At 37.0% G+C, this 144,179-nt stretch overlaps 10 protein-coding genes and 1 pseudogene across 11 annotated transcripts; 1 reads left to right on the top strand and 10 right to left on the bottom strand.

Moving 5' to 3' along the window:
- Positions 1-4,550: 4,550 nt before the first annotated feature.
- Positions 4,551-5,418, bottom strand: LOC108991244 (protein PELPK1-like). The gene has a single exon (XM_018965422.2). The coding sequence runs from the start codon at positions 5,343-5,345 to the stop codon at positions 4,845-4,847; it is 501 nt and encodes a 166-aa protein (XP_018820967.1). The 5' UTR covers positions 5,346-5,418; the 3' UTR covers positions 4,551-4,844.
- A 22,748-nt stretch (positions 5,419-28,166) lies between these two features.
- LOC108991230 (protein PELPK1-like) lies at positions 28,167-29,041 on the bottom strand. The gene has a single exon (XM_018965408.2). The coding sequence runs from the start codon at positions 28,958-28,960 to the stop codon at positions 28,460-28,462; it is 501 nt and encodes a 166-aa protein (XP_018820953.1). The 5' UTR covers positions 28,961-29,041; the 3' UTR covers positions 28,167-28,459.
- Positions 29,042-32,008: 2,967 nt separating this feature from the next.
- LOC108991231 (proline-rich receptor-like protein kinase PERK2) lies at positions 32,009-32,795 on the bottom strand. The gene has a single exon (XM_018965409.2). The coding sequence runs from the start codon at positions 32,736-32,738 to the stop codon at positions 32,298-32,300; it is 441 nt and encodes a 146-aa protein (XP_018820954.1). The 5' UTR covers positions 32,739-32,795; the 3' UTR covers positions 32,009-32,297.
- A 5,779-nt stretch (positions 32,796-38,574) lies between these two features.
- On the bottom strand, positions 38,575-39,583 carry LOC108991245 (transcription factor bHLH131-like). Its single transcript, XM_018965423.2, has 3 exons — positions 39,566-39,583; positions 39,224-39,469; positions 38,575-39,098 (listed from the first exon to the last, which is right to left on the bottom strand). The coding sequence occupies exons 1-3, from the start codon at positions 39,581-39,583 to the stop codon at positions 38,676-38,678; spliced, it is 687 nt and encodes a 228-aa protein (XP_018820968.1). The 3' UTR covers positions 38,575-38,675.
- A 2,202-nt stretch (positions 39,584-41,785) lies between these two features.
- LOC108991252 lies at positions 41,786-42,775 on the bottom strand. The gene has a single exon (XM_018965428.2). The coding sequence runs from the start codon at positions 42,773-42,775 to the stop codon at positions 41,786-41,788; it is 990 nt and encodes a 329-aa protein (XP_018820973.1).
- Positions 42,776-50,724: 7,949 nt separating this feature from the next.
- Positions 50,725-51,438, bottom strand: LOC108991246. The gene has a single exon (XM_018965424.1). The coding sequence runs from the start codon at positions 51,436-51,438 to the stop codon at positions 50,725-50,727; it is 714 nt and encodes a 237-aa protein (XP_018820969.1).
- Positions 51,439-84,685: 33,247 nt separating this feature from the next.
- Positions 84,686-88,753, top strand: LOC108991275 (annotated as a pseudogene).
- A 108-nt stretch (positions 88,754-88,861) lies between these two features.
- LOC108991274 (putative pentatricopeptide repeat-containing protein At3g47840) lies at positions 88,862-92,064 on the bottom strand. The gene has a single exon (XM_018965451.2). The coding sequence runs from the start codon at positions 92,004-92,006 to the stop codon at positions 89,874-89,876; it is 2,133 nt and encodes a 710-aa protein (XP_018820996.1). The 5' UTR covers positions 92,007-92,064; the 3' UTR covers positions 88,862-89,873.
- A 1,679-nt stretch (positions 92,065-93,743) lies between these two features.
- On the bottom strand, positions 93,744-96,118 carry LOC108991268 (mannan endo-1,4-beta-mannosidase 7). The gene is made up of 5 exons (XM_018965444.2): positions 95,675-96,118; positions 95,356-95,550; positions 95,043-95,165; positions 94,653-94,855; positions 93,744-94,493 (listed from the first exon to the last, which is right to left on the bottom strand). The coding sequence occupies exons 1-5, from the start codon at positions 95,996-95,998 to the stop codon at positions 94,037-94,039; spliced, it is 1,302 nt and encodes a 433-aa protein (XP_018820989.1). The 5' UTR covers positions 95,999-96,118; the 3' UTR covers positions 93,744-94,036.
- Positions 96,119-110,714: 14,596 nt separating this feature from the next.
- LOC108991269 lies at positions 110,715-115,601 on the bottom strand. 2 transcript variants are annotated; one of them, XM_018965446.2, is made up of 5 exons: positions 115,357-115,601; positions 113,403-114,130; positions 112,422-112,856; positions 111,739-111,815; positions 111,000-111,104 (listed from the first exon to the last, which is right to left on the bottom strand). In XM_018965446.2, the coding sequence occupies exons 2-4, from the start codon at positions 114,124-114,126 to the stop codon at positions 111,775-111,777; spliced, it is 1,200 nt and encodes a 399-aa protein (XP_018820991.1). In that variant the 5' UTR covers positions 114,127-114,130; positions 115,357-115,601; the 3' UTR covers positions 111,000-111,104; positions 111,739-111,774. The 2 variants fall into 2 exon arrangements, with proteins under 2 accessions (XP_018820990.1, XP_018820991.1); XM_018965445.2 differs by lacking the exon at positions 111,739-111,815 and having other exon boundaries at positions 110,715-111,104.
- A 16,200-nt stretch (positions 115,602-131,801) lies between these two features.
- Positions 131,802-138,905, bottom strand: LOC108991258 (auxilin-like protein 1). Its single transcript, XM_018965433.2, has 7 exons — positions 138,332-138,905; positions 133,963-137,474; positions 133,744-133,841; positions 133,593-133,658; positions 133,414-133,503; positions 132,461-132,637; positions 131,802-132,078 (listed from the first exon to the last, which is right to left on the bottom strand). The coding sequence occupies exons 1-7, from the start codon at positions 138,727-138,729 to the stop codon at positions 132,043-132,045; spliced, it is 4,377 nt and encodes a 1,458-aa protein (XP_018820978.1). The 5' UTR covers positions 138,730-138,905; the 3' UTR covers positions 131,802-132,042.
- Between the last annotated feature and the right edge of the window lie 5,274 nt (positions 138,906-144,179).

Genomic DNA, 144,179 nt, shown 5'->3' with positions numbered 1-144,179 from the left:
TTGGCACAGAGGGCAGTGGAGGCAAGGTTGCCTTGGGCAGGGACGGGATCGTAGGCAGTGTCAATGCTGGGGGCGGAGCTGCTGGTGTATCCAAGAGGTGGCGAGCTGCTAAACTCATCTCAGTGCTTGAGAATAACAATGCCATGATCATAGACAGAAGGAAACAGTACTTGGAAAAAGCCATGGTTCAAACACTTGGAGAAGAGTGTTTTGGGAGCTGTTTCACTTCGGGTATTGGCTAGTTTTGTTGATTGAAGAAAACATGTATCCGCTGGTATTTATAGAGCCCTAATTTTGCTTGAGGAATAGAAGGAACTAATCTGAGTTTGATGAGATGTTGTTAGAGGAAGTGTGAAGAAACATCATTAATTTGTTCGCTCACCTTCCTAACTAGGCAATGACTTATTTGTTAATGACTTTGGAAACAAAAGGGGTTGAAAAGGTAGCTCACTTGTCCAACCTATGATTTGACTTCTAGTACTTCTTGGGACAGTTTTATTAATGATGTTGTAATTTAGTTGGAGTCTAAGAAATTTGTGTGTGGTTTCTAATGGGTTTAAAGAACATAATTTAGTTGGTTAATTAATTCCCAACAAATCACATTGATCGCCCGAATTGGGTGCAGGCCAAGACCAGAGAGAATACATCATCTGCTCTGTGCATGACAGCAGCGCGCGCGCGGTGAGAAGTAATAACACAAAGCAATGCGTTTAATTTTAATTCAATCTTGATATGGAGACCAACTCTAGACCTTTATGCCTTTGTATGGCAGTCTTTTGAGAAAATTCCTTAGTTCTTCAAACCATCACTATAATAAGCCATATCACATTATTGAAACTCTTATTCTACTAACTTGAAATATTAGTTGAAATGTTAAGATCTCATGACATCTTGTTAAAATTAATTAAAAAAATAAATGAAATTATATAATGTTAATATATAGTTGAAACTTAATTAAGAAATGACCATGCAGCCACTTTAGTAATTTGTAAATTTGTGATGGTATTACAAACGAGAAGTAATATTTATTTGAGGGAAGAAAGTGCAATTCTTTCTCTCTTTTTCCGTAGATTCCAATAGTACTAGTACATACCTTTCTTTCATCAAAAATCAAAGATCGAGTAAAACTCTTGACAGACCCTGGATACCTACCCTACCATCATTCCAACCCATTCTAAAATCTGCTTCCATACAAAAAGATCTTTCCTTAACTGTTTTTGAACTAACCATGGAAGAACCCAGAAGATGAAATCTAATTCTTTTACAAGCTCTTTTCCATCAGGATTCTGTGAATGAGATAATGAAAATTCCTCTTGCTCAGACGAACTTCCACAACCTGAGTGATAAACTCATACGGACCCATCATAAATCTGGAAATTTCTCTGTGAAATTTGCTCATGCTGCCATCACTATGAACCAGAACCATAACATGTCCTCAGATCATTCTAACACATGGAAACAACTCTGGAAGCTCAAAATCTAGGATAGATTGAAATTCTTTTGTTGGAAAATTCTTAATAACATCCTTCAAACAAAAACTCTTGTTAACAGATTTGTTCCAATGACTGATGAGGAAAGAAAGTGTCTTATTTGTAACAATGAGGATCAAACTTTGAACCACCTTTTTTTACAATGTTCTTTCACTAGAATCCTCTGGAGACTTTCTCCTTGGCCTCTCAACATCTCCTGCTTTGACAATCAAGACATCAACCATTGGATGGAATGCTTTTTCAACCCTACTAGGAACCTCAACATTCATAATAGGGATGAGCACCATTTTCAAATATTTTCCATTATAGCTATGGACAGTATTTGGTTCCTTAGAAATAAGATCATTCAGGAGGCCTTCATTCCCAACATTAAAATCTTCGTCTTTGGCACACAGACTTGTAAAGAACACTGTGATGCATGGGATAATAAATAGGTCAATGAAAGTAACCAAGATAGAGCCACACCCAAAGATCATCACACCTTAACATTTGATGTGGCGGTAAGAAGCAATGGCAATACAGCAGCATCCATATACAAATTAGAGGAAGGTTCAATAATATTTGTAGTGACCAGACACATTCAAAGTCAAAATCCAAACCTGGGACAAGCCATGGCAATGTACATTGGTGTCAAGGAAGCAAAAGAACGGCAAAAATTTCAATTGCTGGAGACTCTTTAGTGACGCTACAAGCTGTGAAGGAAGCTAACAATGCAGCAGATTGGACCATACAACCAATCATTCAAGATATCAGAAACATAGTGCAGTCCTTCAGAAAGCTGGGAAACCAGGAAAATACAATGAGATTTAAATCGATGCACACATTTCATTGCGCAATGGGCAGCTTCCAATAGCTTATATGGAAGCATACCCCTTTCAATTCCTCATTGGCTGCTAAATTTTTATAGTAGAAAAGACCTATCTTTAATGTTGTAATTATTATCTTTTTAATTTTTCCTACACTTCAATTTGCAAGACTGTTTGATGGAATGAAGTACTTTTTAGAGAAAAAAAAAATCCTTAAAAAACTTGACAGTATTATCATATCTAGCTAGCTACTAGGGTGTGAGTATAAAACATCAACTCCTTGAAGCTTGTATTGAGTCCCCAAAGTATTAAAACAGATACCAAAAGGCTCAACGTTAGCTTAAGATGCTATCATTGCTTCTAAAACTATATACATATATATATAAAAAAAAAAATTAAAAAAAAAAAAAAAACAAAGTGTAGGTCTATTTGGAAATAGAACTATTCTCAGTCTATTTGGAAATAGAACTATTCTCAGGTCTTTTCAGATATTTCATTTCCAAACATTATTGTACATAAAAAAAATTTCAATTTCAAACTTCCAAACAAAAGTTATATTAAAAAATTATATTCAAACAATTTTTTAACTTTATATATAATATTATTATTTAAATTTTTTTCTCTCATTTACTACTATTCACAAACTATTTCATTATTAGTTACAGATATTTTGAGATATTCTTAGCATCTAAATGAGCCCATATGTTTGGATGTTAAGGTAATCTTAAATGATCTGTGAATAGTAGTGAGACTATTTCACTAACCAAACACAGTCTAACTCTTTATATTTTTTAATAGACCCAAAATGGTATAATAAACGTAGGAATGCGAATAAATATCAAACTATTAGTACTCGTTTGATTACACATATATATGATATGAGATGAGATGAAAAATTTGTGAATAGTAGTGAAATAGTTTGAGTTAAGATGTTTTATAAGGTTTTGGGAAATGAAAGAGAAAAAAGTTAAATAAAAATATTATACAATTAAAATATTTTTAGAATATTAGTTTTTAATATTATTTTTATTTTGAAATTTGAAAAAGTTAATTATTTTTTTTGTATTTTGTTTGGAAGTTTAGAAAAATTATAATGATTAGATGAAAAAGTTAAAAATTTGAACTTAAAAAGTGTTTGTATTTAAATGATATTTGGATGTTGAGATGAAATAAGGTAGGATAAGTTGAAATGAAAACAAACGGGGCCTTAATCTATCAAGTTATTACTTCTATTTGTTGCAACTGTTATACCACTTTTTCCTTTCATTTAACCCTCCGGTAATATCATAATTGCTTTGAAATTGTTGATGTAGAATATACATTAATGGTGCATCCGTGTGACAAAACCTAATTTTATTTTAGTTGTACTTTTCTAATTTAAGTCACAAGAAAAAATTAGAAAATTACATGAATAAAATAAGAAAAAGATCACAAGGACTGTTCTCAACAACCGCTTGCAGTGAATATCATACAGAGTTGGCTTGGCTTCAGCTCGTTAATGGCTCGAGGGAACTGACCAGAGAGTTTACTCAACATCTTGGTCGATCGATATGCGCTTGAGCGAACTTCATATAGAGAGTTTATAACTCGGTTGTTCTAGTGATAGCGAGCAAAATCTGAGTAGTCAAAGCACTCAATGTGTGAGCGACAATGGCTTGAATAAAAAATTAGCGCGTTCAACAAATTAAGTTTGATTTGGAATCTTTAAGTACCCTAAATTAACACTACCTATATATACATTATTATACATGAATTTTAGGGTTAAGTGAGAGGCCAAAGCTGCTGATTTCTCATGGTATTCTTGAGAAAAACTATAAGGAGGAGATCCTCTAAGTATTCAAGCCACAATCTCTTCTGATAAACAAACCTTCATCACTTCAAGTTTGTTGAATCTGTTGTTGCAGGTGTGTTCATTGGCCAAAAGGATTTTTGGAGCTGCCATGGTTGCAGAGATCAAGTTATAAATGTTCATGGAGAAACTATATAAGGGCCGGAGGTTCGGTGATGAGCTGCCAAAGTGCATAAATTAAGTGGCTGGCTTGTAGTGTTGCAAGCCAGTTACTTTAAAAATTTTATAACTGTTTCTAAATTGATTATAACGATTTTTCATTTTCAAATAGTTATAAAAAAGAGAGTACATGAGGCCAAATAAAAAACCCAAGCCCACTCAACTTCTAAGGTAATTTAAGGAATCGATTATAAGGGGAAGGAGAGGAGTGCATAAATTTCACGAGAAGCTAGTGAGATCTGAGACTAAGAAAACAAAAAAGATATCGTGCATTCAATAGTCATAAGGACGATTACAATATAATAACACTCACAAGTGCTGCTAAGATAACCAAAGAATAACTTGAAAGCTATAGAAATCAAACACCATATTCTCTTATACACGTACACAAATACAACTGAACCCCTCAAGATTGTGAAAAGTACTCTCAATACAAGAACAAGGGGTAGGTTCTAACATTATCGAGAATAGCATAACAAGTGGCCGAGCAAAGAAACATACGAACGAAGAATGACAGTGTGGCATCTCAAGGTCCAGAGTCTAGTTTGATGGTGGTGGGGAGAGGAAAGGAATTGTTGGGATTGTCGTTGGAATGTTGGAAGGGATTGTAGTTGGAATGGTGGGCAGTGGAATAGTTGGCAACGGAGGTAGTGCAGCCTTGGGGACGGTAGGCATTGTTGGCAGTGTTGGGAGTTGGGTGCTTGGGAGCGGCGGCAATGTGGACTTTGGAAGAGTTGGTTGGGTTGGCAATGGGTTTGTGGGCAATGGTGGCAATGTGGGCTTTGGAAGAGTAGTTTGAGTCGGCAAAGTAGGCAATGGCATGCTAGGTAGTGGTGGCAACGTGGCTTTAGGCAGCGATGGCACAAAGGGCAGTGGAGGCAAGGTCGCCTTTGGCAGAGATGGGATTGGAGGCAGTGTCGACGCTGGGGGTGGAGCAGCTGGTGTATCCAAAAGGTGACGAGCTGCAAGACTCATTTCTGCGCTTGAGAATAGCAATGCCATGATCATAGACAGAATGAAACAGTACTTGGAAAAAGCCATGGTTTAAACGCTAGGAGAAGAATGTTTTTGGTGCTGGTTTTTATTCACTTCTGGTATTGTCCTGCTAGTTGTGTTGATTGAAGACTAACATGTAGCCGGTAGTATTTATAGGGTCCAAATTGTGAAGGATCTTGAGGAATAGAAAGGAACTAAAATATTGTGAGTTTGATGAGATGTGGTTGTAGGAAATGGCCGGAAAGAAACATTAGTTCGCTCACCTTCCAAACCGAGACCAATTGTAGGTTATATAATTAAAAACTGCTAACTAGAAAGCTGATAAGTCTTGACACCCACTTAGAAGCCTCAGGAAAAACAGACCGACATGGTTACGACTCATTGAAACATTGAAATTTTGGGAGCAAAGGACGGGTATCGGGGTCGAGAAGATAGCTCAGTTGTGCAACCTATGATTTGACAATTACTTGTTGGCTTGGGACAGAGTACTCTTATTAATGTAGGTTGTAATGTAGTTGAAGTCGCCTATAACATAAAGCAGCCTATCCAATTTTTTTATGTGGTTGAATAGAATAAAGTTGGATCATTACCAACAAAACGCATATATGGTGGCCTGAATTGGGTGGCCAAGACTGCATAACAGCAGCGTCGAAAAGTAACGTCACAAACGGCCAATTTGCTTTATTTTGATGCAATCTTACTTGATTAAAACGTTAAGTTACATAACAAATTAATTAATTACATCATGTTAGCTGGAATTAGGTACAAGCCCATATGCATATTAGTCAAACTTTTAGATAGAACTACATGATATTATTGCCCGTTTAACTTATTTTATTTAGATATTATAAGTGTACTTAAGGTTGATCCAAATGTCCTAATTACATGATATACCTCCTGGAGTTTATAATTATATATTGTCAATAAGAACATTTATCATGTTTTTTTAACCCCAAAGGGTTGCCCAAGTGGTGAAAGCATTGATTTTAGGGTATCACTTCCTTCAAGGTCCAAAGTTCAATATCCTCATGGGTGCAAACAATCCTCCTTTGGGGCTATACTCCATCATGAAAAACCAGTGATTTAACCAATTTCATATAGAAAAACTTTCGATAGTACAGTGCATAGGACCAAGATTTACTCTATATGGTAGATCCGAATGGTCTTGTTTTGGAGAGGTTTCCGACATATTTAAAAATTAAAAAAAAACATTTATCATATTTTTTTGAAATAATTTAATGAAAATCTAACATCCACGTGGCATTCCACATATCAAATCTATAAGATTTAAAATGGTTGATAAATATCTAAGTTGATTGTGCGGCCACCCAAAATGCATGGAACCAGCCATACTTGGGTTGTCCATACCGATGCTTGGATTGTTCACTTTGAGCATTAGCATTGAATTCGTTAAAAGTAATATTTAAAATTTGATGAAAAATACTTATTTTCTTTAAATCCAAAACCTATTTAGCCATAACCCCGGATTAACCAAAATAATAATATATATTATTTTTTTAATAATAATATTTTTATATTTTACAATTACACTACATATATGGTAATTAATAATAATATTTCTTCCTTTACATATTTCAAAACTAAACACAAAATGAAAGTGAAATGGCGTTTGAGGGAAGTGAAAATTATGGGAAATTAAAATTGAAAAACAAAGCAATTGGGATAATTTTTACAATAAAACATTACTTTTAAAGATGAACAGTATAAAGAATTTGAACACTTTGGTGTTTTGTATTGAAAAACTGTCACATATGTATTACAGAAGAAATTCCTATTTATACACATCTAATTATATTAATAAAAGGAAAGAGCAATTAAGTTGCTCTGTTGTACATATTAATACAGATTGATACATGAGCTAGAATTATGGACAATAAACAGAGTTGACTGTGCAAGGTTTGCTCGACGGAGATCAAGGAAGACTGATTTTCTGGGATCATCTATTACGCCCCAGCAAGATGGTGCTCCCTTCAGCGACACCAATCTTGGAACGTAGAAGCTGAAATCGTGGACTAGATAAGGCCTTAGTCATTAAGTCAACAAGTTGGTCCTAAGTAGATACATGTGCAACTTGAAGTATACCTTTGTGACATAGTCCTGCACAAAATGGAAATCGATGGCAATATTTTTCATCCAAGAATCAAGCATTGGATTGAGACTTAACTATGTAGCACCGATGTTGTCTCATCGAATTTTGGGTGTAGATGGAATGATGACACCAAGCTCACAGAAAAGGGATTGAAGCCATGCAATTTCAGATGTGGCACTCGCAAGTGCCATGTACTCCGCTTCGGTGGAAGAGCGAGCAACAACTCACTGTTTTCTAGTGCACCAAGAGATGGGATTTACACCAAGGAAAACGATGTATGCTAAGGTAGATGTGTGATCATCAAGGTTCCCTCCCTAGTCGGCATCAGAGTAGGCGAGTAGTTGAGGAGTAGATGAACGACGAATGTGGATGCCATGGTAGAGAGTATTTTTTAGATACTGGAGTAACCTCTTGACTACAGCCTAGTGAATTTTAGAGGGTGAGTGCATGAACTGAGCAAGCTTGTTTACTGAGAAGGAAACGCCAGATCGAGTTAGGGATAGGTACTGAAGAGCACCTATAACACTTTTGTATGTGGTGCTAATTGCTACACTAGAACCATTAGCAAGCTGGAGAAGACTTGAAGTGGCCAGAGAAGTGGTGACATCTTTGGCACAATCAATTCTTGTTTTGAGGAGAACCTTGCGCATGTATTTGTGTTGTGTGAGAAATAAACCATCAGATGTAGGGATGACTTCAATGCCCAAAAAAAAAAAAAAAAAGAGGGACCCAAGATCTTTCAAGGAAAATTTAATGTCAAGTTGGTGGATGACTTTAGAGATGAACTTAGGGTCATTTCCAGTGAGAACCATGTCATCGACATAAACGAGAAAATACGCCACAATTTTTGTATGATTGTAGATGAACAAGGATTGGTCAGAGGAAGACTTCACAAAGCCAATGCTGCAAAGACAATCACGAAGAGCCCGGTACCAAGCTCGTGGCGCTTGTTTCAGTCCATAGATGGACTTCTAAAGATGGCAAACATGTTGAGGATAGGAGGCATCAATAAAACCTGAGGGTTGCGCCATGAACACATCCTCAGTGAGGGTACCATGACGAAAGACGTTATTTACGTCGAGTTGGCAAATGGATCAGCCATTCATCACAGCAAGTGAGAGTATGATGCGTATGGTGGCAGGCTTCACAATCGGGGAGAATGTATCGGTCTAATCAATTCCCGATCTTTGATGAAACCTCTTAGTGACGAGACATGCTTTGTAGCGGTCAATGGAGCCATCAGATTTCCGTTTGATGCGACCCATTTTGAGCCAAATAAGTTCTTTCTAGGATGAACAGGAACCAACTTCCTGGTGCCATGTAGAACAAGGGTTGTGAACTCATTGCTCATAGCTAGTGGCGGAACCAAGAACTTTTATAAGGGGGCCAACTTTTTTATTGTGTTACACATTTATATAAAATAAAATAAAAACTAAAAAATCATAAAAATATAACTATATATAAAATTAGATCTCAATAATTTGTTACATAGACATAGAAATAAAATTCTAAAAAACAAAACTTAATATATGTTTCAAATTTCTGACGTTAATGTTTTATGAAATAATATTAATCCATTATTATTTTTATAATGAAATATTTAGAATTTATTTTCTTCATAAAACTATCAAGTGTTATTTTAAAAGATCATCTTTCATTCTAGTATGTAAGCTAGTTTATCAAGTTTCATGCAAAATCTAAATATTTTCGTGTCACATTAAGCATATAATACTATAATTGAGACCTTAAATATTCTTTTTCACTCAACGAAGTCTAGATCAGGATAAAACCTCTCAACTATTTTTCATGTAAATCTTCAATCTTAAATGATTTTTCTTGTATTTTAACTTTAGATTTCATATTAAGAAGCCTAATATTGTATAACAAAAAAAACTTGGAGATCCATATTAAAATGTTTATTATTTTTCCTAAACTTAATTTTAATTTAATTTTGGTGAGGCCACATCCTTGAAAATAAATAATATATAAAAGTTATACAAAATTTTGGAACTACAGGAAAAAAATTGAAGAAATACAATTTTAGGTATATTGAAATTTTCAAAAACTTTTAAGAACATATGGGGATTGTAAATTTTTTTTTTGGGCCGGGGGCGGGGATTTGCTATATTAATTATAAATAAAATATAAGGTATATTTTGAATATTTTGAAAACTTTGGGGGGGCCATGGCCCCCCTTAGACATAAGGTAGGTCCGCCACTGCTCATAGCTTGACGTCAGTGAGGATCTTTGAGAACTAGCTAAATACCAGTGGACTCCAAAGTTGGAGGTTGTGGATCTTTTGTAGCCATGAAGAGCCGCTTGGGTTTGTGGATATTATTCATAGAGCATGTGACCATGCGAGAAGGCTAAGGAGGTCTTGGGTTGTCTTCCTGCTCAGTGACTAAATTAGGAGAAGCCATGGTTGGAGGGACCTGATCAGATAAAGTTAGCACAGGAGAGACACTAACACAAGGTGGTGATGGGGTCTGGTGACCAGCAACTTCCAACAAGGGTCCTGAGGCAGCTTAACTACTAGATGGTTTCTTGGACGGAGTTAGCATAGAAGCATTGTGATACCCCATATGATATGGATAAGAGTAGGTGGTGTATGGGATCCCACATTGCTTGGGAATGAGAAGTTCTTGCTCTTTATAAGGTTCTAATGGGGCTCCAATTGTATCATTGACTAGTCCTTTTGGAGTATAAGCCATATGGTTTGGGCCTTCCATTGGGGTGTTACAAATGATATCAGAGCTTATCCCAACCAGAAATGTGGGACTTGAGCCGTGCCACCTACAATTGACAGGCCCGACGAGGTCGTCGGGAATTTAAGAGGGGTGGATTGTGATACCCCATATGATATGGATAAGGGTAGGTGGTGTATGGGATCCCACATTGCTTGGGAATGAGAAGTTCTTGCTCTTTATAAGGTTTTAATGAGGCTCCAATTGTATCATTGACTAGTCCTTTTAGAGTATAAGCCATGTGGTTTGGGCCTTCCACTAGGGCGTTACAAGCATCAAGGCTCAGAAGCTTAGAAGAGGAGGACTCATTTTGAGAGAGTGGAGTAGTTGGAGATTTGTGAGTGTAAGGAAAAGTAGTTTCATCAAATGGAACATGACCAAATAAAAAGATCCGATTAGTGTCAGGATCGAGGCACTTGTACGTACTCTGTGAGGTGGAGTAGCCAACAAAAATACATGGTTGGGACTTTGGATTAGTTTATGTTGAGAATATGGTTTGAGCCATGAAAAGCTGTAACGCCCTGTACCCAGAAAGGTCGGAGAATTACTACCTGTCACTTACAAACATGTCTCTCCATAGCATTTAAAACTCTAACGACTTCATAAATAGTACAATCTCATATTTTCCAAATAACCATAATACAAACTCCATAAGTCATCATTACAAAATAACATAAACCAAATGAGGGTCCATAATCTCTCAATAATCTTAACGAAATAAAACGATACATCTTTAGGTCTCAATAGGTCCGAACAACATAAAGTACGTCAAATACTTAAGTTAAATCATGCTACTAATGGTACTCTACCTTCCATCCATATCTAGCCAAACTTCAATTTTTATCCCTGACCCCCAGCTGGGTAATCAATGTCATCTGAAAATATATGAAGATAAGGAGTGAGTTATCCACAACTCAGTAAGCAGAAAACATATACTAGTATGTAAACATGAGCCATTTTTAGAAAGTTTGGAATGCAGAAATAAAACATTTTATTTTCATATGCACATCATGAAACGTGTTATCAGAAAAATCAGAGCGACTTTTCAATCTTTTCATATTCATAAACCATTTTCATATTCAAAAATCGCTTTGGTATAACATAACTGCACATCTTCATCTTATTATATCATATCGTATCGTATCATGTCATATACCATGTTTAACCCCCGTGGTAGGATTGTGCTATCTCCGATGGCCAAACCAAGCAGTATCATGTCGTGAAACTTCTCTTTTTTCAATCTCGGAGTTCCGAGTGTGTACACAGGAAAGAACAAGTAAAATACCACTTTGTTTCCAAAGTGGGTGTACTCATATCATATCATATCATGTTGGTACCAACCATATCACATGAACCAATATCATCATATCAAAACCATATTCAGAATCAGAATCAAAACAGATAAGTATGCCAAAGGTTTTCATATCCATATCATATTAAACCACGTGCTAAACACATTCATATCATTTTTAGATGATCAATAACAAATCCAAAATATTTCATATCACATGTATAAAAATCTCAATTTTCATATTAACTCTTTTTCATATTTTAAAAACATGTCAAATATTGCTCATGTCTACACTTTTCATGTCAAAAACATTTCTTTAATCTTTCATACATATTTCATGAGTGAATGCAAAACATATACTGAGATTATTTTTTACCTTTTCTTTTTAAAATAACATGCACAATTTTACAAATCAACCCCAATTCATTTCCTTTCATGCAAATATAGCATAGGAACCTCGCTTACCTGGACTTCTTAGTTTTTTAGAATTTTTCTCAAAAATGTCCTGTCAACTATAAATCGTCACCTATAAAAATAATCATCTAATTTTCGTAAGTTTTCAATCAATCACGTATTTCGATATTTAAGCCTAAGCTTCTAAAATAACATATTTTAATTCCTCAAAATTTAAAACCCTTATAATCCCAAAATATATCATCACTTTCTAAAATCATCAATATCCACCATAATCAATGTCAAACTCAAAACACATATATTTAAATCCGAAACTGCCAACAAATCTCACAGCATAAACCAATCACACAAACAATTTCATCATCTAATCCAATCGACCCCTTTACTCATCGAACTCAGTTCGGCACAACCAACTAATTTACAGTAAATATGAGTTAGCACAAAAATACATTTAAATCTCAAAAGTTCTTTGGGAAAAATACTTACAGTGCTATAATATAATTTTCAAAGGATCATGGAGGTGCTAGAAGTGGAGACACAACAATGTAACAGTGAAAAATGGACTAAGATCGTGGGTCTCAAAAACCCTAAGATCGTGGGTCTCAAAAACCCAACTTTTGAACGGAGACAAACGAAAACTTGAGATTACTAGGGAAAGACTTAGGGATGTTGGTGAAGCTAATAGTAGTGGTAGTTGGCCATGGGTGGCGGCGTGGGCGGCGGTTGTTGGCCAAAATACCCAAATCGGAAAATGAGCTAGAGGAGCTTCAAGTGTAGCGGATCGGGGTTGAGGATGGGTGGGTTAGGTAGCTGGGAGGTCGCCGATGATGTGGTGAAAATGTGGTGGCCAATGGCGGGGCAACAGCGGCGCTCGAGATCAATGGGTGCTGCGGCGCAAGACGGGCTGGAAACGGAGGGGTGAGGTTGCCAACCTGTGGGGAAATGATTGGGAGGGGCGGTGACGGAAATGGGCGGCGCTATGGGAGGACGACACAAATGGACTGGGGAGAGGGGAGAGGTGTCACGCGCGGGAGGAAAAGCAGGGGAGGAAGAAAGAAAATGAAGAAAAAGAACGAAGAAATAGAGAAAAGGGAAAAATAAAAGAGGAAAAAGAAAAATGAATGAAAATAAATGAGATCTAATCTTCCAACTCGGGGTCTCGAAACTGATCCAACAAAAATGATTTCAAAACGACAATTTAAATAAACTAATTTAAAATAAAGAGAAATTTAAATAATGAACAATAATTAATAACAAGAAAACACATTAAATTACTAGTTAAAAATCTTAAAATAATACTGCGTAAATCATCTAAAATTTAAAGCAAGAAAGCCCATAACCTTATGAAATGCAAAAATTCCTTAGTCAAAATACATGTAAATACGAGGTATCACAAAAGCACTGACAGTCGAAAATTAGAAGTTTATGGTAATTTGGATAGGATTTAAACAAGACCTTGAAGGGAGATTTATAGATGTCATTGTCACATTGACCTTGCATTAGTGTCGCCCCCGACGTCAGATCCTTCACACAAAAATGATAAGGGTGAAATTCAGGAGCAAGGTTATTGGTCTTTGTGAATTGATGAACATAGATCAGGTTTTTATGAATGGTAGGTACACAAAGAGTGTTGGTGAGAGTAACATTTCTAGTTGGTAACCGAAAGTTCACAGTGCCAACATGAGAAATTTTCAAACTTGATCCGTTGCCTATGATGACCTCGTCGGTTCCATCATATTCAAAGTGGATAGAGAGCTTTGACATATCAGAGGTGATATGATGCGAGGCTCCTAAGTCAACTACCCAAGATTTATCCGTTGAAGAACCAGTGGCTGCATAATTGGCATTTGGCGAAGATGGAGTCCAAAATGTTTTGCATTGGCGAGCCGTGTAACCAGAGATAGCACAGAACCAACAAACCACAGAGTGTTTGTTGGAGACGTGAGGAGGATTCTTTGGCTAAGAGGACCGTTGGTTAGGTCAAGAGTGATTACTGGTGTGGTTGCACTTGCCTCTATGTGAAGGAGAAGAAGAAGGCTTCTCCTGGTGATAGTTTGCAGTGGTAATAGTTGTTTGTTGCAGCGTCTCAAGACGCTTGAGATAGGTCTCATGACTAACAAGCAAGTAATGAAGTTCTTCAAACGTGAGAGGAGTTTTGCAAGTGCGAATGGGACCTGCAATATCACGAAAGTTAGATCCAAGGCCATTGAGAATGTAGAGTGTGAGATCATCATTCGTGAGAGGAGAATCAACCAATGCAAGTTCATCAGCAGTGGTTTTGACTTGCTAGAGCTAGTCGGTGACACTTTTGGAGCCACGAGTCAGGGAAGTGAGAGTATCCTTGAGTTGCATCACTCTCGTGCGAGAGTAGTTTGCATAGAAACGAGTCAATTTGAGTCAAGCTTCTCTTGAAGTGCCTTAGGTAGTGATCAAATGCATAATGCTTTCAGACACGGAAGCAAAAATACCATTAAGCAGAAGTTTGTCTTGACGGATCTAGCGACTACGAGCAGCAAGAGCTTCAGCAGTTGGGTTAATCCCAAGTATAGGACACGGGCTAGATCCAATGAGAAAACCCTGAAGATCATACCCAATGACAAGGTTGTCAAGATGGGCACGTTGTGCAGGAAAATTAGAAGAATTTAGCTTGTAGGGGTTGGGTCACGCTGGGTTGGCGCACAAATAGTGTCTAGCTGAGCCGGACCTGGTCTAGACCCGGTTAAATGGTATCAGGTTGCAGGCCTAGCCTAAAGGTTGCTTGTGGGGTTCTCCACCTAGGCATGACATTTTCCCTAGTAGTGCCTAGGTTGCTTAAGCAACATTTAGAGCACTCTCAATAGATTAGCTAAAGCCAAACCTCACTTTTAGCTAATAGGAGATGAATTTGGCTTTAGCTATTCTATTCACATCAAATTTTCATATTGAATTATTCATTTTTTCATTATATAACAATAACATAATATGAGATGAATTTGACTTGGGCTATTCTATTCACATCAAATCCTACATTGAATTATTTATTTATTCATTATATAGTAATAAAATAATATTAATTTAAAAAATATTTAATTTTTTAATGATTAATTTATTTAATTTTATCATATTTTACCATTCTATCTATTATATGTTAATTAGTAGTCATATTCTAATTTATTTAATTGGTTAATGGACATGTACTGCATAGTTAATCAAAATATGGGCACTTGATGCAGGATAGCATGCTCTGTATAAATCGAGAAAATTCTGGAAGGCAAATTCAACTAGCAAATTTACAATAGGTGCATATAGAGAGCAGATAACATTACATAAATATTCGCCATATTAGATATAAGAAAAACTACTCAAAACACAAAAGTAAAAAGGAATCAAAGCATGCACAAAAGCAACGGCAAATGGAGGTACCCAGAAAAGAAAAGGGAGAGTTATAAAAGAAATAATAAAATAAAGATTTAGTGGCGCTACAGTATACATCAAATTTTATTTTAGTTTTATAATTACTGTAGCTAAAAGTTATTGTAGCTACACTTTGCCTAATCCAATGTGGACAGTTTTGTTGTCCTAATAGTTAAAAAGTAAATTTATTTTACATTTAACTAATTCATTGAGGATGCTCGAAATGAGAATAGGTAAAGGCAAAGTCATTATTTGGTAAATATCACATGCTTTGTCTTTTGTTTATTCCATTCAAAACTAATTTAAATTCTCACATTGGATTAGTCAAACACTCTCTATATAATAATAAAATATTAATATTTTTTTGTTATTATTTTTTTATCTAATAACAATGCATGAAGACTTCATTTTTCATCAAATCCCTTGCTATCAATACAAGCAACCCTGGCCACTTTTTTTTTTTTCATTTTAAAATTTTTCGATTATTTTTTTATTTTTCATTGGTTTTTAATTTTAGTTATATAAATGTTATATTTTCAGGTTTCAATTTATTTTTTATTTGTATTTTTAAATTATTTTAGGTACTTTTATATTATTTTATTAATTTGTAGATCTTCAGATTTTGGTTATTAATGTTCTTTGCCATATTGTTACGTGCCAAGTCAAATTCTGTTATACTATTTAACTAAAATAAATATGGCAGATGGTCTTATTAACCGAAATTAAAAGTCCAATAAGTGAAATAATAAGATTATAAATTCTAGGAGAAAAAAATTATTCGTAGTACTCGATAAGTACTGCTAGCTTTTGCGCCTAACCCAAAATTATTCGTAGTACGTAACACGAGAAATTTCTCCCTTGAAAATTTTCCCTTGTTATGATCATCATCCTTATTTTTTCCGTCAATATATATGTAATCTTTCAATAGGTTTTCCAACTTTTTGCATAGTTATATAATACATTATATATATATATATATGCATCATTTTTTTTAGGTGAATTAAACTACAATAATGGATAAGGGATACTAAAAATATATTAGAATATTTAGGGATAGTAATGAAATAATTTGCTAATAGTAAAAAAATTGTATGAGAATAAAGTGAATGGTAATGAAATAGTATGAGAATATTTGAAAACAGTTGTGTTTCCAAACGTAGCCCTAATCTACGCTTGAAATGTTATTTATGATAGAAACTCATAAATAACATTTCTTTTTGTTATGAATACAATATCAAATCATTTGCATTTTACATCTCAAACAATCAAAACTAAAGCAAATCGCCATCAAATTAACCACAAAATTAATAATGGTACCCTTCATTAAGAATATCCAACCGTCAAGAATGTGCGATATCACCTTTTCTAATCTACGTTTTTGCCCCCTTATCGATATTAGTTTTTGTGATCCATGTTAATACCTATAATCTTCCCCATCATCCAGGCTTGCCTTTAATACCTCTATAGCATTGGACAAAGTGAATTTCAAGATCGAAGAATTGACTACAATGTAGCATGAGTTAGAAACTCAATTGGCAAAATAGGCAGACATTGAGGTGCGCATGAAACAACAAGAAGAGTTTAGGAAAGATGTGCAACTCTAAATGCAGATGCTTTTGTAATAGTTCGGGCCTCTAAGCAATTGATTTACATTATATGTACAGATTTTGGGATCTATTTCTGTACGGAGAACGCTAGTACTACTACTGTTTTATTTTTTTAGTTCGCACTTATTAGACTAGTTTTATGAGTATTGAACAAATTATAATGTATTTTTTTAAATATTATGTATGTCTATTTGGTTTTTAATTATTGGGTAAAATAAAATAATTACAATTCAAACGAAAAAAAAACATTCGAACAAGATGAGTAAAACCATTCGAACATTGATGCAGAACATTCGAATATAATCAGAATTAAACATTTGAACAGTACGTGAAACCATTCGAACGAATCATCGAACGTGAACTAAACGTTCAAACATCTACTAATTTGAAATCGTTCGATGCTATCATGGTCTGTTCAAAAGTCGTATTGTTTGACTATCAAATTGTTTGTTCGAACATTTCCTCATGCCTATTTGGTCAAACGAAATGTATTGATCGACCACTCACGAATGACACGTTTGAACATACAATACGTTCGAACATCAATTTTGTAACGTTCGAACATGATTCTTGGATGAAATGCAAGCTTCCAGAAAAAAATATTATGTTCGATCGTGATCGAATGGTTTTACTCAATTTTATTCCAAAAGATATTTTTTGAGACGAAATTAATATTTTCGTCCCAAAATACCTTTTGGGACACTGTTATTGGAACAACCTTGGGATGTTTTTTTTTCATTCTAAGAAGTATTTTGGGATGAAATCCCAATTTTTTAGGACAAAAATTATCGTCCCAAAAAATCTTATATGTTGTAGTGCCATAAGCAGTGAGCGCATTTTTTCCCAAATGATTATAGAAAAGACAGCGCATGATATATAAGGTCTAATAGAAGTCCCAAGCGCATGCACTTAACTCTTAATGAAGGTAATATAGGGACTCCATATCAAAGGAAGGAGAGTTGAGAGTAAAAAACAAAAAAGATATCGTATATTGAATACTCATAAGGTCTGTTACAATATAATAACACGCATGCACAAGCGTCGCTGACATAACCAATTAAGAATGGCTCGAAAACTATAGAAATTAAGCATCATATTCTCTTATACAGACAAATGCAAATGAACCTCTCAAGACTCTGAAAACTCTCAATATATATAAGAAGAGAAACAGGTTCTAACATAATCCAAAATGGCACAAGTACTGCGGAAAGAAACATCCAAACTAAAGTGGGAGAACGCGTGAAGAACGAATATGAGGCATCTCAAGATCTGGTTTTTAATTTGATGGTGGTGGGGAGAGTAAAGGAATTGTTGGGATTGTAGTTGGAATGGAGGGGATTGAAGGGATTGAGGTTGGAATGGTGGGCAACGGAAATGCTGGCATCGGAGGGAGTGCCACCTTGGGGATCGTGGGCATTGTTGGCAGTGTTGGGAGTTGGGTGCTTGGCAGCGGTGGCAAGGTGGACTTTGGAAGAGTTGGTTGAGTTGGCAGTGTTGGCAAGGGGTTTGAAGGCAATGGTGGCAATGTAGGCTTAGGAAGAGTTGGTTGAGTCGGTAAAGTAGGTAATGGCGTGCTAGGCAGTGGTGGCAATGTGGCTTTAGGCAGCGTTGGCACAGAGGGCAGTGGAGGCAAGGTTGCCTTGGGCAGGGACGGGATTGTAGGCAGTGTCAATGCTGGGGGCGGAGCTGCTGGTGTATCCAAGAGGTGGCGAGCTGCTAAACTCATCTCAGTGCTTGAGAATAACAATGCCATGATCATAGACAGAAGGAAACAGTACTTGGAAAAAGCCATGGTTTAAACAGTACTTGGAGAAGAATGTTTTGGGAGCTGTTTCACTTCGGATATTGGCTAGTTGTGTTGATTGATGATAACATGTATCCGGTGGTATTTATAGAGCCCTAATTTTGCTTGAGGAATAGAAGGAACTAATATGAGTTTGATGAGATGTTGTTAGAGGAAGTGTGAAGAAACGTCATTAATTTGTTCGCTCACCTTCCAAACTAGACGTACAAATAGGATGTTCCAATAGAACTGCTTACTAAATGGTCACGACTCCTTGAGATACGTCAATGACTTATTTTTTAATGAATTTGGAAACAAAAGACACGTAGTGGGGTTGAAAAGAAAAGGTAGCTCACTTGTCCAACCTATGATTTGACTTCTAGTACTTCTTGGGACAGTTTTATTAATAATGTTGTAATTTAGTTGGAGTCTAAGAAATTTGTGTGTGGTTTCTAATGGGTTTAAAGAACATAATTTAGTTGGTTAATTAATTCCCAACAAATCACATATGATCGCCCGATCAATTGGGTGCAGGGCCTGCAGGCCAAGGTCAGAGAGAATAATACATCATCTGCTCTGTGCATGACAGCAGCGCGCGCGCGGTGAGAAGTAATAACACAAAGCAATGCGTTTAATTTTAATGCAATCTTGATATGGAGACCAACTCTAGACCTTTATGCCTTTGTATGGCAGTCTTTTGAGAAAATTCTTTAGCTCTTCAACCATCATGTTAAAGTATTAGTTGAAATTTATATTAAGCCATATCACATTATTGGAACTCTTTATTCTACTAACTTGAAATATTAGTTGAAATTTATGATCCCTTGTTAAGATCTCATGACATCTTGTTAAAATTAATTAAAAAAATAAATGAAATTATATAATGTTAATATATAGTTGAAACTTAATTAAGAAATGACCATGTTGCCATGCACTTCAGTAATTTGTAAATTTGTGATGGTATTGCAAACGAGAAGTAATAGTTATTTGAGGGAAGAAAGTGAAATTCTTTCTTTCTTTTTCCGTAGATTCCATTAATAGTACATACCTTTCTTTCGTAAACACTCAAAGATCGAGTAAAACTCATTTTCCTTTGACAATCCTAAAAAAACTACAGTATTTTCATATCTACTAGGGTGTGAGTGTTAGACATCAACTCCTTGAAGCTTGTATTGAGTTCCCCGAAGTATTAAAACTGATACCAGAAGGCTCAACGTTAGCTTAAGATACTATCATTGCTTGTAAAACTATAAAAAAACAAAAACAAAGAAGTGTAAGATCCATTTGGAAATGCAACTGTTCTCAAGTATTTTTAAATGTTTCTTTTCTTTTTCTTTTAAAAAAAAAGGAGGATGGCACATCTATTCTTTATTGAATGAAATCCTCACTTACGGTGGAGAGGAAAACCCATAACAAATAAAACAAAATACCAACATAAAAACCAACCCCAAACAAGTACAATTAAACTTAAACACGTAATCTAGGCAAACCGAGATAATCCAATCTAAACAAACCTGTAATGCGTAGGGGTAAATTATTGGAACGCACAACTCCCTGGGTTACCTTAATTTACAAGAGCCATCAACATTGAGCCTAACCCACCCTTGTCTTGGTCGATTCCATTTTACAATTTGTGGTCGTCGTACTACTATGTTCCACATGGGGATATTCAACTCAACTAGAATTAATCTGTCTAAACATGTAGCGTCTTCGTTGCTTTTCGCCGAAGGAACACTACAAGAAATCAGGTCTTTTCCAGCGCTCAAAATCGTCACAAATATCCATATTAATCGCTGCATTTGAGTATTTTCAGCAATTTTTAATTTACTGTATTTTCAACGAAATTAAAGTGCATTTTTTTATTAATTTTAACGATAGGAAAAAATTGTCATAAAAAATTCCTATTTCTAGCGAATTTTGTCCGCCACAATTGTGCCAAAAATTGACGACAATGGCCTTTCCGTTTATCATTAAATTGTTGAAAAAAGTTAATTGCGACGATATATATTGTCGCAAAAAATGTTAAAATCACCGCAATAGTCATTATTTTTCCCAATGATTTCAGTTATCGTCGCCATAATTCATTTCCAACTAGGTAATTGTCGCCCAAAAACAGCATTTCCTGCGAGTAAATGTTGCCGCAAATAAGTTTATTCGACAAAAAATTATTTGTGGCAACCTTTATTCGCCGAAAATGTTGTTTCAGAAAATTTAAAAAAAATGCACAAAACTGAATACATAAAAAATATAATACACATCCAAATTATATTCAGTATGAAATTTCTAGATGGCCACACAAAGCTCAAGCTAATTGCAAGTTAACATTTATATTAAACAATAATTAAGAACTACGTACTAAATAAAAAAAAAAACTCCAAACAAGAAAAAGAGTGAATGGGAGAATAAAAAGTATCTTGATTTAACATCCATAGCACTGCTTTGCCGTTGCAAGCCTGCAATGTGCCTGTAGTATTACCCTCAATTAGAGTTAGGCAACTTCTTACAACTCCACGGAAAAAAGTAACATTCTTACAACATTCTTGAAAGCTGTAAATCTTACCTTTAGAGAAAAGCACTGAGATCAAGCAAAAGCAAGAACTTTCAGCCTGTGAGCTGCCAAACACAAGCTAGTAATTTAAGTTAAAGTCTAATGTACAAGCAACCAATTAACTAATTAAATCTAAAAACTGCAAAACATTGGAGAAAATCTGAAAGACTGAAAGACTCAAGTGAGAGCAGAGTAGGTGACTAAATCTAAAAACTGCAAAACATTGGAGAAAATCTAAAAACTGAAAGGCTCAAGTGAGAGCAGAGCAGGTGCATAAATCTAAAAACTGTAAAACATTGGAGAAAATTTCATTAAATATAATCAAGAGTTAGACTTCTTGTCTTACTTCTGCTGCTGCTCCTTCTGTCGATTTTCTTTCGTTTTATGCACATTGGAGAACTATATTAGCAGCAGTAAAAGTTGTGATAATAAAATACCTCTAAAACACTCTTCTTCTCCACAAGCAATGCAACTTGGCTATTGTTTGTGAACAAGAAGAATGCTGACATTGGATGCTTAGGTTTCAATGGATCCTTATCCTTCTTGTGAACAAAAATAAAAAATGTTAGTAACGTTGTTAACATACATAATTCTCATGTTAATAATGCTTTAAATTTTTTTTAAAGAGAAAAACGATCTAGAAAGTAGTCTTAATGAAGCATAGAAAAATATAAGCTTGTTTGGAGAATGATATTTTAAGGTGTATAAAACATCTTAGTTGCATAGTTCCGTTTGAAAACTATATATAAATAAACTACTATGATTAAGATAATCAAGGTTTGCAGTTGAAGTGTTGAACATCTGGTCAAGTCTGACCAACACAGGCTAACCTGAAAATCATTAAAAAAAATTAGAAAAGATTTCTTCTCTGTATTGTTTTCTATTATGCTTTACTTTTCAAACTTTTTGGAGGTAGGCCTCAGTTGATTATAGTGGGAAACTCCTGCCACTAACATTTACATGTTCTTTCTCTAGGCTCCTAACAAAGCCCAACCAAACCAAAGAAGAGCAAAGAACAATAAAAAATCAACAGGACAATTTCGACATTATTTATAGCAAGTCATATCAGTTTGTAAATTTATTTTTTATAAAGTCTATCTAAACCTAGCATTTGATCTCTTATTGAATAAAGATGTCATCATGAGAATATACTGTGGCTTGGTAATAGCTAGCATGGAGTGTGAAAAGAGTTTAGATTCAGCTTCAACATATGAAAGGTGGAAACATAGGCTACTGAAGCAATCTCACAAGAGTTCTTATACTTACAAAGTCAATGTGTAAAAATACGGCTTCCACATCAGGTTAATGTGTTTAGTATGTCAATAAGCAGCTAAAAATTAATTTTTCAGATGGAACTTTCAAAATGAATATTGTGCATTGTTGTAGGCTCACATATGGCTTCTAAAATTTTAAGGTGTAAAATTAAATCATGAACTCTTTTAGCTCCTTGGAGAAACATGCTCCCTTGTGCTTTCTTTACTTATAAAAAAAACAGCTATAAGAAACTATTATTTCGTGAAATTGCATCATTTGTTAACAGAAGGAATTCTCAACCTTTTTTAAATAAAATAAAAAATAAGCATTTTATAATGATAGGCATATATCCAATTTATATCCTCTTCTTGATGTTATAAAACCAAAGCATGAGGTTGCAGACCAAAGAAAAAGGACTCCACAAACAATTTTACATGGCAGGAAAATAGTGCAGCCTATCATATTTAAATACCTAAAAATAAACAAGAGTTCATTTGTCATCCATTCCAACCTTCATAGATATATAAAGGAGCGAGAGAGGGGCAAATGCAAAACAGAGTTTTTAAAGAGTCAAACATCCTTTGACGATGCCCACCATCTATTCACGAGGCTTTGTCCACATCTACAAGTCATGAAAACCAGGTTTCAAGACCAACATTCACATATAGCAGAGAAGTAACGACGTGAGTTGCATAAAAAATATATAATGTGACCCAGACTACAGATCCTCAAAGTTACATTAGCTTTCAAAACTAGCATCAACAGGGAGCTAGGAAAAGAAGAAAACCTCAATTTCCAAAACCACAACCTCTAGTTTAAAAGATGATTATACATAACGGATAAAATAGATAAATCTATTGTTATATAAATTATCTTTGTATAGTTCAAGAATATATTGTCAAGAGAAAAACAAAAGTTCAACAAAAAATAAAACCAAGTCTTCTAAAAAATAAGGTAAAAAAATTAGAGATAATACAAGAAACTTAACCATCAGAAGTATGGATAATCAACCTCCTACTTCATTTTCATTGGCCTAAAGACAATAAAAGTGAAATAGCCATCAAGTGGTGAACTCATCAATGCTGCAGGGTAAAGTATTACATGCACAGAAAACAAATATCCTCACCAATACTTAAGTGCCTCGAGAATATATGGCCCAAGCCTTATATTCTGAGTCTCTGGCTTCCATGACATCCCTGCCGATCTTATAAACTTCACAGTGACATCATAACACTAAACAAACTAATATATATTACATCATTTGAGCAACCTGTAAAAATAGTGGAATTGAATGTGCAAAACTTATTTATTTTAATGCAAAATTCAGTTGTAGCATCATATTGACACTACAGAACCAGAACCAACATTATGTAGGTGTTATAAAAAAAGATAACAGCATCTTGCAATTTGTGGAACACCATTTACCCATCTAAGAGTTTGGTGGTTTATTTACGTTTAATTCCGACAAAAAAGCACACACACTTATCCATTCAAATGTGATGATTGTAGAAAGATTCCTCTCGGTGCATTTAACAACTTTGGACAATACCCAATGGGCCTTTAACAAAGTATATCAAATTAGTATTGTTTTTTTAAAAGTAAAGATACCAATATCATTTCTAAAGATACCAATATCATTAGAAATATGGACAAGGAAAAACAAAATGTGCAAATTCTCTAACCTTGAATCAGTAAATTCACGTCTATACATTTCCAAAATCAACTTTAACTACATATCACTTTCCTTCTGAGGTTAACTCATCTGCCTTACTCTCCGTGCCTCCTCCTCATTTGGTGGCAGTGGGTTGCGAACAGAGCAAGGAAGAGAGGGACGGCCTCGGGCTGCTGGGCTAGGCATGGAGGAGAAGGGGGCTCCAAGGGAGGAACGGCGAAGGCGTCGAGGTGTGGGTGGTGGCGAACGGCACCCCCAACAGCGGCGATATAGAGAAATCCGAGAGAGAGAGAGAGAGAGAGAGAGAGAGAGAGAGAGAGAGAGAGAGAGAGAGAGAGAGAGAGAGAGGGGTGAGGCCAGATTCGGGGAAAAGGAAAGAGATCGGCGTGGGGCTGGGGGAGGAGGGGGTAGCCGTCGAGGTGAGGTGGCGGCTGCGTGGTGGGGTCGGGCTTTGGGCAGCGGAGGCTTGAGGGAGAAGAGGGATTGGGGAGAGAGAGGGGGGAGGGGGGCGACAGAGAGGCTAGGCTGGAGGGAAATAAATGAGGGGAAATGGCAGGGCGCGGGTTTTAAATTTAATTAGCTTTTGCGACGCCTTTCATTCGCCGCTAATCAGATTTAATTGCCGCATATGCTTTTTACGGCGATAATGGTCGTCGCAAATAGATTCAATTGCAGCGATGTTTCTAATCAACGAAACTATAACGTCGCTACAGTTAACAAATCTTTGTTCCGGCGACAAAAATCGCCACTAAAGGTAGAAAAGTTGCCACAAAAAGTATAGTCCAAATTCTACTTAAAAAATCGCCGGAAATAAGATATATTTCAACGATTTTTTTTCAACGATTTTAAAATCGCTAGAAAATGCCTAATTTCTTGTAGTGGAAATAAGTGCCTTAGACACTAAGCAATCGAGCACCACACGGCCTCAACCGATTCCAGTTTTCCTTCCATTCTAGCACTACACCGGCGCTACCATAACTTCCAAGAAATCGCACAAGGAAGTAATCCAATCAGCACCCCCTTAATATTTTATATTTTGGCACAGCGCAACCAACAACATACACGAGCCCACCAACTTTCAACATGCATGCAACGGACACCAAAAATCTAAGATGCCTTCCTCCACACGGCTTGAGCAAAATCTCTTGAACACAAGACATGATCATGCGTTTCAATCTTGCCCCGCATACAACAATCACAACGAGAAGCCAATGGAATACCAACCGACTGCAACCTTCCTTCCATTGATAAACAATTAAATCGAGCCAGCTTCCACATGCAAACAGACGTTTTTGTTTTTTTTTGGAGCTTATTATGCCATATCCACTCCATCCCTTCCAGCTTTTGAGCTTTCACTCTAGTAGCCTACCAAGCCGACGCCGTAGTGAAACAACCATCACTGTTCGGCCGCCAGATCATTACATCATGCCCTTCTCTGAGAGCTGGCAATTCAGAAATAATTTCCCTCATCTTAGTCGCACCAACCAACTCCTCAAGAAACCCCATATCCCATGAACTATCCACCCAACCATCCTGCACTTGCAATTGTGGAAAGTAAATATCAGACATATCAGCTGCAAGTGGACCCCGTGATAGCCATTTATCAAACCCAAAGGATGCATTTCCCGCCCTCACCCAAACGTGCATATTCTCTAAAACCTCTGGCATTACACGTACCATGGATTTCCAAAATCGCAAATTCGAAGCTTTTGCATAAACCTCCATAACATGCTTTTTACGAAAGTATTTTGCCTTAAAAAATCTTGTCCATAAATTATCCATCGACAATAATCTCCAAGCAAACTTCATATGCATTTCCTTTTGAACCTCAGAAAAATCCCTTACACCAATACCTCCTTCCATAGAGGCTTACATAATTTTGACAAAGCCAACCATTTTCTCTTGGCTTTACCATGACCTTCACCCCAAAAAAATGTAGAAAGAATAGAATTCAACTTGGATACCACCAATTTTGGAATATCAAAAACAGCCAATAAATGGGTTGCCATGCTATAGAAAGAATATGCTTTAACAAAATTAATTTACCCCCTTGCGACAACATGAGTTTAAGCTTCCACCCTGCCACTTTCCTCTGAAATTTCACCACCAATGGTTTCAAAACTCGAGAAGTAAAACACTTCACAAGAATGGGAGCTCCCAAATACTCAGCAAGATAGACTTCCTCACAGAACTGATTTAATTAGAGAAAAACATAGCAGATTTCTATTAATAAGTTGGCTAGACTAACTAGCATATAAATCCAATGTCTTCATGAGTGACTTCATCAACTCACTATCGTCGTTGGTAAAAATGAGAATATATATCATCCACATATAACAAATATGAAACTAAAGGCGCACCACGTGGATGTGCAAAACGCCCAATCCTCCCCTCCTCAAAATTAGTCTTCAGCAATCTAGATAACACCTCCTCTATAATAATAAATAAATATGACGACATAGGATCACCTTGTCGCAAACTTTTCGAAGGTTGAAAAAATCCCTTATACATCTAATGCATCATAATAGAAAACCAAGGCGACTTAATACACCTCTCAATCAATCCACAAATTTTTTTTGAAAAACCAAACGCATCCAAAACTCTTAGACGAAAATTCCAATCCACCCTATCATACGCTTTGGCCATATCTATTTTCAGCATTACATTTCCCCCACTCACTTTTTTTATTAATGGACTGCACCATTTCTTGAGCCAAAGAAATTTTCTCAAAGATACTTCTACAACGAATAAACACTCCCTGCTCGGGAGAGACTATCCAAGAGAGAAACGAAGACATAGGCTTCATAACGATCTTCGAAAAAATCTTATAAGCAACCGAACAAAAGCTGATGTCTAAGTTTTGTTAGAGTAATGCCATGAACAAGTGTTTTATGTTAGAGTAATGCTTGAGAGTAACAATGTCATGATCATAGATGTGAGTTGTACTTTTAGTCACAAGAAAAATTAGAAAATTACATGAATAAAATACGAAGAAAAATCACAAGAAGGACTATTCTCAACAACCGCTTGAGTGAGTATCATACATAGTTGGCTCGGCTTCAGCTCGTTAATGGCTCGAGTGGAACTCGACCAGAGAGTTTACTCAACATCCTGCTCAATATGTGCTTGAGCAAGCTTCATATAGAGAGTTTACTCTGTTGTTCTAGTAATAGCGCAAAATCTAAGTAGTCAAAGCACTTGATGTGTGAACGACAATGGCTTGAATAAAAAATTAGTGGGTTCAACAAATTAAGTCTGATTTGGACTCTTTTAAGTGCCCTAATTAATTAACAGTACTACCTACATATACATTATATACACTATTTATACATGAATTTTAGGATTAAGTGAGAGGCCAAAGCTGCTGATTTATCATGGTATTCTTGAGAAAAACTATGAGGAGATCCTCTAAGGCTTGGTTTGGTTACACAAAACTATCACATCTCATCTCATCTCATATAATTATTACAACTTTTCCAAACTCACATGCAAAATGTAATAAATAATTCAACTTTTTCAAATTTTAAAATAAAAATTATATTAAAAAATTATATTATAACAATATTTATTCAACTTTTAGCAAAACATCTCATCTCATCTCATCTGAATTACGTAACCACATGGGGCTAACTATTCAAGCCGCAATCTCTTCTGATAAATAAACCTCCATCACTTCAAGTTTGTTGAGTCTATTGGTGTGTTCATTGGCCAAAAGGATTTTAATTTGGAGCTGCCATGGTTGCAGAGTTCAACTTAATGTTCATGGAGAAACTATAGAAGGGCCAGAGGTTCGGTGATTTAGAGCTGCCAAAGTGCATAAATTGAGAAGCTTACTCATGGTGTTGCAAGCCAGTTACTTTAAAAATCTTATAAGTGTTTCTAAATTGATTATAACGATTTTTCATTTTCATATAGTTATAAAAAAGAGAGTACATAAGGCCAAATAAAACTCCCAAGCCCACTCAACTTCTAAGGTAAGTTAGGGAATCGATTATTAGAGGAAGGAGAGGAGAGCATAAATTCCACGAGATGCTAGTGAGATCTGAGACTAACAAAACAAAAAAGATATCGTGTATTAATCAATAGTCATAAGGACGATTACAATATAATAGCACTCACAAGTGCTTCTGAGATAACCAAAGAATAACTTGAAAGCTACAGAAATTAAACATCATATTCTCTTATACACACAAATACAACTGAACCCCTCAAGATTGTGAAAAGTACTCTCAACACAAGAACAAGGGGTAGGTTCTAACATTATCGAGAATAGCATAACAACTGGCCGAGCAAAGAAACATACGAACGAAGAATGACAGTGTGGCATCTCAAGGTCCAGAGTCTAGTTTGATGGTGGTGGGGAAAGGAAAGGAATTGTTGGGATTGTCGTTGGAATGTTGGAAGGGATTGTGGTTGGAATGGTGGGCAGTGGAATAGTTGGCAACGGAGGTAGTGCAACCTTGGGGACGGTAGGCATTGTTGGCAGTGTTGGGAGTTGGGTGCTTGGGAGCGGTGGCAATGTGGACTTTGGAAGAGTTGGTTGGGTTGGCAATGGGTTTGTGGGCAATGGTGGCAATGTGGGCTTTGGAAGAGTAGGTTGAGTCGGCAAAGTAGGCAATGGCATGCTAGGTAGTGGTGGCAACGTGGCTTTAGGCAGCGATGGCACAGAGGGCAGTGGAGGCAAGGTCGCCTTTGGCAGAGATGGGATTGGAGGCAGTGTCAACGCTGGGGGTGGAGCAGCTGGTGTATCCAAAAGATGACGAGCTGCAAGACTCATTTCGGCGCTTGAGAATAGCAATGCCATGATCATAGACAGAATGAAACAAGACTGAGAAAAAGCCATGGTTTAAACGCTAGGAGAAGAATGTTTTTGGAGCGGGTTTTTTTTTTTTTTTTCGCTTCTGGTATTGGCCGGCTAGTTGTGTTGATTGAAGAGAACATGCACCCGGTAGTATTTATAGAGTTCAAATTGTGAGGGGTCTTGAGGAATAGAAAAGAAATAAAATAATGTGAGTTTGATGGGATGTGGTTGTAGGAAGTGGCCGGAAAGAATCGTTCGCTCACCTTCCAAACCGAGACCAATTGTAGGTTATATAAAAAAACTGCTAACTAGAAAGCTGACAAGTCTTGTCACCCACTTAGAAGCCTCAAGAAAAACAGGCCGACATGGTTACGACTCATCGAAACATTGCAATTTTGCTAGAAAAGTACGCGTATTGGGGTCGAGAAGATAGCTCAGTTGTGCAACCTATGATTTGACAATTACTTGTTGGCTTGGGACAGAGTACTCTTATTAATGTAGGTTGTAATGTAGTTGAAGTCGCCTATAACATAAAGCAGGCTATCCAATTTTTTTATGTGGTTGAATAGAATACAGTTGGTTCATTACCAACAAAACACATATATGGTGGCCTGAATTGGGTGGCCAAGACTGCATGCAAAACAGCAGCGTCGAGAAGTAACGTCACAAACCAATTTGCTTTATTCTGATGCAATCTTACTTGATTAAAACGTTAAGTTACATAACAAATTAATTAATTACATCATGTTAGCTGGAATTAGGTACAAGCCCAAATGCATATTAGTCAAACTTTTAGATAGAACTACGTGATATTATTGCCCGTTTAACTTATTTTATTTAGATATTAGAAGTGTACTTAAGGTTGACCCAAATGTCCTAATTACATACAAAAAATCTTTCCAACCTCCTAACACTCTACAATTCATATTATTTTTTTATTTTATTAAATATTTATTATATGAATATGAATATAAAATTTGAAATAATTTAAAAAGAGTAAATTCAAAAAAAAAATTAAAAATTTAAAAAAAATGTGAAGTATGGAGTGTGGTGAAAGTTATGTAGCAAAACTCAATTACATATAGCTCCTGAAGTTTATAATTATATATTGTCAATAAGAACATTTATCTCTTTTTTTTTAACCCCAGGGGTTGGTCCAAATGGTGAAAGCCTTGGTCTTGGAGTATCACTTCCTTCAATGTCCAAAGTTGTAACACCTCAATGGAAGGCCCAAACTACATGGTCTATATTCTAAAAAGACTAGTCAATTATACAATTGGAGTCTCATTAGAATCTTATGAAGAGTAAGAATTTTTTCTTCCCAAATAATGTGGGATCTCATACACCACCAATCATTATCCATATCATATGGGGTATCACAAAAGTTCATTACTTCGTAGGTGCAAACAATCCTCCTTTGGGGCTATACACTCTCGTGAAAAGCCAGCGATTTAACTAATTTCGTGTAGGAAAAATTTTGATGGTACAGTGCACGGGACCAGAATTTTCTCTGCAGGGTGGGTCTGAACAGCCCTGCCTTGGAGAGGTTCCCGACATATTTTTTTTTCTTAAAAAAAAGAACATTTATCATATTTTTGTTAAATAATTTAATGAAAATCTAACATCCACGTGGCATTCCACATATCAAATATATATGATTTAAAATGGTTGATAAATAGCTTATATAAGTTGATTGAGCGGCCGCCCAAAATGGAACCACCAGCCATACTTGCGTTGCCCGTACCGATGCTTGGATTGTTCATCAAGTAGAGTCTGGGCTGTTAAATGACTACTAATGGTGCATTTGAATATTAAGAGTAATTCAGATCATCTGTAAAATTAATAATAAATAGTTAGTAAAGCAGTTTGAAAATATCTGAGAATAGTTGTATTATCAAACCTGGTCACTTTTTTCTTTAGATTTTTCTATTTTAAAAATCTAAGAACTTTGCTTTTTTTTCTTAATTTGTAAATATAATTTTTAAAAAATGAATTAGTAGGTTTGAATTATTTTTTATTTTTTTAATGATTTTATTTCTTTATATGATTTGTATTTTTAAAAATATTTTCATATTATTTTATTCTTGATCTTTTCCACGTGGATTACAATTTACAAAGGTGCTTACATACCATTCAAAAACATTACGCAATTGACTACATAGTATTTAGTTATAAAATGTGTGATACTTATATTATTTATAACTAATATATATATATATATAGACACACATGCACACACATTTATCGATGTATAAACAAGCTTTAATCTAGTTGAGCTAACAAATCGAGTCGGACATAAATGAGTGCATGCATGGGCCTTAACGAGCTTTAGTTAAGTCGAGTTTTGTCGGATATGTGTCATTTATTAATCGAACAGATTTCTACTTTTACAAACGAGCTTTTTTTTCACTCACAAGTTGAGTTCAATTCGAATTTAATCAAGCGAGTATCAAGCGGATGATTCATCTACAGCCCTGAAAAGCCACCAGTCTTTTGATAAATTGATGCCTTTTTTTTAACATATCCACCAGTGTATGTCTATATACAATTACAAATATACATGCATGCATAATTAATAGGTAGGGTACTCAAGCGGAAGTGCAGCGATTAGGTGAGGATATTATCATAATTAACTTGCTTACTTTCTAGAAAAGTTAATACTACATCTCTCTTTGACATCAGTTAATTATTTGGACCAAAGAAAAAAATCAAAACGAGAGGGGATATGGAAATGATACACATGAGCATTCGCTTCGCCATTAATGAGTTATTTTCCAAGCGATGAAGCCCAGTGAAGTCTTCATGACCTGATCATCTTAAAGATATTTTCATTTTCCAAAAAGTAGCTAGTTTTAGCAATATCGCAGTGGTATCTTTAATTTGTCATGTTGTTACCTTCAGAATCTGAACTGCTAACATTATCTTTGCTTCATCATGATCGGTTTCATATGGATGGACTGTTAATATGGCCTTACACCGATTAGATTATACATTTTTTATCTTTTGTGGTTTATATGCGGTCCTTAACCTCTCTTTCATTTGCTATAGGAAAAGCGTCAGTGGTTAGTATAAAACACATAGCCTCATCGATCGTTAAATAAGAAAATAAGAAATCTTATTCGTAAGGACAAATACATCAATGACAATAAAAATCTGACTCTAAAATGACTAAATAATAATGTCTCTCATATGACACGTACAACAACGCAATATTCAAACACGTAAAACAGCAGTATATATATAGAGAGAGAGCCAAGGCAGGCTCCAACACACTGATCCAGAAACGCTTCATATAGTGGGGCAGACACAGAAATCTCCAAAAACTGGATCAGTAGGAGAAAGAGAATGCTCCCATGGCGTTTCAAAGACTACGGGTACTTCACTTTGATGGTGGTGGGGAGAAGAAAGGAATTGTTGGAATCGTTATTGGAATGGTAGGAATCGATGGGATTGTAGTTGGGATGGTGGGCAATGGAGTACTGGAAGGAAGAGGAGGTAGAGTCATCTTGGGAGTGGTTGGCATAGTTGGATTTGGTAGAGTTGGCATTGGGTTTGAAGGCAATGGTGGCAATGAGGGTTGGGTTGGAAGTGTTGGCAAAGGGGAAGATGGCAGCGGTGGCAACGTGGTTTTAGGCAGTGTTGGCACAGAGGGCAGAGGAGGCAGTGTAGCCTTGGGAAGAGATGGGATTGTAGGCAGCGCTGGGGGTGCAGCTGCCGGAGGTGTGACCAAAAGATGACGAGCTGCCAAGCTCATATCAATGCTTGACAACGACAATGTGACAATCAAAGACAACATGAAAACATGCCTGGAACCAGCCATTTCTAGAGATGAGAGAGAGTTCTTCCTCAATGTATTGGGAACTTGTGTATGTGTGTTTGAGTTGAAACGGATGCAAATCTTAATTGGTATTTATAGTGTGGGTGTGTTGAAGGGTTCCAAATGTTTGATGAGATGTAGTTGGGGACGTGTAGCAGAAATTCTGGTTAGTTCACCTTCTCAACAAGACTCGGAACCCTGTAAAATTCCAACCTACCTACCCAACTCAAGAGGATATCTTGACAGAACCAATCTGTCGTGGAAATCAATGTGTTATTGTTGAATCAAGTGAAACAGAGAGGTACTATAACTGTTTGTATAAATGCCATAGAGAAAGGACAGAAATATTTCTTATTGTTGTATTCCTTATACAGACTATTTGCCTCTTATATAGGCGTAATACAATAACAAACTGCAGGCCATTGGCCAATCATATTGTAACACCTAGCTAACAATCTGTTATGGACAGACTCTCGAATATTCCTCCTTGTACGTGCTGAATATTTCCATGTGTGCTGGACCATGAATGCTAAGTTGAGGGAGTGATGATAGAGGCCTTAATATCCTCCCGCGAGTCAAGCGGCACTGAGTCAACAGTGAGGCTTGATCGAAGTAGAAGAAACCGTGCTGATGATAAGGGCTTGGTGAGTATATCTGCTATTTGGTCTTTGCTGGAGATGAAAGACACCTGCAATGACTTTGCTGCCACTCTATCACGGACAAAGTAATAATCAAGTTCAACATATTTCATTCGTGAGTGGAAAACAGGATTTATAGTAAGATAAGTTGCCCCCATATTGTCACACCAAAGAGTGGGGGGATGAAGAAGAGAAATTCCAAGTTCTTTTAACAAAAATTGAATCCACAGAAGCTCACAAGTGGTATTAGCCACTGTTTTATACTCAGCCTCGGTTGAGGACCGAGCAATGGTGGCTTGCTTCTTTGATCCCCATGAAATGAGATGCTTACCAAAATAAACACAAAATCCTACTGTTGATCTACGATTATCAGGGCATCCAGCCCAGTCGGGATCAGAGAAGGCAGAGAGTGTAAAGGAAGAGGATGGGGAGAAGGTGAGGCCTAAAGACTTGGTGTTGTTTAAGTAACGCAGTATGCGTTTTACGGCTTGCCAGTGAGGCAGCCGAGGATAGTGAATATATTGACAGACTCGGTTTACAGCAAACGAGATATCGGGTCTGGTAAAAGCTAAATATTGTAAGCTTCCAACCACACTCCGATAGAGATGAGGATCTTCAAACGAGCACCCCTCAACAGCTGAAAGTTTAGTGGAGGAGGACATAGGAGTGGACACTGGTTTGGACTGGTGCATATTAGTGCGAACCAAGAGATCGGTGACGTATTTTGACTGAGATAAGTGCAAACCAGAGGATGAATGAGTGACTTCAATACCTAGGAAATAATGTAAAGTGCCTAAATCCTTAACTGGAAAATGATTGCTTAAAGTGGAAATAAACTCATAAATCAAACTGGAGTTAGAACCAGTGACGATTATATCGTCCACATAAATCAACACATAAATACATGCAGAAGTAGTTTTATGAATAAACAAAGATGCATCAGATCGAGAACATTGAAAACCCAAGGTAAGAAGACAGTCAGACAACTTTGCAAACCAGGTTCGAGGAGCTTGTTTCAAACCGTAAATGGACTTACGCAGTTTGCAGACATAGGAGGGATGATCCGGATTGACGAACCCGGGTGGTTGACGCATGTAAACCGTCTCTTTGAGGTTGCCGTGTAGGAAGGCATTTTGGATGTCCAACTGCCTGAGAGACCACCGGGAAGTAACTACAATGGAAAGGAGTAGACAAATGGTTACTGGTTTTATGACCGAGCTAAAGGTTTCAGAGAAGTCCACGCCTGGCTGTTGATGGTACCCCTTGGCCACAAGACGTGCCTTCCGGCGTTCAAGGGACCCATCGGCCCGACGTTTGGTTTTGAGGATCCATTTGGATCCCAGAATATTGAACTGAGGCGAGGGTGGAACCAAATCCCAGGTATGGTTGGAGAGAAGGGCATGAAACTCTTGGTTCATGGCTGAGCGCCATTCGGAATGTTTCGCAGCTTCAGAAAATGAGGATGGCTCCTCTGGTATGGAAGTAGAAGACACGGTGGAGAGAGAGGCCGTGGGTTTTGGGGGAGGCCAAGGGACGGTTCCATCATGGAAGACGCGAGGGCGATGTATGTTGGCTTGGGATCGTGTTTTCATGGGATGAGTAGGAAGTGGAGGAGGTGGATTAGGAGGAGATTCATGAGATGTGGAGGTCTCGGCGTGCAGGGGAGTGAGACGGCTGGAGGATGAGGATGAAGTATCAGATGTAGCCCTAGGCAAAATAGTGGACGGAATGGACGAGCTTAAAGGTGATTGTGGGCTTGAGCTTGGAGGTAATGGGCCTAAAGGAGTAGTGGGTGAGACCAAGGAGAGAGGAACGATGCCAGTAGAGGAAGAATGAGATTGAGAAGTAGAGCTGGGTTGTTTTTCAAAGGGAAAAAGAGTTTCATTGAAAGTTACATCCCTTGAGATGTAGGTCCGGCCCGTTGGTAAATGAAGACAAAGATACCCTTTATGATCTGGGCTGTAGCCCATGAAGACACAAGGTAAAGACCTAAAGTCTAGTTTGTGTTTATTGTATGGACGAAGATTAGGCCAACAAGTGGACCCAAAGACACGAAGAAATTTGTAATCGGGTGTACAGCCCATCAAAGTTTCATAAGGAAATTTGTGATTAAGAATGGGAGTGGGCATTCGATTAATTAAAAAAGTAGCCGTTTGAAAGGCTTCGGCCCAATATTTTTGAGGCATGGAGGCATGGGCCAAAAGTGAAAGACCCGTCTCAACTATATGTCAATGACGGCGTTCAATGCTCCCATTTTGAGGATGAGAGTGAGGACAAGTAATGCGATGTGTGATGCCAAATTGTTGAAATATGGAACGAAGAGGGCGGAATTCCCCACCCTAATCGGATTGAACGGAAATGATATTTGTAGAGAAAGTATTATGAACAAAGCGTAAAAATGCCAGAATTAAAGTAGCCACATTAGATTTAGATTGCATTGAAAAAGCCAGAGGTACTTGGAAAAATCATCTAAAACTTAAAGATAATAACGACTGCCATTGGTGGATAATATCAGGGCCAGACCCCATACATCAAGAAATAGCAAAACTACATGGTTTCTTGGATCAGGAAGGGGAACTAGGATAAGGTAAGGTATGGGCCTTGGCCTGATGACAGGCTGAACAATTAGAGAACCGATGACCTGTAGATGGCAGATTGAAGTGCCGAAGAGTAAAGGCAGTGAGTCGAGAAGACGGGTGTCCCATGTGAAGATGCCAAAGATAAGGGGAGGTCCGAACACCAATGTGAGCCTAAGGAGAGGGAATGGATGAAACGTTGGCCTTGGCAGCAGCAGGAAGGACATACAAACCGTCTTCAACAGCTCCCTGAAGAAGAACAGCCCGGGAACGAGAATCCTTCACAAATAAACAATTATGGTAAAATTCAAAAAAGACAAGATTATCATGACAAAATTGCCGACCGGAGAGAAGGTTACGACAGATTCAAGGAACATGAAGTAAATTGTGTAAAAGAAAATTGCTAGAGGAAGTGTTGAGCTGAGCCGAGCCTTGATGTTGAATAGGAAGAGAACTGCCATCTCCAATACTAACTGTGTCAGATCCCTGATAAGGCAGAGAACCAAGATTGAGATTAGAAAATTCAGAGGTGAAATGGTGTGTGGCTGCTATATCTGGAAACCAAGTCGAGGTAGGTGGTGAAGTAGCTGGTATCGCCGTGAAGTTAGCAGCCATGGAAGACGGGGCTGGAGTTTGATACGAATAGTCAAATCGATGGTAGCAGGAATCAGCTGAATGACCTGATTTACGGCAAACTTGACACACCGTGGGGGACCGATTGGTGAAGTAGTTCAAAGGAGGGCGAGATCTACCTCTGTCGTGACCACGTTGTCCTCCACGAAAGGGATTTCGGCCACTGGTTGAAGGGGATGTGGAAGGGGGACGAACAGTAGTATTATGAGCTGCAAGATTGGTGCCAGAAAGTATAGACTTAGTTTGATGAGAGAGACGAGATTCATGATTTAAGAGAAAACTGTATAGTTGGTGAGGGGAAAGAGGATCGGGTCTGGTGGTGAGAGAGGTAACAAGAGACTCATAGTCAGTCCCTAGTCCCGCCAAGAGATAAATAGAAAATTCTTGGTCAGTTAAGGGATGACCAGCCGCTCCAAGAGATGAAGAGAGGTTTTTAGCCTTAGTGAAATACTTGGAGATGGACTCAGAGCCCTTCCGTAGAGTCGCAAGTTGAAATCGAGTGTGCATAGCATGAGCAGTGGACTGAGCACTAAATAAATTTTCTAGAGTGGTCCAGACATCACGCGAGGTCTTACAATCCAAGACCTGCGCTAAAACAGACTCAAATAGGGAGGAGTTTATAGCTGAAATGATCAATTGATCTTGTAGCACCCACTGAGAATGAGCGGGATTAATTTCGCCACAAATGGTGGTAGGGGGGATCAGTAAGGATCCATCAACATGGCCAAAGAGTTTATGACCCTTAAGAAATGGAACAGTTTGTGCTTTCCATAAAAGATAGTTTTCTATGGTAAGCTTGACTGTGACCAAATGAGAGGCGGAAGTGATAATGGAGGAGGAGGAGATGGTGGTGGGAGGGTTGGTTTTGTCAGACTCTGCCATGGATTCAGACTTGAGTCGAAATGGCTCTTGATACCATGTTGAATCAAGTGAAACAGAGAGGTACTATAACTGTTTGTATAAATGCCACAGAGAAAGGATAGAAATATTTCTTATTGTTGTATTCCTTATACAGACTATTTGCCTCTTATATAGGCGTAATACAATAACAAACTGCAGGCCTTTGGCCAATCATATTGTAACACCTAGCTAACAATCTGTTATGGACAGACTCTCGAATATTCCTCCTTGTACGTGCTGAATATTTCCATGTGTGCTGGACCATGAATGCTAAGTTGAGGGAATGATGACAGAGGCCTTAATAGTTATGAAACAAGTTTTGAGAGTTGTCGCCTCTTAAAATTTGACCAAATCAATTTAATAATGTTTCTATCTAACTGTGGTGGTCGATATAATGCCTCCAATTAATAGTACATAGTAAATGAAATCTATATGGCATCAGGGATTGTTATAAGCAGGCTCAGGCATGCACATTTCACCTTATCACAATTGAATATTCGGTTGATTTTTCTTTTTTCTTTTTTCTAACAAATAATATCCCGTTCAATTCTAACTATTAAGGCGGATAAAAATAAATGATGTGGCACAATATATTAATTTCCCTTTATAGAAGTAAACTAGCATGAAGCCAATCTACATTGTCCAGTTTCCATCCTTGAACTATTTTTCTCAAGAATCGTCGCTAAAAGCCCAATCCTTCCCACCTTGCAATCCCTGAACAATCATCTATTACGGTATTGCATGTACGGTACGGCCTTTTTGAGTTCGAAAATTTTATGTGCAGTCACTTTTACATATTCTTTGTACAATTCAATAATGTCATTGGCCGCATTACTTTTTTTTAATATAAAATAACTGGTTTGACGAATCACATCAATGGAATGTATAAGGAATACACAAAAGTGATTGTATGTAGCAGAACTCCTTTGGGTTTGAATTTCCCATCAATTTCGAGTGACGGACCATCTTTGTTGTCTCTTTGGTTAGCCAAGTCTTCAAATTCATGCATAAATTGAAGGTAATATTGTTCATACTACAAAAAGAAAGTGTATAGTGTTTACGATAAACCAAGAAATATTTCCATGTCGCCAAACCTATATTCTTAACCATCATTATTTTCTCAATTCTATAATTTGTACAATAGATTCAACATAATTACAATGATATCCCGTCTCATAAAGACCACAAATTTATTACCATCGTCGAGTCCGCCATCGCATCTTCATGATCCCTGGCAAAATTGGCTTGTCTATCACCTCGTTCAAAGCTCTCCTTACCATTACCATCCCTTCATTTCCACCTTCCAGCCCTTGCAACCACAGCACAACCTTGGTCCTTCCTCCCACTGTCACCATCTTAGACCTCACCAACCTCCCTTTCACTGCCCTCAGTTGCCTCGCCACTGCTGACATTAATCCCGTCCTATCCTCGCAGCTGAACGTGACCTTTACCACCCCCTTGTCATCCTCGCAGCGTTCTAAACTCAGCTTGTCAACCCCACTTGGAAACACGCAATCCTTGTTGCTACCATGACATACTGCTTCCAAATCCGAAACTGTCTTCCTCAGCTCCCTCACCTGCCTGACCGTCTCGGCAAGCACCGTTGCCTTGTCCATCTATTTGTGGGATTCATTGTTAATTAAGATAAGAGATATCGATTTCATTACATGTTTTTCAACGAAGAAAACAAGTTCATGAACACACACAGATGGTACCATTTCTATTGATCTGCATTACTTACTTTGATCAAGTTTGGGAGGACACTGCGAAGAGTGCGATATTGATCATTGATTCGTTTCCTACGTCTTCTCTCTGCCTCGCTGTGTTTCTTGGCATTAAGTTGTTTGGTCTCAGCTTTTGATTTGGGTTTGAATAATGATCTAAGGTTGGTGGTATCGGTGGTGATTCCTCCTCGAGAGAAGCTATTTTGTATTGTATATGTCCCCGACACGTAATTACTTCGAAATTGTTGCATTTCATGTTCTAACTACACGAGCAAACAAATATAAGATCATTAGCTGACAGAATAGAGAAACCAAACAAGACATGATGCACACATAAACAGACAAGGAGTGAAAGCTACCTGTCGCAGTAAAGCCATGGTGTGAGAAGGATCAGATCTTGGCTTTGATTAAAATGTTGTGTAGAGGAAGAGAGATTGAGGGAGGATGATATGCTAATCGAAATATATGCGGTCGCATTAAAAGCAAATTAAATAAGGGATACCGCGTGGTATATATTTGCAATTAAGCAGGGGAGATTTGAGTACCAAAGACAAACATAATGATTTAACACGCAGGTTGATTGTATGCTTTAACTTGTGATCCCATTTTTCATGAAAGTGGCCAAGTGAAAACCGAAACATCCCCCCTTTATTGTTCTATTTTCTCGAGATTTGGAGTGCCAAGAGAATCTAATGACTGATATTAATGCTCTGCAAAAGCAGAATACGTTTCTTTCAAAAGATGTAAAGTGAAATTCCACAGATAGAGATAGTGTCATGGAATGAAATCATCCCCTTCGACAGGCTTCTAAAGTTCATTTGAAATCCCATGTATTCAGCAAACTGATTCTGTGCTGAATAGAAAAACAACAGAAGCAACTCGAAAGTTTTACATGATGAAATCAGGCTGGCTGGTAGTCTACATACCTTTTTGGCATGGAGGAAGGGTATCCGACTAGACTAGACTGCACCTTCCAGATACCAATTATTCCAATTGGATTATCCAATGCAGAGAGATAGATACTATATTTAACGGAAAACACTACTCCCACAAATGAAGTTCACCGAGTGTTTGTCCCGATTTGGGTTTTTTTTTTTCTCATTTAACGGTTAAGGAAAATGTTTGAAAAAAAAACAAAAAATAAAAAAATACACATTAGTATGTAGCATCATCCATATTTAACACTCATGTGGGGTCCACAGCGCTCGAAAATCTTATATGGATACTATTAAATACTTTAAACCCTCCTCATCATATTTGACAAGCTTAACATATTAGGATCGATAGGAAAAAAAAGTAAATAAAAACGAAATCACACATAACATAAAGTTTTACGTGATTCGACAATATACTTACATCTATGAAGATACAAAAGATTTTATTTGAGATGACAGTCAAATAAACAGTGCGGCAAGGCAGCCGTACGGAAATAATACCATATATATAATAAACCCTAATTAGGAGGTAAAGCCTAATTAACGGGTTGGGTCGGATCAATTCAAGAGCTAAAACGGGGTCAAGATCTTTTCTCCGGGGCGAGGCCCAACCCTGCATTTGATGGTCCAATCTTTATTAGAAATCCACCAAAAACCATAACGAGTTGTGTCTGATCGGGTTATTAAACACGGCCGCGTACAAACAAAACCAAGCTCTACAAAAAGAATCCCAACACAACAACCAACAACGGAATAGAGTGGAAGCAAGTGCCTTCGGGAATAGGAACATGAGAAAAACGTTATAATATATACCCAGGTTGGCCGTGTCTATGCTGCTTTTCTTGAAAAGGTGTAGGAGAAATTTCTGTGACTAAATCAGAGTCTCAACTTTTTCCAAGTGCAGCGATCAGTCCTTGGATGCGTTCGTTCTTGCATCAGATTATATAGGTTCCCCTTCAACTAAATTTATAGAAGTAAATCTCTTGGAATTTAACTGCAATGTTCACGAGGAGAGTCAGACTGATATCTATTTTGTTTTTGCAGAACCTCTTGAGTAGATTGTTCGACAACATTCACCACAAAGGTTGCTCAACAACAGGGTTGGACCTATTCACAAAAGCAACCCATATGTAAAACCACATGAATTCGAGCTTCAGTACTCATCAGTCATAAGACAACATTCCCAACAATTACATTCCTCTACATGGCTGAAACTAGCAACCTATTATTACATTCACTCATCCCAGCTGCAAACGGGCATATAAAGGCATGTAGTTGATCAAGGCAACAAGCTCGCAAAAGAAAGAAAAGCAAACAAACAAATAATAAAGGTAAACATACAAAGAAGTTGATCACTGAGAACTACTACAGTCTTCAGAAATCTTAGTCCAAACAGAAATTCCTCCAACTTTTTCATTTTGAAGACTATACCAAAGTTTAGAAGGATAAGACCAAAGCAAACTTTGTCAAAAAAAGCACCTGTACAGTTGACCTTCATTTTTCGACTAAAGAGGCAACCCCAAACACAAAATCCCCTGTTCTGCACTACTGGCAGAGCCATGCAATATTAGATACACAAAAAGGAACTTCCTTTACCCCAACCCTATTGAGACCCTCAGACTTTCCGATTCCCTTCATCAATCATCACGGAGTACCCACTATACTAACAAAGACATCATCTTTCCCTTCAAAGAACTCCAATCCACCCTCACCAGTTCCACCCTCACTTGCCTCTCCACTCTCCGAAGTCCAATCCATTCCTCCCATTCCATTCCTCCTACACCTCATCCCACTCCCCATAATCTTCTTGGTGTTCCTCGCCACAGTCTTGGTGTTCATCCGAATCCGAATCCGCCCCGCCTTAGTCTTCACCTTCCTCGTTACTCTTCCGTCACCAATTCCCGCCCTCCCCTGACCCACATTCTTCACTTCCACCCCAGTGGTACTGCTCTCTGCTCCTTTGTTATACCCCAGAGGAAAACAGGCCCAGCAAAAGTAGTATCCATCTTTCCTCGTCCCTTCCACTAACTCACTCTTTGGTGGCGCATTTACTGCCACCCCATGAAACGCCCTCCTACAGTTCTGGCACCTAAGGCAAAATTCCTCGAAAACCTTGCCGTACTCGTACAGGTAGTAACAATACGGACAGACGGTCCAGAATGTGTCCGTACTCTGGCTCTCGTTCCCGTTCTTCTCCTTGTTCTCGACGCTATTTTCCAGCTCACCGATTTCGTTCTCGTACAGGGTTCTCTTTTCCGGGTCGGAGAGCACGGCCCATGCTTCCCGGACGAGGCCGAAGGCCACGTCGGAGAAGGGTAACTTGTTTACCCCCGGATTAAGGACGGCCACGAGCTTCTCGAACTGGCTCCGAATGCGGTTGAGGTCAGCGGAGCCTGAACGGCGGGTTTGGAGGATAGAAAAGTAGTCGAGATGGCGGTTGTGGAGCCGGCTGTCTGCGGCATGTAGAACCTCAGCAACGGCTAGAATCTGGTTAGCGAAGGGGGTTAATCTCGGGTCGGATTTGCGGGCTCGTAGGGCGTAGAGTCGGGAGATGGCTAGGTCTCGGAGGCTCAGGGAGTGTGCCGATAGGCCGAGAAGATACTCGGACTCGGGTCTGGTTCGTGCTCGCTCCATTTTCTCTGTTCGGGATTTTTGCGCTCCGGAGAATGGAGAACAGAGCAGGGGGTAATGGGAACCGTCGGAAAAACTGGAAAATTAGAGGGAAGGAATAGACTTTTATACAGATTACAAGATGGACGAAATGGGCATAAGGTTTTCCGGAAATGACGGATTTGTACAATGAGCTATATCTCATATCTGGGCCTTGCGATGCAGCCAGGCACAATACGTGGGCAGTTGTGATCGGTACTGAGAGTACCATCGTGGATACGGGTTGGGGTTAAGTTAGGAGGGGTTTTACGTCTTTTCGTCGCGTGGAATTGATAAGGTCGCATATTTGAAAACTTTGTTGAATTTTGAATTCTGAAATGTTTCCATATTTTATTTCCAAAAAAAAAAAAAAAAGTTGCCATATTTATTTGGATTTTAGGTGTGGATTTTGGAATTGAATCGTTGATGCACCTTAATCTCTTATGATCTCTGATTTTGAGTGCTTATCCCTATTTTCATGTGAACTTAATCTCTTATGATCTCCTGATTTATGCTACTTGAAAGTTTGATGTGTCAATATAACATTTGTTGTAAAATAAAATCTCTTTTAATTATAAAAAAGTCAAAATTCTATTCATTAATTGATCAAATGTTTCTATATCCTCCACATCATTGACATGTGTTGGCGCGTCAAAATATGGGTTTGCAAATAGAATTTTTTTTTTTATACAGATGTTTTGTATGTTAAGCATTATTATTGTTTGAAGAGATGGTTTGCCATTTGAAAAATATTATAAATGGATAAAGAAGTCATAAAAAGATATATATAGTAATATTGAAGTGATTATTGAATATAACGATGTTACTTTCACATTCAACACAATAGGGACACCAATGAAATGTTTGAGATTTTCATTTCCCACTTTTATTATCACAATCGTATTTTGAAAATAGATGGAACTATATATGAAAGAGTACTGCAACATCTACAAATAAATTATATAAAAATAATTTTATAAATTGTCGTAATTTCATCTGATCTATTAGATCTACTTTACAATAAAAGTAACTTTATAATCATACGAACCACAACAAGCCACGTCACTTTATAGAATTGCTTTTGTGTAATCCTTTTTGTAACTAGAATATTTCCCTTTATAAAAATTCAATGTGTATATATATACTCTATTTGGGATTTCCTCTTGCATTTCTATTCTCTCTTGCTCATATCCACTCTCGTGCTCTTCTCTATTATTTATAATAATCAAACCTTTTTTTATAAATATAAAATCTTAGACTTTGAAAAAAATATGATTTTTGGGAAAAAAAATATTATCATTAAAAATGATAAATTTTGAAAATATGACAGTTTTCAAGAGATAAATAATTATTATTTTTAAATAATTAGAGATTAATAAAAGTGATGCTTTGTTATAGAAGCAAAAGGGTCTTATTAACAACAAATTAAATTCTAATACTAATAGAAGTGACGCTTCGTTAAAACTATGGTCCTAATATTATGGTGCATATATATAGACTTATAGTACATGTCGGATCATAAGGTTAGTTCCGAAGTGTGATTGGGCCAGCCTCATGCCATCCATTTTAAGAATGTAAAACGAGCCAGGCCTTATTTTACATATGGGCCGGATTTGAATCCATGACTGATGAAATAGCTCCCAAAGGTTTTGGTCTCTACTCCAAATCGTAAATATGGAGGGTACTTAAGCTTGTTTCATAATTACTATAGCTTACTTGGATTAATTAAGGTCTATTTCTTTTCTTTTTTTTTCAATTTGGAGAGAAATAGGTATTGTCCATAAACTCCATTAAGCCCACCCTCTCCGCTAGTCCAAGAAATCTCGATTTTATATCATTTCATTTTATTATTATATTTTTTTTAATTTTTTATACAAAATATAATAAATAATTCAATTTTTTTAAAATTTAAAATAATAATAATATTAAAAATAATATTCTAATAATATTTTATTTAAGTTTTAACTTTTATCTAAAATTATTTTATCTCACTATCCAAATGAGGCCTAAATAGTAAAATTGACCTGATGATCCATTTAGGCTCCGTTTGGAACTTAGACTAAAATAAGGTCAATTCAATTCTGTCTAATTTTAAGTTGAGTCTAATATCTAAACACTAATTATCAAATCACTAAACTCATCTCAACTCAAAACCATTTTACACATGGGATCTACAATATTTTTCAACTTTCTATCAATATATCTAAATTTATCTTAACTTCCAAATACATCTAAACTTATCTTAGGTGACCTCACAAAACTCACTCTATCATCTCAACTCACTATTAATCATAACAAATTTAACTCATCTCAACTCAATTTAATGTGTTTTTATCAATATTAATATTAATGCTATTTATAATTTTAGGGTATACAAATGATATACAATCATTTAAAAAAATAATAAAATGTATTATTAAAAAATTATTATTTTTTATATAAATTTCATATTTATTATTATTTTTTAAATAATTAAATGTACACTCAACTAAAACTATTATTTCTCTTTTATCAAATACTTGAATAGTGTTACAATTTCAGATCTGGGTCATCATCGAGCCCCATTCCAGCCGAGCTGTGCTACGCATCAGCCGGAAGCTACAGCACACCCTTCATAATTTTTTTTTTTTTCACCCCAACACGTTAGATGTGCTGGGGCTTCTTCACATAGTAGTGTGTGAAGAAGATTTATTCTTTTCCCTAAACAGTGTACTACAATGTCTCCTCATATGCAAAACCACAAGTACTGCATCCGACGGATTTATTGGTTGATTACGAAACTACAACTTTGGCTTCTTTAGAAAATAAATTCATCTCAACTTATTTTAATTTATTATTTTAAATTTTTAAAATTTTAATACAAAATATAATAAATAATTTAATTTTTTTAAATCTTAAAATAATAATAATAATAATAAATATTCTAATAATATTTTATTTTCTTAATTTAACTCAATTTAACATCTAAATCCACCTTAACAATAGCTTCCTTGACTTGGTTAAGGATCATGAGACGTGAGCTGGAGTCGGACTCATTAACCGTTTATTTTTATTTATTCTGATTGTACACGTTACGATTTCTATAGTAAAGTTTTTGTTGGGTTATCTCCTTTTCCATATTCCTGTTTATTTTGAGAGTAATTTTATTTGTTATCTTAATTTTTATTATTTTTTAATTATTCTATAATGTGATATTAAATAATTAAAAATTATTTATTATATTTTATTTATAATAAAAGTAGATGTTTTCTTATTTTTAATGGAAACCCTGATTAGGAAAAAAAAAAAACACTTGTATTCTAGGGTCGACGAGTGGAAGTGGCCCCCCACATGCTCGAATGGTTGGACTTGGTGTGTCTAGGCTCTGCACTATTATTGCTGGTTCTGTCATTTTCAACACGTTATGATCAAAAGCCGAGCTAAAACAGGAGCATTCTATTTGCAGAAATAGGGATTAAAGTAGGGATGCCGCATGCATAGTTGCATGCTACGTACCCAAGGTAATTGATAGCTACCCTCTCCTTAGCTGGGGGCCCCTTAAACTAATAAACCAACTTATTAGAGTCTAGAGACATTCACTGACTTGATCACTTGATTGGTGTTGAAGTCTTGTTTATTTGTAAATATAATTGTTTTCAGATCATATTTGTTTAGTTATAGACTATTTTATTGTATTTATAGATCATTTGATATACTCTTAATATCCCATCAGAGGCAAAACGATTTACTTCTGATGAAAGAACTGATGAATAAACATCACCATAATGTAAACCCAAACTAGGGTTAGGCAGGCCATGCGAACTCATGCTGCTCATCTCTTTTACAACAAATGTGTGATATTGGGCAACTAGTAATTTGTGAAACCTTATGTTGGTGACCTTTTGTTAGAGCTACTCGATCATTATTTGGCTGAACGTATATAGGAAAGAACGATAATTTTCTCTGATGTAAAAGCCTCTATTGTATGAACAGACTTCATTTGATTATGCAGTTTAGATAAAATAAGATGAAATATTTTTTTGAAAATTGAATAAAATATTATTAAAATATTTTTTTTTATATTTTTTTTTAAATTTGAAAAAGTTGAATTGTTTATTATATTTTATGTGGGAGTTTAAAAAAGTTATAATGATGAGATGGAATTAGATGTTTTGTGTATCTAATAATAGAGCCATTTTAGTACATATTTGGATGAACCAAATAGATCATGGCCAGCCAGCCAGCCAGCCCCCGCAAGTTTGCAGAGCGAGGGGCCTCAAAGCCAAAACAGAGAAGGGCGCTCTATATTGCAGCTAGAGAAGCCAATAAAGCCCCCTATATTGCTGCACATGATCTTTTCCAAGACAACTCGATCCCCTCTACAGACCCGCAGTGTCTTCCCCTAGACATGCCCCCAACCACCACTTTGCTTTTCAATCAAAGTGTATGATAACTGTATATCAAAATAGCTTTATCTCCCTATTCGAACTTGCCAAAATAGTTCATGATGTCTTGCTATATCAATAATTGCGAATCCATACAAACCTTCAACTTCGGTGTTGACTCTTGTGCTGGGGCCTGGGAACTAGGGAAATTAATGACACCAAAGCCTAATTGTGGAAAATTGACAGGGTCTAATTTAACTGTTTGCAAAGCTGCAAGGGGCAACCCTATTGAAGATGCAGCATATCCAAGCTAAATCATGCACGGGGAGCATGCTAAAGTGGATGACAAAGCTGTATATATACACCCCCAATGACTCGTATCCTGGTTTTGTCCTGAAACCTTCATAACAAGTTTTGAACTTTGCGCTCATTCCAAGCACCCTAGTGTTTTTTCCTTTTTTGCCTTCCCTTCTTGTACTTCTGGGGGCCCGTATATTACCTAATGTCTACCAGAGTTTTCTGCTAGACACGTGGTTTATGTATTGCTACGATATATATATATAAATGGGTCTTCATTAAATGGGCAATGTTCTCCTGTCAATCAAATATACATCGAGAATTGAACCGAGTTTGACTGCAAAGATGTTTATGTTCGAATTTATATATGATCCGTTCCCAGAAACTCCACAACAATATGATCTGTAATGTTGCTGTGGATGAGTATCCACACCCTGTAATTGTCAGCTCACAGCTCATTTATCCATTTGCTCTATCTTGTTGCATGATTGGTGCCTGTTGGTTATAAGAGCATGCACCAAATACCAAATTGAATGGATACGCATGCATGTTCACAGTTTCAGGCACAAGGAAAACTGGTTTCATCTGTAGTTTCTATCGAATGGTACGAGCTAGCTAGCTAGGATGGATCTTAATTTCCTTTGAGAAAAGGGAAACAAGCGAATGGTGAGCTTTCACCATTCATTCTCTGTCCATTCATCCTGAAAGCTGGCGAAATCCCTCCATCCAAATGAGTTGTGTTAAAGGAATAGATGCCCCCTTTTTTAGGTCCTGTATTCATGTCCTGAAAAGCTGAAACATGGAGAACCGCATATTAGTTCATCAAAATCAATTATATATACGTATTATGTATGGTATATATGCTTAATTGTAGATGAAGTTTCTAAAGTTCTTACCTAAATTTTGGTGGATATTTTTTATTAATCTATAGTTTAATGGGATTGATTTGGAGGAGATATAGTTTAGTACTTCAATTTGACCTTATAATATAAAACACAGGCATATTAAAGTTAATAAGAAGGATATATAAGGAGCTTAGAACAAAAAATAATTAGAAGGGTGGGAATAACAGAAAGTTTGTGAAAAGAGTTTCTTATTCTAATTTCCATTTACAGCTATTATAGGAACACTGATAGAGATAGTGACTAATACCCACAGTCTGTCTCAATCAAAACTACAGGCCAGCACCTGATGTTACATTAATCTTTTGTTTAATATGGATTGTTTATAAGCTACAAAAAAAACCATGGGAAGAGACATGCTAAGTCCTAGAAACATGCCCACAGATTCTATTACACACTTGATTTTGCTGGCTCCTATATATTTGATTTCATGCAACAAAGCCACAATGACATGTCAAATTCATTAACAAGTTTGTAATCACTCCCCTAAACTATCCATTTGGAGAATCACCCCCATGAACTACCCAAAAATTGCATTAATGCACCTCCTTAGAAAATTGACTCAAAATCTTAGTGATAATTTGGCTTTTTAAGAAGGAAATGGGGTACTTTGCAATTAATATTTTGTAGCTGTGGGAGGCAATTGTCAAAATTGCTAAGTTTGAGGGGGATTAATTATGCGTATTTTTTGCTGAAAAGTTATCCAACCCAATACATAATATTTAAAAACTTGTATTTATGAATAAGAGCAAACCATTAAACTGCAATGAATACCCTAAGATTTAAGAATACACTCCCTTCACAAAAAGGCATTGGCTGTTGGCACCCACCACTAAACATTCATTCCAAACATGCCTAGCTAGGCTCTATTCCAAGTCCAACACTAGAATAAAACAAATAAATAAATAAATGGGCTCTCTTTTAATTAATAGATAAATAAACTGGCTCTCTTATTTGATACGAGTAGATGAGATAATGAATCGATTTTGGTTCATCCGGTATTGATTCTCCTTGTAAAGAAAGTGGAAGGTGAGATCATTGATTCTAATATCTACCTATTAATTGTAAATTATGTCATCACATGGCTATAATTTAATTAATGAAATTACTTACAAGAAATTAAGAAAAAAACAAATAAGAGAGAGCATATAATTTTAAGAAAATATTTTAGACATAAAAATAAATCTACAAATTGATATAGTTTAATGTAGTATATCAAATTGTAAAATTATTTTTAATATAAAATAAATTTTATAAAATTATATAAATTTATAAATTTATTTTATATAATCTATGCAGTTATCAGTTCTGTTAATTTTACGTCCCATGGGAGAACATTCATAGGTCAGTGAAAGCAAAAGGGTGTTTTTGGGGTTCTGATGATAGAAATAAAAGAATGCAAAGCCCACTACAAATTGTCATTTATTGAGGAAGTAATCATGACTGCCTCAAAAAGATAACGCGAAAAAGGACATACAAAAAATAAACAAATAAAAGAGGAAGAAAGAAGAAAGAAGAAAGAAAAAGGGTTAGGCAGAGGGAAAGGAAGATGAACAGCATAACACCCAGTTATTATTAATTAAGAATCTGATCTATGATCAATATATGGAAGCGTTAAAAGCGACTTTTTCCCACGAGAGATTTCAGGGGATAGTGAAAGTAAAGTACACTTAGAAAATGATTCTCTTATAATTCTTTGATGATTGGTGCTAATATCCCACTCCATCAATTACTTTACAACTCTATTATTTCTTTCTAACCAGTGGGACATCCCGCCCTCAATCATGCCTTTCAACTAATTTTGGGTGTTCCAGCACATCTGATCGATCCATGTTATCACAATAATGTCTCTATGCCTAATGTTTTTTTATGCGGTAGAGATGATTTCTACGTTTTAAGATGTTTACTCTTTTTAATTGTATATTGAAATTGAATGATTCAGTTAAACCAATTCGGACAAAGATTTAATATTAATCTTTTCTGATAAAATTTAAATTAATTAGCACTTTTAAGTTGAGGAATATGTCAAGTATTCTGTGTTAACGTTTAACATTTCAATTGAGGATTCATGTTATAATGTTTTGCTATTGGTAATTCGAAAATGTTTTATGATAGTTTGAAGATTTGAAGTGTAATTTCATGGAACATGCAACAAGAACATTAAGGAAACCAAATTATAACATTAATTTAACCAGAAACAAGCAGAAACAGTTTCTTTATCATGATTTCTCGGCTAGAAATTATAAACGCACCAAGAAAAAGAAAAACAGAGCCTAGAAATTAACTCTGTACATGACATTTTTAGAAGGGGTAAGTAAAACTGTAAAAACAGTTTTTTTTTTTTTTTTTTTATGATTTAAAATTTGAGCTGCTAATTGCTAACGGGTACTTGGATCTGGTTGTGAAGAACGATGGGAAGAGACTCTTCGCGATGAGACTTCCAGTGCTTCGCAATGAAGGCATCTATGGTGCGTTGGAACTCCTCGTTGCTCAGCTCATCCTCTGGGTATTGACTCTCCGGTGGCTTCTCATCGGAGCTCGTGACTTTCCCGCATTTCTCCGTGTCCGATCTCCGTAGCTCTCCGGGTGACTTCTCCTGAGTCTCCCGCTTTATCTTCTCTGACTGAGTCCTCCGGTACGCTTTCGGATGCACACGCACTATGTCCGTATCCGAGTCCGTGTCCGTTTTAACTTCGTTTTCACGAGCGGTCCGGTTTACCTCGCAGATGATCTGCTTGTCATGGTACACGATTACGTCCTGATCGTGAGCCGGAGTTCTGGTTTCGGGCTGCGGCTCCGTGGATCCACCGCTGACGATTTTTATGAATTCATCGAAGAGTTCGGACTCGTCACTGTGGCCGGTCGGGTTTTGGCCTGAGAACCTGCCGGACTTGGCGATGAGAGTGACGATGATGACATTGCAGAGCATGAAAATGAAGACATGGCTGGCGACAAAGCCGGAGAGCTTCCAGAAGTATTCGGTGGAGGTTTTCACGGCGAAAGGGACCCGTGTGAAGGCCCAAGAGATGAGAACAAGAGCCAGACACAGCTCCGCATAGCGAAAGAGCTTAGCGATGCGAAACATGGCGCTCGTTTTCTCAGCTTCGTTCTTCGTCGATAGCTTTCACACGAAACTTGCTCAGAGCTATCAGGTCATCAAAATGGAACAAATTTATCACATCACTCGCACACACGGATTAGCAAAAGCGATGGCCGGAGCTGAAATAGTTTTATGGCATTAGAAGTCTGAGGGGAACCGATTTTCCAGAAAAGTTGAAACGAAAATCAATAGGAGAAAATCTTGGGAGAGTGACAGAAAGTGCGAGAAAGGGTTGTGGAGAGTATAGAGAGGCTCGCTCACACACAAAGCTCGACTGTACAGTGAGGGCAGTGAGGAGTCTGTGTCTGAAGACTGGCTTTCCCTTTCCCTGTTTCTGTTAAAGAACAATTTTCTTACGCCTCGTAGAACTGAACCCTTTATGTGGACAGATTTTGCCCCTTTTATACACTCGTCTCGACAATTTAAACTCTTTAAATTGATTATATTATTTTAAATTCTCTTATCCATAATATTTGTTTTGAACTGTTATCCATGATATCTTAAAAGAAACAAAAAACCTACGAAACTAGTCCATCTCTTTTACTACGTAACCATAAAAAATAGTGAGAAAAAAAAAATAGAAATGTGAGATAAAATGTAGAATAAAAATATTATAAAAGTTAAAATATTATCTACCCATCCAATCTCCGTAGAATATTGGGCGGGCAATTCATCGGGCATAATAGGTAGGCGGACAGGTAGACACTTATTTTTTTACAAAAGTCGAGCACGTACGAGTAGGATACCCACCCATCCAACTTTTTACTCATCCGCTCATCTTAAGTATATGAGAATAGATATTTACAATCATAAATTGTGTAACCGTCGTATAATTATTTTGAAAACATTGAATAAAATATAAGATCCACATGAAAAAAATTAATTTTTTAATAGTGGACTCCACTCTTTTCAAAACGATTACGCAAGTTTTACGTACTTCACAGTTATATGTAAAATTAGTCTAAGTATATATCCTTCCTAAAACCTCTCTCTCTCTCTCTCTCTCCAATTCTCTCACCCACCTAACACCCCATCTATTTTTTCTTCTTCTACTCCACTCTTTGTTATTCTTTGTCTACTCTTCTTCTTCTTCATCCTATCGCCTCCAATTTCTATCTTGTAGCCTTCAATGCAAGGATCCATGGCTACGACCATAGGTCTCATCACCTCCAACAACTGGTCAAAACCCACAACCATATCTATAGATCCTTTCATCTCGAGATCCATGGCAACGCCGTGAGTCTCTAATGTCACGCTCGCTATGCTGCCATGAATCACAAGCTTTCAAATACTTTTGACAATTGTGTTTTGCGTTGTATTTTGTTTGTTAAACTGTATTTTGATGGTTGCTTTTTTATTTGCGAATTTTTGCATGGTGGCTTCAAGAATCTGCATGCCCGATCATTGATGCTAGGGGCAAAATAGCCACCTCACTCAAGCGAAGACCGTTGGGAAACACAACATTGACAAACAAGCAAAAACAAACATAAGCAAAACATACAATACAAAGTTAATGTGGGTCGACAACATGTCTACGTCAACAAAGCTGCATAGGATTTTATTATACTGAAAAATCACAAAATATACTTTGAGGTAAAATCTCACTGTTTAGAACACTTAGGACGTACTAAACTATTCATTAAGTACATATTTATAGTGTCAAAAATCCTGATTTTCACTTTTCTGCGTTCTTCGCTCGAGTGAGATCTCTATTCGTTTCTTGCTCGAGCTACCGCTCGAGTAAGACTCGAGCGAACTCTCTACATGAGTTTCACTCGGGCCACTTGTTGTGCGAACTTTCTGCCTATCGCTTTTTCTGATGGAAAATAGTGCCAAAAAATTTCTCTGGGGGCGTTGTCCCTGGACCCCCACGAGACTTGGCCATGTTCGCTTCAGCCCAAGCCTCCTTGAAAATCTATTTAAAAAAAAAAATCATAACTCATCCGGGTCGGGTCAGGTCAGGTCAGGTCATCAACAAAACCAAACTCTACAAATCCAATAAGGATGGAGTCAAAAGAAAGAGCGGGTGATACCCTTAGTTGAGAGGCATTGAGACCTAGACAATTTATGAGAGAGATTGCAAAACGGTTTTGGGTAATGGAAATATGTGGTTTTCAAATTTAATTACCCAAATGAACAGAATGCACCCATCATTATAAGATCAGAGACATCAACTTTGGACAAGTTTTAAGTTCGTTTATTAAAATTGCATTAGTTAGAGCATCCTCATTGATTTGGCCAAATGCATCTTTAAAATTTAGTCAATATCACACTTTTTTACATTTACTCATTCCATTTAAATTCAATCCTCACAATGAATTAGTCATTCACTCTTTATATAATAATAAAATATTATTAAATTAATAATTTTTTATTAAATTTATTTGTATTACATTTTATAATTCTACCAATTTAATTTTAATAATAATTATATTCTAATTAAATTAATATTTAAAAATCATATTTTCAAAGGTCATTTAATGTAATAACCAAAAATTGAGATTAAACTTATCTAAATTTCTTATTCACTAACCAAATATCTAGCAACATATCAATTTTAATGTCAATAAAAAATCTTTACCTACATAAACACCTATAAGTGGTTGGAGTGAGAAATTAATATTTTAATATTTGATGAATCAATTATGATTCTCCATCTTTGGCCAACTACTGTAGTAGAAGTCCAAATTGTTTTAGAGATACTCAATTCAATGTGGGGTCTTTTTGGTACAGATTATCTAAATTTTAGCCATCTTTCAACTTTGGCCAAATTAATGAGGATGCTCTTAGAGCATTGGCATTGGATTAGCCAAATATTTTTTTATTTTTAAATTTAGCAAATAGCATCCATATTTGCTCTACATTGAATTAGTTAAATTGTTTTCATCCAAATTATAAGTTACAGTAAATCTATTCTTCTTTTCAAATATGAAAAGAACTATAGCAAGTCTAAAAGTATTTTTTGAGATTATTATATTATAGATATAATATTTTTATTCATATGAGATTTTACCATTTATATACATATGTAATTATTATATTATAAATTGTTAGATTGTGAAAATAAAAATGAATATGATTTGTTGGAGGTTATTGAAGATTATGAAAATAAAATAAAAATTAATTAAAAAATATAAATAATAAAAAATAATAATATTTTATCATTAGAAAGAGTGTGATGACCAATCCAATGTAAACTTCAAGTTTTGAATGATTAGCTAAGATGAAAAAGTTATTTATTAGTCAAAATTTGAAGAATAGAATGATCAATCCAATACTAATGCTCTTACATGTGGAACACATTTTAATTTGCAGCAACAAAAAACATGAAATACAGATCTAGGAGAAAACAATGGCAGCTCCATTGCTAAATCTCAGTCCAAGTGCTTGGTATTACTGGTCAAATCCAAGCGTGAAGGTGATCACTTTGATTTGGCAAGGTACCAGAACCTACTGGTGCCATGTGAGTAATAAATGTTTCCAAATTGAGATGAAAGGGCAAGCAAGATAGGCTTCCTCACTCATCATCATACACTAGGCTTTCGAACCTAAAATGCGATGTTCCCTTGTGCCCAGACCGTATGTGCCATCCTTTGGAGTTGTTTGTAGAAATGAAGTTTGAAGTTTGAACAGGGCTGGCTTTCTCTCTGACCCATTCTTCAGTCATATCAGTGTTATGACTGAAACAGAGAAGCTAGTTTGCTTGCATATATAATAAGCTGCATGGATCCTTGCCAATTAACCTGCTTTGGCTAGCTTTTACTGTTTCATGATTGGATCCTCCGCAAACCCTTCATCTATAAATAAAATTTGTAAAAATAAATATAAAAATTGTAATTTTTTTTTTATTTTTATCGTAAAATAAGTTTGACATCTACAATAATTTACGTCGGCTTGTAATATATTTTTGTAAGTATTATATATATATATATATATTATTAATTAGCAATTGGTTACAAAAATAAAAAGAAAGAAAAGGGTTGGTTAGGTAGCTAGGTTTTGCTGGAAAGGCAGGCGTTGGAAACATTCAAAGCAAATCAGCATGGGGGGGCGTCGGGACCAAAGGCAACGTCTACCAAGTACGGAGCATCGGTTAACCATACGCGTACATCTTCTGTGTTCACGTGTCCCTGAAGTCTATAGTACGTCCACTTGTTTTCCGACTTAAATAGGCCCTTTTTGGTTGTTAAAACTTAAAAGTTTATACAAACTATTATTATAAATATTAATAATATTAAACAAAGTATTATTATTATTATTAATTTTTTAAGAAAAAGACAAGAGTCATTCAACACAACATTTATAAAAGTAAATTACACATTAACGTGACACTTATAAATATCTTTTTTTTTTTAAAAAAAAAATACCTATAATTGTGAAGTTGTGGACGTGATATTGACAAAATAAATTCTATTTATTAATTATTATTCATTCTCATACTCTATATCTATAATTTTTTTTTATAGAATATAAAAATATTTTTTATAAAATATAAAATATGAAATAATAAAAAATAATGATTGATGAGAAGAATTTTTTTATTGACAAATAAAAATGAGACGAACTGAATTTGTAGGAAATTGAAAAGATGTATACAAGCAAACATTGATTATGAAGAGAGCCTGACCGAGCAGGGCAGGGCCGGCGGACAGGGGTTGTTTAAACTTTAAAGGCAGAGGCTTGTTGACTGGTGGGGGGAGATGCAGACTCATTGACTACGCCCACTTGAATCCCATGTAGTTTAATAATTAGTTAGTCTACGTCCATCAGAATAGTCCCCACAACACATGAAATAATGAACAACAGCAGAAAGGGCATGGTTTTTGTACGTGCTCATGTGTTGTGTTTTGTTGGGTGTAGGTGAAAGACGTTGGAGCTTCTACGTGAACAGAAATGCTAGCTGCTGCTGCTGCCCGCGCGCGGCTTCCTTCCCGTGACCTCCTACGTACGTACATCTACATGCATTTATCAGACTGCTGCGTGTGGTTTGGGTTTGTGTATATATGTGTTTTTCTTTTTTTTAAGCTTATTAGATTGAGTTGACAGCTTGATGGACGCCTCCAGCCTCTTTTCTTCCATTGACTGACACACGAGTAATTTTCCCTTACCACCATGCATCCTATTAACTTCCTTGCTTAATTTCTCAAAAACTTTTTTTTTTTTTTAAATGAAAAACACTACTATGTCTATCCTTTTTGACACCTTCATTTAACTATTGGTCAAAAGAAATTTTTATTTAATAATTAAATAAATAATTTTAAATATATTAATGTATTTTTTTCTTTTTTTTTTTATCTTTTAATTTAATCTAGCGACTGATTTGTGCTTACTTTCACCATGATTAATATCACTGCCACTGGTATGAAGAAATTTTTTTAGATTTATTACATCAGTCTCTATTAATTATTTTTATTGATTCAATATCTATTATATTAAAAAAAAAATCATCAATTCCTATTAATTACAATCACATATCTTATAAAAAACACCACACATCTTATTGAAGAGAGAACACTGATGTATAGTATTTATCTCTCATATTTATATGCATATTTAAAGCATTTAAAAAGTGATATATAGATGCTGCTGTTGCAAAATCTCAATTATTTAATATAATATAATATTTGGAATTTGAAAATTTATATATTAACGAATATTCCAAAATTATTTTCAAAGAAGTTGTAATATTATTAGCCCATAAAGAGCGAAGGAACTTAAAGCAATCCATGTACAAATTAGCATCGTCTATATACTTAGCAGACATGCATGATGCCCTATTACTTGATCACATTCCACTAGAGTACGTAGGGCCTTACATAATTTCAAGACGGGATAGAAATTGGTTCATAAATTGATCTGCACTTGGGCTTTATTCCTTTTATCTTATATATATATATACAAGAGTATATAATAAATATTATCAAGGTAAAATAAAGCTCTGCAATATTGCATACGGTTCTCCCATTCGTGGTGGAAAGCTTATATATAATTTTCAACAACATTATCATATTGAAAGACATTTTGATTCCAAATGTAAACTTTTTGTCAGATACTTGTACTGCTTTCTTGCCTGTAAAGACATTGGAGAATATATATAATATATATATATTTATATATATTTATTTAAAGCTTGGTAGAGATAATCAGCTATGAGTTTGGCTCTAAATGATGGTTGTGTTGTATATATCATGTGGTGTTGGTGGAATGAGATTTTTTTTTTTTTAGGTAGTTATCCAAATGATCTCATGACGACTTTAGACACATGAAACAAGTTGTACAACATATATTAAACATTTAATATTGTATGAAAAACCTACAATGACAATATAAAATATCGTAAGATTTCGGCCTAGTTTGGATAGTAAAGTTCCCCTAACTCATCTCATATCAATCTTATTTCAATATCAAAACATAAAAAATATTGACACTTTTCAATTTTAAACTTTTAACTTTTTCATATAATCATTATCTAATTATTACAATTTTTTTAAACTTACAAACAAAATATAAAAAATAATTTAATTTTTTCAAATCTCAAAATAAAAATAATATTCTTATTCAACTTACTCTTTATTCTTTCTCAAAATCATATAAAACATATTAACCCAAATAATTTCTCTATTATTCACAAATTATTTTACTATTATTTACAGATTATCTTATCTTATCTCACTATATAAACTAGACCTTATATGTCTGTCTTTCCTCTCGTTCGTAGCACTATCTTTTTCCTTCTGGGTAAGCTCCGCGTGATGATATTGACCCCTATCTTTTGAGTTAGTTTATGTCCAAATCCACGTTAATCTGAGTTCATATTGCTCTATATTTTTGGGACATTGGTAATATGCTCTGTCATAGCTTACGTGTATTTGCGTACGCGGTTTGAACATGCATTGGATTTTTGCATGCATGTATGGTGTTTCATCCCAAATTATTCTTCTCCGTGTTAATTATAATTTGCTTTACCCAAAAGCATAAAGCATCAAATCTCCCATATAAGCATGCCTTTTCATGCAGCTTCATTCTGAGATTTTATGCCTTTTCATGTTTCATTACGAGATGAGGTTATATTCTAGCTGGAATATTTGAATACAAATATAATATATATATATATATATATATATGTATTAGCAAAATATGAATTCGAACTTCAAACTAATAAGCCTAATTTTGTCAAGTGGTAACCCGAGGCTACAACTTTCGAGTTCTTAAAATAATTGGAATATGCTCCATCCTTTAATATATATCTAATAGTTAAAGATTGTGTCTTTTTTTTTTTTTTTTTTTTTTTTTTAAAAAAAGCCGGTAGCCATATGGAAGTGGCCCCGTCCCAAGTTTATTAATAAGCCCTCACTTATGGCGGAAGAATACCATGGTTACAAGCCAAGTATGAGGGAGTTTACAGAAAAGAAAACAAAAACCTCCCAAATACAAACCAACCTAAGAACCAAAAACGGCAAGACGGAAAAACAACAAAACAGAAACTAACAGGCCTAAAAAAATACGAAAATAAAACTAAACAGGCCTATAACAAAACAAAAAAGCATCTAAACAAGCTTAACAAATAAAAACTAAATAACCAGAAACAACAAAAACAAACCTGGACCTCAGACTAACAACGCAAGTACGGAATGCCAAGAAAATCCAGCCGCACAATACCTTTTAAATACCTGGGAAAATCTTGATTGCCGTTATACGTGACATTCAAACCCATTTCACCTTCTCTAGCAAGAAAATCCGCTGCACTATTACCTTCCCGCAATTGATGAACCACAACAAAATTAAGCCCCTCGAGTTCCTTGCGCAAAGCCTCCCAAAAATCCCAAAGATACCACACAAAGCATTTATCCTTACAAAGCCAATCAACAACAATATGAGAGTCACTTTCAATAATCACATTAATCAAATGGAGCCGTTTACACAATCTAATACCATCCAGAATAGCTTTCATTTCAGCGCCATTATTCGTTCACACCCCATAATGGGCAGAAAAAGCCCCTTTAACCAGACCATTCCAATCTCTAATAATGCCACCCCCTCCCGAATTACCCGGATTACCTCTACAACTCCCATCGCAATTAAGCTTCACCCAGCCCAAAGGGGGCCTGGACCATTTAACAATTTTACTAGGACGCATAGAAATGTGAGGCCTCTCTAAATTAAAATCTTCCAAAATCTTCAAGTCGTGCATGGATAAAGGACTAACAGAATTAATATTATTCGCCAAAGATTGAATCCACACCCGAACACTTCTCCAAACAATCACTGCCGAATCATATTTGCCATCCATTCTAGCCTTACAACGTCTCTTCCAAAGGCACCACGTGATGATACAAGGAATTAAGCCAACAAGAGTACCTTTAAAAGAGGATTTTTTAGCATAAGAAAACCAGCTAGCTACTCTATTTTTCCAAGGAAGATTGCAACTACAAGGGATACCCAGAACAGTACTGGCTTTCAACCAGACCTCAAAAGCCACTGCCCCCATAGAAAAAATATGGTCAATATCTTCCATACACCTCCTCTCACAACAGTCACACGCAGAGGCAAGAGACACACCTTTACTTTGAACTTGAACGTCCACAGGCAGACAATTGAACCAAATTTTCCACAAACATATAGAAATACGCTTAGGAAGAAGCTGGTGCCAAAACCAATCATGCCAAGGTAATTCCTGTCCTCTCTTTCTCACCACCTCCCAAGCTGTACGAGTAGAAAACCGGCCATCAGTAGAAGGCTTCCACACAAATAAATCCGGACCAGGAGTAACATTAATAGGCATCTGAATAATTTCCTCAACAACCTCCTCACTAACCAGTTCCCTAAGTAAGTCCTCATCCCAGGAATTATTGGACCAACAATCTTGAAGACGCAGCCTGTTATTAGTAATCTCATCCACCCGAATGGAAAGGGGGCCTGAAGCCAACCATCTATCAAACCAAAAAGAAGCATTACCACCACGCACAAGGACCTTCACATTGTCCATAACTTCCGGAAGCACCTTTACAAGCGATCTCCAGAATCTAGAATCAGTTGGCTTCACCTTGTAAGTAGAAAAATGGCTATGACGAATATATTTAGCACGAAAAAAATCAGACCAAAGATTGTTAGAAGACAAAATACGGAAAGCAAACTTCATATGGAGAGATTTTTGAACCTCTTTAAGATCTTTCATGCCCAAACCACCATCTTTGGTAGGCACACAAATACGCCTCCACGACCTCCAATGATATTTCCTTTTACCATCATTCTCACCCCAAAAAAAATTAGCTAACAAAGCATGAATACGAGACAAAGATATGGAAGGCACACACATAACAGATAATAAGTGGATAGGCATACTATTTAAAACATGTTTAATTAAAATCAATCTCCCACCCGAGGATAACAATTTAAACTTCCAACCGGCAACTTTTTTTCTGATTTTATCAATTAACGGCTCAAAAACCCGGGTAGACAATCTACCAGAAACCAACGGCACACCCAAATAAGTAGTAGGAAACTTACCTTCCTTAAAGCTCGTAAGACTCAGCAAACTCCTCTTACGTAAATTAGAAATAAGCTTAGAAAGAAAAAGAGCAGATTTATCCCTGTTGATTTTTTGACCGGACCACCTCTCATAAGTATCAAGCGTATGCAGCAAATTAGTAATAGACCTCTTACCCCCATTAGTAAAAATAAGGATATCATCAGCATAAAGTAAATGAGAAACCAAAGGGGCACCAATAGGATGGCTAAATTTGCCAATCCGACCATTCTGAAAATTACTCCTGAGCAACCGAGACAAAACTTCTTCCATGAGGATGAAAAGGTAGGGAGAAAGAGGATCCCCTTGACGAAGACCCCTGGCAGACTGGAAAAAACCTTTTAAGGTACCATTCATCATGACAGAAAACCATTGAGATTGCACACAGTTAGCAATAATCTGACAAACAGAATCAGAAAAACCAAAAGCCCGGATCACATTCAATAAAAAATCCCAATTCACCCTATCATAAGCCTTAGCCATATCAAGTTTAATCAAAACATTACCACCAACAGATTTTTTATGAATCGACTGAACCATCTCCTGAGCAAGGGTAATATTTTCAAAAATACTACGCCCGGGAATAAACGCACCTTGTTCATGAGAGACCAAAACATCAAGAACAGAATTAAGACGATTCACAAAAATCTTAGAAAAATTTTTATAAGCCACAGAGCACAAACTAATAGGACGGAATTTATCAAAACCAGAAGGCTCAGGCACTTTAGGGATAAGAACAATAAAAGAGGAAGAATAAAACCTGGATAGGGGAACACCCCTGAAGAAACCTCCAGCAGCCGCTACCACATCCTCTTTGATAATATCCCAGCAAGACATATAAAAGCCCGAACCAAAACCATCAGGCCCCGGGCTACTATTCTTCGGAATAGAAAAAACAGCTTGTTTCACTTCCAACTCAGAAGGAACCGCGCATAACCAAAGATTTTCTTCATCTGAAATTTTCTTCTCAATAATCCTCGACAAGTCACAGTGATCCACCGTAGAGACATCAGAAAGGAAGTTACGAAAATAAATCACGGCCTCCTCATGAACCTCTTCAGCAGTACACAAAACTCTCCCATCAGCAAGGACCATTTTACTAATATGCCCCTTGTTATGCCTCTGGTTAATAACTGAATGAAAAAACTTTGAATTTTGATCTCCCTTAGTCAACCATTTCTTTTTAGCAATTTGGGCAAGACGAGAAGCTTCCCTTTTCTCCCATATTTCAATTTCGGTCTTAGTAGCCACAAAATCATCCTCAATCTCCTCAGAAAAACCAGATTGAAGTTGGGTATCTAAAAATTCTAACCTCTCTTCCAACGCACGAATATTCACATCCACCCTACCAAAAACATTTTTATTCCAGGCACGAAGCGCTATCTTGGTTCTTTTCAGACGAATAGAGAGCTTAAGAAGGCCAGACGCCGTATCTTGCTGGTTCCAAGCTTCCTTCACACACATAAGAAAACCATCATGTGAGCACCACATATTCAAAAAACGAAAAGGAGAGGGGCCATAGGACAAAGCTGTATGATCCGAGCAAACAACCATCGGGCAATGATCAGAAGATTTTCGGCTCAAATAATTGAAATGAACAGAAGGAAAGATACTGGCAAAAAAATTATTCATGAGCACTCTGTCTAATTTAGCCCAACTTCTGGACACTCCCCCATGTCCATTACACCACGACATGCGCTGGCCAGAACTAGAAACCTCTAACAGACCACAACGATCAATACAATCGTTGAATTCAAGCATCGAGATAAAAGGCCGAGGATTCCCACCAACTCTTTCCGAGTCCCTGAGAATAACATTAAAATCACCCAAAACTAACCAAGGCTGATCCAAAACAGTCCACTCCTCTAAATCATGCCAAAGTTCTCTTCTCTCAACATATGAACACTTAGCATAGACAAAAGTAACAAAAACACGATGAGCATCCCACTTGAACCAACCAGACACGGATTGGGTCGTACAAAGCACAATCTCAAAAATGTTAGGAATATTCCAGAAAACCCATAACTTACCACCCTGATTAGCATTAGAAGCATAATAATTAAAATCCAAATAACACCCAAGAGAAGCCATACGAGAATCATCAACAAAAGGTTCCGAGATAGCAAATAAAGAAACCTTGAATTTAATAAGTAACTTCTTCAAAATACCTCTAGAACTGCCCAGCCCTCTAATATTCCAGAAAAAAATCTTATCAGTCATAAATTCAATTTTTGGGAGCGGGTATGAACCCGTTGTGATTTTCTCAACGCCTTATCCTCCTTCATATTTAAATTCTCATTGGCCGAAATATGATCCGCATCCGAGGCATAACACTTTTCTTTGCCCATCACAGCAGGTAGAGCACCCTCCTCATTTTCAGAATCATAAAACCGCGCCCTCTCCCCATGGAAAACCAGCGTACGCGAACTCGGCGAGACTTCCTGCACCTTTTCACCATCAGCTTGCACCTGCGGAACACTATCACACCAAACTTCCTCACAATCATCTTCACTATCTTTGGCGCTAATATCATTCAATTGCTGGCCAGCATCCAAATTAGTAACAGCAGTAGCATGCTCGCATAGCTCCACAGCCGCAACGTCCTCCAACGAAAGAGTAATACCAGGTTCCTGCTGGACGACGCACACGGCACGGTTGATACCAGGTTCCTGCTAGGCGACGCACACGACAAGATTATTTTCCAACAAATCCGATGGGTGGATATTCTCATCAGAGCAAAGAGGAGATGATGCCCTCAGCCTACTAACACACGTCCCTTCTTTGCTGCCCGTCACAAGAGAGTTGATAAGCTTAACAGAAAACTCTGCACCCTCCTCTGTTTTTTCCCCTGCATTACTTGATTCGGGTTTCTCAGGTTTTTGCTCAAGATTCATTTTCGCATGGTCATCTTCTTTGGATATCACCACGGCAGAATTCTTCCGACCCACTTCCCTCCATATTTTTCCATCATCCTTATTTCCTTCCCCATTTCTGGTCTGTTTCCCGACATGCACACGGCTTGCACGCTGTCCCGTTCTACAAGCCACCTCCGTATGGCCTTGCCTATAACATTTATTACAATAAAACCCTGGCTTCTCATAGACCACCGACTGCCAAATCTGCTGCGAACCAAACATCACAGGAAATCCTTTAATCTGCTCGTCTCTGAGATCAACAGCAACACACAACCGTGCCCCGGTGGCCCGGGTTCTATAAACCGTAGCATTGTCCGTTCCCAAAAACTTCCCAAAACGTGTGGCAAAGCTTTGAAGACAATCCAACCGATACAAATGCAAAGGTAAACCAGGCAAAAAAATCCATTGAGGAGCAATGGTTGGTTCTCGTTTCAGATCAAAACCCACGGACCAGTTGAACAACCGGAACGGAACGCCTGCCACCACCCTGCCTTCACGTGCCCATGCATGTAAGTAGTCTTTTTCATTAGCAAGGTGTAATAAAACATGGAAATCATCCATAAAACTGATCATCGGCACCTCACTAAACCCTCAAGTTTTGATAATATTCTTCCGTAAAACATCAATGGAAGGTCTGGTGGATAAAAACTTAAGGACCAAAGCAAATTTTAAATCTTCGGCTGCCTTTTCCATCTCAAGATCCGAGAAGATGAAACCAAGCTCACCATTAATTACCTCAGGACGCCGGACTGGAAGTTTGAATTTTGGGGGAGGAATAGGCCGCTGCAACGCCTCCGCAAACGTACGCCTCTCGCCGTTCTCATTGCCGACTGTAATCTCCAACCCCACCAGAGGGGGCCCTACCGGAATCTTGTCCAGCCCACCGGTCCCAGAGGCCACCGGAGGGCCGTTCATCATAGCCCACGAAGACAAGCGCCGCGCACAAAACCCTAGCAGAGCATGCAGCAGACGTTCACGTAAGGAAAGTTTTTCCTCGAATACACACGTAATTAAAGATTGTGTTGCAGTATATATTTTTCACCTATCTCAACCATTTTAATTAGATAGATTACTCTATGACTTCAAATAGTAATAGTTCGATTATAAATTAAATATTTCAAAATTGGTAGCTTATGTATGCTATTACAATATGGTTAGCCATTTTTAGATGGAAAGCACATACAATCTTTCTATTAATTTTTTGGTCATGGGTGAATATCAACGGTATAGTGAGATGACTCTCTCCTCTCACATGTTGATTCTAGTGGTAGTGTATTTGAAATGGTCATTTATGACTTTCTCTCAATCTCTTTTATACTATTGGATATTGTTAAGATATCAAATAAATAATAAAATCTATTTCTTCTCATCAGTTTAAACTTTTGAAACAATTGATGATTTCATATAATATCAAAGCAGATGTCTTGAGTTTAAACTTTGACTCTACACTCTACATCATTTAGGTTGTGTTTGGATAGTGGAGTATTTAATAGTTTATCATTAATTTTCACATACTTTTCATTACATTTTACTATTCAATATTTTATCATTACTTTTTTACTATTATTTACAAATCATCTGAAATCATTTCACTACCCAAACGTAACTTTAATTAAATATTCCACGTATTGGACCACTCATTGAGGAGAGTCTGGCTCACACATGAGGGGTGTTAAAATATAAATAAATAATAAAATTTATATTTTTCTATCAATTTAAACTTTTAAAATAAATGGTGATTTCATACATATTAAGCTTTTAATCTACCATGTTTTTAGTGAGTTTTATGCTCTTGACATTTCCTATTCTTTATAATGATTATAAGCATGACTAACATAGTCCATATGATTTTGCACTAGGAGACAAATTGGTTCAAAAGCTCTTTCTTTTATTCGTTTTTTTTTTTTTTTTAATTTTTTGTCATGGGAATGACTCGTGAACTCTAACATTGAATATTTACACTTTGGGCTTTTTAACTCCACCTATCAATTTAGTCCGTTTATCACTGCTTCCTCAAATAAACCACTAGAAATGCCATGTTAATAATGATAATTATGGCAAAAAAACTGCCATATTACAAAGAAAGATTCCTAAACTAAGGTGTTAGAAAATACAGCGAAAAAATACCTCAAGCTCAGTTTATAAAATAGCTCAACAAATTTCTCCAAACTGACAAATCCCAAGCGTTTCCTATTAGTGGCGAAGTGTATTATGTAGTATAAAACTAGAGTAACACTTAACAAATGCACAACCTAAATATTTTATCAAGAGAGAACAAAAAGAGAGAGAGCTCTTGTATATTTCAGATGGTCCCAAAACCAAATTGAGGGGGACTATTTATAGTCCACCTACACACTGAAGGCCAGCCATTATACTACAATCAATTTGCAGACGTTACAAGCTGCAATTAAAGCAAAATGTAACATATGGCATTAAGCCATCTGTTACAAGTCAAGTAATGTATGGCATTACATTACTTGTAAGTATGAAGGGAGGGGGTCAGCCCACGTGGGCGCCCCTCCTGCCTCCTGCTAACATCTCTCACTCATACACAGTGGGCATGATCACAAGTCTGTATCTCTCTAATATTCTCAATCTTGTTCATATAAGTAAATAGGTCGTACGACCACTAAGCATATTTATAGAATGGTGGAAGTACATACACCAAATCTCTCCTAGAGAAGACCAACATAGTAATATCCCTAAAGTGTATGGTCATTTCCTAGACTCATTTGATCTCATCAAGATCAAGTATTTTCGAACCATCTTGAGTTAAAAAAAAAAATCCCTCAGAATAATGCTTGACTACATCCAAATCATTTCAATTTGTTCACAACCTTAGTCACTACCAAGATGTAGCATCATAGTTTGACGTCAGCAAATACTATCGAACATACGATATCAAAGAGTCTTCCCTTTGCACTCACATCACTCAATTTTGGTCGAACTGCTTTCCCAGTAATGTCTCTTTAGACTGTATCAATTATGGTCATAGATAACATGTCAAAGTAGCAGATATCACAACCTCCATCTCGTGACATAGTCAAAGGTAAATGACACTTTAAAAATGAGACACACAATGAGAAAGAGGGAAACCTTTTCACTTACTCATATGGTCGAATAAGCACATGTAAAAGAAACACATGCTACAGTGAATTTCTCTTTCTTAAAGAGCATATGTCCATATCAACACCGTACAGATCTTAGTCTAACTGCTCCTTAAGCGTTTAACCCGAGTTCCTCTATTTGCATGCCTCCAAGGCTTCAAAGAGAACCTTGCATCTGACTAACCATAGACTACATGGATGGCGGGGTAACCCACGCATAGTCTTCTCAATAGACCTCATCTAAGCTCCCACTAAGGCGACATATCTTTGTATCAACTAACTTATCCATTTGGACAAGTACTTAAGGACACAATGTCTTATCTCTACTCACTACTCAAGCACTAGAGGCGATCGCTCGTGTGATTAAGCTAATCTAAGCCTGTTAACATATCTTGTGTGTGTGTATTAGAAAAACAATACGATAAAGATAAGAATTGAATCATATTGTATTAATATCCCAAATGAAAGGTTACATCTCAATGTCATTTGAAACACAAATTACATTTACAGTCTACGCAGTCTTAGATTCCTAACATGAGCCTCAAAGACATCTCTTGCTATAGGCTTCGTTAAGGGATCAACAACCATGCGACTCATACAAAGGTGTTTCAGAACCACTTCCTTTTGTGCTACCATGTCTCTGATGTAGTAATATCTGAAATCTATGTGTTTGGTTCTTCTATGATACTTTGAGTCCTTAGCATATGCAAGAGCTGCCATGCTATCGTAGAATATAGTCAATGGATCTGAAGTATCCGTGCCAATGTCTAAATGCTTAAGGAACCTCCGTAACCAAACTGCTTCTTGAACTACTGCAGAACAAGGTATGTATTCTGCTTCCATGGTGGATAAAACTATATAGGGTTGTTTCTTGCTGGTCCATGTAATGACACTTTTGTTAAGCAGAAAGACATACCTAGTGGTTGATTTGCACTCATCTAGGTCACTGTCTCAATCAGCATCACTGTCACCTCTTAGTTGCAAATCTAAACCTTGATAGCACAACACATAGTCCGCAGTTCTATTGAGATATCGCATAATCTTCTTAACTTCTTTCCAGTGAGCCAATCCAAGGTTAGATCGGAATCTACTCACTAAGACAACTGCATAGTATATGTCAGGCCGAGTACACATCATTGCGTACATCAGACTACCTACAGCATTAGCATAAGGGACACAAGCCATCTTTTCCTTTTATCTTTGAGTCTTAGGATACAACTCTTTGGAAAAGTTTTTGCTTCTTGCAACAAAGGTGTCAATGGGTTTACATCCACTCATTTAGAAGTGTTCGAGAACTTTCTTTATGTAAGTTTTTTGGAACAAACACAGAAATTTCTTTGAGCGATCTCTATAGATCTTAACTCTCAGAATGTATTATGCCTCACCCATATCTTTCATCTCAAAATTGAAGGATAACCATTATTTTGTGGCGACTATCTTTATCATTTCCAGCCAGTAGTATGTTGTCAACATACAATGACAACATAATAAAACTCTTCTTGGACCTTTTGGCATAGACATAATGGTCCTCCATGATCATTGTAAGCCCATTCGAGAGAATGGCTTGATGGAATCCGAGATACCATTGTCTAGATAATTGCTTTACGCCATATATAGATCGTTTGAGCTTGCACACTTTGCGCTCTTGACCTTTGACCTTTGACCACAAAGCCCGTGGGTTGATCCATATAGATCTCCTCATCTAGTTCTCCTTTGAGAAATGTTGTCTTAGTGTCCATCTGGTAGAGTTTCAAATCCATGTATGCTACTATAGCTAGAATCAAACGAATTGAGCAAACCTCACCCTTGGTGAAAAAGTTTTATTATAGTCTATACCTTTCTATTGGGTAAATCCTTTCGTCACCAAGCGAGATTTGTACCTTTCTATTGATCCATCCGACTTGTGTTTGACCTTTAGAATCCATTTGTTCACAATAACCTTACGCCCTGTCTATAGATCAACCAGATCCTAAACCTGGTTAGTCTTCATAGACTCAATTTCATCATTAAGTACTTTCATCCATTCATCTTTAATAGAAGATAAGAAAGCCTTATGAATTGTCCTAGGCTCGTCGTTATCATGCAGAGCTACTATAAAAGATTCCTTTTCAATTTCAAAACAATGATAGGGAATACTTTCACGTGTACTTCTACGTGGCTGAAGTTGTTATGATTGATTGATAAGTGGTGTGCTCCCACTCGGATTCAAGTCCATTTTATAATTTGTAGGAGTTTGAAAAATTTCTTCCTTATTCTCAACTAAATTCTTTGGAGCACTTTCCTCTTATTCCACAATCTCATGAAGTTCTAAACTCCTATCAACTTCATATCTACTTGAAAACTCATCTTCAATGAAATCCACATGTCGTGACTCAATCTTAGTCACACTTCCATTAGATTGTTCACCTATTAACACATACCCTTTAGAGTGTTCTGAGTATCTTATAAAGATACACTTCTTCCCTCTAGGACCTAACTTCTCATACGTATGAGAAAGATTATGAACAAAACCCGTTGAACCACATGGCCGTAAATTACTTAAATTGGGTTTCTCGCCGGTCCATAGCTCATATGGGCGGAAGTTACTGATTTGAAGGGCACTCGGTTAAAAATGTAAGAAGCAGTCAAAAGTGCATCCCTATCATTGACCTAACCATCTCAAGCAGTGTTCGATTTTTCATATCCGCCACGCCATTTTGTTGCGGCGTACTTGGCATCGTCAATTATTTTTTGATTCATTTTTCATCACAGAGTCTTTTAAATTGCTTAGAGAGATATTCTCGTCCTCCGTCAGTTCTTAGAGATTTTAAGCTCTTGTCTACCTGATTCTTAATCATTCTAAGATATCGCCTAAAGCACTCAACTAATTCAGATTTATGGGAGATTAAGTAGACATGACCATAACGTAAAAAATCATCTATAAATATGATGAGGTAGACACATCTGTGGCTTGCCCTCACACTCATTGGATCACAGATGTCTGAATGGACTAATTGCAGTGGAAAAGATGCCCTAGTGGCTTTTCTAAATGATTTTCTCTTGACTTTTCTCATAAGACAATATTCACATGTAGGCAATATGACCTTAGTGAGATTGTCTATTAGGCCTTCTCTAGTTAACCAACACATTCTATCTTGCCCTATATGGCCAAGCCTAGCATTGCCATAAAACACATGACCCAAATAAAATGAAACATAATTGTTTTAAAATATAATTTGAAAACCAAGTCTTAATAGAGTAAATACAAAAAGTAAATTTTGATAGATCTCGGAAGCGTATGGCACATTGTGGAGGAAAAGAGTGCGGCCACACTGTAAGTCTAGCTTATAGGTACCAAGTCTCAGCACCTCAACGCGAGCTCTATTCCATAGCTTGATATCACGACTCCCAGCTGGAATTCGGCGATACTCTACAAATCTGACTCTGTCTCGTGCTATGTGTTCGGTCGCTCTTAAATCAACAATCCACACATGATAGAAGTGAGCAACCATCACATGGCTAGTTACAAAAATAATGCGAGAAAACTCAGAGTGTACCTTCTTCGGCTCAGTGCAGTCACAAGCGAAGTGGCATTTCATTTCGCAGTTGAAAGTTGAAACACTCTAATTTTGACTTGTTCTTCTCTCGCTTGCCCATCTTGCTGTGCTGAGAAGTTCCTGACACGTTTTTAACTTATCTAGCAGCTACCCCATTTTGAACTTCTTGCGCTAAGGCATCACCTTAATGCCTTGCACTAGGGCTGTACAAAAATCGAAGCCACAGGCCGCCATCGTCGCGAACCGATTGGCCGCGTCAGGAACCGGTGGAGAACCGATCGGCGTGGAGTGGAAATTTAAAGAAACCAACGTTTAGCGGTTTCGGTCCCGGTTTGAAGCAGGAACGGACTGTTGTACCGACCGATATAATAAAACCTTTATTTTTTTAATATACCCTTATCGAAACGATGCCGTTCCACTTAAGTTTAAGTGGAACAACGTCGTTTTAGTTAATAAGCATTACAACAAATAATGGAAATGACGCCGTTTTACATTAAACCAAACGGCGTCATTTTATTAAGGATGTAAGAAAAAATAAATAAGTCTGAAACGACGCCGTTCCACTTAAGTTTAAGTGGAACGGCGTCGTTTTGAGACGAGTCTTCTTCTTCTTGAATCTCATCTCTGCAACTCTCTCTCTCTCTCTCTCTCTCTCTCTCTCTCTCTCTCTCTCATTATTCTCTCAGTAAAAACACCAGAGAACTGACGCCGACCGAGAACTGCCAGAGAACTGCCTCGATCGGTGTCCTCCTCCGCCTCCCCCATTTTTTTAGATGTCGATCGGCGTCGATTTTGCCCAAAAATCGCGCCAACGATGTCGGTTTTTACCCCTACCTTACGTGAACCAAAATCAACCACATAGGCTATATAATAGGGCTTAGCAGCCTTTAGGCGCTTAGCCTCCAATTCCAAGTGACACGAGACATCATTAAAGTCTTTGATATTCTCATTATGCGTAAGTTTCTGGCTCATATTCTCTCAAGAATTCAATAGTGATCTTATCACTGCCTGGACTTGTTGTTCATCAGTCAGGTTGTTTCTTACTGATTTAAGTTAGTGGATCATAGTTGACATAGCCCTAAAATGCTACTTCATCATGTGGTCAGAGCGCATCTTATAAGAATCAAACCTCATGGGTAATCCACGCAACCTAGTGGCTGAAGTTCCACCAAACTTTAGCTTTAAAGCCTCCCACATGCTTTGGGCAGTGTCATAGGTCTCGAACTCACACATTAGATCATTGTGCATGATACTTAACATTATTATACGCGCGCACCATTTTTCTTAGCCCATTCAGTTTAGGCTAATTCATCTAACTTGTGTTGTTCTGAGCCCCTTTCCTTGGGCTTAGTCAGGGAGTGAGATAAGGCATCTACGACCTCTTGTTCATCTAAGACATACTAGATCTTGCGATGCCATATGTCATAGTTCTCCCCATGCAATTTCTCTCATTTGTTTAAATTGACAAATATACTTTTGGATGCCATTTCACTACAACACGCAAAGAAGAGATATTACACACACACAACTAAGAAATTTGATGCGTCCATCCAAGCTAGGAAAAGAATAATTTAGACATGTCGCAAGATTGAAAAATCGCTAGGTTTCATAGTCATCTATTGAGCCACAATATCCAATTATTAAATTTCTAACCTAATTCCTACGCAAATTTAAAACAAATATGGGAGATTTAATCATCATAAATCTCAATCATACTCCCACTATCTAAAGTAGTCACCTAGTCCTAGTCACGCGTAAATACAGATCCTACTAAAATCACTGTAACATGTTAGGCCAGTTTACAAGGACAGCTACACCAACCACAACAGCATATTGGGCCAGTCTACAAAGATGGTTCATATAAGATCATTACAGTCCATTTTTCTTGTTCCATCAGTGCATTTACAATTCTTACCGGGGCTACCATGGTGTTATCACTATATAGTGCATTTACAGTTCTTAATGGAGTCACTGCAATTCTTTCAGCCTATCAATTTATACTGACAACTCTAACTAAGACTACTTAGTGGGGATTATCTATTTTATCACTAAAATAAATGAAGACTAATGTCTAAACATTCAAGCCTAACATTCATACATGATAAAATAATCATATATCCACATGTTCAATACACATATACATGTAATCACATTTAATAAAAAAAAAAAATGATCACATGTAATATAACATTATAAAAAAAAAGCATGAATATCATCATATATTCACATGTAATCACATTTAATCTAAAAAAATAAATAAAAGATCACATGTAATATTACAGGAAATATATCTAAGTATATATTAAATCATGCAACAAAAAAAACATATATTTTTTAATAGAAACGAAATAAATGCACAACAAATACATTTAAAACCCTCATCTAAATTAAAAGGAAGTTGCAGCCTAGTGGTGTGCCTATCACCTTAATTTCACTAGGTGGTCATGTGTTTGAGTCCCGTAAGTGTCACTTTTTTCACTTTTATTTCCTTTATACGAAAAATGGGCTCAAACTTATTTGTGTAGTAAAAAAAAAAAAGACCGCTTAGACATTTTTTTTCCTTCGTACAAAAATAAAAAAAAATGGACTCAAACTTATCTGGGCAGCAAAAAAAAAAGGCCGAGGCCCTTCTTTTTTTTCAAGAAAAAAAAAGTGTTGGGCTAAAACGCCTAGCCCATTCCTGATTAAAAAAAATGAGCTGTGAGGTCCAAGCCCAGTGAAAAACAAATGACCTAAGGTCATCTTCTACCTCCAGCTAAGGCACTGTTCACGTGAATAGTGCCTATTCTTCATTAACAACTTGCAGGTGCTCAATCAACTGCCCATCACCGGAAGAACGAAGCTCGGAGTAGTCGTTGCACCCTTGTGGTGCTCGCGGGACTCCTGTGGTGCGCGCAGCACCCCTCAAGTGCGCGCAGAACCTCCAATAGAGTTTTTTTTTTAATATCCAGATAAAAAAAAAAAAGGATAAAAATGACAGTTAGACAAACCTCAAGCATATATATGCGAGAAAATAAAATATTTTAAACTAAAAGTAATTATAAAAGCTATGATACCAATGTTAGAAAACACAACAGAAAAATACCTCAAGCTCAGTTTATAATATTCCTCTACAAATTTCTCCAATTTGACAAATGCCAAGCGTTTTTTCTTAGTAGTGAAGTGTACTACGTAGCATAAAATTAGAGTAATACTTAACAAATTCACAACCTAAATATTTTATCAAGAGAAAATAAAAAGAGAGCTTTTGCGTATTTCGAATGGTCCCAAAACCAAATTGAGAGGGACTATTTATAGTCTAGCCATTACACTGCAATCAATTTGCAAACGTTGATTGCAAATTATAATGCCTACTGCTAACACAAGGCATTATAAAAACCTTTTTCTATCAAATTTATAACCAAACTATTAACCAAAAAAAAAAAAAAAAAGACAAGGTCTATATTTACACAATTACAACATATTAAAGACACGGAAAAAAATTAATTAACGTCATCTCAAATTTGACAAACCTGTTTTTTCAACTGCCAAATTACAATAAAGATGATGAGTTAGATGAAAAGAGGAGGAGAAATTCCCAACTGATAATACATGAAGAGCAACCCAACTTTAACTTTAGAAAGCTCTAAATGAACACTAGTGTCAATCCCAAAGAAAGTGAGAAACCATGGATGAACTAACTGAGATATCCCGACACGTTCAAATCGGCTTAGGTTCCCTTTAGAGACTCCAATAATGCTAGGCTTCATTTTTTTTCCCCTCCCAATTGGCCGGGGAGTTAACCACTCGACAAATTTAAGCCTTCTTCATTTTTACTTGCAGTATGGGAACATGCAATATTTCCATGCATGGTTATAACATCATTTGGTTAGCTTGATTGTCAGGTTTGAAAGAACACGGCCGTCATGATCTCTGGCTGAGTTACAAGCCAACCTTGCTTATATAGTTTCCATAGAATTAAACAAGTTGCTAATTGTGCAACTAGCTATATCATGTGATAATTGCCTGTATCCTTCCATGCCAGCAGAAGGCTGCAGCCAAGTAATGAACCCCAAAAAACCAAGAAGATCAAAGAAGTGTTGGGAAATATTCTGAAATGCTTTGTAAACTAGAGAACATGTAAAATAACAAGAACAAATTTGAAAGAGAGAACCCGGTGTTGAGGCACGTTGTGATAGATGCTTTCCTTAGAGTAGATTCCGCCGCCTCCAATATTAAACATGCACTAGGCTTTTTGACAGTCTATTCCCAAGATACAACAACGTCGGTTCCCGTTAATCTCCTCGTCGGTGCACACAAAAGGAGATCCTCGAACCCGATATAAAATAGCCAAAGCCCAAAGAAAGAAAGACAAAGAGAATGAGAAGGTGTTTCTCTAAGTTTTGTAGAGAATTTGGAGTTAATGAATTTGTGGGTGGGGTTCCCTATTTATAGAGAATGAAAGGTCGCATGTGAAAAGTCATAACTTATTTAAATAAAATGGTACATGTGAAAAGTCACATCACATAAATGAAATGGTGTTTGTGAAAAATCATAACTTAAATGAATGAGCACTTTTGAGAAGTCACAACTTCTCAAATATTAGAGAATACATTGAAAATGTTTCTAATTCACCAAAGGACACAACCCTTTGTTTGGTTGGGAAGCGGTTAAGGCTCATATCTCTAAGAGGCATACATTGGTTCAAGTATCAAGACACAAAATCTAGATAACTGAACCGATACATTGAACATGATAATGGTTCACATTATTTTCACTTTACATCAAATATTTTAATCATTTTTAAGATGAAAAACTAAAAATCCCCCACCTGATTAAAATATTTTAAAAAACAGAATAGAATACAATTTTCTTTCTTTGGACTAAGTACTATGCATCAATAGAGGTAGCTTGCGGCTTTGAACGTCTACCTAGTGTTAGTGTGTTTCCATCTGAAAGATCCATGGTGAACCAAGTCTTGAACTAGAATCTTTAACTCAGGCTTCTCCACACCACACACATAGTACGTCATATATCAGGTTCATTTCAAGGTGGTGCATAAAAGCCATGCACCGTATCTTGGATTAATGAGCGCTCTAGGAAATAGCCCAATTGCCATAGACTGCGGCCCCACAGTCACACTCATATAGGTGAGTCCTCCAAGAGTACCTGCAATTCAATACCTCACCTTAGTCTTGGACTCATTCAAAGCATTTCGCTTTTCCTTTGCCATTGCATTTGTAGCACTCACATCTTTGGGATGAACCTATAATAATATCTTAATAGTGCTATCCAGTCACTCAAATAGTTTGTTCTTCCCATTGAACCTTCTTCTTGGGATCTCTAGTCAGGAAGGTTGGGTTGCCACTATTGGTGACCTAATTAATGGACTTTAGTCCCATCTCCCTTGATGTACATATAACCTTCGACTTTGCCAGTCTTTTCGTCAAAGGATCCGCTAGGTTATCTCTGACTTTACATATTTCAAAGTCAGGTATCCATTCTTTATCAGGTATCTTATCGTAGAATGCCTGATACTTAAATATCTCCTCTTATGATTAAAGTGTTTATTATTACAAACACTTATCATAGCCTGATTGTCACAAAAAACAGAAATAGCTGGCATTGGTTTTTTAACTAGTGGAATTTCTGATAATAAATTCTTAAGCCACTCTACCTCATGTCCGGTAGTATCTAAGGCTATTAATTCAGCTTCCATAGTAGATCGTGAAATCACAGTTTGCTTAGAAGATCTCCAAGCCACAACTGCTCCACCGAGAGTGAAAATATATCCACTCGTTCCCTTATGATCTACTGTGTCAGTTATCCAACTAGCATCATTGTATACTTCTAATACAGTGGGATACCCAGAATAATGGATACCATATGTCATGGTTCCTTTCAAATATTTAAGAATTCTTTCCAATGCCTTCCAATGAGAATCATCAGGCCTACTAGTATATCTGCTAAGTCTACTCACAGCATATGAAATATCAGGTCTAGTAGAATTAGCAATATACAGTAACGTACCAATAATTTGAGAATATCTCAGTTGTGACATAGAATCTCCAAGATTTTTACTTAAATACAAACAAGGATCAAGAGAAATACTAACAGGTTTGCATTCGAATATCTCAAACTTCTCAAGAATCTTTTCAATATAATGAGATTGATTTATATTAATACCATTACGAGATCTTATTAATTTAATACCTAGAATTACCTGTGCCTCTCCCATGTCTTTCATGTCAAAATTCTTAGATAAAAAATTTTTAACATCAAGAACAATATCTATATTGGTACCAAAGATGAGAATATCATCAACGTAAAGACATAGCATTACGCATACACCATCAACTATTTTAGTGTATAAACACTTATCAGATTCATTTATCTTAAAATCATAAGATAAAATTATTTCATCAAACTTTTGGTGTCATTGTTTAGGAGCTTGCTTCAAATCATAGAGTGATTTAATAAGTTTACAAACTTTTCTTTCCTGTCCTGAAACCACAAACCCCTTTGGTTGATCCATGTATATCTCTTCGTCTAGATCGCCATTTAGAAATGCGGTCTTTACGTCTATTTGGTGGATTTCAAGTTTATGGATCGCTGCTAGAACAATTAGAACACGAATTGTGGTTAAATAAGTAACAGGAGAATATGTATCAAAATAATCGATATCATCTCTTTGTGTAAAGCCTTTTGCAATCAGCCTAACTTTAAATTTATCAATAGTACCATTAGGTCTCAATTTCTTTTTAAAAATTCACTTACATCCAGGTGGAAGATCACATAAATTCCAAGTACCATTAATCTTAAGAGATTCTATCTCATTATTTACTGCTTCTTTCCAAAAAGTAAAATCAATAGAAAGCATGGCTTCCTTGAAAGTCAATGGGTCTTCCTCCATAGAATAAGTATAAAAGTTATGTCCAAAATCCTTTTCCTTTCTAACTCGTTTTCCTCTTCGAAGTTCATTTTCTAATCCAGATACACTATCAGGATTATATATAATGGTAGGTTGACTACTGGTGGAAGGAAAACTTACTGTAGGTAAATATCTTTCTAATTTATTTTTGAAAGGAAATAGATATTCAAAAAATGTTGCATCTCTAGACTCCATGATGGTGTTGGGATCAATACCTTGGACTTCTGATTTGATAATAAAAAATCTATATGTAGAACTATGTCTAGCATACTCAATGAATACTGCATCTACTGTGTTGGGACCTAATTTCCTTTTCTTAATTTTTGGAACAATAACCTTTGCAAGACAACCCCAAACTCTAAAGAAATTAATATTGGGTATTTTACCATTTCAGAGTTCATACGGTGTCTTATCAGATCCCTTAAATGATACCATATTCAAGATAAAACAATATGCAAGTATTGCTTCCCTCCACCATTGCTCAGGTAGACCAGAACTAGAGAGCATGCATTTGACCATATCCATCAAGGTTTTATTTTTTCTTTCAGAAACACTATTGGATTGAGGAGAATATGGAGCAGTTTCCTCATGTATAATACCATTCTCCTCACAGTATTGAGCCAATTGATTAGAGGAGTATTCACCTCCTCTATCAGACCTGATAATTTTAATTTTTCTCTCCAATTGGTTTTCAACTTCAGTTTTATAGATGACAAATTTACTAAATGATTCATCTTTTGTTTTCATCAAGTAAACATAACAAAATTTGGACATATTATCTATAAAAGTAATGAAGTGTTTATTACCACCTTTAGATGAGACACCATTTAAATAACAACCATCACTATGAATTAATTCAAGTAGCGATGAGTTTCTTATAATAGATTTAAATGGCTTTCTAGGCTATTTTGATTGAATGCAAATTAAACATTTTTCATTCAAATCAACAGGAAATTTTGGAATAATCTCTAAATCCATCATTCTTTTGACATTATGATAATTAATATGGCCTAATCTAGCATGCCATATTGAAGAGGAACATATAGAAAATACAAATTTATTATCAGAATCAAATTTGTCTAGTACATTATTTTGAATATTTATTACAAACAAACCACCACTCACATAGCGTGCCTTTCTCCACAAATGACCCATATTTAGTTACAATAACTTTATTGGATTGAAATAATAATGTGTAGCCTGCCCCATTCAGTAAAGATCCACTAATTAGGTTTCTCCTCGCCTCTGGTACGTAAAATACTTCTTCTAAAGGAAGAGTATTTCCAGATGTTAATTTGAGTACAATTTTTCCTACTCCAAATACTTGTGCAGAGGTGGAGTTACCTATTGTCACTTTCATGCCGCTTGTATCCTGATATGTTGAAAATATTTTGCGGTTAGAAGTGACATGTACATTGGCTCCTGTGTCTACTATCCAATTAGTAGCACTATAAGCCAGATAAACTTGGGGACTTATGGTTACATACCGTTCATCAGTTCCAACAGAGTCGGTCGTGAAAAGCACCATATGAGCCTGTGGGTTAGGCGATTTTGGTTGTTCATTGCCTTGATATTTCCTCTTCTTATAGCGACAATTTTTTGCCAAATGACCCGGTTTGTTACAATTAAAACAAATAGATTTTTTATCATCTTTGTTAATATAGGATTTTGGTTTCAAATTATTCCCATAATTAGTTTTACCCTTATTGAATTTGGACTTCTGATGTAGTGGGTTCTTATGAGTTTTATGGCCTTCTACAATATTTGCTTTAGACTGAAAATCAGAAACCAATGGTGGGATGAGATCATTTTCCAAGTGTTGTTCTTGGATCCTAATGGCAGAGATCAAGGTTTCCATGGTCATATCTTCAGTCTTATGTTTAAGAGATAGGCCAAAATTCTTCCATGAAGGAGGCAATTTGTCTGTTGTACAAGCAACTTAGAGACGCTCGGTAATACTCATTTCCCGTTGGCCTAATTCATGGTAAAAAATAGTTAACTCATGGGCTTGCTCTACCACAGATTTGGAATCATCCATCTTGAAACCAAGAAATTGGCTTGCAGTGTACTTATCCATTTCGACATCTTGTACACCATATTTCTTATCAAGAGCATTCCAAATATCTTTGGCAGATTTAATGTGTAGATAAACATCAAAAAGTGTGTCACTTAAATGATTTAAAATCCTACATCTACACAAATTATCTTTTTCTGCATATGTTTGCAATTCAATAGTACGTGCGGGCTCATGTAAATCATCAGAAGGATGATCATTTTCAATAACAAAATATAATCCAAGCATTGTAAGAAAGATTTTCATCTTTTCTTGCCAATGCTTAAAATTGATTCCTCCAAATTTCTCGGATGCAATAGATTCGTTTGAAGTCATGGTGGCAACCAATCAATTAAAACACACATCTAGTTTAACAAAGAGAAATCTACTCTAAGATTGTTGGAAAATATTCTGAAATGCTTTGTAAACTAGAGAATATGTAAAATAACAAGAACAAATTTGAAAGAGAGAATCCGGTGTTGAGGCACGTTGTGATAGACGCTTTCCTTAGAGTAGATTCTGCCGCCTCCAATATTAAACATGCACTAGGCTTCTTGACACTCTACTCCCAAGATACAACAACGTCGGTTCCCGTTAATCTCCTCGTCGGTGCACACAAAAAGATATCCTCGAACCCGATATAAAATAGCCAAAGCCCAAAGAAAGAAAGACAAAGAGAAGGATGAGGTGTTTCTCTAAGTTTTGTAGAGAATTTAAAGTTAATGAATTTGTGGGTGGGGTTCCCTATTTATAGAAAATGAAAGGTCACATGTGAAAAGTCATAACTTATTTAAATGAAATGGTACATGTGAAAAGTCACATCACATAAATGAAATGGTGTTTGTGAAAAATCATAACTTAAATGAATGAACACTTTTGAGAAGTCACAACTTCTCAAATATTAGAGAATACATTGAAAATGTTTCTAATTCACCAAAAGACACAACCTTTTGTTTGGTTGGGAAGCGGTTAAGGCTCATATCCCTAAAAGGCATACATTGGTTCAAGTACTAAGATACAAAATCTAGATAACCGAATCGATATATTGAACAATAATTATAGTTCACATTATTTTCACTTTATATCAAATATTTTAATTATTTTTAAGATGAAAAACCAACAAGAAGATCAAGCCAGTCAAGATGAATTCACAGCTAAATGATTTTGGATGACGTTTCCAACTAACGAAAAAGAGAATGTTGTGAAACATGGGTCAAGCTTTTTTGGGAAGATAGATAATACATGCACTTACTAAAGTAATTAACAACTTGAGGGCCAAGTATTTGACCAGATCAAAGCGACAGGTCTAGTCTCCACTCTCCACAATATTCCATTGGAAAGTAACAGACAGACCCACATTAAACGACTCCTCAAAGCAAGTGTGGGTGGGACAAAATTTTCCAATTTTCTACTTTTCAAGAAAATATATATTTTTTTAAATAGAAATTCTGCAAACTATACCATTATCTTAATTACTTTGATGATCATCTCACTACAATGAGTTGGTATTGTCCATTAACAATTTCTTTTTTTAAAAAATAAATAAAAAATTATCAGCATGATAAAAAGTGTCAAATTTTTAAAAGCATTGAAAGAAAAATAATAGTATAGTACATAATATTACTTGTATTTTTAATTATTTGTAAAAACGTTATAAACTCAAAACTTGTGTGAACTGCCTGTTTGTTATTTAAAAGGTTATATTTAGATGTTGAGATAAGTTGAGTTGAATTATAAATAATAATATTTTATGAGTCTCATTGAGCTGTGTTTAATTTTTTTAAGTTAAAATGTGTTTAATTTTTTAGGTTAAAATATATGAATATAATCTTTTTATGAGAAGTTAAAAAAATAATGAGCAGTCAAATTTATTTTAGACCTTATGCCTCTGCCACCGCCATTCATGTATGTAAAGAAAAGAATGTTTCATTTGTTTTTCTTTTATTTTACGCAACCAAAAGTGATCAGTTTTATGAGATGCATTTGTTTTGTTTGTAAAAGAAATTAATATATATTTTAATTTTTGTAAGAGTAATGAGATGGAAATCTACGTGGTAAACACGGAAAAAAATTTGTCGAGAAAGTTTCGGAAAATTAAGAATGCAAGAAAAGGAAAAAAAAAAAAAAAAAAAACCCCAAATTCAAAGGTAGTATATGTTTCCTAACCAAACTAAAGTAGCGGTCAACTCTAAAGATTAGAAATTTAGAATGAAAGAACCATACAACGAAGGGGCGTAGAATATGGTATAAAACTCTTGGTCAAATTCTAAAGATTTAAATTATTAATCATTCATGTTGTCGCAATTTTCAAATTTGCAACGACCCACAATCAAAAAGGAAAATTTAGAGGGCTGACTTGGATTTAGAGATGAGATAAGACGATTTTAAATGAAAGATGAAAGTTAAAAAAAATATTATTAGAATATTATTTTTTAATATTATTATTATTTTAAGATTTGAAAAAGTTGAATTGAGATTTAAAAAATTTAAATTGTTCATTATATTTTGTGTAAGAATTTAAAAAAATTATAATAATGAGATGAAATACTTTTCGAATCCAAACAAGACCTAAAGAAATACCTCCGATGCGTCGGCGAGGAGCTAAACTCTTTCAATGACTAAAGAATTATATGAATCAATAATAAATACTTGGTAGACTATATAGAGGTTGATGTATTCTGCAATAGCAAAACCTCTTCATATGCATGATTATCGGCGTGCAGTTTGGTATGCTGCCTTTTGCAGCAGGAATGATGAGTATAATTTTTCATCAGAAGAATACAAATAGTTGACTTTATCCACGAACTCATATAGTGCCTTTGATGTGTTTTTATCTTTTAATCGCTACTTATTAAGTGAATTCCTCTCTTTAGATCTGGAATTCTCTATAGATCTTGTTTGGATATTCAAGTATTTTAAGATATTTTCTTTTCAAATATCACTCAAATATAAAATATTTTTAATTTCAAATTTTCAACTTTTTTATTTAATCATTATAATTTTCTCAAACTTATAAAGAAAATACAAAAAATAATACAAAATTTTTAAATAAAAATTATATTCTAACAATTTTTAAATTTTATAATATTTTTATTCAAATTATTTTTTTTCAAAATTCAATAAAACATCTTAATCGAAACTATTTCACTATTATTTATAAACTTTTAAAGATATTTTAAATATTCAAATGGGCTAGAGCATTCATAATGGTTCATTTATCCTATCTTTTAAAATACATCACCAAAATCTACTTTTTCTATTTTACATACTGATTTTTACAATAGGTCATACTAGGGGTGTATAGGAACCACCAGAACGTTAAGAACCGATCAGACCGACTGCTGGAGCACGGAACCGGCAAGGAACCGGTCGGCGGGCAAGAGGAATTGAGAGAAAACCGATATCGATAGTTCGGGGATGGTTTGAACTCCTAGAAAACTACTGAATAGGCCAATCTTTTTTTTTTTTTTTTTAAATATATGTATATAAAACGACGTCGTTTTAGGGCTTGAAAGTTAAAAAAATATATATATATATATATAATAGAACTGTTTCTTCTTCCCCGCATCATCTTCTTCATTTCTGTAACTTTTTTCTTCTTCCATGGTTGACGACGGTGCGATGCTTTTTCCTTCTTCTTTAGTTCCTCCTCCTTCACAAAAGACATTGACGGTAGATTGAAGACCGTACCGACGCATATCGAGACCGATATGATCGGTTTTCTCTCCCCAAATCTACGGTTTCAGCCGGTTCAATAGACTTATGGCAGACATCAGTGATGTCTTGGTTTGGCGTCGAAACCAACGCTGAACCCATCGATGGTCATACATCAGTTTATCTATTTTTTCTATATATCCTTTAAATATTATTTTTTAATATTTTTTATTCATTTCAAATATTTCTTCTAACTACTAATAAATTTATAATATCTTTTCATATACAATAATGTTATATAATTTTGTCATATTTCAGATTAATTCAAATTTAATTATATAATTATGTCATATTTCATATATGTATTTTTGATAAGCATATGCTGGAGAGATAAGAGAGAAGGGATGAAAGGGTGGATTCTTCCCAATATGAAACTAGGGTGAGAAAATGTGTAAACAAAAGTTGCAGTAGAAAAAAGTAGCAAAGAAAACTGTCTAAAGGAGAGAGAAAATAATTTAAAATATTTTAGAGTTGTGAGCAGTATTCTCTACATCTAGAGAATTATTGTAGTAAAATATAAAATAAAGATCAAAATACAAAATCCATTGAAAGGGCCTTATGATCAATTTTCTTTATATTTTACGAGCCATTGGCTCATTAAAGGCTCGTTTGTTTTTAGAGATGAGATGAGATGAGTTAAAATTAAAATTAAAAAGTTGAATAAAATATTATTAGAATATATTTTTTAATATTATTTTTATTTTAGAATTTGAAAAAGTTGAATTGTTCATTTTATTTTATATGAGAATTTAAAAAAATTGTAATGATAAGGTGAGATGAGATGAGATGTTTCTTGAAAACAAACTAGCTGTTAGTCGCCAGTTATTCATTCCTCGCCGACTATGCCAACATGTTCCTTTATTCATCCCTGCGGCTCTCTTCTCGCCACTTAAAAGCATATTTATACCCAACAATTAATATATTTCTATCACTACTTCTCTAAAAATAAAGTAGGAGATCTTAATCATGTGGTAATAAAAAATTCAAAAACTCTAATAATTTCTAATTTTTATCACAAATTTCCAACTCAATTCCATAGAATAGAACAAAATAAATAATAGTCAGCACTTCATCTGACAATTATATTTGACAATCTTCAAGAGTTTTTATTTTTACTTTTATTTTCTTAACTTAAATGAAAACTTCAAAAATTTAGATTGTAAAAAATTTGAAGAAAAGACAAAAAAAAAAAAAAAAAAAAATTATGTATCATTATCAAATATGTTTATCAGGGGTGCTTCTTATAAGGACTCAAGAAGTCAAGATTCAAGAACAAAAGAAAAAAAACACGAGGGAATCCAAAAGAAAAATCAGAGTTCTCAATCAGATACCTTATTAGGAATCTTCCCAGCCAATCACCATAAAACCCATTTGAGGTTGCCCCCACACGTTGGTTTCTCGCAGTCGAAGACCCTTGCTAAATGGCCGTTTACACGGTTATACCCACTTTCTTTGCCTCCCCCGCGTGCTCTTTTCCTCAGTCCTCTGTTCCCACTCAACAAAAATGTCGCCAACCCTGCTACGTATTGTATCCGCCAGCCTTCAAAGTTCAAAGTCCTTCCTAGTGATCTTCCGAAGCTCAATTCTATAAATTCTATGGTCCATGTCCGTATCAAAACCGACTTCTGGTGGTGGGTTTTTTTCTTGAGTAAAGGTGTTTGTGATAGAAATAAAATAAAGGTCTGAACACCATGGCTGAGTTGATTAAAGTTTCTGATTTCAATGGTGGTGATAATGATGAAGGTATTAGAGTTCAAAACGAAGCTTTCGTTAATGGGTCATCCAAGTTTCTTCGAGAGTTTATGGCTGATGGACTGGAATCTACTCTCAATCGAATGGTTGGTATTTTTGGATCATCTCAAATATCATGGTTTTTCTTCTCGCTTTTGATTTCCTTTTATTGTTGTTGTTATTGCATGTGAATGGTGCGGCGGTGCCAGTATGACGGTTCTGTTTCCTTTTGATTTGGTCTGATTGATCATGAAATTATTTCTGACAGTTCAATTAAAACAACGTTCTCACATTATTTTATTTGGCCAGTTTAGAGCTGAAAATATCTCTAATTTCAGTAGTTTAAGGTCGCTTAATACATTCTGTGTGAGTAAATACATATTCTATGTTCTTTCTTCCTTTCGCTTTTGAATTTGTGTTGGAGAACTAAAAGCTTCCTTAGTGGCTGTTCTCTACCTGAAAGATAAAAGTCTCGTTGTACTTTTAGACTGAGATGTCTTTTAAGAAATATGTCGGGGTATGGTAGTAGAATTTTCTACTTCCTAGTGGTTAATATGATTCATCTTGCAGTTTACTTGCTTCTCATGAGATCATATTACACTTCTTATACAAATCTTTGAGGTCGCAGTCCTTGCATTTGCTAAAAATTACAGTTGACTGTAGAGCATCCCTTATATGGTTGGTAACTAAAAGAACTTGGGTGAAAATGGATGGAAGAACATTAGCAAGAATATGTACCCGTTTAAGCAATTATGAATCAATCAGTAGCCATAGAACTTATTTTCTGCTCCTATTAAGCACTCTTACTAGCATTTGCCTTAATCTGAGGTATGCATTAGATAGTTAGATGCTAGGATAGTAACCAAACTTCTCATCACATAGAGGTGATCCTGTTGCGAAGCTCTTTTGCACATGATATTTTCTGGATATTGCTAACCATACATATTCAAATCTCGTCTAGTGACCATTTTCTTCTTTAACCATGAACACGATGACCATATCTCACTCTTTTATTTCATGGCCTTGTCTCTACATAACTCAAATGTAAATTGATACAAACCATAGGGTTTTGCTCAGTGGTAAGGGCCTTGGTTTTAGTGGTATGCTCCCTTTAGGTCCAAGGTTAAAATCTTCTTGGATGCAAACAGTTTGTAAGGGTCATTGGATTGGGAGAATTTTCCCTTGAGTTACCCAAGTGCACTTGCGGGAAACTCATAGCCGAGAGCCTATACACCCCTGGGATTAGTCGGGACTTTGTTCTCGGCCATCTGGTACCAATAAAAGAAAGAGTAAATTGATAAAATAAGGATTTCAAAAATTCTTAATAATAGCACGAGATTCCTTGAATGGAGACTGGTATGGTGAGCTGATAAAAGAGAGATTAAACATAGTTTTCCTCAAACCCTAGAACATATGTGAATATTATTATGGATATGTTTTTTTTTTTTTTTTTGATAAATGAATCTTATTATGGATATGTAGATACCACATTTTTCTCTCTTGTAACTTTTGAGGAGATGGTTTTGCATATCTTGGCAACAAAATATTGACTTGACATCTTAATTGCTGTTGTTTACAGAGCAAGTGGCTTGTAGTTGCTGTTTTTGGTGGTATCATTCTTTGGAGGCATGATTCAGAAGTCTTGTGGGCTTCTATGGGGTCTCTTCTAAATTGTATACTCTCTATTGTACTCAAAAGGATACTAAACCAAGAGCGGCCTGTTTCCACTTTGAGATCTGACCCTGGGATGCCATCATCACATGCACAATCTATCTTCTTCACTGTTGTGTTTACCAATCATTCAAGTAATTTCTCCTGTTCTCTACCTACTTTATGATCACTTATGAATGAGAGAGAGAGAGAGAGAGAGAGAGAGAGCAGTTGCATTGTTAAGCTTAGAATTGATTGATATGAAGTTTGCTTGTTTTTATGAACATAATTTCAATGTGTTGGCTCAATTGCAGAAATTTAATGCTTGTTTTTCTGCATACTGTTGCAGTTATGGAATGGCTAGGAACAAATATATTTACAGTAACCATCAGTGGTCTTGCCTTGGCATTTGGTTCATATCTTGTAAGTATCCTCACACGGCTCATATTAGTCATATGCCGCACATAATATATGCTTTTAGCTTAGGTTTCATAGATGAGGTTGTAATTCTTAAAAATAAGAACAGGTTGAATACTAATCTGGTACATTTCTCTCCTCTGTTACTGTTAACCTATTGAACAATATAGAGACCATATTGCAGTTATCCTTGCTAAAACTCTCTTGTTCATACCATAGTGGCAATTGCAATCATCCTTATTTGGGATCAGATGCAGCTTTATCTTGATATTTTATAGGATAAGAAGGTCAAAATCTAACTCATGGGGCCCCAAATAAGACCAATTGATTTCTGTCTTTTCTAAAAATAAATTTACTGATGAACCAATATCAGTTTTATGAAAATCTTTGTTGAGGAAAAACTTAATGCTTTCATAGAATGCTCCTGGCGGAATACCGATAGCCCTTTCTTTTATATGGTGAACCAGAATTAGACATTAACGCTGTTTGTGAATCAAGATATGAACTCATCTCTATGTATGTGGAGTATAGGGAAGAAAGAATAAAGGGTAGAATAAAAACCATAGAATATGGTATGTTCTAGTAGCCTGTAACTTATTGGCCAGTGTTGTCCATTGTTTATACTTATTTCAGAACACTTTCAAGCTGAGTATGCATCTAACGGCATGTGCTAGTAGATTTATTGTGCCAGAAGATTGATTTTTTTTCCCAGCTATAAGTCAATTGACAATAGCTTTATATAAAGAATAAATTTGCATCATGACACCTTGTACGCATATACTGAATAAGTCAATATTATTATGGGTATGGAAAAATACACTTTGCACTCTCAAACTAACAAGGGTTCTGCACTTTGCACGCTAAACTACCAAGACTGATACATTGTATCCTCTAGCTACCAAAAATTGATAAATAGCTCATTCATTCAATTCTACCCATCAAAATAGATTAAAAAAAAAGAAAAAAACGTGACAGGGCCGGGGCACAATCTTCTCCTAAAAGTATTGATTGGCTCACAATTAAGTAGAAACTAGATTTTTGCCCAGGCTTATAGATCCCGAAAGGATTGGAAATCAACAAAATAAATGAGAAAAAGGAACGGAATTTCTTTTAAGTAGTGTAGCTGCTGTAGGATAAGTGACCTGTCTGTTGCATGGATATAAAAGTAATGCTTATTTTTATCTTTTCCTTGGTGTTTGCAGTCATGGCTACGGGTCTCACAACGGTTTCATACTGTAAGCCAAGTCGTTGTGGGTGCTGTCTTGGGATCCATCTTCTGTATTTTGTGGTCATGGTCGTGGAATGCTTATGTTCTAAAAGCATTTATTTCCACTTTATGGGTTCGAATAGTTGTTGTTCTGGGAGCTGCTGGGTTTGCCTGGATTTTCTTGTACGTGCGGTTCGTTTTTCGCTTAGGGATGAGGAGGAATTTCTTAGATAAACTCGTGAAAACCAAACTTCACTCAATCTTAGTCAAAATACAGAGAAAAAGTATGCTGAGTTCTCGAAATAGATGGACATAACTTTGTAATGTGATGCCTTAAGCTTACTACAACTTTTGTAATATACCATAAGTAGCTCAAGTAATGAAACACCAGATGTGTGCATGCATGTGCGCACAAATACACACAGCATGCAATAAGGCGCATACCATTATTTTTTAGTACCAAAAGCACTCGAGTTGTGGCTGCGCCACCCCCTTATTTTTTATTGATTGATATTCCATGATAACCAAAGCCATTACGCCATTGTATTGTCATCCAGGCTAAATTCATATATTGAATACCTAGGATTGAGTACTGAACTCGAAATTGGCTTGATCTTAGAAAAATAGTCGATTACACTAATGTTGACCCTGTGGAGTAGAGGAGCCATTATATTGGGGGAAAGTGAAACCCCTAAAGCTTTTTGCATCAAAGTTCCAAGGGAAATTATAATATAAAAACAAAGCAGGAAGAAAAAACTCAGCTAAAAACCTACTAATGTCCTAAGCTTGGAATCTCCAATCTGTCCATGACATAATGACCTATCAAAGCTTGGGGTAATTATTCGGATACATCATATTGAACTGCTGAATCTTCTCCAAGAACTCAGCCTTATAATTAATCTGCATCTCCTCGTTACAAAATCCAAGACTGGTTTTTCTTTCTTTAGAGTGAATTATTATAACAAGAGAGCCAGGGTGAAGACCATCGCTTACAAACCCTATTCCATGAACATTGTTTGTCCAGCTCCAGTATCTTGGTGGACCTCATACTCTTGAACTGCTATCTCTTCTTGGACCTCTTCCAACTTGTCATCAGTGTTATTTAGGGATGCAGTGTCAACAATTCTAAAATATCTGTATCAAGTCTATTACCCGTAAAGCCAAAAAAAAAAAAAGAAAAGAGTTTAGCCTTTACGAACCAACTTGAACTCTGCATCACAATGGCTTGTGAAAAGACTGCTAGAATTCAAGGCAATTTATTCATGTAGGAAATTCAGGATGAAATTGTAAGGCCTCTGGAGCTAAGCAACTGAATAATTCCATGCTCCGTATTGCAGGGCATACCTTTGGTGGAGAACATCCATATTCACGAATCCCATGCGACTATCCCTGGTACTGACAATTCCATGTGGCATGAGGTCTAGTCGCAATCTTTGAGCTACAGCCAAATCTGCCATCTCATTTCATTTTGTAGATTTTTTCAAGGAACAACCTGCTTTGTTGTCCACTCATTCATAGCCAATGCAGCTGGGTAGCTCATCCCTGATCTTCTTCTCTGTCCACAATATGTTTGTTGACAGAAAGATAGCCTTCAGAGTGAAAAATGGCTGTTCCATTGTTTGTGACCTACAGCCCTAGATTAAGAAAACTTCTGCTAACCTTCCACATGATTTGAAATAGAACCCACTTCCTGAATTGCAGTTTCTGTCCTTGAAGCTAGTAAGTCCAACATACTGTATATATATTCACCTTGGGGATGAGATCGATCCCCAGCAACAAATGCAGAAACCTGGTCATTGACCTTAATCCAAGACCATCCTGGCTCCTTGATCACCCCTTTTGATTTCATCATCTTCCTTAGATTTGCTGCTTCCCTCCATCTCCCTCTTGTGGCATAAATGTTAGCAAGAGTAATATGAGCTCCAGCACTACTTGGATCTAATTTAAGAATCTCCTCTGCAGTACGTATTCCACAGTCAACGTCTCCTTGTACTCTACAAGCTCTAAGCAGTGTAGACCAAACGACGTCATCCCGTTGAAATGGCATGTGTTTTATCATGTTCTCTGCATCACTTAATCGTCCAGCTCGGCAAAGGAGATCAATCATGCAGCCATAATGTTCTTTTGAAGGATTTATCTGATATTTATTAGTCATCAAGTTGTAGTAGTGGAAGCCAAGATCAACAAGTCCAGCATGGCTACAAGCAGTAAGAATGCCAATGAAGCTCACGGCATCTGGTCTTAAACCAACTTTGGGAATCTTCTCAAACAAATCAATGGCTTCGTGGCTGAACCCATGTTCAGCATAACCAACGATCATGGCAGTCCATGAGACAATGTCATCATTTTCCGTCACATCAAAAATTTTCGAAGCTTCTTTTATACTCCCACATTTAGAATACATATTGATTAGAGCACTTCGTATCAGAGCTGTGCTTTCTAACCCAACAGACAAGACAAGAGCATGCAGTTGCTTCCCTTGCTCAAGAATTGCCATACTTCCACATACACTTAGCACGCTGGAAAAAGCAAACTCATTTGGTTTTGGTCCTTCCTTTCTCATCCACGATAAATACTCAAAGGCTTCTTCCGCATAACCTCCTTGAGAATACGCGGCAATTATAGTACTCCATGAAACAACATCTTTCCTGGTCATGCCACAAAAGACCAGTGAAGCTGAAGGCAACTGCCCACATTTTGAATACATGGTCATGACAGAATTTGCCACTGATAGAAAATCAACAAAACCTACACGTAAAACATGTGCATGTAATTGTTCACCCCATTCAATTCTTGCAAGATTGGCAACACCACAGATAATAGCTGCAAAAGTGTACTCATTAGGACTCACATCTGATTCCTTCATTTTCATAAATGCTTCAATTGCATGCTCCTCCTGACCCATCTGAACATAGGTTGTTACAATTGTTGTCCATGAAACCACGTCCTGTGTCCTCATCTTCTCAAACAAGCGCATACCATAGTCGAATTTTCCACATTTGTAGTACATGGTAGCAAGAGTGTTAGCCACAAATGAGCTCTCATTGAACCCTTTTTTCATTGTTTTTGCATGAATCACCCTCCCGTAGTTCAGAGCACCAGAATCGGCACATGCCTTCAATGCAATAGCAAATGAATACGCATCATACTCCACCTTTGACCTCTGCATTTCACAAAAGTAAACCAAACCCTCCATATTATAACCTGCTCGAACAAGCCCGGTTATAATGGCTGTCCAAGAGACTACATTTCTTATTGGCATCTCATCGAAAACTTTACAACCTTGCTCAATTTTACCAATCTTGGCATACATGTCAAGAAGGGAACTCCCAACAAAAACCGAATTAACAAAACCAGATTTCACTGAATACCCATGTAACAGTTCCCCATAATACAAGTTCATAATGAGTGCACAAGCCTTGAGTGCAAGACTAAGCGTGTAGTGGTCCATTCGAAGTCCTGGCTGAACGCACATATTTGAGAACAAATCTAACGCTTCAGAGGAATCCGAGGCATTGACATAGCCAGAAATCATATTGGTCCATGTAATCTCATCTCGGCATGGCATTTTATCGAACATTGCGCGAGCATCACTCAAATGACCGGTTTTCACTAGCTGCTTAAGTTGAGCATTGACTTCAAGCATATCTACATCATTAGCAGAATGGGTTTTTCCAATAATGCATGTAGGTCTTAGCTCTGAAACCAAGAGATCTCCATACACAGTATAAGCAAGGGCTGATGCCGTAAAAAATCTCCTGAAAGGACTCCTCATGGGTAAAACCATGTTTCTACGGATTGGCTACTATTGAGCCGCCATGCAAATCGCTTACCCAAAAGTAGTATGAAATGTCTTCTAAACCTCGTTGCCGAAATGTTGTATGCAAGCAGCCTACACTTGCACTATGGCCCTTTTCGGCCTATGTTTGCACAATGTCTTCTAAATGGACCTGAAGGCCAATATCATCTCTGGCTCGGCCCAATGGGGGAAAGCCTATCCCAAAAATTGAGTCACATCGATTGACATGCTTTTATTGGCAAATCCTATAAATGAAAAGCCCCTATATATATGATTTATTGACTGGATAATAAAATTAAGGATGAAAAATATATATTTCTCTTAGAGTACTAGTAATAGACTCAATAAACTTTAGCTAAAATTTGATTAAGAAATTCACTTTTACAAATTTAACTAGCTACTTTTCAATAAAATCGAATAACATACTCAACAAATTTTTCTCTATTCTATTAAAATATTGATTTTGAACTATTTATATATTTTAATTCTAATTGTAATATATTCTTATAAATTCTTTATTTTAATTCTAGTGGATATTCTTTATTTATTTTACTTCTAAATTTTGTTAGTTGGAAAACTAATAGGAATTTTACCTCTGGCATATATTCTATTGTATTCGTTGAGCTAGCACGTGTTGCAAAACTGGAAATCGTAGTTAAGATTTTAATATATATATATATATAAATTATCTTGAAAGTTCATATTCAAAGAGTCATCAAGGTGGCCTGGGGAAGAAGCAAGTAGCGGAAACATAATATTTTAGTCCAAAAATAATATTTGGCCAGCCCCTTTTGCTCAACAAATTTGGCTAGTGATATAATCTTAAGTTAAAGTTATTGTTCATTTGTTATTTTATTAAAAAATTCTCACTTATAGTGGAGGAAAACCGTGGTTACAAGCCAGAAGCCTGTGGGTTACACATATTCAAAAAGACCAAAACCTAGGCCTCAAAAAATCCCTCGACATCAAACTAAAATTCAAGCTAAAAACAAAATACATAAGACTCAAGACAACCAACCTAAAAAACCACCTACAAGAAAAAGTCAGCTCAAATGGATAATAGAATGGTAAAGAAAAGAACAGCTGTAACAAGAAAATACCTCACTACGATATACGCAAGTAGGGAAGGCCAATTCTATCCATGCACAGAAAACCTCTTAACTTATCAGGCAAAGTACCTCGATCCTCAAAACAATCCATATTCAAACCCTCAGCTCTAAGTTTAGCAAGGAAATCAACAACGACATTACCTTCACGAAATACATGACTCACTCTATAATCCAGACATTCAAGACAAACTTGAAGCTCGTCCCAATAATCCTCAAGATACCAAAGATCACGATTTCCCTTTTTAATCCAATTAACCAGAATTTGAGAGTCTATCTCTATATCCACCCGAAAAAAGCCAAGTTGGCAACATCTCCTGACACCTTCAAGCAAACTTCTCATTTCAACAAAATTTTTAGAGCCCTGACCTAAGAAAATAGCAAAAGCTGTACACATCTTACCACTAACATCACGAATGACACCTCCAGCCCCAGCTGTACCAGCCCCAGCTGGACCAGCATTACCCATACTACTACCATCAGTATTAAGCTTGACCCTGTGTTATTGCATTTCCAGCCATACTACAACTGTGTTATTGCATTTCCAGCCATACTTCTGTTACACTCAGATTTTACAAATGATGGAACTTAGCAATCCATTGTAGTGTACAGTTCAATCTAGTAAACAAGCTACAACAGTTTCATTTGATGTAAAAGTCATAATATGGTGGAACAAACAAGTTCCAGGCTCTGCAGTTTGTTACAAACAGAGTTGGCTGAACAACTTAGCCGACAACACACACAAAGTACAGAATTATAGAAAAGTTACGTTGTTTAGTACTAGAAGCTACCCTCCTGGACAAAAAACACTCAGTCTCTAAGAGGGAAACCAAACCAGTTTTGGAAACCTTAAAGGCCACACAATTAGATATGTTTACTTAGACATAGAACATAGTCCACACGATTATTATCTTAGTTGCCGATACGCCTTCCTCTGTTTCTAGCCAACCATTGAGCCCTTCTGGTGGCCATTGCCCTCTTCCACCTCTCAATGTTTCTCATTCTTTCAAAAAACTTCCGAATCTGGTGAAGTTTGTGAGACTGTTGGGCAATGATGTTTGCAGTTGAGGGGCTTTGGCTCAGAACTATCTCATACCCATCACGGAAAGAGTCCATGCCTTCACTTAGAAGTTGCCAGAACAGACCTCCAGCAGCTGCACCTCCTCTTTTAGCTGAGGAGTATATCTTGTAGTACACAGTATTAAACAGCAGGTCTCTTTGGTATGTGCTGAAACCAGCAACTTTCCAGGATTTCCCAAATTCTGTAAGAAGTATTGGCTTCCTAAGAATGTACTGTGCATCTTGGATGTGGGCGTTGAGCCAATTGTTCAAGAACGAAAGCTGAAATTGATCATTTGAGCTGGGTAACCTGCCCATATCATGTAAAATTCGATTAATCTCAATTCACTGAGCCAGTTTTAGGCCAAGATTTCATTTTACAGCTTTTATTGTTCTGTTGAACAGTCCAAAGAATGCTATACTCGTGATTATTCTTTTTGTATTTTCAACACTTGAAAGTAATAGTTACCATTGATCAGGGTATGAGTGTGTCGTTGCAAAATCGATGCCAGGGATTTGATTATTTGCAATGAAATCTGTTCCGATTTCGAGACTAGGATTAAGTCCCTTCCTCTGAGGCGTGGATTGCCCATAAAACCCTTCTAAACCAGCTTCCAGCAGGTGATTTCTATCAATAGACTTTACATAGGAAGCCATTTCAGTTATCCAAGCCTGTCGGACAAGAACCAAAGGATTTAAGTTTAGCTCGAATTATTAGCAATAACCGTAAAAACCATGGCTTGTAAAATAAACAATACACAATGTGTGGAAAAAATTTCTGGAGTGAGACACATATAACTTAAAACTTAACTTAGATCTTAGCTGGGGAAAGCACAAAAATAGGAGAGATCATTCTAACCTGAATAGTCCTCCCTGAAGGATCCGATGTGCATCTAGGTTCATTCATAAGCTCCCAAGCCATGATTGTTGGGTCATCTTTGTAATGAATTCCAGTATAGCTGTTATACCTGGACAGAACAGTCTGAAAAGGTAAAGCAAAATTAGTGTTGGACATCATATATCTAGATCTCACAAAAGAAAAGCTCAGAAACTCTGCTTTACAGAAACTAAATCTGAATACTATTTTTTATTTTGCCTTCTAGTTTTTGGCGGTAAAATCATTACATCTTAAAATCGTAGAAGAGAAATAAAAAAATGGTGGATTGCCTTACCTTTATATGGTTCTTGTAGTAACCCTTAACGACAGGATTCCTAAAAAAATCATCTTCAGATGACAGGTACTGCCCCTGATTTCTTGCCCAGTTCACATACTGTTTTTTCCCTCCAAAGCTGTCGTAGTTGTTCGCCAAGCTCAATATGAGCTTAATCCCATACCTCCTGGCCTCAGCTATAACAAAATCTAAGCCCTTCAAAGTTCAAACCACCGAAAAGAGAGGACCCAGAAAACCAAGATCAACATTCTGAACTTTGCAGATTTAAAGAATTGTACAAAATGGTAGAGAATAATGTGAAAGTGTGAGAGAGAGAGACCTTAAACATTTGCTCATTGTAGGAGCCAGGAGAGTACTGCAGGGGTCTGTAGCCACCATCACTGAAAGCCCAAGTTCTAGCTACAGTGAGGCCATGGCTTGAGGCCTCACGAAAGGCAGCAGAAACTTTGGGTCTCTGAGATGGGTCAGAAGCCACATACATCAACCAGTATGCATTGAAGCCATTCGCATAGTAAGGATTTCCATTTAATAGAAAATGAATTCCTCTGGTTCTGATGAAACCATCTCCTGCTTCAACTCCAATGTGAAAGCACTGTCGGTGGATCAAAATGGCCAAAACAAGTGCCAAAGCCAGATGCTTCATCTCTCTTTCTCACTCCCCGTGAATGTGGATGAAGAAATCTTTTCTAGTTTTTTTATAAGCAGAGCATGGAAGAAAGATGCGGCTGTTTAGGCACTTGTCTGTAGCCTGACGATCAAAGTTTGTCTTTTTACAACCGCAAAATTTAGGGAAAAAACAATAGTAACTGTCGAGGCAGAGAAACCGACAAGGATAAAACCGGTACTCGAAAATGAAACTGTTTATTTATGAAAAATTATATTCATCATCTGTGCACATTATACATATTTTTTTTCTCTTATCAAATATGTGATATATATATATATGATGAGTAGAAGAATTCAATAAATTAAATAAGAATAAAACCAAAAACAATTTTAAAAAAATTTAAAAAAATAAAAAAAATATGGTGTGTGGGGATGATAAGTAGCAAAAGTCTTTATTTATTTTCACAACTAATCACATCTTATCTCATCTAATTATTACAATTTTTTTAAATTTTCACACAAAATAAAATAAACAATTCAACTTTTTCAAATCACTAAACAAAAATAATATTAAAAAAATATATTCTAACAATATTTTGTTCAACTTTCAATTTTTATCTCAACTAATCTCATTTCATCTAATCTAATTTGTGAAAACAAACGAGACCTTAAAGTAATGCTAGTAAAAGCCTAAAATAGATAAGTTTCATACAAGTCCTTTATAAAAATATAGGTTTCACTAATAAAGAATAATCCTTTTTACACTTTTTATAAGTATGATCCACTTTTTTACAATGACTTATATGAGGCTCTTGTCTATTTAGGATTTATACAAACCATTTCTCAACTATTTATCCTCCCTTCTACCCTAAAGCTAGCTTCGGTAACTAACAATTATCAACCTGTATAGGGTGCCATTTCTAAGGTTTTAAGTTACTGTATTTGGGCATAATATCACTTGATCTGTATTGATGAAGAAGAAGAAGAAGAATACAGATTTGATTGTAAATGTGGGGCATCCTTAATCTTGATATTTTCAAACCATGAAATTGGTATGAACATAATGTGATGGACATGCTAGGAGTGTCATGTTTTGACCCCTAAAGAAATTATCTATATTTCAAGACCTGGCAAACGTACATGAGGGGTTCCATGAAAACGAAATAGTGAAGGAAGAGGTGGATGTTATAATTATCATGTTAGATCTAAATTCATTATTGCATTTCTGTTCCTTTCCCCCGTTTATTTCCTCATGAAAAAGTGTATGCATTGACTTGTTGAGCTGCAATTGAAACTCAATAATAATAATAATAATAATAATAATAATAAAATAGCCCTTTTATTTCATTATTGCAATTGTAACCGCTGGTGCCAGTTTGTAACTACGGTTTTCTTCCGTTATAAATGAAGGTTTATTAATAAAATTTGGGACGGAGTCACTAAAAAAAAAGTTGTCATAATTTGTCAGATGAACTTCACTGATTATAGCTCACATGAGGTTTTTACCTTAATTTTATCAAATGATTGCTATCAACTTTCTTGAGATCAAATTTCAATTTCATTTTTTCAACAAGGTTTTGGTAAGATAATTTCTACATTTGCAAAGAGATTATACAAATATAAACTTACAAGCTGATATGGTTTCATAAAATTCGTTAGATCTACTTTACAATAAAAATAATTTTGTCATCTGACATACCACATCAAATCGCATTAGTTTATAAATTTACTTTTGTATAATTCATTAGTGTCTAAAGTATTTCATTTTGTCAATTGTATTTGTTCCTTTTAAATAATTGTACTTGAATGTACAAGAAACTCAATTCTGAGTACTGAGAACTGCAATTAATCTCCAGTCTAAATTGACAAAACATCTTAGCTTAGAAGGTTTTATGGCAAAGGCATCGTTTGCTCATCGTAGCCTGAACTTATTGGATATTATATGAATGTCGACAATGGTAGTACCCACGTGCCCTATCAGAATAATAGACCCAATTTCACCTTTAGACAAATAGCTGGAAGGCAAGACGTATAGTACAACCAAAGCAGGTCAGGGAGGGCACTCACTAGCATCGTTACAACCAACAGCAGAGCATCTTCTAGAAGATAACAACAGAAGAAATTGTTAGGAATTTGTCTCAAGTTATTGTAAATTAATTCTATTTTTTATTTCTCACATTCGTGTATAAATACACCTCAATTCCTTCAATGAGAATTAGAGAAATTTTTCATAAATTCTTCTTCTTCTAACATGGTATCAAGAGCCTTCAACTAATCATCATTCACCATGGCTGCCTCATCTTGTCCCTCCCTCTCTTCCTTCTCTCATATCATCACCACCAAATTAACCAATGGCAATTATCTCCTATGGAAAGTGTAAATCTTTGCTTATTTATGAGGTCAAGACCTCTACTCCTATGTTGATGGCACTAGTGTCCCTCCCTCCCAATTCCTAACTGAATCCTCAACCTCACCGCCCAAACCCAACCCAGCTTTTACCTCATGGCAATGCACTGGTGAATTAGTCTTAAGTGTTCTTTTCTCATCTCTTTCAGACTCTCTGCTTGGCCATGTACTATCCTCAAAAACTGCTCGTGCCCTCTGGGTCTCCTTGGCATCTATGTTCGCCTTTCACTCTCAGGCTAAGGAATTTCAAATACGATTCTAACTCACCAACTGTCAAAAGGAGATTAGAGCATCATTGACTATTTCGGCAAGGTGCGTTCACTTGTAGACTCCTTGGCTGCTACATGTAACTCTCTTCCTGGTAAAGAAGTAGTTACTCATCTTCTCAATGGTCTAGGCTCCTCTTATGAAGCCTTTATAACTTCTGTAACCACACGAGCAGAGCCCATCTACTCTCATGAATTATACCAATTACTATTAATTCATGAAAGCTACGCAACTCATCAACAGCTAGGTATCCTCTCTTGAGCCATCTATTAATCTCAGCGTTGCTGCCAACCGAGATCATCTTTGACGTGGTTCTTACCGTGCTCGACGTTAAGGATGTGGTCAGGGTCGTCCCTTCTATAACAATTGTAGCGGTCGTTACTCCTCTCAAAATGACTCTCCACAGTAGTATTACATCTCTAATCTCTAATCGCCCTACCTGTCAAGTGTGTAACAAGTCAGGACATGTGGCTCTGCAATGCCGTTATCGATTTGATCATGCTTATCAATTCGAGACTCCATGATCCTTCTCAGCAAATTACACAGCTCAAGATTCTCTGTCTGATTCATCTCGATATTCTGATTCTGCTGCTACTCACCATATTACAAATGACTTTAATAACTTGAATGTATCATCTGAGCAATATAGTGGCAGTGAATCAATTCACATTGGAGATGGTTCTGGGATACCCATTCAAAATTTCGGTGACTCTTGTCTCTCCTCTTCCTTTTATCTTCGTAATTTATTACATGTTCCAGATATTACCAATAACCTTGTCTCTGTTCTATGTTTTTGCATTGACAATTCATGTTATTTTAAATTTCACTCCTCTCATTTTATTGTGAAGGACAACAAGACAAAAAAGGTACTCTTCACAGGGCCAACATGTAATGGCCTCTATATTTTTCCTTTCAAGCCAACACAACCACAAAGTCCAACCATTCATCTTGGTGAAAGAACAACAACGACTCAATGGCACCGAAGGCTTGGTCATCCCTCACTAAATCTTGTCTCACGGGTTCTACAAGAAAAGTGACTACCTGTTTCTTCTTTTGATTCAAAGTTTTTTTTGTCCAGAATGTCCTCTAGCTAAGGCCCATCAATTACCATTTTGTAATAGTCAAACTACTTATTCTCGTCCTCTTCAACTAGTTTGTGCTGATATTTAGGGGCCAGCCCCTTATGTTTCTCGGTTGGGTTTTAAATACTATCTCTATTTTATGGATCAATACACAAGCTATACTTGGCTATTCCCATTGAAACTCAAATAAGATGTTGTTTCGGTTTTAGCACTTTTTTGCCATATATTGAACACCTTTTTAACTCAGAACTTCTTATTCTTCAAACTGATGGTGGAGGTGAGTTTAAACCTCTAACTCAAATATGTAAAAAATTTGGAATCACACATCGGCTTTCATGCCCTCACACTCATCAACAAAATAGGCTTATTGAAAGAAAACATCGTTACATTGTTGAGACGGGCCTTGCCTTGTTGGCACACTCATCCTTACCATTCACTTATTGGGCTGAAGCCTTTGAAACTGTCGTTTACCTGATTAATATTTTACCATCTCCTACCATCAACAATCAAACACCACATTTTCTTGTTCACAATTGTGAAACTGATTATAAATTCCTAAAAGTGTTTGGTTGTGAATGCTGGCCAAATATTAGATCTTATCTTTTACCCAAATTTGCTTTCAAATCCGTTTCATGCTTGTTTCTGGGCTACAACTCATCTCACAAAGGCTACAAGTGCCTTGACTTGACAACAAATAGACTCTACATTTCACGGGATGTGGTTTTTAACGAGTCTTCTTTTCCATTTTCTAAATCACGGCCCACTTCATCTTCTCACCCTCTCATAAATCCAACAGTTTTGTTGCCTATTTTTCAACCCTCTCTTCTTGGGCTTGGCCCTGGACCGAGCCCAACTCCTTCCACTCATTCTCCTTCAGCTCATTTTCCTTCCATACTGTTGTCTACCTCGCCCCTGTTTTCTTCTTCTGCAACTTCTCTCCCGTCAAATACTCCTTCTACGAACCCAGATCCTCCTTCATCGCTTATTCCTCCTCGCTCTCCCATTATAATAGGTGCACAAACAAATTCCACAAGGTCCCGAATATTTATAGATGGGACTGTACCATACTCCTCTCGGTATTGTTTCACTGCTTCTCTTATATTTCTTGATGAGCCTTCTAATTTTTCTGCAGCTACCAAATTTCCTGAATGGTGGGAAGCTATACATCATGAATTTACGGCTTTGCAACAAAATCAAACTTGGAGTCTAGTTCCTCCTACACCCACGGCCAACATTCTTGGCTGTCGTTGGGTGTATAGAACCAAAACTCAAGTTGATGGGTCATTTGAACGAAGGAAAGCAAGATTAGTCGCAAAGGGTTATCATCAGCAACATGGGTTGGATTACACTCAGTTGTAAAGCCCTCTACTATCAGATTAATAATCTCCATTGCTGTTATTCATGCTTGGCCATCAAGACAACTTGATATTCAAAATGTCTTTTTACATGGTAATTTGTCTAATGAAGTTTATATGCAGCAACCTCAGGGTTTTGTGGATCTGGTGCATCCGAACTACATTTGTAAATTACACAAAGCAATCCATGGGCTCAAACAAGCCCCAAGGGCATGGTTTGCTCAACTGTCTTCTCTTCATGGCTATTGGACTATGGCTTCAACTCATCAAAAGCAGACCCTTCACTTTTTATTTTATAGCATTCTAAATACACATTTATTTTCTTTTGTATGTAGATGACATAGTCATCACAACGTCTCTCAACAATCTGCCCTTGACAACCTCATCCATGACTTGGGCCATGCTTTTCTCGTGAAGGATTTAGGACATCTTTCCTATTTCCTTGGTGTTGAAGTTGATTATACTTAGACTGGGTTAATTCTGTCACAACAGCAATACATCAAAGCTTTACTCTCCAGAAGTCACATGCTCTTTGCTAAACCTATTTCATCTCCAATGGCTGCCTCCCTTAAGTTGCCAAAACACGATTCTCCTGAATTTGAAGATGCAACTCTATACCGCAATATAGTTGGTGGCCTCCAGTATTTATCTCTAACAAGACCATATATCTTCTTTGCAGTGAATAAGATTTGTCAATTCATACACTCACCAAAAACTTCTCTCTGGAGTGCTGTCAAAAGGGTGCTTCTATATGTCAAAGGAGCTATCAATTTCAGGTTGCTATTCAAACCTCAACGTGGCCTACATCTTCAAACTTATAGTGATGCTGACTGGGGAGGTTGTCCTGAGAACATGAGATCAATTGGTGGCTTTTTTATTTATCTGGGTTCTCATTTGATCTCTTGGAGCTCCAAGAAGCAGAGCACGGTTGCACGATCCTCTACTGAAGCCAAGTGCAAGTCCCTTGCTTCTGCGGCTGCCGAAACTATCTGGCTTCAGACCATGCTTCGAGACCTTGGTTTTTCTCTTTCACAAGCTCCTACTCTATGGTGCCACAACTTGGGAGCCACATACCTCTAAGTCAACCTAGTTTTTCATTCCAAGACGAAGCATATGGACATCAATTTCCATTTCGTTAGGGACCGTGTAGCAGCCAAGTCCTTACAAGTTACAAGTCTCTTTTTGCAACTTTCATGATCAAATAGCAGACGTTTTGACAAAACCGCTAGTTGCGGATAACTTTCAGCATCTTTGAATGAGTCTCAATGTAGTAGAAACTCCATTGGACTCGAGGGGGCATATCAGAATAACAAACCCAATTTCAACTTTAGACAAACAGCTGGAAGGCAGGACGTGTAGTACAACCAAAGCAGGTCAGTGAGGCCACTCATTAGTGTCGTTACAACCAACAGCAAAGCATCTTCTAGAAGATAACAATAGAAAAAATTGTTAGGAATTTGTCCCAAGTTAATGTAAATAATTCTATTTTTTATTTCTCACATTCGTGTATAAATACACCTTAATTCCTTGAATGAGAATCAGAGAAGTTTTTCATGAATTCTTCTTCTTCTAACATACCCAACTACTCTAGAACAGGCTCGAAGGTCAAAAGCTCATTGTTTTACAGTCGTTGGATTCCAATATCACTTTAGGTATTCTATTCCAAGAACCAAACCTGTGAAAAAGCAACAGAAAAAGCCGAGAAAAGATGGCCCCTGGCCTCCCATGCAAAGTTAAAAACATTATTATCTTTAACTTTTCTCCCAACATTGTAGTCGAGCTGGTGAAATCTTTTAAATAAACTCATTTATTGCATAGGAACAGAAACCAAAAAAAAAAAAAAAAAGTGTTTATTTGTTGTGCAAATTATACATGGCTTGCACGCTCACGAGTTTTGAGTGACTTGTATTGCTTTGAGTATTTGATGTCTCTGTCTATTCTACTACGCGTCAGAACTTCGTGGGGCATGTGATAGTTAAAGCCATGTGAGGAGCAGCTTCTAATGCTCTTACACATGGTCTCTTTTCTGTGAATCTGTGATGGGGTTCCACAAATCTCAGACGCTATCGCTATGTCTGTTCCTTCTCTCTTTTTGATTTTTAGTGCTTTGCTGAATCTGTGCAGGTGCTGCATTTTATAGCTTTATGCTTCTTATTTGGTGGGGTGTTTTTCTTTCTTTACTTGGAAAATAAACGTTAAACTATTAAAACTTGTCACAACGTATGGCAATTTGCAGTCTCTGGTTTATGATATTTTATTAAAAAAAATCTATGTAATTCTTTGATTTTCTTTTTGTCGTAAAATGCTTTGAATAATATATATAACTATTGGATCCATCTTTTCTGTAATATAATGTCATCAAAGAACTAAGAGCCCATCTGGTACAGACCCATTTCATTTAATTTTGATTAATACTTTCACCATTATTTACAAGTCATCTCAATTTATCTCATATCACTATCCACGGACCCTAAGTATTAATCTGAACCTGAATGAAACAAAAATAGTATGTTCGAATGGAGCTTTCGTGGCATCTGTTTGGTTAGATCACAGGGAGGAAGAAATAGACAAAACCACTCCGTACGGGAAATAAGATCAAGAGGAAATTAAATAGACACCATAGAATTTGAAAACCTACGAAAATAGACATTGCCGACAATCCTTAATTTCGATTCATTCAGATTCCTTGACACTGATGATTTATTAAAGAATCAATAAATAGTTTAGGTACTCATCTTCCTCCACTTTCACCAACCCCCCTACTTCTTTTTTCTTTTTCTTTTCTTGGTAAATCATCATCAACACCAAGAATTATTATTGTTATATATTATTATTAAAAAAATAATAAATGCACGTATTTTTTATAATATTTTACATAATAATATTTTAAAAAGAATATTATTTTTATAAATTAATTTATCAAAATAATTTTATTTTATCAAAATAATTTTATTTTATAATATATATTATAAAATATATTATGTGAGTATTATTATTTTTATTATTTTGGCCTCGATATTATTACTTTGTACTAACATAAGTAGAGATTTGCAGATTTGAGCTGACTTGGTCATTCAAATATTTTTTAGAAAGAGAAGGTATGACTTCTCCCTAGAAAAAAAAAAACTCATGCTGATCTTCGTGATAGCCTTTGGCCCTCATTTCCTTCTATTGTTCCTTTTCATTTTTGCTACCTAGATGTTAATATGCTAGTTTTTTTTCCTCTTCTTTCTACTGTTTCAATTTTTCTTAGTCTATCACACTTTGGCTACCATCAGTCGACACGCATCCCACCACGTTACTCCTTAGTCGTTCATCTACCGGGACAACGCGGAATTGTGCCAAAAAGATCGTGCGTTGCCCACATGCCGACACATGCGACGGCTTCTTTCCGCGCATGGGCTTCACACGCCGCCTCATCCTGACACCTCTGCCGGCAACACGTGCGGTACCAGTGGATCCCCCACCTCCCAATCTTTTAATTGGACCCACCTCACCTCCAAACCACCGGTGTGTGGCCCACAAGTGCCAATACAGAGGCACGAGAAGACTTTTGTTCCATCACAGATTTTTCATTTTAATATCGATTTTCCTATTATGTTATCATTTTTCTTAGCTAATGATCTTGAAAAATGACTACAGGTCTTTTCAAAAAACATCTCAAGGCAGCTGACTGCAACGCACCCGCTTACACCACCTCTAGTTGTGGCTTATCAACAAACTGTTTTTTAAGACAGAACTATCTTTGTAAGGTAAGGGTAAGGATTAAGAAATTGGTACCATAACCTTTTTTTTTCATCCTTTTTTTCATCATTGCAATGTGGTTATTGTAATTGAGTATTTGTTGAGGATCTTCACCTTCTCATCATGTATCATCTTTTCTAATATTAATGAAGTTCACTTGCTGGCTTAAAAAAAAAAAAAAAAAAGTGAGAGAGAGAGAGATTTGAGGATCTGAATCTCTTCCGACATGTGACATGGGATGTCTGGTCAGTTCACTGCAAATGAATAACCTCACGAGGCAATTAACCATGCATGCCCCTTACGTTTGTAGATGGCTCCGACCCCTCAATGAAAACAAACAAAGATGTCTTGCAATGCCTGCTTCTGTACTCTATATATAATATGACAGGCCCATGAACTCTACCAAACCCTTTGGCAGGCTCTGCAACAGTTCACAAATCAGCTCCGAAAACTGGGCTTCAACTCTTTCCATTTCCAAGTAGCTTAATGGGTTACGGATGAGGAACATTGGCAATGGGCTCGAAAATTTCATCAAAGCTATAGAGAGTGCATACTTTACACCGATTTATCTTCAATTGAAGATGGTATTGGTAGGTCTTGAACTCACAGTGCTCGAATTTGCCCTTCCATACCTGTGGTACTTCAGCAGGCCACCATCTAGCTGCAGATGCTCCTTTCACTTTCACTTCAACCAATTCAGACATGGGTTGCCTTCAAGTTATTATATATATATATATATATATAGTTTCCTAACAGGCAAAGTTGCTTGAATGTTTCCAGCGGTAGTATTGATGCTATATATATCGCACAACAGGCCAAAATGAGAGAAATAGTTATTCTCGACTCACTAGACTTTGATCGATGTTATTTGGAGCCCTCGACAGTATTCCTGTGCAGCTATACGGTGTCGATGTATACGTCCATGGCGATGAATAAAAAATAAGTGCATAGAAAATAAATAGAGATGAACACCAAAATTTACGTAGTTCGGCACCTGGCTTACGTCCACCAGAGTTTAGGAATGAGAGTTTCCACTATAATATATTTGCTTACAGTCTAATGGTCCCTCATATCTCATTATACAAAGAAGGTTGTAGCTCTTTCTGTTGGAGATGTTGTCTTCCTCAAGAGGTTGCTAAAGAATAAGAAAAAGATCTAATAGAGAGAGAGAGTGATTTTGTCATCTGGTAGAAGGCTTTTTATATATCTCCTTGTTGCGTGTGTCAGCCTGCAGTGATGGGACCTGACCCTTTTGCGTGTACCAGCTTCTCTTCTCTTCCTACTTTCCCTCTGACCCTTCTAACACTTGTATGCTCTCATGTCCCTCATTGTCTATTTCTTGTTTATCTTCTTGTCCCTAATGCCTAATGCCTAATGCCTAATGATGGCCCAGTGGGCTAGGCCAAATTATAGACTATGGTATTTTGTTCATATGGTGATTGAGATCATGCATAAAGTGAACCTTACGGTATTTCTTGTTGCTAATATCGATTTGTTATGAGATTTGTCGATTTGGATACATAATTTTTTTTTTATTTCATCTCATTTTATTAGTGTAATTTTTTTAAATTTTCATATAAAATATAATAAACAATTAAATTTTTTCAAATCTTAAAATAATAATAATATTAAAAAATAATATTTTAATAATATTTTATTTTCAACTTTTTAACTTTCGTCTCAACTTATTAGAACTCAACTCTACACCAGTCTTCATGTATCTTTTTCTACGCTTCTGGTTTCTTCCTATTCTTTTATTTTTTTCATACCGATGCATGTCTGCTGAATTAGTGCTACGTGAAGGTTAAATTGATGGAGTTACAAGTAATATTATTCAATTACCAAAATCATAAAATAGAAAAGATAAATAAATCACTTTTAACCAATGGCAGACACATACCAAAGTTTTTCTGTAAAACGCGAGTAATTCAAATTGAAGCACATCCATATTTCAGTCTTTTTTCTCCTCTGTTATAGCATCAAGAGTGGAACTACTACAAGAGTAAATGCCACTATTGTAATTTGATGGGATTTTCTTTTTGAACAACTCGTTTGTTTTCACAGATGATATGAGATAAGATGAGTTAATATAAAAATTAAAAGTTAAATAAAATATTGTTAGAATATATTTTTTTAATATTATTTTTCTTTTGAGATTTAAAAAAATTGAATTGTTTATTTTATTTTGTATAAGAATTTAATAAAATTGTAATGATTAGATAAGATGAGATGAAATGTGAATGATTGTAAAAACAAACGAGACAATTGCAGAAATATTTGCATTGTAAGAAGTATTTGCATGCTATATCACCTCTTATGATAATTCTTATTTATAAAAATAAAAACAACTGCAAAACAAATATGAAATTACTCAAGTACCTCTGTAATGCAGCGGAAATATCTACCAATTCACTCAACAAATTGGTTAGTATTCAAGCATGCAATTAATTTAATAATTAAACAATAACATAAAATAAATTGCATAACACTTAGATTGGCATCGAATGGAAACTCTTTAAAAAACTCTTTAAAGGTAAAATCCTATGGGGCAGCCAAACTCAGGAAAGTCAATCTTATTATTTGAAAATCAATTACAAGTACTTATTAATTACAAAACCTTTAAAATTTGACTCTCTTACTTGCCCAGACAAACGACCCGTTTGTCTTCTACTGCAGTAGCAATCAGAACCTCTGGCGATCTTCAAATATTACCTTTCTTCCTAGAACTCTAGGGGTTGAAGTTCAATCACACGATCAGCAACGCTCGAAGTATGATCACACTCAAAGAGAGATCACACATATGAAAATTCACGAAGGAATTTTCTCACCAAACAATGCACTAGAAAGTGCTCTACAACATATGTCGATCTAAAACAATCAAAATCTTAACCAGTAGAATCCCTTAAATAAACTATCTGGAAAGAGTTCTAGTTTCAGTAGGATTCTGCTGATGGATAAAATCTGTCGCAAAGACGTTTCCTGATAGATTGCTGACATGTCGCGATAACTATTCTCTGCAGTAACTGATTTCTGTTCAGTTTTTGTTCTGAATAACTTCTTGATAGTTCGAAATTATTTCTACTTGATATCTTCTTTTTGAATCTTCTATCCAGATCACTTGATATCTTCTATCTTTTCGAATATTCAATCTTGATCAAAAGTCATTTGAACCTTTATCTATTTAACTACTTCTCTTAAAATTCAAATATTCATAGATAAATATAAAGGCAAACCTTTATCTATTAATCTATTTATCTTTGAATTTAAATATTTATAGATAAAAATAAAGAAAAATTACATTCATCTAATAATTCAAATAGGCCATAGTCATATAATCCTAACCAACAAACTTTTACATCAACAATCTCCCCCTTTGGCGGATTGGTGATAAAACCAACTTAATGAATGTAATAAAAACCTATCAACATCACAAACAGTAGACCAAGAGACCGAGTAGAGATTTCAGGCAAAAAATAATGACATAGAACAATGACTAAGATTAAATTTCACAAGATTTAAAATCTAAGCATGTTCTAGTCTTGGAGTTGAATTATATTCATATATTAGTTCTCCCCCTCAATATTAAACTTTATTAATCAGAATAATAAAAATTCATTCAACTCCCCCTCAACAATACACTTACTCAAACTCCCCTTAAAACTCACAATACGAATTTCATAATATCCGAAGTAAATCAATATTCCAATATATCTCTCTCCCTTTTTGTCATTAATCTGACAAGACTCATAACTCCCACGTGTCTAAACTTTTTATGAATTAAATGCATTTGATGTATGAGCATGAATGCAAGTAAAATCATAACAAATGAATGAAGTAGCTTGGTTGCGACATAAAAACAAACACTTGGTATGTACTGAGATAAAACTGAAATGTATAATCACATAACTCACAAAAAATCGTCCTCAATACATGAATAAAATACTCTCATATGATCAACTATGTCAATGCCCACTATGTCCAATCAAAATCGTAGCCTCAACATAAAAAATTAACAATCAAAATCTCAATTTTCAAATATTGATGTGCCGAAACCTAGAATTGTAAGGAGAGAGTGATTTGAATAAACTCAAAATTTTACCATGAATCCGTGATGGAGAGCCTTTAGTCAAGAAACTCAGACCCAAGTATTTCTCCCAAGTAAATCGTAGAAGATATGGAAGAGATGAGGAATGATACAGCTTGTGTATATAGAGTGCCGTGAGATGTGTATCGGAAGATTTAGATAAATCAACTCGGGGGCTGGGCATGTGACTTAAGTCACTTAAGTGACTAAGGATTGTGCACGTGCTCTGTGCCTTAGAGTCCCATTGGGACTTAGAAACAAAACAGAGACCCACCACTGGAACTTATGCCAATATATCAGAAACCAAGTCCCAGACTTAAACCAACATCCAACACTTACCCAATCAAAAATTATATTTTATATTTTTATCACTTTGTTCATAAAAAAAAATGAAGTAAAAAAATAGAAAAAAAAAGAATTTTAGTTTTTTATACATAAATAGTGAAGTAAGTAACATGTCTAAATACATCTTAGTTCAAGCATAATGTCACTCACAAAATAAATTCAATAGAGTACATCCTCTTATTTGCAACAATCACTATAGATGTCCACTCCTCTTAAGATCATCAATGTGCGAGTGTGTGAGTGAGTAACCTTACATCATATCACTTTTATATCTTTTTTCTTCAATATATTTTTGAAACCTTTATTTATGAATGTTTTACTTCTTATAAATGCTCACAAGAGTTTTTACTCACCTTAAAAGTTAAACTTTATACTAGGGCCTAGATATATGAACATTTCCTCCAAACACTAGTTTGCACAATCCCCTTTTTGTGTTTATGTTTGTTGCTCATCTTTTTCTATAATGATTAGAGCAACGATTATTTCTATAAGAACTTAAGGGGGTAGATCCGTGTACGGTGTTTGTATTTTTTTGCAATGATTAAACACCAACTTTTTCTATATGGATCAACTCTTTGTGTTTGGCAAGTGGAGATCTCTTTATTATTGTACTAGGTTCAACTAGTATTAGTCAATTCAAGGCATGAACTCCCTCTATGGTGAGCATCTCAATATTTAATTATGAGGTGCATACACATAAGCTTCTTACAGTGTTTTGTAAATGAACTTTGTCAAGATGACTCATAGGGTTAGTATGCACAAAGTGAACTGCTCAAAGTAAAAAGATGCATAAGTTCAAAAATTTACCATGTGAGAACACAAGTGTTCAAACTTTGTCATATCAAACATGCATTTAAAAAAAAAAAAAAAAAAAAAACTTAAACCAATCAAACTAATTTTTATATTTTATTTTTTCTTATATAAAACTGAAAAAAACAGAAACATGAAGCAAAACAGAATTATAAAACAGAAAAATAAAATGTTTGTCCTAAACTACTAAAATGAAATGCAAGGAATGCAAGAACATGCAAGTGTCCTATCAATTAATGTGATAGAACATCTTCTTTGACCATCCACTATGCTTTAAATTTTGGCCTATTATTTTCATCAACACCAATTTGTATGAACTTTTCTTTATTGTGAAGTCAAAATTCTGCTAGTTCACCAAACTTTAGAGTTATGAAGGTGATTTGTTGACTCATCTCATCAACTTGATTTTCTAGAATCTTTTCCTTCTTTTTTAGTTTTCTTTCACTTCTATTTTTCTTCACTTTATTCAAGTTAAAGCAATATGATCTTTTATGACCAAAAATACCACAATGATGACAAGTAAGAATGAAGTAATCGAGGTTGCGCGGAGTCGTACACCGGACACATTCATATATACAAGGGGATTCAGTCAATTCCCTTCTACGCATTGCTTTTGTCAAAAATATTATTAAATAGGCAACCTTGTGCTCGAAATCATGATTTCGATAAAAAAAACCTAATCCATTTCATGATCTATCACCTTTCATATCAGTAGCAAAGGGCACCAAATTAGATTATCTTTGTAGGTATAAAACCACTGTGTGCAGGAAAATCAAATGATAAAAGAGACAATGCCCACAAGGTGTATTATGTGACCTTTTTCTTTCCTTCCATGACATGTTATCCAAGTTACTAATTGATTGACCACCGCTTACTCAACTGCATCACTACCCTCAGGATTCTGCAAATGATTGGAGGAAGATGATCCTCTTCCATTTGGTAGATATGACCATGCTAAGGCTGCAGTGCCAAGGGTGATCACAGCAGCACATGAACCCCAAATCCACCTCTGCCTTCTTTTCTTCATTTGCCTTTCATGTCGTGCCACCTCTACAAAAACAGGAAACTGCCGAAGTTAGAGGAGCAAATCATGGTGATCACATCCAACAGGACCTATAGGAAAGCTGAACACTTGTACAAGCATGAACTACCACAATTTGCCATTTGCATATTCTAGTTTGGACGTGCATGTATGCACACAAACACATGGTGTGGGTTTGTGCATAAAGAGAGTACTTCATCTGGTCCCCTCTAGTTTCTGGATCTCAAGCCACACAAGCTAACGTTGCAACACCTTCTATCATATTAAAAGGTTCAAACCCACACACTCATCTGTGTCTGTGTCTCTGGGAGTGTGTGTGTGTGTGTGTGTGTGTGTGTGTGTGAGAGAGAGAGAGAGAGAGAGAGAGATGGGGGGGGGGGGGTGGATGTTGGAACCTCGATATGAAAGATTCATAAAATTCTAAGATAAATAATTTTCACTACACTAGAAGGCCAGCTAATTGTTTGACTGATAGGAATAGAAGCCCCCAAATTGGTACTGCTCCAGGAAATTTGGACAGATTGCTTTCCATGGAGGAATGAAGCAACCTATTCTCTAGGAAAGAGCATGGAACCCTAGACATGACCACCCCTGTCAATAAAGTTGAATCCTGAGGGTGGTAAGGAAAAAGCCTTACATTACCTTCACTAAGAGAAGTTGGCAGGTTCTTGAATAACCTTAGATTGTTCCTAATAGACTTCTAGCTTCCAACATATAAACTGATGCCAAAACAAAAATGCAACATTGAGATAGGAAGAATGAAATCTTACAACCCAAAACATCAATGGTATACAATACATAAATTCTCTTTATCTATTTATGAGCCTCAATTACTATATATATTTTTCTTAATGAAAATGATGAATAATCATGTAGTTGTAGTAATTGTCTCATTCTTCTTGTTCAAACCTTGGTGGTATACAATGCATTAATTCTCTTTATGAACCTCAATTACTATATGTAATGTTCTTAATGACAATGAGGAATATCCATTTAGTAGTTGTAACCTACTTAATTTTGTTCAATGTATACTGACTAAGAAACTAAAGTGCGGTTTAGATATTGAGATGAGATGGTTTTAGATGAAAGTTGAAAAAATATTATTTTTTAATATTATTATTGTTTTGGGATTTGAAAAAGTTGAATTGTTTATTATATTGTATGGAAATTTGAAAAAGTTGTAATGATGAGATGAGATGAGATGAAACACTTTAACTATCCAAATAGGGCCTTAAGCCCCCTCTTCCTCTGTAAGTATATAAAACAACAAACAATTGTATAGTTGAAGGTTGAAAAATAATTAATGAAAGGTATCGATATCTGACCTAAAGCATCTTGGTTCCTCTGATACATTTCCTGATTCATGACCTCATAAAAATGGAGCCTGTCATATAATCGAGCAATCTCAAAGTTCTTTGACTCGAGCTGGGCTTCCATCTCCATCTCCACCTCAGCCCTTGCAACAGCCCTTCCAACAGATTCTGATACAAACCTAGCAACATGTACCTGTTGTAACAACTCTTCCCCCTGATTACATTCCAGCTGCTCACCCTCTGCCAAAGCAGTGGGATAAGAAGGAAGTGTCAATCCCACAACAGACAACAGTTGCCTATGCCTCTGCCACAGGCTTTGCATGTTATTCAAGGATTCTTCTGCTTGTTTCCGCTTCTCTATTTCCATCAATACACTCGATCTCATTTCACGCAATTCAGTTTCAACGTCTTGAAAAGAAGGCTGTGACCCACTCTCAGAGGATAATTCTGTAGGAAGATAGAAAATTGCATGAGATAAAATCCTGCTATATGCCCATACTGCTGTAGGCTCATAACTGTCTTTCATACTTAGGACAGTGATTTACAGACAGAGGTGCTCAAGTTTTACAATATTCAAGCAATCATATTTTATAGCAAGATGGAAGAGCATGGCAAACAAGGTAGCTTATTCTAAGAACCAAACTTTCTAAAAGGGTAAGAGTAAAATCCAATAAAAAGAACACTTCACTAAGTCATTTGGCTCCCAGCTTTTCATATTGGTGGTACCATTTAGAAAACCAAAGTTTTGAAGGAGCATAAGTTAATGTATTGTCTCTAAGATAGAAAGTTCCAAGTTCCAAGAATGCCTCTGCTCCCTTTAAACTCAAATAAAGCAATAAAAAAGAAAAGGAGTTCACTTTTTCAAATAAAGTCAAGGATAAGTAAAGAAAGTTATTAAATTTTCAAATACAACTATCTTTTGGACTTCTTAGAATGGAATACAAGACCAACTTGACAGAGGAAATAATCACTAACAAGAACAAGGACAATTACCTTCCCAAGCGTCAAAAAACTCCCCCATTTGTGTGGTGAGAGTAATAGATCGATCTACCGCAGAATTATCCTCTCCATCAGTATTGCTGGTAACACTAAGAGATTCATGTGGATCAAAGAAATTTTCTGACTCGCCATCTCGTTCAAGCTTCAACAAATCATCTTCCCCTGTCACACTATCACTTTTACTACTGTTTCCAAGTTCCACATGACTGCTCACAAGTTCTCCATTATTGCACCCAGATTCACTGCAGTGGTTCCCAACATGACCATCATGGCCACCATTCACATGGTCCTGATTAGCACCAGGAATAGTGAAAGTAACAGAAACATCATCAGCTGAAGGGACAACCTCAGTTTCTACATTTCCAGCATTCTCATTGACCTTCTCATCAGGTTTTTGGCGAAGGGATACATTGTCCTCGGAAAAGCTCTTCACGAGACGTGGCCCACGCCGCTTATGGTTGATGATATATGGGGAGGGCGTGAATGAAGTAGGTGAATCTGGAAGTGGCGTTGCCTTAGGAGTAGCATAGAGTGCTGGCCGTATCTGAGGGCGTTTCACTCTCCTTTCAGTGGCTGGCGTACTGTTTCTCCTCTCCAGATTTGAACTTGGAATAGGTCTTGAATTAGGAGGCTTTGAATTAGGAATAGGCCTATCAACCGATTTTGAAGCTCTAGGTTCTAAGAATCGATCTAAAGTTATAGCAGTAAATGTTGGCATGATTCTGCACCACCAAACAGTAAAATTAACTTAAAATAATATTCCCTTCCAATGAGACGGAAAAAATTCAAATAAACTTTTTTTTTATAAGTATTCAAATAAACTTAGAAGAAGATTCGCTTAAATGGGAACAGAGGGAAAAGAAATCTAACAATCAGTCGCAAAGAAAGAAAGTAGTATGTTGCTATCCAAAAATTTATGGAATCTCCAACTCACCAGAGCCAATTAATTGTAACAGTGATGGAGCAAATGATGTTGTACTTGGGATTTTCTTTGCTAAGGTACCAGAAATAGGAAAATCAAAGATTGGATGTTCTGAATGCATTTTCATCCATCAGGTACCAATCAGGACTCTAGTACTACGAGCAACAAATCTAAGATAAGGATACACTATCTATATAATGTTTTTTGCAACATGAACTCCAAAACCTATTGCCTATAAAGAGATACACGTTAAACTATTCAGTTAATATATATATATATATATATATATATATAAACAGGAGAGCCGCAGAGAGAGAACAAAAACTCTCACCAAACCGAATCTTAAAGAATCCAACAGCGCCTCGTGGTTGCCAGGTATAATCCATAGGACAAAACTAAACCTCTATATAAGTTAACCTAATACAGTCAATTACTCTCTCTATACAAACACGAGGACAACAGAGGACTGAGGATTAAACCAAATAAAATTCGACAATATTGTACCAACAAACCCAATCTCAAAATCCAAGGAGAAGGCAAAGCTAAAAAACTAGACAAAAACCTTAAAGGGTGCTCCATGTAAGAGCAAGAGAGCAGAGTTAAAACCCTATGCCCCAAAATCCTCAACGTCCAATTCAAAAACTCCACAACCTATGCTGACAAACATGGTCAATAATCTTGCTTTTACGACGGGCTAAACCAAAAAGCTGAATTGTCGCGTTCAAACAAGGCATCCCCAAATAAAATCTCAAAAGATCCCTAAACGCTAGAATTGGAAGCCCAGAAAAATTTTAGAAAGAAAAAACGGAAACATCCAGGAAAATCAGCCTTAAAATGGCAATTCATCCTAACTGTTCGGACAACCCAAAACAACATAAACCCTCACTTCGCCTTCCTCTGTGTTCAAACAGAAACCAAAAGCATACAACCAAGAAGAACAGAAAATATCTCAAAAATTAAGAAAACAAAAGGAATATATATAGAATAGGTAAGATACAAATCCGTTAGAAATTGAGAGATATTTACCAGGAAAGCGAAATGAAAGAGTGCGAAAGAATAACAGGGAAGAGAAAAAGCGTGGCAGGAAAGAAGAAGAGGAGCTGAGGAGGAAGAGGAGATGAGTGGAAGAGGAGTGCTCTTTCCTCGGCGGCCCCAAATTGGCCAGTGTTTGATGTTTATATTTCGATTTTGCTGTTATCTTTGTTGGTTATAGGTAGCAATGACTCTCTCTCTCTCTCTCTCTCTCTCTCTGAGAGATCGCTTGACGCTTCGCTCCGCAAATGTTTGAAACGGAATAAGAAGTTTCGCCCAAGCCCTTTACCCAGTGTGAAGTGTCCAGAATAACCTTATAACTAGGTTGGGATGGGCCGTGGGCGTGGTTTATACCAAGAATGGTATCGTCTTTTCCACAAGCGTTTGAATTTTGGCTTGTCAGAGACACCAACAAAAAGTGTAATGGGATGATGAGGTGTTTGGTGAGGTCATCGAGGTGGCGGTCTCCTTGGGAAACACGAATGCTTCTTTACATTTCTTTTTTTTTATATATATAATTAAATAAATATATGATGGAATATTAAATTAAATTAAATTAAATAGTTTAAATTAAATATTTAATCTTTTTCTGTATTTAAATTTAACCTACATTTAAAAGTCAATGCATGCCATGCAATATAATTGAAAAGTCAGATTTTGTGGTCCTTGTCGGGTTGACAAGTTATTTGTATGCATAACATCATCTTTTTTAATTTTCTTTCATTCTCTTGACCCTTTCTTCTCAACTTTCATGTTTGATCTTCGAAAATAACATTTCATGTCTTCCTAAAAAACAAAAAAAAAGAGTACATGAAAATTTGACACGATAATCAATTAAATTATTCGTATTTTTATGATTATTGACAACATATCGATATCTATCACGTCAATAACATTAGACACAAAGATTCAAATACAAATCCTACAAAGCACGAAGATAATATAGTAGTTGATAAGTAAGGCTTATTACTCTATTAAAGTTCCAGTTAATGATAAGGATTATCACTAGCATATAAACGTAGATCATAACAACAATCCATGATAAGATTGATGCAATAGTAATATGAATTGACATAACTTATAGAGAAAAGTGTAAATCGGAGAAAAAAGAAAGAATTTGTGGGAGAATTTGGAAGAAAGTATTGAAAACTTGAGAAAGCAACCATGTAGAATGGAGCATTTGTTTTTTGTTTTCTGTTTTTTCAAATGAAATTGAAAGGCAGCATAGGAAGATAACGTATATATATGAGGCGGGGAAATCGTTGGAAAAGTGCTTTGATTCTTTACTTCCAAGTATCTAGGGGACACCACTTTTGCAGGTGGTCATAATCTCGAATAACATTTACGTGTATTAATTAATCAACGTGTTAGATTCAAACACACTCAAAACAAAGTTAAACCAATAATGAAAACATGTAGAAGAACGTAACAAAGACAAAAAGGAGTAGTATGCTAAGCATGCCAAAGAATAAGGCATGTTTGGATAATGAGATGATATAATTTTATATGAAAGTTGAAAGTTGAATAAAATATTATTAGAATATTATTTTGTAATATTATTATTATTTTAGAATTTGAAAATTTGAGCTGTTTAATATATTTTATATCAAAATTTGAGAATGTTATAATGATAAAATGAGTTGAGATAAAACTATTTCTCTATCCAAACGAGACCTAAATCTGTTCGAATAGTGAGATGAGATGAGTTGACATGGTTTGTGAATAGTAGTGAGATTATTAATTAGTTAAAATTAGATAAGATAAGATGAGATGATATGTTTCATTTCATGTTTGTATCCAAACATAATGTCATGGTTGAAGCTTTCTCGAATCTCCTCCTCTCGTTTTCTCTCTAATCTATTTTGTTTTTCTCGCACAATCTTCATTTCATCGACATGTATAATTTAAGTTCCCTTTATCTTCCATTGAGAACTATCTTTCTTTTGGGGACAATACCTTGGAATATACTCGTTTATTTAAGGATATGAGAGAGGAAATCTTCATAAACTACCTTATCATAAGTCGAGAAATTAAGGTATTTATTTCAAATAATAACCACGTAGGAGTAGCTCCAATCAATCAACATGCTTTTTTTTTTTTTTTTTTTTTTTCTAAACAAGCATATTATAAATAATAAATTACAAAAGTTTAAGGTGGATCTTTTCCACTGTCAAGATACAAAAAACAGCTAGGAATAATATCTAAAGGTATGCTTCCAAATACAAGATTTGTAGCTGTCCATTGCGCCACCGAGTGCGCACATCGATTTTGAAATCGATGTATCTTAGTAAATTTTCAGTCTTGATGAAATTGGGAGATGTGAAGGATGTCGCCAATAATAGTTGAAATGTTCCAGAAAGGAGACAAACTGGATTTGCAATAGATGTAAATATTGACTGGGCATCTCCTTCTATAATTACACTATTCTGATTGGAGGCCATTTTAAAAGCTAAAAAAGCTGCCAAGGCTTCTGCGACTAGAGGATTAGTGGTATGGAATTTTTTCGTTTTGATACCCAGAATATCTTCTCTATGATTTCTTTGTATTACCGAGCCTACTGAGAAATGATCCTTCACTGCTGCATCAAAAGAGAAGTTTTGATAATTCAATGGAGGATTAGTGAAGGATTGGCAGCTCCAGACAAGTGGTCCGAAACGACAATAATAGCATGTACTGTTTTCATTGAAACCCAAGTTACAAATATTCTGCCTTGGGAAAGGAGTTTGATCGATCTTGGAATATCTGAGAAATCATTTTCGGCATGATCTTTTCTTAAAGAACATGGCCATGTTTGAGTTGAGAGAAGCTTTTATAATTTTTTCAACATTTTTTTAATATTAAACCAAACATCTATAGGCCATGTTTGTTTTGAAAAACTTTCAAAATTTTTTTTTGGCTTTTAATAAATTTTAAGTTAAATATCTTCAAATCATTAAAAAAATAAGTTATTTCAATTTTTATGGCTTTTCGTCTGATCATTTTTTAATCATATTAAACATAAAAACCAAAATTACCTTTACAAATACTAAAATAAAAATCATTATTTAAAAAATTATATTTAAACATCTTTTCAATTCTATTTATCCACTTTAGACAAAATTTAATACAAAACTTATTCTTTTTATTCAAGATTTTCTCAAACCTCTTTCAAAACCCAATAAAAAATACATTTCAAAAAACAATTCTCCAACATAAAATCTAGCCAAAATCAGAATCTAAATCACTTCTATTAGAGCACACGGTAGAAGAAATAAACTTCATAAATATCTCGAACGCAATTTTAGAAATTCTCCCATGAGTTTCTCTGAGGGTTCTCTCGACTCTGCTACACGAATAAGTTTAGCAAGTTCTGTAAGTCTTCAAGTCTTCACACAATGATTTTCATTGAATGCACTATGCAAGAAGGACTAGAGCAACATCCAAACAACCCACAACCTAAATGCTTTTCATATAGATGATAGCTCGAGGGAGAGACTCGGCATATATATAGCCTCACCAGTGTAACTCCTGGCTGTGCATTTAGTCTACTTATTAATGGTAATGACTTGGCTAATTCATTATACAGCCAACAATTAATTGCCAGGCATTATTACCTAAAATTGAAGGGAAGGGTCATGGCCACTAAGGGCGCCAAATTAAAAAAACAAAAGGTTTTCTTAAAAATGCAAAAAAAAAAAAATCTTATTTATTAGATTTGGAAGAGAAAATCGAGGAAAAGTCTACAATCATAGCTAGTGACCGACATACACCCTAAAAAAAATATTTTGAATTGGGATTTATATGTGATTCTTATACTAGTAGCTAAAATTATGACAAAATTATTGTCATCAATGCTGTAATATCCTAATTAAATCAAAATCTACTTATGCTTATCTTTCTTTGCTAATCGTCATTATTAAGAAATTTCAATGCCTTTTACCTACAAATCTGAAATCTTAGTATCATTGGATCATCCTCTTAGGGGAAAAATAGGCAACACCAAGCGGGCTAGGGGGCTAAGGGCCTAATCGCATGCCTCTAGCATATGGCCCAACAAATTGCACTAAGGCAAACTCGCAGGGTGTAAATGAGGAGACTTGTGCTAGTAGAAAGAGTTGCGGATTCAGTTAGCACAATGCAAGTTGGAATCACCCACCCCCTCATTGTCACAATGCAAATAGGGTTACTGCATTAAATGTCGTGAAGTGCCCCCTTAAGGGACATGCTTGTGTCAGACCCCAAATGACATAAGGTCCAAAAAATGACGTCATAGTAAACACAATGATGTCCCCATCAGAGCATGGAGAGACGTCAGATCACCTAGGGAAAAGGAGAGGCAACTACTATGCTCTAAACAATATATAGCAAGCGGGACGTAAGTCGAAAGGCAAGATCATCTGTCTAACTATCCCCTTTTCATTTTCTATATACCTCCCCCATAGGAGGTGGCAAAGGAACTAACTTTGGCATATGAAGCTTTCCTCTGAATCACCAGTGGTCAGCCTATTTGTAGGTGGCAATTAAGGTAGTGGGCATATCGAAATTTACTTCAACAGTTGACGTCCCCTGTGTGTTCGAGGTAATTTATCGTGTTATGCTTGCTGCCATGCGATAAATTATGCCCAAGTGAAAGAGGAGGAGTTGCCCAGTAACAAGAAGGAAAGAAGATTCAAAAAAATGGACAAGAAGTGAGGATGTATGGTGACAAAGATGGAGGCCCTATAGAAGGAGAATGAGGCCTTGAGACGGAGGAGTGAAGGGATCAAGAAAGAAACTGATTAAGGATTCGTTTGGATTCGTAAGTGATCTCAGCTCATCTCAACTCATCTCAGCTCATCTCAACTCATCTCACTACTATTCAGCAATTTTAACTCATAAATCTCACTACTATTCACAACTCATCTCATTACTATTCACAATCCATCTCAAATCATCTTCGAATCCAAACGTCTCCTTACAAACTCAAGCACATCAACGAAGAGTCACAAGGGGAGGTTGAGGCCGCCCCAAGCCATGAGGAAGAGAAGAAAATGATGAACGATAGTTTGCGTAACCTCATGGACAAATGAGGAAATGGCAAAATGCGTGGGTCATCATCATTTGTAGACAATCTACTAATGGTGATCCAGTTCAAGAACTTGAGGCCAGGGCCTATCACCAACTTCAAAGAACTGGATAGACATTTCCTGATCTAGTTTATGGCTAGTTGGCGTCATAGGCAGCTTGTAATATTTCTGCTCATGGTGAGGCAAATGGAAGACAAGAGCCTGAAGGTGTACGTAGCGTAGTTCAAAAAGCAACATCTGGTAGCAGATGATCAAGATGAGAAGATAATGTTGATCATGATCTTGGGAGGGGTATGGCCTAGAAGCTCGTTTATGGCCGAGTTAGCAAGGTAGACAACAACACTGAGGAAGTTCATGGACAGGGTAGAAGACTTCGTCAATGCAAAGGACACACTCAAAGCATGTATTAATTTAAGGCATGTCGAGTTGGAAGAAGTGAACCAGAGAGAAAAGGAGGACTGCAACGGTAAAGACGCGAGCAAAGCCCAACAAGATGGCTAGTGGACGAGGGGAAAGAAAGAAAATTAATGGGCCTCAGTTTCGAGATCGTGGTTTTGAAGAAGTTCATACGAATGTGCCATTGAAACAAGATTATGAAGTTCCACCACAATGAGACCACAATAGTAGGCCAGATGACCGTAGAGCCAACCTTCATTGAACCTATTATGGTGAACCAAGAAAGTTGACCAAATATAACTGCACGACAAAAATTAAAATGAGCCACCACAGTGGAACAAGAGGATGAAATGCACCGCAGATAGGGACAAGCCCCAAACCCAACAACTAACCAAAGAGCTGCCCGAAGGCGATCGAGGAGTTGTGGGAGCGAAAACCCGAATTGAAGGAAATCCTGAAGGGAGGCTCCTCGCCTCAATACGGTCTTTGTAGGTTAGACTCCCCAATCGAGGAGATCACATCCATAGTCGGGGGGTAGCCAGAGGCAACAAAACATCATTGGCCAGAAAGGCTTACGCTAGAAGGATGTGATACAGAGAAGTGTTCGCAGTCAACCGACAGATAAAGAGACTGAAGGCTGAGCGGATTCCCCTATAACCTTCACCGAGGAATACGGTATAGGGGTGTCCTACCCGCATAATGATGCTTTAGTGGTTGCCCTATTGATCCCAAACTTTACCACCCACTAAATTCTAGTCGATAATGGAAGCTCGACCGACATAATATTTTGGGACACATTCTAGAAAATGAACTTGGGGCAGGATAGACTACACCAGACCCCAATTTTCGCTCAAGGGATCTTTGGGAGAACCGATACAACTAGAAGGGACCATTGAGCTGCTGGTCATTGCGGGCTCGACCCCTTACGTGGTAACGATTATGATGGATTTCTTGGTCGTTAAAGCCCAGAACTCCTACATTACTATCTTGGGCAGGCCAACGCTAAACAAGATGAAGACGATCACCTCCACGTACCACCTGAAAATGAAGTTCCCAGCATGCGGTGGAGTAGGCAAAGTGCGAGGACTCGAGGAGAACAAGCCCTAACACATGAGTGCTATGTGTAAGAACTTAGGAACAGAGGCCTGGATGTCTGTGCTATAAAAGGAGTGGAGTGATGAAAGTCAAGCCATCTGATAGAAGCACAAGGTAGCGACACATAGCTGAGGCCTTTCCCCCACCCCTAGAGCTCATTGAGCAGGGCATGAAGATGCGTGACAAATGCAACTTGTAGCATGTGGAGCCTGTCAAGGCCTTTGAGCTAGTAACACTTTACTCAGATAGGCCCAACGCAACACCGAGCTGGCACAAGCCTCCGAGAGTAACTAAGGTTGCTCTTGGTCAAGTATAGGGGTGTTCATGTGAAGTCATGAGGATATGCTCATAATTGGCCTGGAGATTATAGAGCATCACCTTTACATTGACCCAAAGCCCAAAAAGATACAGAAAAGGCCCAGGGGTTTCCACAGGGAAAAATATGCCGCCAAAGTTAAAGAAGTGGAGCGTCTCCAGGAGACAAGCTCCGTACGCGAGGTCCATTACTCGAACCTAGTGCTCGTAAAGAGGGCAAATGGTAAATGATGAATGTGTATAGATTCCATTGACCTAAACAAAGTGTGTCCAAAGGAAAACTTTTCCCTACCACTCATTGACCAGATAGTTGACTCGACCGCTAGCCACCACATGCATAACTTCATGGACATCTACTTAAGGTACAATTAGGTTCGAATGAGTTCGAAAGACTAGGATAAGAATTCTTTCATAATTGACTGAGGCCTGTATTGCTATCAAGTTTGAGCTAAAGAATGCAGGAGCAATATACCAAATACTAGTCAACCGAATGTTCAAGGATCAAATAAGACGAAACATGGAAATTTATATAAATTACCTCCTGGTCATAAGTACAAAACCTCGTCACCGCATAGTAGACTTGAGGGAGGCATTTGAAGTGTTGTGTCGACATAAGATGAAGCTTAACCCAATCAAGTGTGCCTTCAACGTCGAATATGGGAAGTTCTTCGGTTTCATGGTGTTTGGATAAGGGATTGAGGCTAACCCAAAAGATATCAAAGAAATCATGGAAGTGAAGCTGCAAAGAAACTAAACGAGGTCCATAAATTGAATTGACTGGAGAATAACAGTGTTGAACCAGTTTGTGTCCCAGTCAACGGGCAAATGCTTACTATTCTTCAAGGTGCTACAGAAGGCACATGACTGGAACATTCAGTGCGATGAAGCACTTGGACAACTGAAAGCATACTTGACCAACCCCCCTTCTAAGCCAAACTAAGCCAAGAGAGGCCATATACCTATACCTGTTAGTCATGGCAAATGAGTTCGTTTGAAGCTATAAACGATTCCAGCAATACAACAACATACCTCACCACCCACCCGAGGAGTTGAAGATGGTGACAATGCCATGCCTCTTTTCCTTGCAGGGGTCAATATAGTGGGGCCGCTGCCAATGGGCAAGGGCGGGGTTAAGTTAACAAAGTGGGTGGAAGCCAAAACCTTGGAGACGATCACGACTGAGAGTATAATCAAGTTCTTGTGGAATTCCATCGAATGTCTTTTGACATACTGTGAGCCATAATCTCAGATAATGGCCAGCAATTCAACTACGACCATTATAGGGATTGGTGTGCCATAGTAGGCATCAAAGTAAGATACTCCTCGCCTAGACACCCCTAAGCCAATAGACAGGTAGAGGCAACTAATAAAATGGTATTTCGCATGGCAAAAAAGAGGTTGACCAGGAGTGTGGGCAGAAGAATCACCTGGAGCGTTGTAGGCATATCGTATTACTGCACGGGCCCTGATTGGAGAAACCCCATTCGCGATGAGCTACGAGTGTGAGGCCGTGATACCCATGGAAGTTAGCATACCTAACTATCGTGTACAACACTATGACCAGGATGCTAATGGCAGGGGTTTGGAAGGAAGCCTTGATCTAATGGAAGAAATGAGGGAGGAAGTAAGCACGAGAGCAGTGGCTTACATGGAGATGAAGGAGCGGTATTTTAACAAAAAGTTTATACCCTAATCGTTCAAAGTAGGTGAACTCCTAATGAGGAAGGCAGAGACAACATCCAAGCAGCAAGAGGAGAACAAGCTTGGGCCAAACTAGGAAAGACATGCTCTTATTGTTTAGAGGACATGGGTGAAATGAAACTCCCAAGGCCATGGAATTTCGAGCATTTGAAAAAAATACTTTGTGTAAAAGTCTCCATAGACAGGTAATAGGAAAGATGTATTTTGCCCAAAAAAAACTCATAAAATCTACGTGCAGCTTTCAATGTGACCAAGGACAAAACCACTGGTTGAGAACAGTTTCGATGAAGATGGATGAGTGCTCGTAGCTGACACTTGCCTGATGTGGCCTCCAAGCCACACCCTTGGTTGAGAACACTCCCGAGGAAGTCGACCAACCTCGCCCATGCAGGCACGAAGAAAGTCTAAGGCGAGTAATTGCTATGCAAAGACTAAAGAGCATCAATAAAGAAAGAAACCCACAAAGGTGAAGGAAACATCGAATTCATTAAAACAGTACACTGTTTACAAAGAAAAAAAAGGAACCATACAAACTATATAATGAGGGTGGAGCACCAAATGGGGGACGAGGTGGCTGGTTTAGGAAAGCGTCCTGGATCAAGTCCGCTCCAAGAGATTCTACGTAGGCAATTGTAAACTCGTTGGGGCAGAGAGACATTAGAGCTAGGGTTCTCATATTCGTCTTAGGCCTAGCCAGTATAAGCTTCATCAACATACACAACCCAAGTTGGAATCCATACACAAACGTCTTGTCTAACACAACAAGGGTAGCTACAATTTATGGAGAAAGCCTAACAACCTCTTTCCTAGTGGAATCAAGTTTGGCTTGCAACATGGCAACTTGCCTCTAGGACTTGGTCAAGAGTTATTTAATCTTGTCGGATGCCCAGTTGAGCCAAAGGAATCACCTACCCCCCAACTAGTCACAAACGAACCTGTAATCTGCCTCGGTGCGGGATCACTCCTAGTGCACGATGTCAAGGTCGTTCCTGAGGTGGGACCAGGACTGCTCAATCTCGGTAAGCCTTTTGGCGTACTCAAGACAACTATCCCTCCCCACTGCCAACTTGCCCTCCTGTCGATCGGTGGGATATTGTTCCAAGTCAACAACTTTCCCATGATTATTGTACCTTACTCGCACCACTGTGATATGACCAGTTCCTATGAAATCGTGGCAAAGGATCGAGACTTCTGCCCTTAAAGCACATGCTCTAGAGCTTGGCAGTGAGAGCTCAACTAGGAGTGCTTGACTTCCTACCTCTTTTTGTCCTCAAGGACGGCTTGGTAAATTTTTACCGTAGTAGGAAGAGGCGAACATGCATGTTCAATGAAAGAGGACTAACAGCACGCGATCCAGCCAACCAAAGAACAAATCTCTTATAACAAGGTACAACCAGTTAATGATGGGAAAGAGATAGGACTAAACAGGAGATTAGGTCAAAGTTGCCACGTCGGTTGAGGCCAGGGTGGAAGGTTAGAGCCTAGTACAGGCGGGTAGAATCCCCCTCTTGGACTGGAGGGACCGCCGTAAGCCTGTCCTACCCCCCAAGCCACTTGAGAACCTTGGAGATTGAGATTCTCCCCTAGCGGCTTCGTCCCTTTGGGCCCCAATGCAACTAACGCCTACCTCTTCCATTCGCGGACAGTTCTCCAGCCCTTCAAGCAAAGCATTGTTTAACCTGTTGCATTCAAGTGACTCGAAGACACCAAGAATCAATCTATGCTCAGCTTGGTAAGATCCTGCTTGGACTCCAAAACCCTTGGTTTTCCCTGACCCATGCATAGATAACATCCACATGAGCTTGCTCCCTCTAGGTAAGGGTCACTGAGAAGATACGATTGTCGTGAATGGTTTTCCAAGAAGCCCTCATAAGAAACTCCTGACCATTAATCTCTTCAGCGAAAAACTCCCAACCAATTCTAGAACAAAAACTTTCGATCTCAATTCTTTACCTTGGAGAAACATGGCTCCAACTGGGAGACTCTAAAACCTACTCACGAATGGAAGTTGCACCGATTCCCTAATGAACCGGTGAGGTCGTGTGTATAAAAGAACTCGCAAGGGGTGAGGTCCAGATCCCCCTCCCCCATTGCCTCCAGGACTCACTCCCAAACAACACAGTAGAACAACATGATCCTTCAGGCATTGGGGAGCACTTGGGCTAAAGCCACCTCTAGGAAGTCTAGGATGCTGCAAACCAACTGAAAAAATGGGAGACAGAGCCTGATAAGAGACATGCCTATGTACAACCCAATTCGTTCGACGACCCCTACTGGTTCATGATCCGATCGGAGGGTCCGAGGAGGATCAAATCCATTATGTTAGGGATCCCATAGCGAACTCTCACGGAGTGAAGATTTGCCTGAGGGGTGGAGGTGGAGAGGATTTGTCTGATCTAGAGCCATAGAAATGGGAATGCGAGAAAATCAAATATTGGAAGCGGAAGCAAGAAAATGAAAGAGAAGGGAATAGGAAAGAGAAAGAAAGAGGTGTAGGGGGAGAAGGGGTAATGCCATGGTTATCAAAAGAGAGAACAACGAAATGATAGAAGGCGTAGAGCAAAAGGGAAGGTGCCATGCGCAACCCATGAAAGATATACCAAAGCCAGTCTTGCTGACAAGAAATGACGTGAGGGTGAAATTGGTGTGATGTGATCGTCGTTGTTAGAAAAAGCGAGCGTGATGCCTACTAACGACATGCTAGGAGCACGATGAGCAATCAAGGCGATGGAGTTTGAACGGTTTAAACTCCTCCAACACGAGTGAGACAAGAATTTACAAGATAACTGTTAGGGGAAAAATGGGCAACACCAAGTGGGCTGGGGGTCAAGGGGCCCGATCGCATGCCTTGAGAAGCCCGTACGAATATGGCCCAACAAATCGCACTAAGGCAAACTTGCGGGGTGTGGAGAAGAGATATCCCGATTGCAAAATACCTTCATACAACAAAGAGCAAGAGGAACGTCACAACCAACAGGAAAGCGAAGGAAATCATATTTTCTCCATACCAAAAAGATGATCAATACTCGGGTAATCTGACTCATACCCACACTCTAAATATTTTATCTTTTGATGATGAGGCTGAAGTGTTAGGGCCAAAACTGCCACCAAGTCAGAAATGAAACTACTATCATGGAATTGCAGGGGCCTTGACCGATCTCGTGCAATTAGAATTTTGAGGGCAATTATTAGGAAGCATAAACCTAATGCAGTCTTCCTCTCGGAGACAATTTTGATAAATGTGAATATTTCAGCCATTGTGAATAGGCTAGGCTTCTCTTTGTATATAAATGCCCCCCAATTGATAAATTGGGTGGCCTTTTATTTATGTGGGTGAATGGATTGTATATAGAACCCCGTGTTTGTAAATATAAATGTAATATCTATGCTTGTGTATTCTGATCCTTCCCACAATCCTTGACTTATTAATCTGGTCTATTGCCCTGCACAGAACAACAAAAGATGGCAGTTTTCGGACATAATGAACAAGGTTGCTAATACTTATGAGGGCCCCAGGTTAGACATTGGAGATTTCAATTCGATATTGAGTCAAACAGAGAAAATAGGAGGGATGCCTTTCACTTGTTCCTCACACACCAATGATCTTAGAGCTTACATGGATAGGAATTGTATGATTGACTTAGGATTTCATGGTCCTAAGTATACCTGGTCTAATAATAGGCAAGGCTTAGGTAACATTAGAGAAATTCTGGACAGAGGAATTGCTAACCATTCTTGGATGGCACTTTTCCCTAATGCCAATCTTCAACATCTTCCTAGTTACATTCTCTCAAAAAAATTGAAAGAAGTAAAAAAAGCTCTAAAAACTTGAAAAACAAAAACCATTTTGGTCACATTCAATCTTTCATAAAAATCTTGACCAAAGCTCTATCACAAATCTAGACTAATGATCCAAACATCCAATCCATGATTAAGGAAGCTGATTTGAAAGAAAATCTCAATGAACAACTCAGAAGAGAGGAAATCCTTTTGAGGCAAAAATCTAGATTGCAATGATTGACCACTATTGATTTTAACACTAAATTCTTTCATATGTCAACCGCTATGAGGAGGCGCATGAGTTCTATTGGGAGTCTTAAGATCAGTTCTAACAATTGGACTGTTGATCAATCAGTGATTCAGAATAAATTTCTGGAACATTTTAAAGAGATATTTCATTCATCAAATTCCTTGATCCACTCTGAGTTGGAGGAACTCTTTCCTGAAAAAGTTTTTGACCATGACAATCACTTCCTCTGTGAGATTCCCACTGAAAAGGAATTTCTCTCCACTTTGAAACAAACTCCCTTAAAAAAAGCTACTGGCCCTGATGGTTTTACAGGACTGTTCTATAAACACTATTTGGAGATCACTAAAACATATTTCAATGCTGCCATAAAAAAATTTTCCAGAAATGGGAAGCTTCTCAAAGAAATAAATCATACGCACATAGTTTTAATAAATAATAAAAAAAACAACCCAAACATTGTTCATTAATTTAGGCCAATTAGTCTTTCTAATGTCTGTTATAAAATCATAGCCAAAATTCTTGCAAACAGACTCAAGAAGATTCTTCCCAAAATCATCTCACCCCATCAAAAAACCTTTGTCCTTGGTCGAATCGTTCAGAAAAACACAATTTTGACTCAAGAGGTTTTTTATCATCTTAAGAAAAAAAAAAGGGGGAAGAAATGGACTTATGGCTATTAAAATAGATATGGAAAAGGTTTTTGTATTATGGAGTGAAATTTTCTCTTTAAAATAATGTCAAGCCTTGGTTTTCACAACAATTGGATCAACTGGATCCAAGAATGCATCACAACAATTTCCTATTTAGTGCTCATCAATGACAACCCTTGCGTCTTTTTCCATCCATCCAGAGGTCTTAGACAATGAGATCCCTAGTCCCCCTTCCTTTTCATTCTTGGAACTGAAGTTCTCACAAGACTCATAACAAAAGAAGAGAATCTGGGTCACCTTAGGGCATCTCTATCAGTAGGAATGACACTCTCTCCTTTCTCATTTGCTCTTTGCTGATTATCTCATTCTTTTTTATAAAGCTTCTAGTCAAAATGCTTAAAGCTTCAAGAATTGTTTGGATAAATATTCTTAATGGTCTGGTAAAAAATTACATTCTGGCAAATCATCTATTCAATTTAGTGGTAGCACTTTGCCACGGTTCGAAAGGGAAATGAAAGAAATCTTTCGACTTCAAAAGTGCTTCTTTCAAAATCAAATATCTGGGCCTCCCCCTCTCTTTCAATACCTAAAAAAAAATCATTTTGAAGAGGTACAAGAGAAAATTACTTAGAGATTAGCAGGGTGGAAAGATAAGCTTCTTTCATAAGCTGATAGAACCACTTTAATAAGATCAGTGGCTAGCTCCATATACTCTTATCTAATATCCACCATCTCTATTCCAAAACTGTGACCAACAACATGGATAGAAAATTCATGAAATTTTGGTAGGAGTTCCCTTCTGAAAAAACTTAATTTCACTCCTAAATCTTGGAAATCTATTTGCAAACCCAAATCTGTTGGTGGCCTTGGCCTAAGGTTAACCTCTGATTTTAACAAAGCTTTACTTTGCAAACTGGCAGATGATTAATGGTAGCAATGCTATCTGAAAAAAAGTGCTTACTGGAAAATACTTGAGAAACACCTCATTCCTTGCAACTAGCCCAAAGCCCATTGATTCATGGATATGGAAAGGTATTTTAAAACAAAAGGAGTTCCTAAAAAATACTGAGTTACCAGATTAACAATGGGGTTTGCACAAGGGTATGGTCTGATCCTTGGAACCCACTCTTCCTTCTTTCTAGCCCGTTCCAAAAACTGCCTCCATTTAGAAGAACCCTTCACTAACTTTCTGGATTAACCATGGAAGAACCCAGAAGATTGAATACAATCCTGTTACATGCATTTTTCCATCAAGATTTAGTGAATGAAATCATGAAAATCCCCCTTGCTCAGACAAATTATCGTAACTTGGATGATAAACGCATTTGGGCTCATCACACTTAAGGGAAATTCACTATTAAATCGGCTTATACTGCTATCTCAATCAATCATAATCACAACACCCCTGTTCAATCTAGTAATTGGAGAAAATTCTGGAAAATCAACATCCAAGGTAGACTGAAATTTCTTTGCTGGAAAATCCTCAACAATATCATTCCTACAAGAACTCTTTTAAAAAGATTTCTTCAATTAAACAACAAAGAAACCCAGTGCCCGATTTTTAATACTGAGGAAGAAACTCAGAATCATCTCTTCTTCATCTGCACTTTAACAAGAATTCTATAGAGGCATTATCCTTGGCCTCTGAGTATCTCCTGCTTTGCTAATAACAATATTAGCCAGTGGATGGATTGCATTATCAGCCCTTCAAGGAGCCTCAATATTCCAAGCAGAGATGAACATCACTTTCAAATATTTGCCATTATTGCTATAGACAATATTTTGTTCCTTAGAAATAAGATTGCTCATCAGGCCTTCATACCCAATCTTGATAATTTTACCTTTACAACTCTAAAAATTTATAAAGAACACTGTAATGCTTGGAGCAATAAACAGATTAATATAAGCTATACTTGGAGTGCTACACCCAGAGATCACTACATTTTAACATTTGATGTGGCGGTAAGAAGCTCAGGTAGCACAACAATAGCCATATGCAGATCAAAGGATGGCTCTCCAATATTTATCCACACTAGATTCATCCAAAGTCTAACCTCAAACCAAGGAGAAGCTACAACAATGCTCATAGGAGTAATGAAAGCTAAGGAAAAATAAATTGAGAAGATTATGATTGCAGGTGATTCACTAGGAACAATACTAGTAGTGAATGAACCAGATAACATCCTAGATTGAACTGTCCAGCCTATAATTCATGATATCATGAATGCATTGCAATCATTCCAAAGCTGGCAAATTAGAAAACTCATCGAGAACTTAATCGATGCACGCATTCTATTGCGCAATGGGTAGCTTCCAATAATCTCTATGGAAGCATACCCCTTATTTTAATTCCCCCTTGGATGTTATAATTTCATAGTGGTAAAAATCCACCTGCTTGTCTATAATATTTAAATGTACTGTCGTAACAAGTGAGTTTTCTTTATTAAGAATGAAGCTTGTTTGAAATATATATATGTGTATATATATATATATATATATATATTTATATAAATGAATGCCCTGTTGATATATTAATCATGTTTACTTGGTAATTTGTTTTATTCTTATTGGATCTTTGCTGACTTAACGGAGTTACCCCAACCACCGCGAAGAAATCTTGCCAAAGGCTTCACCAAGAGTGTAACAAATATTGACTCCCATCTTAATGTAAACAAAGATGACACCTATCATCCTTTTTCCATTAACCCTTTTCATCCGGAGCTTTCAAACATTGATCTCTTCATCCTACAATTACATGAAGTTTTCATTGTAACTTATGCATGTCTTAGATACCAACCGAGTCGTGTGATGTTTTAAGATATGCATCTCAAGCTTCAAAGTCGCATCTACTTGTCAGTCGAGTAAACAACCTCAGTATATAATACACGAGTGTAACATCCAACGTCAAAACGAAATGATTCTGCTTTTCTATCTATACTTCATTCATTAATATTTGTTTCTTTTTGCCGTGCAATAAGATATTTCATTTGATACAATCTAAGTACAAAAGGAGTGAGGGGAACCCCACTAATTACCCAATGTACAATGAATGCAATAACCAAAAAATTATATAAACAGGAACTGGAAAATGGACCTAAAATTTCGTCCGATCCAGTAGTTTCTTGGTTCATAGGCCAAAATACTGGCTGCTTGAAACGGCAGTTTTTCAAGCAGCCTAACAGATGGACTGCTTGGAGAGACACCAACTAAAGCAACAAGAGCACTTGATTGACACAGCAGGCAGGATCACACGCACAGTATATCAGATTTTACCTATATTCTCTTCTTAATTATAAACTTAGGAGCTTACGCTTACATTCAGGGAAAGCATGGACAAAATGGTTATCTGATGGACATACAGATGTACACTTGCGGTATAAAATTACAAAATGTGCAGTGGGATGCTATCTGTATTCATTGTACAATTCTGATGGCTGGACTATACCGGCTACCGCTCTTCTGAGTTGAATTTGTTCCATGCTTCCTGGAGATTAGAAGATCGACAGATAGGTAAGTACAGAAAGATATGGTTGCTAGGCATAAGCAAGGCTTGCTGCTTATTTAACTACAATGTTTAGTAGTTATTTTTCATCATGCTGACTAGGGATGCAACTAGATCTGATAACTTCCTTTCATACGAGGAAGCCAGTGTAGAAAAGACTCAACTTAGATATATCGATAAAAGAAAAAAACAGGGCTAGGACTACTACAAAGGAAAAATCAGGTGATTTCCATTCATAATTAGGCTACAGAACGACCATTTCACCATCAGGTTACCTTATGCTCAACAGTAGGAAGTAAGTTGCCCAAAAAGAAGAAATTTTCTGTAAAATACTTGGAACTCGTGGAGCATGCAAAGAACACACCTTTAGAAGATCAAAGACCTTTTCGCATATGTACTTCTGCTGAATGCTTGCTCCCCGCTGTTGTAATTTATCAGGATGAACACAAAGAGTCGCTTTCCTGTAAGCTTTCTTTACAGATGCAGCAGTTATGACTTCTGTCAGAGGAATGGGCTGCCAACCACTCTCAGGCCCAAGGATCTGCCAATGGAGAGGAATTAATTATACAAATCTTGGAAGAACTGAAGAGAGTAGGTTCTGACATTTGGTTAATCATTTGCCAGCCAAGTTCAAGCATCTCAATCCTTTATTTCTATGTAAAATCATATGCTTGCACAACGCAAACATAAGCCGATTAATGAACAGAAGTCCTTGGGAATAATATCAGATTCTTAATAGTATCAAATCCTTTTTCATGTACATCTCCAAGAACGGTGCCAAAGTTAACCAGGAGAGGCGTAAAAGATTTCACACATCAAAGTTTAGGAGCGGCTGGAAATACTTGTAGCATACTACCAAGTACTCAAAATTTATATACAAGGACAAGTTTTAAATGCATATTGTATTGGTCGAAGCCCAACATGATACTAATAAGTATACGATTCATTATCAGGAAAATTTAATCACTAGTAATGCTTTTGCCACCACAAACAACAAACAGCAATCTTCTCATATTTTGTTTTTTTTTAAGTAACTGCATTCTTCTTATATGACCTGAAATAAACAGCAAACTAGTTCAATGCCCAGATAATCTGCAGTATTCGATTCATTATCCTATAATTACACATTCAACTCACTAGAGAATGATATATATTCTGATCATTTTTTAGTCTTCTTTTTAAAATACATTTTCCTCACCACGGATCACAGCAACACTCACAGAAAACAGGAGACAAGCATAATGTACGTTGACCCCAATCCATATTGAGGCTTTTTTAATTTTTGATAAGTACTACTCTGGTTATTAGCACACATACGTATTGCAATGTTGAAAGCAATGCACGTAGATTCCCTTCTTTCCCACTTGACCACCTCCTTACATCAGCATCCAAAGTTTCTGCTAATCTCTGAAAACAACATTAGATCCAAAATTATCAATAAAATACATGACACTTTAAATTCTAGAACTTTCTTTGCCGTTTAAAAAGATTTTTACATTTCTTTCAGCTTGCTCTCTCTGAGCAAGGAGATCGCGCATATTTTTTTCTGCAAGAGCTTTTGCCTGAAACAAGACCAGAAAACTTGGGTTAGTTTGGTTAGATATTAAATAACAATTCACATGTTATGAAAAAAGATGAGAATCATACCGCACGTTCAGTGGTCCGTTGATACCTCTCTAATCTAGCTTTACACCTCTGAGGTGATTCACCTTCAACTCCTTCAGATTGCTCAGTAGGATAGGCAGCTTTTGTAGAAAATAAAAACAATTTAAAATAAAATATGCAGAAGGAAGAAGAAGATGAGAAGTTAAAGAAAAATCCTACAGTCAACAGTGATTCACAACAGGTGCTTCCAGGATCACATACCTCCATAACATGAGAAAGAAGAGCTCTGTTTTAATTCATTATTTCGGACAGAAGCCGGAAATTTATCAGAAACAGATCTCTCTACTCGTTCTCTCATCCCAAAAGCAGCCTTCTCAGCCATTGTTCTTTCCACAGCACGCTCTCGTGCCTCAGTAGTTGCTCTTTCTACTGCAGCACGTTCTGCTCTGAGCCTGGCTTCCACAGTTGCCTTCTCAGAAAATGTCTTCTCCCGAGCCTCAGCACATGCCTTCTCTAGTCTTTCACGAGCCTCTGCCATTGCTCTTTCTACAGCAGCCCTTTCTGCCTTATCGCGGGCTTCAGTATATGCCCTTTCACGAGTTTCAAGCGTTTTTCTGTCAACAGCCATTCTATCCTTTTCTCTTTCCCTCTCCCTCTCCCTCTCTTCTTCCATCTTTCTAAGGCGATCCATCTCCAGCTCCCGTTCTCTCTTCACCCTTTCCATTTCTTTGTCTTCTGATGTTGATGTCTCGTTAAGTTTCTTCTCTTGTCTTTCTCTAGTCTGTCTTGCATTAACATGTGGAGCGGCTTTCTGAATGTTTCCTTTCACTTCCAACACAGCTGGTCGGGCAGCTTCTATTTTCTTTCCATTTTCTACCCAGTCTTTCCTCACCTGAGTTGGCAAGGATCTGTCCTTGCTTTCCTCCTGGTTTAGAACAGGCTGGGCCTGCTTGACATTATTTCCTCTTTCTCCCAATTCATGAACAATTTTTCTCTCTTGATTTATGGGAAAAGAGTCCACCTGGAAGACACTCTTATATATGTGAGTCTGTCTAACACCAAAGCCAGGTTCACCTACCTTCTTCGCATTACCATCTAAAGGAGGCGACTTTGTAGCATCTTCCATTCTAGACTGATCCTCTTTAAGCCCTAAATCTCCTTGAGCAATGTCAGATGCTTCGAATTTGTCAGCAGCCGGTGCATCTGCATTTTCAACCACTTCTGTGTCCTTTTCTTTATCTTTTTGCTCAGACTCTGTCTTCTCCTTTTGTTCATGAGCAAGTGACTCTTGAGTTTCTTCCAGCTTTCCACCGTTTTCATTATCTTTGGATGCCAACTTTGGTGCTTGAAGGTTTTCACTATCATCCAGATTCCATGCTCCATCAGATACCCCAAGATCCTCCAACTCCTTGCGCACACAGGTTCCTTCAGCCAGGTTCAGAGTCTTCCCATTTTCATCCCTCTCAGATTGCTCTTGTACTTCGCTTAGCCCCTTCAGTTCTTTCCCACCAGCATCTTTGAGTCTCTTCTCACTCTCTTTCCAAATACTAGCCTCTGTTGATTCCTTCTCAATTTCTTCCAACTCAAATCCTTCTTTTGATCTCCTACCACAGTCACTTCCTTCCTGAGCACCTTTCAGTTTTTCACTCTTATCTTCTTGCTCGGAAGCTCCATATAGATTCTTCTCTTCTTTTGCACAAGCATCTTTGAGTCTCTTTTCATTTTCTGTTATTTGATAAGTCTCTTGTTGTTTCTTCTCCTTTTTTTCTCCTTTGTGAAATTCTCTTTGTTTCTCATCATCCTTTTCCTCGAGACCTTCTTTTAGTCTCTTCTCATGCACTTCCCGCTCAACTATATTCTGTAGTAGCTTTGTTTTCTCTTCCTGCTCAACTATGTTCTGTAGAAGCTTGGTTTTCTCTTCCTGCTCAAGAGCCTCCTTTAAAATACTTTCACGTTCTTGTGTTTTGCAAGCCTCTTTTTTATTTTTCTGATTTTCATCCCTCTCGTTTGCCTCCTGCTTTAATCTCTTTTCACTTCCTTTATGCTCAAGAGCTTCCTTTACATTTTTCGCATCTTCAGCTCCATCAAGAAGCTCTTCATGCCCTCTTACATTTTCATCCACCTCAAAAGTCTTGTTTTTTCTCTTTTCATTGTCTTCCTTTCCACACAGCCCCCTAATTAATTCCTCTCTTTCCATTCTTTTATTAGCCTCTTTCAGTTTCTGTTCATTCTCCTTGTGGTTCATGGCCTGCTCAACTTCAGATTTATACTTTTCCTTCTGGACCTCTAACAGGTCATTGCAGTTTTCTGATACACCAGCTCCAGTTGATTTATTTTCAGTTTCTGTATGCTTCTGAGCTATTCTAACCTTCTTCTCATTCTTTAACTTCTCAAAAACCACCTGAGCCTCTTTTACCTTCTTCTTATGCTGTGCCTCTTTTGCTGCTTTGGATCTCTCATTCTCTCCTAACACTTCAAATGAGTACTCCTCTTCCCCTTTTTCCTCCCCTTCCCAAACCTCATTTTCCACTTTAGATTTCTTCTCATACTCCAGGTCATGTTTTCCTATAGCTGACATCACTTTCTTGTTCTCTTCTTCTTGCAGCTCAAATAGTCCCAGGTCTGCATCTTTCTCACACCCTTGCTCATGAGTTTTAGCATTATGCACTGAAATCTCTATATGGCTTGACTGCTCAAGAGCATTACCAGACTTAACTGTTCTCACCAATTCAATAGACTGAAATGCTTCTTTCCAATCACTACTTCCCTCTATTTTAACAGGACCCAGAGATGACCAGTATTCCTTGCTATGCTTTTTCTCTGCAGACTTTTTGGCTGCTTGTAGAAGTTTCTCTCCTTCCATCGAGTCCGGAACATCCTGAGCCACCTTTCTAACCTTTTGTATTTCTTCTCTGACAGAAAATTTCATTGAATTATCTTCTCTGTTACAAGTGCTCTGCACTCTATCATTTCTCAAATTGTCACATTCATCAACAATCTTGCTCACCTTTCCTTCCTTATCTGTTATATGATTCTTTGAACCCATTTTTGCACTGCCTTGAAAGCCCTCCTTCCTCTCCATAAACTCTTTTGCACTTCTGAGTTTTACTTGAGCCTTCATCATTGCTTCCTTCATAGCAGCAGCAGATGAACTTGCATCAACCTCTACATCAAAGAAAGGTGGTGAACTATCACCATCAGACCCTTCAGAAGCAATAGATTTACTATTTGAAGTCAATCTCCTAGAAACTTCCTTCGTGACATCTGTTGAAGGTGGTGGTCGAGAGGGGGGTGGCAATTGAGAAGGCTGAGTTCTAAGGCTGATATCAGATACTGTAACAAACATCTCATTAGAAAGAGAACCACTTCTAGCATATGCTTTTTCAGGCTTTAGATCATTTCTGAATGTCTGTCTGCAAGTAGAATCATTAAAGGGTTGTGACATGGTTTTCTTCCGATGCTTTCCCTTCATCATTCCCTCGCTAAAATCCATACTGAGATTGTCATCATCAGTCATCTGCAAGATTGGATTCTCATCTGTCTTTTGCAAGCGATCAATTTCCTCCAATACAAAAGTGCATCCAGGAACAGCATCTAGCTCAGTTACGTGTGTAGCCCCACTGCACATATCTTTGCTGCTTGTCTGATTAGCCTTATGATACGACATCTCCGCATCACTATCAAATGGCTGGCAAAAATCTCCATTTGAGAAGCAATGGTTCTTTTCAGAGTGATCTGAATCTTCTGAAAGATATCCACTTCCTGCTGGAGTCCTATGAATGAGGAAATAGAAAAGTATATCCCACAATTAAAATTCAAGAATTGATGCAGGGAAAAAAAAAGGATCACAAGATTAAAAAATGCAGAAAAATAAACAGCCTACACAGAGCTAATGGTATCATGCTGCAATCAAAGCATCAAAATCATATCGTCTTGAACTATCCTTGAGACCAATGCAGAGAAGCATTAGCACATTCATTCAAGCATTAGAATGGGCCCAAGCGCACATCCCAGTTTTGGTGTGGACACTGGTGAACAAAATTTTCAAGCACAGCGGAAGCATTGAAGGCCAGGTATTAGATTAAGCTGTTCTTTTACAACTAGTTATTAGATACGGCCATTTTTTAAGTAGTGATTATAGCCTTCAATTCACTTTACTAGATAAGCTAACCACACTCTGGATTCCCCTTCAAATTAGGGAAAAAAAGAAAAGAAAAAGCATTCAATCCAACCAAAACCCCGGCTATAACCAAAACAACCGAGATTCCCTGCAGAAAAGTCAATCTTCCAAGCCCCCTATACTTCGTTACCCAGAGTCACTCACATTAACGTTCCTACATTCTACAAATAGAGATCCAAAATTTCTCTCAAATTAGAAGTTTGAACAAAATAACCAGATCAACACCATCCAACAATCTACAAAACTGGTCTCACACTTTCTATTAAAACCCACAAACCTAAAGACAGAGCAGAAGCTACAAGAATCTTATGACCGTTATATCCGTAACATAACCAACAAAAATAAGACAAGAGCATCACATTTATTTAACAATATTTCACGCACTCCGATTCAAACTTTACTAAACAATAGTACAAAAAGCTGAGAACTTAACAGCATGATCATACATACCAAGCTTCGTCATCAGAGGAATCTCGGTCCCCACCCTTGTACTGGTCAAACAGCAAGTCCTCGTACGAGACCGCGCAATCTAGGCCGTCAAAATCCCTGAAGACTTCGGCGTAGTCCAAGCTGGAACTCCGGACATCGAAGAAGACCTCGGACTCGTCGACCGCCGGAAGATCCAGCACCGGAATGGACGAGGCCCGTGACGAGTGGAAGCTCTCGAAAATCTCGCTGTAGTCCTCGGCTCGCGGCGACAGTGTCGAGACGCCGAACTTGGGTGGCCCACCATAAACGTCGTCGAACAAGGCCTTGGCTTCGAACCCTCCATAGTTAACGGTCTTGTTGGCATGTGTAGGGGCGGCGGGGAGCCTGTTGGGTTGCCGAGAAGCTCTCGCATTCTCCATGAGAATGGAGCTTCAAGCTTTTTCCTTTCCCTAATTCTTATGCCGTATTATTATGTTCTTATTATTAATAAAACGTCTTTCTCAGGCTCTGTTTCGGTTTCCTTTCTCTCTCTGTCTCCCTCTCTCTCTCTCTCTCTCTCTGCGCTACAGAGAGTGCAGAGTCATCAGCCGGACGGCGAAAGAAAGGACGACAGGGAACGAAAATGGAAAAGGACGTCTCAAAATGACCCTTAAGGACATGGGTTCTTGTATTAAAAATAATTTGTTTTCGGGCAGGTTTGAGCTAAAACTAAAACATAAAATTTTCATCTCATCTCATCTTATCATTACATATTTTTTAAATTTTCATAAAAAATATAATAAACAATTCAACTTTTTCAAATCCCAATACACATTTTTCAAATCACAAAATAATAATAATATTAAAACTTAATATTTTAAACTTCAAAATAAAACACAAAATTCTCGTCTCACCCCCAAACCTACCCTTCGTCTTCTAGCTGTTTTTTAAAAATAAAAATAATCGAATTATAGCTTATATTTTTACTTATAATTTTTTTTGACAAAATTTATTTTATTATTTTTCTTTTGACATTCAAATTTTAAATTTTAATTTTTTCTCAACATATCAATAAATGATATATAAAAAGGTAATTTTTTTTATAAATTTTTCTAAAATACATTTAACATTTTTTTTTTACATAAGATATGCGTTTGGATCATCAATCCATCTCAACTCATCATTACAATTTTTTAAATTTTAACACAAAATATAATAAACAATTCAATTTTCTCAAATCTTAAAATAATAATAATATTAAAAATTAATATTTTAACAATATTTTATCATCTCAACTTAACTTAATTTAACTCAACTTAACTCAATTCAGTTCAACATCCAAACGCAAGCTTAATGATAAAAAAGACAATTATTTTTTCCTTCTTAAAGAAAATAAATTATAATATAGGTTATCTCAAAAAAATTAATAAATTTTGGTAACAAGTTCTTTTAAATTAAGATGAGAAGAGTCACAAAACACTAGTTAATATGATATGAGAAGAAAGGTTGTAAATTGGAAGAGAATTGTTATTCTTTAATGAAATAAATTGGCAAACGCAAAACTTGGTGAAGGAACTTCAATTTCTGCAAAAGTTGAAATCAGGACAGGTACAAGTGTAGCAGGTGAAAGTGCATGAAAAAGTGGAGAGGGTTGCATTTGGAATCTTGGAAGCATTTCGGGGTGGAGTGTAAAGGAAATAATACAACAACTTAGAGTAAGAGTTAAAAAAGAAGCGTTGAGAATGGTTGTTGAGTCGAGGGTTGAGGATGCATGCATGCATGCATGCTTGGTGGTCGATTGATGCGGCCCATGCGGGTGGGTGCAAGAAGGACGTTTGGTTCAGTGGTCTCCCTCCATTCATTCATTCCAACCTCATATTTGATGCATCTAATCAAGATTAGAAGTTAGTTGGATAACAAAGTCTCTCTCTCTCTCTCTCTCTCTCTCTCTCTCTCTCTCTCTCTCTCTCTCTCTCTCTCTCTCTCTGTGTGTGTGTGTGTGTGTGTGTGTGTGTGAGAAAAGTGCCTGCATAATTAACCTGTCCATCAGATTCTCCACCTCTCCTAGTCTCACTCACCCCCAATGCTTGCTTAGAAGCAACATTTGTCAAGCATTTGCTTGCACTCACCACTCTTTACTTTGATAAGTCTGATTCATCTTGTTTTGGCCGTCTCCAAGTCACATGTGGCCCATCGTCGAACTCATTGGTTGTCACCTTGCATGCGAGTTTCAGCTAGTTGTCACATCATTGTGCTTACTGTTGTTACACACATCTAAATGGATTATCCCATCTTAAATCTTCGATATCTAATCATCCTCACTTTATTATATAAGCGTGTGAGCCCCACATGTCAATAGACTTGTTACATTGAGTGTATATCATGAGTCTCGAGTCTTGCTCAAGGCTCGATTCATCCGATTCATTTATCTACCTTCTTGCTTTCTTTGTAGATTAAAGTTGGCATTCTCCTCTATCTTTAACAAATAGTTCTACCGCAAATTCCCCACAATAATCAATAAAAGCACACCCCTTTGCTATTGTACCCTTTTAAATTAGCTAAATCAAAGCAATCGATAAGATTTTGAATTGTTAAAGTAATTGACTATGTTTATTGTACCTAATCAGCTAAGAAAACAAGGAATTAACTAGACAATCCATTTAGTTTTGTTGAGGTCGTGTTTCGTGGCCTGGGCAACTCCATGATATTGGGCTTGGATTTAGTTCCTGCTAAGATGGAGAATGGGAGGCTCGGAAAAACTTCTCTTGTACAAGACTCCTTTCACCAACGTGAAGCGTGCTGCTCTGTTCCTAATCTTCCGTGATTCCACCCATTCGTTCGGGACCAGGCCCCCGTCGAGGAACTTTATGATGTCGTTGGCCTATTCTGGTTGCGACAATTGGACCATGGACACGTTGATCCCGATGGCCAGCGTGTCAACTATTCGAGCTATGGTGTGATCTGGAAGGGGAGCCTCTTCTTGCTTGAGGTGGCCTTTGCCAATCGGTTTGCCTTGTGGTTTTCTCCCCTCTCGATTTGCTGGATGTGAAATACTTGAAGAGGTCGCTCGCCTCTCCTACCTGCTAGAGATACTTCTTTAGTTTTTCTCCTTTAGTGACAAACTGTCTGTTACCTGACCAACCACCACCTACGAGTCTGCCCTTACTTCTACCTCGGTAGCTCCCAACGATCTGGCCACCGTCATTCCTACTAGTAGTGCCTTGTACTCGGCCTCATTATTGGTGGTTTTGAAACCGAACTTGATCGCGTAGTTATGTTCTTTTTCGAACTCTGTAACTATGTGCAGCCCTACACCCCCTAGCCCTGCAAAACGAGCCGTCTACGTAGACCTAGCAGGGTTTGCCTTGGGGTGCAACGGTTATCTATTCAGAGAAGTCTGAGAATTCAACTACAAAGCCTGTCAGCACTTGTCCTTTAATCGCTGTGCGGGGGAGGTACTCGATGTCTAATTCACTCAATTCGATTGCTCAATTCGTCATCCGGCCTGATGCGTCGGGCTTCTGCAATATTTTCCTTAAGGGGACATTTGTGAGTACCTTCATTGGGTGAGCTTGGAAATATGGCCTCAGTCGTCTTGCAGCAATGACTAACCCGAATGCCAACATCTCCGTTCGAGGGTACCTAGCCTCGGCTCCTAGAAAAGCGCAGCTCATGTAGTAGACGGGTTGCTGGTCTTCTCCCTCATTGTGAACCAGGACAGCAGACACGGCGAGGTCATCGCCAGGTATACAGTCAAGTCTTCCCCCAGATTGGTCTGGCTGAGAAGTGTTGGGTGGGCTAAATATTCATTTAGTTCACCAAAGGCCTGGTTGCACTCGTTGTCCCACTCATGTGCCTTTATGAGGACTTTGAAAAAGGGAAGGCAGCGATCGGTCGACCTTGCGATGAAGCGGCTCGAAGCGGCCACTCTCCCTGCCAACCTCTGAACCTCGTTCATTGTTCGTGGCGGCGGCATATCCACGATGGCCTTGTCCTTCTTGGTGTTGGCCTCGATTCCACGTTCCGAGACCATGAAGCTCAAGAACTTCCCCAACTCAACACCGAAGACACACTTTAGTGGATTGAGGTTCATCTTATACTTTCTCAGCACTGCAAAGGCTTCCCGAAGATCATCGAGATGCTGCTCTTGCTTTAGACCAACAAGTCATCCACGTAGACCTTTATGTTTCGCCCGATCTGATCATCCGATTGACTAGACATTGATAACTTGCGTCTGCATTCTTAAGATCGAATGACATGGCTTTGTAGCAGTAAAGTCCCCGTCGATGATGAAAGTTGCCTTCCCTTCATTGTCCAAGTTTATCCTAATCTAATTGTACCCAGAATACACATCCATGAAACTGAGCAAGGGGTGTTCGGCCGTCGAATCCACTATCAGATCTATACGTGGGAGTGAGAATTTGTCTTTTGGGCAAGCCTTGTTTAGGTCGGTGAAATCTATGCACATCCTCTACTTTCTACTTGCCTTCTTCACTAAGACTATGTTGGAAAGCCACTCGTGGTAGTGGGCTTCCCTGATGAACCCCGCAGCCAGGATTCGGTCTACCTTATCGGCGATGGCCGCATATTTATTTGCACTGAAAATGCAACGTTTTTACTTGATTTTCTTTACCTTAGGGTCTACATTGAGGCGATGCTTGATGACAGACGTGTCGAGTCTGGACATTTCTTTGTGACTCCAGTCGAACACGTCTTGGTGCTCAGTGAGGAGCTGCTTCATGGGCTGGCTCAGTTCAGGGGCCATCTTGGTTCCTACCCGGATAGTGCATTCGAGTATCTGCGAATTCACCAACACAAACTCCAAAGGTTCTTTGGGTTCTGCTTGTCGTAGGGCCTCTCGTCCCTTACTTCCTCATCTAGCTCCATCAGAGTCGGAGCAGGAGGGGGGCTTGCTTCTTCTCGCACTCCTTCAAGAGCTCGGACCTCGATAGCCTTGGGGTTCAGCTCCCAAGCGTAGCACTCTCGTGCCAGTTTCTGCTTACCTCGAATCTCACCCACCCCAAAGGGAGTTAGGAACTTCATCTTCAGGTGAAAGGTGGACGTCACCGCCCGTAGGTGGTTCAGGGTTGGATGCCCTAGGATTGCGTTGTAGGAGAAGAGAGCCTTTCCCACGAGAAAATCCATCATGGTAGCTGCCGTTCTGGGAGCTTTTCCTGCCAGGATGGATAAGGTGATTATTCCTATCGCCTGATTACGTCTTCGGTGAAGCCCTTGAGAGGTGTCGAGGCTGAGCGCAAACGATCGAGCGTGATCCCCATCTGAATGAAGGCTTCCCAGAACATGATATCGGCAGAGCTGCCGTTGTCAATCAGGACTCTCCTTGTCAAGTAGTTCGCGATCTGCATGGTCACGACTAGGGCATCATCATAGGGGTGCAACACGCCTTCCTCATCCTTCTCGCTGAAGGTTATGACAGGCTCCTTTGAATGGATCTTGGCTCTAGGGGCTACCTTGTAAGTGGTGAACACTTCCTCGTATGGGGTACTTCTTGCATGGGCCCTCCTTGCCAATGAGGTGGTCCCTTTTCCGGCACACCCTCCTACTATCGTACGAATTTCGCCCACTGGGCCGTCTCCTTTGGTCAGGCTTCTCCGGACCGGGCTCGCTTTGGGCCGCCCTCCAGCTCTTCTTCTTGCTGGACTTTCACTCCTCTGCGATCGAGCGCGGTTGTTGGGTCGTTGCCCGTGCCTTTCGTCACCCCGCTGGTCTAGTAGGGCCTCCAACTTCTCCATCTTTCGTTTTTTGGTGAAGCAATCCTCCGTTCGATGGCTGTCGATTTTGTGATAGGTATAATACTTAGAGAAAGTCGAGCCCTGTCGCAGCTCACTCTGCGGGCTTGGATCTCTTTCGGCCTCCACTGCCAGGTTGG

Source organism: Juglans regia, chromosome 7 (assembly GCF_001411555.2).
Source record: "Juglans regia cultivar Chandler chromosome 7, Walnut 2.0, whole genome shotgun sequence".
Taxonomy (NCBI): Eukaryota; Viridiplantae; Streptophyta; class Magnoliopsida; order Fagales; family Juglandaceae; genus Juglans; species Juglans regia.
This window is presented reverse-complemented; position numbering and strand designations above follow the sequence as displayed.

Bases quoted from the DNA above. Each gene is read 5' to 3' on its own strand.
- LOC108991244 (XM_018965422.2), bottom strand. From the start codon at position 5,345: ATGGCTTTTTCCAAGTACTGTTTCATTCTGTCTATGATCATGGCATTG.
- LOC108991230 (XM_018965408.2), bottom strand. From the start codon at position 28,960: ATGGCTTTTTCTCAGTCTTGTTTCATTCTGTCTATGATCATGGCATTG.
- LOC108991231 (XM_018965409.2), bottom strand. From the start codon at position 32,738: ATGGCTGGTTCCAGGCATGTTTTCATGTTGTCTTTGATTGTCACATTG.
- LOC108991245 (XM_018965423.2), bottom strand. The intron at 39,099-39,223 runs GTAAGTAATGCA...TCCCACAAATAG, and splicing joins TCCTCCCAAACTTGATCAAA to ATGGACAAGGCAACGGTGCT.
- LOC108991252 (XM_018965428.2), bottom strand. From the start codon at position 42,775: ATGGAGCGAGCACGAACCAGACCCGAGTCCGAGTATCTTCTCGGCCTA.
- LOC108991246 (XM_018965424.1), bottom strand. From the start codon at position 51,438: ATGTTTCGCATCGCTAAGCTCTTTCGCTATGCGGAGCTGTGTCTGGCT.
- LOC108991274 (XM_018965451.2), bottom strand. From the start codon at position 92,006: ATGGTTTTACCCATGAGGAGTCCTTTCAGGAGATTTTTTACGGCATCA.
- LOC108991268 (XM_018965444.2), bottom strand. From the start codon at position 95,998: ATGAAGCATCTGGCTTTGGCACTTGTTTTGGCCATTTTGATCCACCGA. The intron at 95,166-95,355 runs GTAAGGCAATCC...TTACCTTTTCAG, and splicing joins ACTACAAGAACCATATAAAG to ACTGTTCTGTCCAGGTATAA. The intron at 94,494-94,652 runs GTAACTATTACT...TGATATGGGCAG, and splicing joins CACTCATACCCTGATCAATG to GTTACCCAGCTCAAATGATC.
- LOC108991269 (XM_018965445.2), bottom strand. From the start codon at position 114,126: ATGCCAACATTTACTGCTATAACTTTAGATCGATTCTTAGAACCTAGA. The intron at 112,857-113,402 runs GTAATTGTCCTT...ATCTTCCTACAG, and splicing joins GTTTTTTGACGCTTGGGAAG to AATTATCCTCTGAGAGTGGG. The intron at 111,105-112,421 runs GTCAGATATCGA...CTGTTTTTGTAG, and splicing joins GAGGAACCAAGATGCTTTAG to AGGTGGCACGACATGAAAGG.
- LOC108991258 (XM_018965433.2), bottom strand. From the start codon at position 138,729: ATGGAGAATGCGAGAGCTTCTCGGCAACCCAACAGGCTCCCCGCCGCC. The intron at 137,475-138,331 runs GTATGTATGATC...CCTCATTCATAG, and splicing joins TCCTCTGATGACGAAGCTTG to GACTCCAGCAGGAAGTGGAT. The intron at 133,659-133,743 runs GTATGATTCTCA...GTCTTGTTTCAG, and splicing joins AACGGACCACTGAACGTGCG to GCAAAAGCTCTTGCAGAAAA.